The following is a 144,179-nucleotide window of genomic DNA, read 5'->3' as shown; positions in this document are numbered from 1 at the left end:
GTGGGTCTGGAAATCGTTCCTTTAACTCTGGGCTGCATATTTGAAACCTGCACCACGACCTTCCTGCCCTTAACACTGCTTGACAGATGACTGCAGCTCGGTCCACTTCTTTGTGGCAGGGCTCTTCCCCGACCGGGATCGGCCGTAAAATAAATCCAACAACAAAGTTACCCCATTTAGAAGAGCCAACTTGCAGGTAGGTGAAATCTTCGTTTATTGTACAGTTAATCAGCTCAGTGATGGGAAACAAAGTCCAAAAACATTGGTGAGCCTGACGCGTTTCATGCTTCTCGAGCATTTCTTTCGAGGCTTTTGTGACCATTTCGTGGAGCATTGGTTGATTAAATCTCGAACACCTGCCCCAGTGGGCGTTGGCTCTCCCAGAGCCTGTTGGTGTTTGTAGTTTTATTTGTTTTGCTTCAGTGAGCTGCTCCTTCAGAAATGTGAGTGTTCCAAAAAATAAAACCACTGTGGGTCTGGAAATCGTTCCTTTAACTCTGGGCTGCATATTTGAAACCTGCACCACGACCTTCCTGCCCTTAACACTGCTTGACAGATGACTGCAGCTCGGTCCACTTCTTTGTGGCAGGGCTCTTCCAAGACCGGGATCGGCCGTAAAATAAATCCAACAACAAAGTTACCCAATTTAGAAGAGCCAACTTGCAGGTAGGTGAAATCTCCGTTTATTGTGCAGTTAATCAGCTCAGTGACGGGAAACAAAGTCCAAAAACATTGGTGAGCCTGACGCATTTCATGCTTCTCAAGCATTTCTTCAGAGGCTTTTGTGAACATTTCGTGGAGCATTGGTTGATTAAATCTCGAACACCTGCCCCAGTGGGCGTTGGCTCTCCCAGAGCCTGTTGGTGTTTGTAGTTTTATTCGTTTTACTTCAGTGAGCTGCTCCTTCAGAAATGTGAGTGTTCCAAAAAATAAAACCACTGTGGGTCTGGAAATCGTTCCTTTAACTCTGGGCTGCATATTTGAAACCTGCACCACGACCTTCCTGCCCTTAACACTGCTTGACAGATGACTGCATCTCGGCCCACTTCTTTGTGGCAGGGCTCTTCCCCGACCGGGGTCGGCCGTAAAATAAATCCAACAACAAAGTTACCCCATTTAGAAGAGCCAACTTGCAGGTAGGTGAAATCTTCGTTAAGTGTGCAGTTAATCTGCTCAGTGATGGGAAACAAAGTCCAAAAACATTGGTGAGCCTGACGCGTTTCATGCTTCTCGAGCATTTCTTTCGAGGCTTTTATGACCATTTCGTGGAGCATTGGTTGATTAAATCTCGAACACCTGCCCCAGTGGGCGTTGGCTCTCCCAGAGCCTGTTGGTGTTTGTAGTTTTATTTGTTTTGCTTCAGTGAGCTGCTCCTTCAGAAATGTGAGTGTTCCAAAAAATAAAACCACTGTGGGTCTGGAAATCGTTCCTTTAACTCTGGGCTGCATATTTGAAACCTGCACCACGACCTTCCTGCCCTTAACACTGCTTGACAGATGACTGAAGCTCGGTCCACTTCTTTGTGGCAGGGCTCTTCCAAGACCGGGATCGGACGTAAAATAAATCCAACAACAAAGTTACCCCATTTAGAAGAGCCAACTTTCAGGTAGGTGAAATCTCCGTTTATTGTGCAGTTAATCAGCTCAGTGACGGGAAACAAAGTCCAAAAACATTGGTGAGCCTGACGCGTTTCATGCTTCTCAAGCATTTCTTCAGAGGCTTTTGTGAACATTTCGTGGAGCATTGGTTGATTAAATCTCGAACACCTGCCCCAGTGGGCGTTGGCTCTCCCAGAGCCTGTTGGTGTTTGTAGTTTTATTCGTTTTGTTTCAGTGAGCTGCTCCTTCAGAAATGTGAGTGTTCCAAAAAATAAAACCACTGTGGGTCTGGAAATCGTTCCTTTAACTCTGGGCTGCATATTTGAAACCTGCACCACGACCTTCCTGCCCTTAACACTGCTTGACAGATGACTGCAGCTCGGTCCACTTCTTTGTGACAGGGCTCTTCCCCGACCGGGATCGGCCGTAAAATAAATCCAACAACAAAGTTACCCCATTTAGAAAAGCTAACTTGCAGGTAGGCGAAATCTCCGTTTATTGTGCAGTTAATCAGCTCAGTGACGGGAAACAAAGTCCAAAAACATTGGTGAGCCTGACGCGTTTCATGCTTCTCGAGCATTTCTTCAGAGGCTTTTGTGAACATTTCTTGGAGCATTGGTTGATTAAATCTCGAACACCTGCCCCAGTGAGCGTTGGCTCTCCCAGAGCCTGTTGGTGTTTGTAGTTTTATTCGTTTTGCTTCAGTGAGCTGCTCCTTCAGAAATGTGAGTGTTCCAAAAAATAAAACCACTGTGGGTCTGGAAATCGTTCCTTTAACACTGGGCTGCATATTTGAAACCTGCACCACGACCTTCCTGCCCTTAACACTGCTTGACAGATGACTGCAGCTCGGTCCACTTCTTTGTGGTAGGGCTCTTTCCCGACCGGGATCGGCCGTAAAATAAATCCAACAATAAAGTTACCCCATTTAGAAGAGCCAACTTGCAGGTAGGTGAAATCTCCGTTTATTGTGCAGTTAATCAGCTCAGTGATGGGAAACAAAGTCCAAAAACATTGGTGAGCCTGTGCCGTTTCATGCTTCTCAAGCATTTCTTCAGAGGCTTTTGTGAACATTTCGTGGAGCATTGGTTGATTAAATCTCGAACACCTGCCCCAGTGGGCATTGGCTCTCCCAGAGCCTGTTGGTGTTTGTAGTTTTATTCGTTTTGCTTCAGTGAGCTGCTCCTTCAGAAATGTGAGTGTTCCAAAAAATAAAACCACTGTGGGTCTGGAAATCGTTCCTTTAACTCTGGGCTGCATATTTGAAACCTGCACCACGACCTTCCTGCCCTTAACACTGCTTGACAGATGACTGCAGCTCGGTCCACTTCTTTGTGGCAGGGATCTTCCCCGACCGGGATCGGCCGTAAAATAAATCAATAAACGGAGATTTCACCTACCTGCAAGTTGGCTCTTCTGAATGGGGTAACTTTGTTGTTGGATATATATATATATATATATATATATATATATATATATATATATATATATATACATATATATATATTTTCAATGAAAAAAACAAAGGTTACAGGGACATCATAGTTAGGAAATGAAATTTAAAAAACTTACAAATATATGTCTATATATATATATATGTATATATATATTAGCTACTGGCAGTCACCAGTAGGTAGTTATAGTTAGAACCTATTTTCCATAGGAAATATGCAACATTCTATTCCCAATAACTTTGGCGCCGATTGACGAATCTTTGGGAAATTTTCAAAACTTTTGGCCAGCTCCAGTCCGGTCCTATTCTGAAAGTCTCTGAATGTTTTGTTAAGCAGGGACCAAGAAAAAAGGGAGTCCTAAAACGTGTTTTGCCCATGCAATTTCCTATAGGACCTTTAGCCGCAGCTACAGCCTGAACTGCTGAACGGAATTACACCAAATTTGGCAAAGAGGTAGTCCTCAGTTCAGACTTGTGCCTTTTGCTTAAATGGTGTCAATCTGTTCAGTAGTTCCTGAGAAAATGCTGAACGGAATTACACCAAATTTTATAGATTGATAGATAGATAGATAGATAGATAGATAGATAGATAGATAGATAGATAGATAGATAGATAGATAGATAGATAGATAGATAGATAGATAGATAGATAGATAGATAGATAGATAGATAGATAGATAGATAGATAGATAGATATGGACATTATAGTTACACTTAGATTTCAATTGTACAAAACCAGTGACATTCAGCAGTTATAGTTACCTGGGATAATTATAACTTACACCCCCGCAAGGCACTGCTTATGACCTCAAATATTACACCACTCACGAAATGGTCAGTTGCATCTCTGATGATATCTCAAATTACATCATTTCACCCTTCCACCAGCTGGGTTTAACCTTGATGTTTGTTCTAGCTTGGCAGGAGCTGTCAAAGCTTCTGCTAAGTGAAAGCAAACATCTATGTCCCTGGGAAATGGGGAGCTGGCCCTGGAAGTTGGCAGTTCACAGGACCGGTAATGGCTCCAGTAGGGGGCAGCGCTGCCCCTTCCCTTTAATTTTCAACATTCTGCCCATGGGTAGGTGGTGGTCCCAGGGGCCAAGAATGGCCTGGGAGGGGTGCCACGTGGCCCACCTCCTTCTAAAAAACACAGAAAGCCTGGGAGGTGGTTATCCGTGGGGCCGTAAATGGCCTTGGAGCAAGGCAGCACATCCCCCCTCCCTCTGTTCTTTGACTTTGTGTCTACGGGGAGGTGGTTGTCCCTGGTGCCCTTAAAGGGCAATAGAGGGGGTTTATTCGGCCCCCTTCCAATCTGTTAAAAAATCCCCGGCTAGGTGGTGGTCCCCGGGACTTATAGGAACCTCTGGAGGAGAGCTGCATGGCCTTCCTCTGTTTTATTTTTTAATCGGCCTTCCACGGATATGGGCCACTTCCCTGGATAAACAAATGTGTTTTCCCTTTAATAGCTCAAAAACTGCTGAACAGCTTTACCCCAAATCACAAAAACCACAGTTTCTGGATCAAGTCTTAGGTTTCTGCCAAATTTGGTGTAATTCCATTCAGCGGTTCGGGCTGTAGTCATGTCTAAAATCTCTATGGGAATTAAAATAGGAAATGCACTTTTTTGACTCCCCTTTTTTCTTGGATCCAGCTTGCTGGATCAACCCAAAACTTCTCATACACAAATAGACAGAGTAAGGCACTTTTTTTGAGATAATCATGAAGATCCATCAAACAGCACCAAAGTTATAGGTAAGTAAAAAAATGCTTTTCCTATGGAAACTAGATCATAACTATAACTACCTACTGCACGGAATCCATGTTTATAGGTGCCCCACATTGGAATGCTGATGTTGTTTGCTCCATGTAGTAAAGTTTGTCTTATGATGTCCTGTGGGTTAATTATTCCATGATAATGAAATATGATCAGATGTACTCTTTGCCTATCATATATTGGGTATGAGAACAGTCGCGCACTTACGCAGAACCTGAAAAGGGATCATTTGCAAGGCTGCAGAAGGATTAGCAGTAAAATGTAATTGAATACAGGAAATTCATTTGTACTGTGGCACAAAGATGCATGTGACTGACCCGCAAAGATGATTATCCATACAAGGAAATTAATATTGTTATGTTGATTCTTCAATTGTCAATATGCTTATGATTTGTTTTTAAACAATGTGTGAGTTTGAACCAGAAGGACATATTTTGCGGAATGTATCTCAACATGGAGGAAGTCCGTCTTCAATGTCCATTCCCTATTTGGAAATGTTGTCTGTCTTTGCTGTTTACCACTATGTACTATATTTATGGAGTGTGTTCACAAACAACTTGGCTTTTGAAAAACACCGCGAGGTTGAAACGCGTTGCCGTTGTAAATAAACATCTTACCTGTTTGAACGTGACCCTAGAGTGCAACTCATGTGTGTCGAGACTGATGGTCTAGATTTTCTTGCATCTGGTAAATGGGCCCTGGCTCCTGTTATTCTCACAGGCCTGCCTTGGATTTGGAAGTGGTGGTTTACGAAGAAGAAAAGGTGGACTTATGTTTAGGAGGATGTGAAGTGGAGGAACGTTAGGCAGGGGTGCCTTGTTAAGTAGATGGTGTGGATGGGTTGGTAATAGGGGTAGATTTGGAGGTGGAAGGGATGATCATGGGTGTGGGAGGGATAGTAAGGTCCCTGGAAGTGGTGAATGGAGGTTTGGGAGAGGCGAGGGCAAAATAAAATGAAGGATCCTCTATAGGCTGCTTAGTAGTGAGAATAGTAAGGAGTGAGATAGAGGGGCTGTCTGTGTGTGATGTGCTTTTAGAGATGCCTTTCCTGATGCCGTTAGTTCTTTGGCAGTTGGCTGTGCAAACTTCTCTATCCTGGGAGACCTTAATCTTCATTTGGATAATCAGATCTCCCCAGCTGTCTTGAATTTTCTAGCGGATCTCGAGGCCCTTCAGCTGGTCCAAAAAGTCTCACAATCTACTCACATAGGGGGACATACATTGGATCCCTTCTTTACTAATTTACCGGAAACCATAGTCTTTTCCATCTCTCCTTTAGGATGGACTGACCACTATTTAGTAGATATTCGAGTTTCTCTGCCTATGATTCCCTCTACTCCTTCGGTTAGATCGGTCCCTAGAAGACACTGGAGTAAACTTAGGCTAGAGGACCTGCATCATGTGTTGACTACTGATCCGTTGGGGTCCTTGGATGAGGTTGAAACAGGCTATGACCAGTTTTGTCAATGGATTACCAGGGCGCTTGACTCCTTGATCCCGATTATTACATCTAAATTGAGCCCTTGGAAGTCCAACCCCTGGTATGACAGTGCATTACGTGCCTTGAAAGGAAATTGTAGGCGGGCCGAGAGAGAATGGTGGAGGACTTACGATATGGCTATGAAAGCGACGTATCTGGCCACCATTAAGACTTATCATCGTGCCATATGTAGAGCTCGTGCAGCGTTCTACTCTCGGGAATTCCGTAACAGCTTGAACCCATCGAAGACCATATTCAAGGCCCTTAAAGATCTTCTGTCGAAACGAATTTCTTCCCCGGTCATGGCCTCTACCTCTCAGTGTGAGGCTTTAGCTGTTTTCTTTTTGGAGAAAGTGCAGGGCATTTACCGGACCTTTCCCTGTACAAGTCCGTTTTTGGAGGTTGTGGATATTTCTTCTGTCCCTCTTATTTTGGACTCTTTCCCCCCGCTCCTACCTGAGGCTTTTAATAGACAATCCCTAAAGATCAAATCGGGCTCTCCTTTGGATCCGGTAAGACCTGCCCTCTTCAGGGATCAGTCTTTTTTGGGGCGCTCCGCGGTCCACTCCTTGATAAACACCTCGCTGGCTACGGGCAAGGTTCCAGCTAAATGGAAGCGCGCAGTGGTTTCTCAAATTTTGAAGAAACCCTCTCTGGATCCGCTGAAGCCGGAGAGTTATCGGCCTATTTCTTTGCTTCCTTGGCCGGCAAAATTGGTGGAGGCTCATGTCAATCAGGTTCTCTCTGGCCATCTCACTCGAGCTAACATCTTGGATGCTACCCAGAACGGGTTTCGTGCTGGGCACAGCACAGAGACAGCCCTTCTTGCGATGGTTGAACATCTGCGGTCGGTGCTGGATGGGGGACAGACGGCGGCGCTAGTACTATTAGATCTGAGCGCCGCCTTCGATACTGTCTCACATCGCATCCTTCTACATCGTCTTGAGGAGATAGGTATTGGGGGGTTAGCCCCTCAGTGGTTTCGGTCCTTTCTCGACGACCGGTCCTTCTGTGTTGCCATGCCACCATATCAGTCCAAATTCCATCATCTGGGCCTCGGGGTGCCTCAGGGATCCTCGCTGAGCCCCACGTTATTCAATCTTTACGTGAAACCGCTGGCTGATGTCGTCAAGCAGTGGGGCATGAATATGGTCCCATATGCGGACGACACTCAGTTGGCGGTGACCATCAGCGGTGTGGATGCCCCCAGGTTCCAGAATGGACTGAGGGCAGTGGCGAGCTGGATGAGTGCCAACTGTCTCCAGCTCAACGCTAAGAAGACCGAGGTCATGGTTGTCGGGAAGGGTAAGGAACTCTGGGGGGACAGATGGTGGCCTTCAGAACTAGGACCATCTCCAACTCCGGTCTCGGTAGTGAGAAACCTAGGAGTATGGTTGGACTCTACTTTGAGTTTCGTTGGGCACACCAAGAAAACCGCAGCCTGCTGTTTTGGGGTCCTTCGGGGCTTAAGATCTGTCCTGAAGTTTTTTGACCCTCCCACCAGGCAGCTGGTGGTTCAGGCAACTGTAATATCCCATCTGGACTATGCCAGCTCGCTCCTGGTAGGGACAAATCAGGCAGAGATCATCCGCCTCCAGCGTGTCCAAAATGCCGCTGCAAGAGCTATAGTTGGCTTGCCTAGGTCTTGCTCGGTTTCAAGTACTTTACGATCCTTACATTGGTTACCGATCAAGTCGAGAATTCACTTTAAAGTACTATGCTTGGCTTTTAAGATCATGAAAGGAGTAGCTCCTCAGATCCTTTCGAATCTCCTATCTAGCTATGTTCCGACTCGCCCTTTACGATCACTGGGCCAGGCACTAGCTGTAGTGCCGAGGTTTAAGCTCAGCCGAATAGGTGGTCGGTCTTTTCGGGTGAAAGCAGCAGCACTTTGGAACTCGCTGCCGCTCGAGATTCGTGTGATGGACGATCTTTTTCTTTTCCGTAAAGCCTTAAAAACTTTTTTGTTGTAATTTTCGCTATTTAGCTGTTCCCTCTCTTGGAATTTCTTTTTCAGTGTTTGTTGTGTTTTTTACTGGTCATGCGCCAGGACGCCCCTTAGCTGGGGCAGCTGTGCGCAATATAAATAATCATAACATAACATAGCATAACATAGCTTGAGTCTGTTGAGGGTGTATATTGTTTCTGTGATGTCTATTGGGTACTTGATGGTGTGCATCTATTTCTTATGTGTGTATATTGTGACAGATGTATCTGTGGATGTTGCAGAAGTGGAAGTGCTGGGTGTGGGTGTTGTAGAAGCTGATGTGGTGCTGACAGTGGGTTTTGCTGTGTGGTGTGTGTATTGAAGTGATGGTAGTTGGAGGGGGGGGTGGTATTGTCTGTGACAGCTGTGGATATGGTGGTGGGGTGAGGTTAGTGCATGCATGTGTGCTATCATCTGTGCTGTTTGAGGATGTGATGGGGAATGGTGTGAGTATGAGGCTTTGGTGTTGTCTTTGGCAATTGTGGATGTGATGGTGGTGCGGTACCTGTGTGTGTGGGTGCAGTCGCTGTGTGTTTAGATGTGTGCCTACCTTTTGTGGGTTTTTTGCTTATGTGTGGATGTGCTGCTTGGGTCTGTATGAGTGTGTGTCTGTAAATGTTTGCATGTGCTTTGGATAGGTTTGGAAATAGAGTATTTCTATGGGTACGGGGTTGGGGATGGACACAAGGTTGAGAGGATTTGAGGCTGTGATGAGGGAGTAGGCCAGACATTGTACTGTGAATGCCTTCCAGGTAGGCCACCACCTGCTGCAGATGGCCGCCTTGCCCCTCGATTGCATTCAGCAGTACAGTCTGACCCACAGAGATGTTTCTCAGGATATCAATAGCTTCCTTACTCTGCACAGCAGGGGGACAGGGGCTGAGGGGCCTGTGGCGAAGGAGGTGGCTCTCCTCTTTGGGGAGCAGGCTCAGCCACCTGGTTGGCGAGCAACAGGGAGGATGGGGATGAAACTGGGTGTGGCGGACGAGGATGATGTTGGTACAGATCTGTGGACTCTGTCACCACTCAGTAGTCTCCACTGGAGGATAGCTCTGAAGAAATAAAAGTAGAGGATGCATCCCCTGTGACAATCCACACACCCTCTTAGTCACTGTGTCCCTCTGTATCCGTACTGTAAGTACCGGAACCACTGTGGCCAGCTGCCTCCCGAACAATGTTGGCCCTTTCTCCTCTCTTTCCTTGGATGAATCTGAAAAAACATATACAATTGGTTTATTGGAACTGTATTAACACACCTGATCACCAGATTAACACAAGACATTTCAAAAGTGCGAAGATTATACCATCTTGCAGGTTCACTATTTAGGCTTTAACATTAGCATGAGCACATACATGCATGCTACATTCCCTAGAAACAGTTAGTTACAGTGATTTTGCTGGAGTGGGTAGTACAAAATTTTGTATACCCCCCCATTCTGCATGTTTATATTAATCTGAATAATCAACTAATAGTAATATTATTAATTTGTTTGAAGTGAAAACTCACCAATTATATTAACAAAAGAATTATACGTGGGATTTGCATTTTGCATGGATAAACTAATTGTATACTAATATATGTATGCATACTAATGGAAGAAAATTTAGAATATTGCATGATATATGTTGCTTTTGTGATGTAATTGTAAGTTGCGCATCACTGAGTGAGTATAAACACTTTGAATGTTGCTATTATGCTAGATAATTACTTACACATAGGGGAATTAGTGAGGGTTTAAAATTTTATTAGCCATTTCAATGTTTTAATTACGTTTTTGTGTTTGTTTTGCTTAAGTTGACCATTTGGGCCTTCATAAATATGGCTGACTGAAACGTATGACGTGACTGTTGCTGTCTCACGAGGTTCTGGGTGAAGTGCGCATGTGCCACCGCCAGCAACAATGGCCTCGTCTTGACCCCAGGAGAAGATGTTCCCACCAAGGACACCCTGGGAGCTTCGCCAGGACCACAACTATAGACTGTCTTTAAAACCGGAACCAGCAAGTGCGATGACTTAATCTTGCGGACTATGTGAGAACTTTAATGAGTGACCCCAAATCCACCAATGAGGACTGTCTAAAACTCAATCTTGATACATTTTGACATTCAAATTATTATAAAAAGACGGTAGAATAGTGAGTTCGGGGCTTGCTGACTTGCTTACGAAGGAGTCCTTCTTTGAACGAACTTTCATTTCCAGACCTTATGCTGACGGAGAGGACGGTGACACTGCTGGACAGCTGTTATCCTGAATCTTTGAGAGACTGAATTGCGGCCTGACTTTGATGAATTTAAAGATTTTTCCACGACTTGACTGACTTCGAGGACAACTAATAGCCAGATTAGGTAAATATGATGTTCTGTGGTTTGGGCGATGATTTTCTAACAATTTGCAATTTAATTAGATAAACGATGTTTGATTAATTGAAAATCGTGTTGTGTCGATTATTTGAAGAAATTAGAATAAGAGAAGAGTATAGATAAATGAATTGCATCACTAAATCATAAATACAACTAACTGATTCATCACCAAATGGGGAATATCACGAGGATAGAAGTTAATAAAAGTATTCAATGTGCATTAGGGTTTAAGTAAAAGATATTCCTTTCATGTCAGTGTTTGGAAACTTATCCCTCTAGAAAAAACAGATCAATGAGGTGTGAGTATTGGTGTTATGGGCCCCACCAATGAATGTATTTGAGTGAGTGTGTTAATGCGATATTTGGTCTGTGATAAAAAGGGGGAATTTGACTTTCCACGCTGTAACAGTTTTTCTGGTGGCAGGATGATGGTTGTTATTGTTTTGGTTTGGTGAATATTGCTTGTAAATTGCTTATTGATTATTGGTTATTGATATTGGTTTATGTATTAACACTCTATGTTGAGTCACGTCGAGTTTTATGTTGTTTGCACGGCTTCTGGGATGTAGGAAGTCGGAAGTTTGTAACTGTTCCGTAGTAGAGCAGAGGTAAGTGCTGCTCTCGGCAAAGACGGAATTGTTGTTGCCCTGTAGGTACACAGGGAGAAACGTGTAACGATTGAAGTTGCACGACGCATTGTTTGGGTTTGATTCGGTAACATCGTCGTGTGTTGCCATTAGAGACATTTTCTGTGTGAGAGAAGTGTGCATGATAGCGAAGGTCACCTGTGAAATTTTGGTCTTAGGTACCAGGAGTCCAAATGGCATTTCGATAACGCTTATCACTGGAAAGGTAACAGGTGTTCTCTGAGCTTGCTAGAAGGATAAAGTAGAGGGAAGTGCTACTTTGTTAACGAAGGTCATAATTCTTTAGTAGGACAGACTGTTCGCTGTTCTCGGGAAAGACAGGATTCTGTGTGAATATACTACATTTTCTTGTATGAAAGTGCGTGAATGTAAAGGCATTTGGGTTAATTGTGAAACTTTACTTTTATTTCTCAGGAGCATTGGGTCTCCAACTATGTGTCCTTAGTAGGGCAGAGGTAAGCGCTGCTCTCGGGAAAGACGGAATTCTCGTGAGAAAGGTCTATTGCTATTCCTAGGTTAGCGAAGCGGACAATGGTGGTGCTTTTGTGTTGTTACTAACAGAATTGTAAATTCGAAACAAAACTTACCGAGTGGATTTTGTGAAGGAGGGGTAGACAGGAGCAGGAGCTGTGGCAGCGGCTGTTGATGTCAGAACGACCGCGCTGGGATTGGCCAGTCGGTCAGAAACGTAGAACTCTCCGGATTGGTGCTTTAGTGTGCGCCGCACTAGGAGTGGAGAAGCACAGGGTGATGTAGACGCTCCGTATTGGTGCGTTAGTGTGAGTCGTGCTGGCATTGGAGAATTGCAAAAGTGACATAGACGCTCCGGATTGGTGCGTTAGTGTGAGTCGCGCTACGATTGGATAGAATAGCGGTACAGTTGTAAGGAGAGACTAGCGATACACGGAAAACAAGAGAATGTAGTACGATCCACCAGAAAAGGAGAAAAAGTCCTGGTTTGGTAGAATTAAAAAGTGGTTTAAGAAGGACAAAGCGATTGTAACTAGGGAAGGACAGTTACTTCCTTTACCGAAACCCCCGCATCCTTTATGGTTGCGAAATATGGATATCACACCTGTATTTGGTTAGACAATTGGGTCAAGTATACTGAAAAAGATGGAGTGTTGGCTTTTCCAGAACATGGTTAATATAATTTGGCAGTTTTGAGAAACTTAAGAGAGAAAATTATGAATTTAGAACCAAGACCTAGACCGACACAATTTGAAGCATTGACAGAATGGGAAGATGAGATGCATGACCGAGAAAGACAGAGAAGTGGCAGAGGGTATAGGTACATGTTTGGTAGGTCATACGGGTATGAGACTCATGATGATCGAATGAGAAGGTGGCGGAATGCAAGTATGACTGAGGGTTTGTTTCCCATAAGAGTTGCAGGAGAGAATGAAGGAAGAAAATGTGTAGAAAAGAGACATAATGTGGAATCGAGAGGGTATGGAATGAATGAATCAGAGGATAATGTTCTTGATGACAAGTTCTATAAAAATCCACCCCAATATCGGCCAGAACCAGAAATATTAAACTCAAGTGCCCCAATGAAAGAAACAGTACGAATCATAAAATCATAACCAGAGTTCCAAGATTTGGGAAAAAACAATTCCATTAGAGAGGTAGAAAAGAAGTCCGGAAGTAAAATAAATGATGAAAATTCAGCAGAACTAGCAAAGACAACCCTCGAATTAACAGAGAAAATAAGAGAATTGACTAAAAATCTGGAAGCTGTAACAGTCCCAGTAACGATAAGTCCAGTAATGCCTATTTTTGATAAACAGAAAGATAGCGAACATTGTTTGACGGTCCCTTGTAAAAGTAATAAACCGGTTGAACAACCAAAAATGAGTCAAAATGAGAATCCATGGAGACAGACAATAAGTATGATTGAACCAAATGTTTCAAATAACCCGTTTGTAGGCCACAACTGTGCAGAAAGGCGTATGACAATAGTGGAGTCAATATCAGAAACACAAAAGGATTTTGGACAAGGAAATGTAGAGAAGTCAGTAGGACTATCTACAGAAGAATTGAGTGAATGGTTGAGAAGCTTGCAGAAGAAAGACAAAGAATCTCAGTCAATAGATGTGGCCAAACTACGAATGGTACTTGAGGAGTTAATAGTAGGAACTATCCCTACGGAAAAGTTAAAAACTTACCAAGATGAGGAGTCGTTATGTCTGTGTAAAAACATAACGTGGAGAGCAAAAAGTCTCCATGAAAGATTAGAAGAAGTAGCAAATGAAATGGGTATAGATATCGAAAAGGTAAAAGTCCTACAGAACCCATATCGGGTAGATTTCACTGAAAAAGACATTGAAAACATGAATACCACAGGACGAATGAGTCAGATTAAGGAAATAATTATTTTGTTGAGAAAATGGGGAGATGTGGACAAATGGAAAAGTAGATGGTATCGAAAACGAGATGATGTTTCAGATAAAACCTTTTCAGCTTTCCCTGTTAGAGAAATAGAGAAGGTTGTGACAGAATGCCCTATGGGAGAAATTCCAGGAGGAGGATATGTACATGTCCCATGGACTAGGCAAGATATTTTGTCATTTACAAATGACTTCCCTCGACTACGTGAAAAACCCGTTAAGTGGTATAGACAGGTGGACAGATTTGTAAAATTGTCCAAAGTATTGTGGATTGATCTAAATAGCTTATTTGACATAATGGTACCAGCAGATTTATGGACAGAGTGCAAAATCATGATAGATTGGCCGACACAAGAATACCCAAGGGATCCAAAAGCGGGGGCTCCAGACCACGAGGTAATGAAGAAATATGAACAGGTTATGGCATTTCTGAAAAACAAAGTACCTCCTAAAGAGACAGACTGGGTAAAAATTGACAGAACACATCAGGAAAGCAAAGAGTCAGTACACGCATATTATGAGAGGGTAATTTTGGCCTTTAAACAATTTAGTGAGGACGAAAATCTGAGTGAAAAGGATCTAAGTCATATTGTATTCAGGTTTGTATATGGTCTTCGTCCAGAAATTAGTGAGATGATAAAACAGCATACGATAGACTGGCAAAATAAGAAAATAGATGACGTACTGAGACATGCTAAATATTTCAGTGATGAGATTGAAGCAAAACAGCAAAAATTGAAAGAAAAGGTTATGTGGGCACAAGTAAAGGTAGCGGAGAGACAGGAAGCTCAATTAGCAGAACAAGCAGAGTCAAGAAAAAAATTTAATCATGGGAAAGGTAAAGGAAATATCGAGAAAGCTAAGAAGAAATTTCCGTGTCATAATTGCGGTAGGATAGGGCATTGGAAATCCGAGTGTAAATTTCCCCCGAGTACTAACGATGAAAATGCATCATTGAATCCACAGGTGCAGAATGAGGTGAGTGGTCAACCGCAGCGACAGCAGCAGGTTGTAACACAACAGAATCAGGTGCCAAAACCACCTTTTCCACAGAGCAAAAATTCCCAGAAGTATAGTAAGGAAGCGGGATTCTACTACGAAGAACAGGTAATAAACCGCCGTGCGCTAGCGCTGCTTCGCAGTATTGGCTACAACGCGATGAAAGCGATTCAGAGGAGGGTTATTGACGGTGCCGAAGGGAGGAAGAAGAGTGCGTACTTGGCACAACTCTAGAAGTAGACCAGACAGGTCCATTTGTAGATGGAAAAGTTAATAATGAAAATATTACTTTCCTAGTTGATACTGGTGCTACTCGATCAACTGTTAGATCAGCTGATGTCAAGAATCTTCCTTTCTCGGTTGAAACGATCCAAGTAGTTGGTGTATCCAACCGACAGATTAAAACTTACCTTACAGAACCAGTGAAAGTTAGCATAGGGAAATTTTCTGAAATGCACCGCTTTGTCGTGTGCGACACCAGTCCTGTGAACTTGTTAGGTAGAGATTTGTTGTGCAAGATGAACTGCACAATATTTTGTACCCCAGACGGAATAGCATTTGAAACACCAGATGATGATGTGCTGTATAAAATGACAATGTCAAACAGGGAGAAGGAGGTTACTGGAACCTATGCTGTATTTAACCCTGACAAATTACCTAAAGAATTAAAACAATCTGTTAAAGCAGAAGTTTGTGATTTCACCGGAGAAGACGTAGGATTAATGAGAAATGTAGATCCAGTAAAAATAACCGTAAAAGAAGGAGTAAGTTATCCAATTTCCCTCAATATAAATTAACACCTGAATTAATTGAAGGAGTTACTCCTGTGATTGAAAACATGATAAAACAGGGTATTTTGAGAGAAATAATGAATAGTCCATGTAATTCACCAATAATGGGACTGAAGAAGCCTAGTGGGAAGTTCAGGATAGTACAAGATCTGAGAAAGATAAACAAAATTGTTGTATCATGCTGTCCCATTGTACCGAATCCATCTGTGATTTTATATCAGATTCCCCATGGCGCAGAATGGTATACAGTGATTGATCTATGCCATGCCTTCTTTTCCATCCCATTGCATCATGACAGTCAGCAAATTTTTGCATTTCGTTTCGGTGAGCGTATTTTGGCTTGGTGCCGAATCCCACAGGGGTATATAGAAAGCCCCTCAATATTTAATCAGCTATTGAAAAAGTATTTGGAAAGTCTAGAAATGCCCGAAAATTCTGTACTAGTTCAATACATCGATGACCTACTTGTGGCATCGAAAACCCGCGAAGCTTGTGAGGTAGACACGATAGCCTTGCTGAATCATTTGGCAGATGGAGGACTAAAAGTGTCACCATCGAAATTACAATTTTGTAAGAAGGAAGTACAATATTTAGGACATAACATTGAAAAAGGACTAAGAAGAATAACAATAGACAGAATCAGAATCATAAAGAGAATGAGTCCACCTATGACCCAAAGAGAAGTGAGAATGTTTTTGGGAATGGTTGGATATTGTCATCAATGGATTAGCAATTTTTCTTTGATCGCAAAACCTTTGGTACGACAAGAAGTGATGTGAAAGATCCCATTGATTTGAACAAAGAAGAATTGGCAGCATTCAAAAGATTGAGAGATGGGCTGTGTGAAGCACCTGCATTGGGTATGCCTGATTATGAAAAAGATTTGAGTTGTCTTGCAGTGAAAAATATGGATGTGCACTCTCTGTTCTAGTACAGAAGCATTGAAAACTGAGGAGACCAATTGCATATTTTTCATCAATGTTGGACCCAATAGCTGTAGCCCTACCTGGGTGTTTGAAAGCAGTAGCTGCTACATGTCGAAGTTTGGAACAGAGTGAGGGAATTGTGATGGGATATCCTGTGAAAGTGTTTGTACCTCATGATGTGGCGATCCTTTTAACAAGAAGTCGTACTCAGTATATGACACATAGTCGGCTGACTAAGTATGAAAAGGTCATATTAGGTGCAACAAATGTAAGTCTTGTAAGATGTGTGAATGTGATGTAGAGAATGTGGAAGTAAGAGATGAAGCAGATCATGACTGTCTGGATGTGCTTGATTTTTGTACAAAACCACGACCTGACATGAAAGATGAACCTTTACCAGAAAGTGATTTGGTTATGTTTGTCGATGGATCTTGTTTGAGGACAGATGATGGAGTGTTGAGTGCAGCATATGCGGTATGTACAGTTGCAGCAGTAATGGAAGCATCCTTTTTGAAAGGAGTAAAATCGGCCCAAGTAGCTGAACTTGTTGCTTTGACGAGAGCATGCAAGATTGGGAAAAGTGTGAGAGTGACTGTGATAACTGATAGCCAGTATGGCTATGGAGTTGTCCATGATGTCGGCCAGATATGGCTGCAAAGAGGTTTCTTAACTTCAAGTGGAACTCCCATTAAGAAAGCTGAAGTGGTTGGAAAGTTGCTTGAGGTGATACAGCTGCCTAGGCAAATGGCCGTTGTAAAATGTGCTGCCCATAGTCGCAGTAATGATTATTTCGCCACTGGAAACAAATTTGCAAATGACATGGTGCAATACTGTGCATGAAATCAGAATTCAATCAATTCGGCTAAGGAAAAAGAGGTGATTTCTTGCTTTTTGATGTTTACTAACACTGTGGGAACATGGGAAGAAGTAAGACAATTGCAGGAAGAAGCAGGAGAGGAGGAAATAAAGCAGTCTGTAAAAGCAGGATGTGCACCAAGGGAGAAAGATCATGTGTGGGTCTATCGAGATGGAAGACCAGTCATGCCTGATAGCATGTATCATGGACAGGGACACCTAGGGAGAGATGCTATGATCAGGTCCTTTAAGCAAACCTGGCATAATGCAAAGTTCAGACTTGTAGCAGAACGTCTTTGTCAGAGATGCCTAATATGTCAGCAATACAATCCAGGAAGAAAGACAGTAGTAAGTCTAGGAACAATAGGTCGAGAAGGAGGGCCTTTTACCAGAATACAAGTGGATTTCATTGAAATGCCTCCCTGTAACAGGTTGAGGTATGTTTTGGTTATGGTCTGTCTATTCTCCAGATGGGTAGAGGCATTTCCAACAAGAAGAAATGATGGGATGACAGTGTCAAAATTACTTTTGAGGGAATTTATCCCTAGATTTGGGTTCCCACTGACAATTGAGTCAGACCGAGGAGGACATTTTCATAATAAGATCATAAAACTCATTTGTGAAGCATTGAATGTACGAAAAAAACTACATTGTGCCTACCGACCAGAGGCTTCTGGTGTGGTGGAACAGATGAATGGTACTATCAAAAACAGAATAGGGAAAATGTGTTTAGCCACAGGTATGAAATGTCTTGTCACTAGTACTCATGACTATTAGATCAATTCCAGACAGAACTACAGGGTTGAGTCCACATGAAATCATCATGGGACGAGCCATGCACCACGTTTTTATACCAGTCAACAAGCTGATGACTATAACTGATGACATGGTGTTGGAATACTGTAAAAGCCTGGCTGACTAAGTGCATTCTGTGTTTCATCAGGTTGGAGCGGATGCCACTACCCTTGAAAAGAAGCCAGCCCATGATCTAAGCCCAGGGGACTGGGTAAGGATAAAAGTTCTGAGAAGAAGAAACTGTTTGGTTCCCAGGTGGGGAAAACCAAGACAAGTCATCTTGACCACAACAACAGCTGTGAAGTGTGCCTGATTGAAGAACTGGATCCATGCAAGTCATACTTTGAGAATTCCAAATCCAGTAGACAGCACAGAAAAGGAGTATTTCAATGAATCAGAATCCAGTACTGAGTCAGATGACAGAGAGCCAAGAGACAAAGAAAACCCTGAAAGGGGGGAAACAGAACCAAGTTTAACTTTTGTCCTCAGAAGTAATTCCCTGAGGAGAAGGTTACAGATTTCTGAGACCAGTTCAGATTCAGAGACAGAACAAAGAGCACAATCTTCCAGGAAAGGACAAGGAAAGAACAAAGAAAAGGACAGTGAAGAGACAATAAAAGAGATTCATGAGAAGGAAGTGCCAGATGAAAGATTGAGAGAAATTCCACCTGAAACAACACCTTTAGATGGACAGGTGCCAGATACAGAGAGAGAGGGAAAGATTATTGCGGAAGACCCCCGAGGAGGTGTAGGGAACTCCAACATCCAGTTAGAAGCAGGGACAAGTAGTCAACAGGAAGATTTTGTGTCGGAGATTCGAGGAGGGACAGAAGTAGGGAAAACAAAAGAAGTGGTGGAAAAAGAAACTGTTGAGAGTAAAAAGCAAGTTGAAACAGAGTCGGAGGAAAGCGAAGATGAGATACCTGAAGGTCGAGTTCTAAGAAAGAGAGCTTGGAGGACTGAAAAGAACGATAAAGGGAGTAAATTGAAAAGAGCTGCAAAGGACGACGTTTGGCCGAATAAAATAAAAAGATTGAGATATCGGCTAACACGAGTAAATTCACCAAGGGCTGAACAGGTGAATGAAGTGACGAGTCAGGAGAAATCAAAAGAAGAAGAAACAATTGTAGTTAAAGAAAGCAAAAGAACAAGGAAACCTAACCAGAAGTATAAATCACCGGAATGGACGTATGTTGCCCTGCCTGAAGTGAAAGAAGAGGCGGATAGCCTAGGAAATCCAGAGGTGGTTGTACCGGAGGTGGTTGAGGAAGACGAAGAATCGGAAATCCTGAGAGTTATCTTGTCCGATATTGGAGAGGAAGCGGATGTTCAGGACATTCTGTATACCGAAAACGAAGGAAAAGTGAAAGATGATGAAATGTCAAACTGAATGAGACAAGAAAACTATTGATGGAAAGACAATAAAATACTGAAAAAGACAAAAACTGGTAGAACCAAGTAGGTGCTTAGAGTCTTGGGTTGGAAAAACTAGTTGTGAAGTAGAAGAGGCTAAGTCAAAAGACACGGTCCATTTTAGCAACGATGGCAAACATAGATAGTAGCAAAGGTAGATATACATTTTTGAGGAGATGGTGTAAAATGTGTTGTTGTTGTACAGGATTAGTAATGCTTCTACGGAGTATACTTGCTCTACTAATCTCATTTAAAGTTACTATAGATACATTAGAAGGACATAGTGAAAACATAACTAATATAGGGAAGATTCAAAAGATAGTTCCGACTAGAATAGATAGAAATTATTTACATAAAGACAGGTCTATAACAGATTTTTCTGATAATGTGTTCTCAAAATTGTTGTATGAATATGTAAAGACAATGGACGTAAGGGACTGCTATGTGTGTATGCAGTTACCTGCCTCTGTATCGGAGGGAGTGATTTATCATCACCTTCCAGTAACTTATGGAATAATGTGTAGTGTAATAGCTAGTTTATTTTATCAAACAGGTAAATTAGAGTATTATTTTTCAGTAGATACTATATTTTCACAAGTATCGTCAATTAGCAAACTAAACAAGGTAAAACCTGCAAAGGTATTAGGTGAATTTTTCTTAGAGACTAAAGAACTAACATTAGAATACATATTTAGAAATAATTCGACTTGCAGTTTAAAGAAAGAGGAAAAGACATTTTTAGATATGGTTGAAGAAAGGTGATTGAAAATGCAAAGAAAGGCTTCGGAAGGAAAGGTGGAGAAGACAGTCTGGGATGTAGAGATGGAAAAACACTTGAAAGAGGAAACAAGTCCAACTATGGCTTTAGATTGGCTTCAGAAAGGGAAATTGTGTATTAGAAGGAATCAAACAGAATATGATAATTATTTTGTAGGGAATAGTGAGTGCCATGATACATACCAAATCATGGGTGGATGGGGATTTAAAGGTGGAAAAGATCCAATTTTTTCTGGACTATATTTCATTTGTGGGAACAGGGCATATTATCGTTTGCCAGACCATTGGTATGGCACATGTTATGTAGGCCTGGTTTTTCCAAAGATTTTTCATATGGATAGAGGAGAAGATGGTGTACATAGTTTAGGTAGTTATTTAGCACGTAGTAAGAGAGAATCTTGGACAGAAATTGTGGGTGACATTTTTGGAGCATTGATACCCGCAGTGGGAATATCTCTGAATGCAAACAAAATTAGAAGACTTTCAACAGTAGTGGATCGCTTGTCAACAAGCACCGCTGGAGGTTTCTTATTGGTCAATACTGAAATGGTTGCCATGCGTGCTATGGTAATGCAAAATCGACTTGCCCTTGATATATTATTGGCAAAAGAGGGTGGAGTCTGTGGAATGCTGAAAGTTCAACATTGTTGTACTTTCATTCCTGACGAAAGTAAAGATTTGAAAATTTATATTAAAAATATTACAGAATTGCATGACGAAATTGCACCACTGGAGGTTGAAGGTGTTTGGGAAAAGATTGGAAAGAAATCAGCTATTAAAGATTTCGGAGTAAAACTAGGTAGTACATTTATAGGTAAGATTTTATTTCCATTAACATGTGCGATTTTCCTAGTATTAATAATTAGATTAGGTTGTATTTGTCGTAAAAAGGATAAAAATCAGAAAAGGTTAAAAAGAGAGAATTTAAGGAAAGAGATAAGAAACAAGAAAGAGAATTTGAAGAAATAGAATTGGAGGAAATCAAGGAGAGCATGTATAAATCAGCAAAAAGAAAAGAAACAGGGGAAACTGAAATTTGAATAAAAACAAGAAATCACTTTGAAATTCCGTAAAAAGGGATAAAAAATTTTTGTTGGTGTGGTGATATAATCACCAAAGGGGGGATTGATGGAGCGGGTAGTACAAAATGTTGTATACTCCCCCATTCTGCATGTTTATATTAATCTGAATAATCAACTAATAGTAATATTATTAATTTATTTGAAGTGAAAACTCACCAATTATATTAACAAAAGAATTATATGTGTACACATACAATGGTAGAAAATTTAGAATATTGCATGATATATGTTGCTTTTATGATGTAATTATAAGTTGAGCATCACTGAGTGAGTATAAACGCTTTGAATGTTGCTATTATGCTAGATAATTACTTACACATAGGGGAATTAGCGAGGGTTTAACATTTTATTAGCCATTTTAATGTTTTAATAAAATGTTTGTGTTAGTTTTGCTTAAGTTGACCATTTGGGCCTTCATAAAGATGGCTGACTGAAAGGTACGACGTGACTGTTGCTGTCTCACGAGGTTCTGGGTGAAGTGCGCATGTGCTACCACCAGCAACAATGGCCTCGTCCTGACCCCAGGAGAAGATGTTCCCACCAAGGACACCGTGGGAGCTTCGCAAGGACCACAACAATAGACTATCTTTAAAACCGGAACCAGCAAGTGCGATGACTTAATCTTGCGGACTATGTGAGAACTTTACCGAGTGACCCCAAATCCACCAATGAGGACTGTCTAAAACTCAATCTTGATACATTTTGACATTAAAATTATTATAAAGACGGTAGAATAGTGAGTTCGGGGCTTGCTGACTTGCTTACGAAGGAGTCCTTCTTTGAACGAACTTTCATTTCCTGACGTTATGCTGACGGAGAGGACGGTGACACTGCTGGACAGCTGTTATCCTGAATCTTTGAGAGGCTAAATTGCGGCCTGATTTTGATAAATTTAAAGATTTTTCCACGACGTGACTGACTTAGAGGACGACTAATAGCCAGATTAGGTAAATATGATGTTCTGTGGTTTGGACGATGATTTTCTAACAATTTGCAATTTAATTAGATAAACGATGTTTGATTAATTGAAAATCGTGTTGTGTCAATTATTTGAAGAAATTAGAATAAGAGAAGAGTATAGATAAATGAATTGCATAACTAAATCATATATACAACCCAGAGTTGACTATGGGAGCGTCGCTCTATGTGGTCTCCCCAAGGCAACGACCACCCCTCTCAGAGCATCAATTAATACAGCCGCCAGACTCGTTACAGGCACTAAAAAAAATGCCACATCTCCCCTGACCTACATGCCCTAAACTGGCTACCTTTTGAAGCCAGGATCCAGTTAAAAATCGCCTGTATGACTCATAAGGCACTACACCACAAAACCCCTAGATACCTAGCTGAAAAACTGGTATTATCAGGTGGTAACAGATCTACCAGGAGTTCTAACAAGCTTTTACTGAAACCGCAACATTTCTCCAAGAAACAAACGTACAATCGTACCTTCTCAGGAATGGCCCCCAGGATATGGAATGCCCTACCCCCAGAAACGAGACTCAATCCATCTACGGCTTTTTTCAAAAAAGAAGTGAAATCGATTCTCATGTCCAAATTCACTTGAACTATAGCTATTTGCATTTCTCTGTATTATGTACCTTGTATACACATAACACTGTATTTATATGTACACATTTTTTCCTATGTCTGTTATGTGAAGCGCTCTGATACCCGCAAGGGTCTTGTTCGCGCTATACAAAACCGTCTAAATAAATAAAATAAATAAATAAAACTGATTCATCACCAAATGAGGGGAATATCACGAGGATAGAAGTTAATAAAAGTATTCAATGTGCATTAGGGTTTAAGTAAAAGATATTCCTTTCATGTCAGCGTTTGGAAACTTATCCCTCTAGAAAAAACAGATCAATGAGGTGTGAGTATTGGTGTTATGGGCGCAACCAATGAATGTATTTGAGTGAGTGTGTTAATGCGATATTTGGTCTGTGATAAAAAGGGGGAATTTGACTTTCCACGCTGTAACAATTTCAGAATCCCAGACAGTTCCAATACTGTTAATGAACTTGTCTACACTCCATCCTATCTAGGATAGTTGATGTCCTTGTATATTATGGGCCTTGTAGTATACCATAGTAAATCCATGTCACCAAATAGGTTGGCTACAAAAAACATTTCCACACTGTTCAAAAAATCCCCTGAATTCAGTAAATGTTAATTTACCTTAAACAAGATCATGATGTAATGGTGGTCAAGTAATACAACAATGAATTGTTGCTTGGATATGGGTTTAATTTGAACAAATGAAAGACCAGAGGCATTTGTCAAAACAGGAACATGCTGGTTTAAATAAATGCTCTGGCCGAGTGAGCCTGGGCAGAGTGCATCTACACAAAGTCTCTTGGAGTACAACATTTTGTTATATACAGTTCTTGAGGTACAAAAAAGCAATATTCTGCACTCCAAAAAAGAATCTCATTCCTAAATCAACAAATGTGGGCATCTGATAAGGACACAGATGGCTCTCACCCTTGGGAAGAGCTAATGTGGACCTGAGTGTATGTGACTTGATATCTGGCTTGAGGAGCGAGGGATCACTAAGTGTGGTGTGCATGTGGTGTCCTGATTGGTGTTGTGTTTCTATCTACATGTGGTATCTAGTTTTGTGTTTTTTTGGGGAACACAAGTCCTTGCCCAAACATGTTTAATTGAGGCCAATTTGCTCCAACCTGATCGTGATGCAACTATCTATCTGTGGGATCGATCAGGTTTTTCCCTGGCCACGCGCTTGTCTTTAGGTTAAGAGAGACCCCACCTGTGACCTAGTATTCGATAGGCATGAGTGTGGGTCATAGGAGCTCTCTACCCATGTATCTCTGCTCGAAGATGATGGGGAGGTCATTGTGGGTGAATCCGACAGCAATTAAATAATGTGGCAGTCACTGGTATCATTTCTATCAACATCCTTAACTTTGTGCATACGGTTGTCATAGTATACAATGACATCGTTCTTACTGGTATTGACACAGTTAAGTTTGCTTGAGTCATAATGTAAATTGACATTGTTTTCACTAGCAACAGTTTCATCATTTGTGCATGTATTATGCCATACATTGATCTTGTCATTGCCTCGTGTTAGCCCCATTGTGCGGGTACAGGTTATTACACACATTGATATTACATTGAAGGGTATTGGCATGGTCCAGCAGGCACAGGTTACTGCTTACATTGCTATTGCCTTTATTGGTATTGCCATTGTCGGGCCTGCACATATCATGGTATTCATTGACATCGTATTCACCCAGTCCAACTAGTTGATTCCTTAACTACTCTGTCCTCCTCCTATGTCATAACAGTTATGTTTTTAGAAAATGTGTGTGCTTAGTGTCTGTTACGTTTTCCCTAGTTATGTTCATACTACCTATTTTGAGGACGGCTTTTTTACAGCAGGAAGCCCCCACTTGTAGGAAACCACATAAGTATAACAATGAGAATTGGAACAAATTACATGAATAATTTGGATACCCATAAGAGGGTCCACGAAAAGATACTATGCAACCAGACCTCCTTTGGGGCACCTCCCTCCTACTTCATGATGCAGTTCTTGGACTGCATGGGATAATGTCCTGTATAAAATGACAACAAAAAGCACCAATCTTGGCAAACAACACACCCTCCATAGCAGTCATCAAGTCCAACATGTACTCATGTTGCATCACCATAAGGCCAATAGCTCTCAATTACTGCTTGATAGCATTTAGGTCGAGCTCAGATCTGTTTATTAGATTCATAATTTCTCATCTGGTTATTTGTAGCCAGCGGATGTTTGCTTTTTTTTGCATGGTGAAAAAGGGTACTGACCCTCTGGCTGTTACTTGAGTCTCTGTGAACAGTCTACATTCTACTGGAATGTCATTGTACTGAGACAAGCCAAAATACTCAGCAGTTGTTCTCCTTCGAGCCTGATGCAACAGAGTTATTTTCTTTTGCAAATGGATGTGGAGATAACTTAGACAGATCTTCTCAAGCGATAACCATGGTTGGTGTATGTATAGTCACAAGAGTGCGGAGGCCCCACCATCTGGGAACGAGCTGGGTGTAAGCAAGGTCCCCACACTGCCAGTAGTAATCAATCAACATGGAGGGGCCCCATTTGTGGTCCGGTGTGTGCATTATCATGCCGCAATTCTCATTGTTGGCAAACGGAAGGGTACCTTTGCCTCTTAAACATAAAGAGTACAATGTAAGTTGCCATACAATTAGGGGTTGCCCCTTCCCCTCCAATCATATTGATCTTGCTATCCCAGATTTCCTGGCACGGGGTATCTAGGCTCGCTTTGACTCCCTTCCATTGGACTCATTCCCCCCACATGATTTAGATGAGCAGCCCTGCAGTGAAACGCTATGTCGAGGATCCATATGTTATTATAAAAGGGGGCCCCAAATATGTTATGGGCTTCCCTGGGACCACAGACGGAGGCGGAAGTGGACGTGTTTGTGCATTGGTACAGTGGTCTTGTTACATCCAGGACTCTCTTTTCTACAAAGTCCAGCAGCCAAACAATGTCCTGCCCTATGGCGTCCCTTCTGCATATCCTGTCTACTTCAGATTGGATATCACTTTGCTCGGTGAAGAGATATAGTGCAGTGGGGTTGGTTTCATACCGGGTGAGTTTTACTAGTGTCCTACGGTGTTCTCTCCATTGTGCTGTATTTTTGCCCTGATTCTGCATAGGTACAGAGAGAAGAAACACTTTTTCAGGGGCTATCTCTTGTGATAGGTAAAGCCTGTCTGTGCGTAAGACATGAGGCATAAGTGAACAGACGTAACATGACCTGTTTGTAGTTTGTGAGCCTACATCGGTCATGTGTTGATACCAGCTGTTGTGAAGGATGTATGTCGGTACATCGCACACATTTTGAACGCGAGCGTTTACCACGCGTATTACACATTGCAAAGACTCTCACACCGGCAGTTTTCACGACGCATGGCGTTTCATTGCCAATGACGTGTAACCTATTCGAAGTGTATTACCTCGCAAACTGTGAAAGCGCACGCCATTACAACGCTTAATGTAAGCATGTCGGTGTTCGCCGTTTCAGCGTGCAAAATCTTTAAGTTATAATCAAAGACTGCTTAAAAAACTGCTCAAAATGATTACTTGCTCATTGAAACCTATGGCCTTTACAGATTTCACTTGTTTTGTCAATTACAATGCATTACAAATGTGGCATGTCCATTAGGAAGATAATTTGCAGGCGTAAGTGCAGTGTAAATGCGCACTGCCTTATGATTTCTTTTAATGAACAATGAAAATATGTTCGCCTTACAGACGGACTGGGTCCTTTCTTGAGGGGCGGGGCCAGGTGGGGTCTAGAGGCGAGTGATTGGGTATAGGGAGCCGCCTTGTAGAGAATGGACTTCAAGGCCCACTTGAAGGATTATAGACTGAAGCCCTCTGGAAACAGGTAATAATGTTACTCCGCTTTATGTTACTCCATTTTCTGGAGGATGGAAAGTGATCTGTCCTTGCTGTGATTCGAGTTCTTGGCCACCTGATAACTGCACGTGTCAGCGGCGAGCATTTAACTCATAGAAGCCATCTTGTCGCCTCAACCCCAGAATACTTGTCACAGGCTCTGAAATAAGATTTACCATGTACACTAAAATACACCATTGTTTCTACGTTTTTATCTAGCGCCACGTTCTAGAATGATGGCCTCAGTGCGCTACATTCCCAGGAGAAATATAGGAACAGGTGAATAAACAAGGCAGTAAACGAGGCCTTCTCCATTCGCCGGCCCATGACATCTCCGAAGCGGATGAACATAAGTGAACGGGGCACTTTGGTGCACCAGTGAGATGTGCATATCATGCTATAGGCAGCTCGGTCCATATTTACACAATAAATGCCCGCACGAGTTCAAAATGTGTTGTTTTTAACTCAATCGAGGTGGAGTGAGGGCGGGGTCTTCTGGTCATCGTTTCCTCAGGGGTGGGGAGTCGTCGACTCCACATTTTTGTGGGTTCACTAATTCGTAGAGTAGCATTTGTAGCGCATCTTCACCGTTGATGGGTCTCGTGGCGCTCTTGACAAGTAACGGATATTTATTGTTACCCACCTCAATACTAATTGTTGTATCGACTTTAAAGGATGAAAAGCTGGGAGGACACGAGTTGGACCCTTTGACCAAGGGGTCAGACACTGTTCCCTGCAGCCGGTGCGCTAGCCCACTGAGCTACAACAAGGCCTTCAGGTGGTAGAGAAACACATTTCGCATTTGAAGGCTCTGGCTGAGCTCAGGATTTCTTTCGCTTTATTATATCTTAAGTGCATTAAACACACACGTTTGGGGGCCCTCGGATCACCTCTCATGAACAAAAACAATACACAGTTATTCCAGTACGGCGATGTTTTCACAATGAAACCAGACACACAATGCGGAAAAAGACAATAAATCAGTCCAAGCAATCTATCTATTCTCAGCAAAAAAAAGACTTTTATAAGCCTGCTTTAGCACTAGTTTGTTTGAAAATGTGTCCTTTTAGCTGCTTCCTGATATAAAGCAGAGCAGACAGGCTGCATTCCATTTAAACAATCTTTTCAATTATTTTGGCTCCAGAACAACCAGCTCTCCCTGGATTGCCATCTTTATTATACACAAAGTCTAACGTCACTGTATTTCCACAATTATAGTCAACTGTGCACGTAACGATGTGCTTACTACTGTATTTACAATTCTAACATGACAACACTTGTGGCTTACTTCGCGGGCACATCACAACCACGTTTACATCATAAAGTTGCGTTGCTCTGCCTTACGTTGCTCTGCCTTATGATGTTAACGTTTAAGCGTTGCTGTGCCTTACGATGTAAACGTGAATGCGATGTTCTAATTGCGTTGTGATGTGCCCGCGAATTAAGCACGTCGTTGCGATGGGTGTTCGCCATTGTGAAGGAGTGAGATGTGTGGTGCTTGAGGAATAGTAGAGTTTGGTTCAGTATAGGTATATGTGAGGTGAGAGATGTGTCTGTGCATGCGTTGCAGGAATGTGGAAGTAGAGCTCATGAGATTAGGCATACTGTTTGCTCCAGAGGGGCTCAAGAGCACCCCGGCTAGAGAGAGCATGTACAAAAATACAAAAACAAATAACAGGAATTAATTTGTAGCTATAAGGTTGTCTTTAAGGGAGATGTCTGTCATCCAGGCTTGGGGTCTGTTGTTTGCTGTCTGTTGTTTGCTGTCTGTTGTTTGCTATCCGGTGTCGGAGTGCCCAGAGGTGTCTTCTGGTGCGGTACAGAAAAATGTCTTTTAAGGCGAGGCTACAAAAGTCAGCTCAAAATTTGCATTACTTAAGCGATTGGCTTCGTAAAACAGTTTTTTAAAGCTTTAATTGCGCCTTCTGAAATAATCGCACACATGTGACACGCCCTTTGCGTGTCAGGGAAGAATTGCACAACCTTGTGAGAAAATATCAACGTACTCAGTATGTTTGTCAAAATTCATCCGGTTTATTAACAGTTTTCTCCATCCTTTTACATCACGCCAAAGAAACAAAGGTTTCATCTTTTCAAGCATCTTAAATTGCACAAGAATTGCCCATCCGGGCCTATTCATAGGCACGTAGAACGAACTTCATTACTCCGTCTCATTAAATTCACCCAATGCATTTCGGTCGATCAACGACCTTCTTCAGGGGTATCTACAATGATTTAAAAATATGCGTCAATCCCACAAGTTGACATTCAATAAAAAATTATAATATTAAACTATTTCAGAAGGCGCATTCGGAACAGAGCGTCCATAGAGTGCATGCACGCCAAACTGGCAAAACATGATGAATTTTTCGAATCTCAAGGATGTGCTTCAGGTCCATTTCTAATAAACCAAAGTTAGCCATCAACGTATGTTAGTTTCACATGATGAGCACTAAAAGACATGAATACACACTATTGTGGTCATCTGCTGACTATCCTCATCCCTGGTTATGTCCTACACAGACTAAGCCAGCCCACTAAACTCATTTAACCCAGGGTCATCCTGCATTAATTGTGATGTGAGCTGACACGAAACACAAAAGACCAGTGTGACCTTTTGAAAAGTAAACAACCTGTGCATTATTGTACATACACCTTTAAAGCCAGGACCATTGACTTGATGCGTGCGGTCCATAGAGCCTGGTACCATAGTATGAACTACATCCTATGACTTAGGTCACCATGAAAACTCTGTGTGTCAGTGAGAGCTTCCTCGCTAGCAATGTGTGGATATGTGGACTTCTTACTGGGATATCATACAACATCTGATTGAGTTTGTGTGGTATGTACTAGCATCACAGTAGACACCTTTAACTATTTGTGGCACTGTGATAGGGATCACATACATATGCCATTGTATTTCTTGTTTAATTGGTTGAATGGAAAAAAGCTGGTGATTCACATATCAAGACCTTTTCTGAAGTAACCAACTATCTACACTGTTAATGTGTCACGTGTCAAATAGGCCTGCACAGTGAAAGCATGACTTATGGAAAAGTGAAAACAGATGCTTGGGAGTAAGGGGCCCGTCATAAGTAAATGACACACATTGACAATGTGGGTCAATGGAATGAAGTATTAGGTCAAGGGGTTACCTCAGTAACCATTTTAAATGTAGTCCATGTAAAACCAATCATGGCTACTATTGTTTATGAAAACTCATTTTGGGATCATCCAAGGACCTACAGGTCTACAGGGATTTTACTCTGTGCATCAGTTGTATTGCCACAGAAACTGTCTCGGCCTGGCCCATTTTTCAGACTGAGCACAAGTCATTGTCAGGCCTTGATCTCTGCAGGCTGAGCACACTGATCCCACATGAACATCACATTTCCATGACTACAATGTATAAAAGTCCATCCATAACGTGATCTCAAGGTTGTACCTGGCCCATCACATCTTGGGACTCATGATATGCTCGCAAGACTTAGTTGATGGTGGTCTGGGTGTGAGTGGCCTCGGTGGCCTCACTCTGCCAGCCTACGGTTACTCTTCCATTACTCCTATCCCCGCAAGCGGGTGCCCTTGGCCCAGGGTGCCCTATCCGACTGGGTCCTGGCTCCTCTACAGCTGGGGTGGTGATTGTCACATCAAGATTCAGGACTGGGGGTCACACAATGGTTGTTACCATGATAGGTACACATGTTGTGGGAAAAGAGGCTGGCTGAGGTGTTGCAGCTCGAGTGGGAGATGTTGTTGTGGGACGATTGAGACTCACTGTTGCCGTCTGCCGTGGCTGATAGATGGACCAGCACCTTCATCCTCATCCAGATCAAAAGGAGTGTTGTCATCACTGAAGGGCTTGATCCTGCAGTGGGTATCTCTTCTGTGGTCAAGCTCTGAACAGGTGCTCTGCCAAATAGATCTTTGGTAAAATAGAGAACATGTGCTACTGGTGGAAGTGTAGTATCTACATCCAAATATTTTGTGACACAGTAAGTAGAAACCTAGGAAAAACAACATAGGTAGAGATTATGATTGTGATGTACTTCAGTGGTATTGAACTTGTTAACAAGACATTTGTAGACGTTAAACACATGTACTTGAATTAAGCAGCTCATTAGATACACAATACACATACATTTATAAAACGTAACAGCTACCTCAAACAGAAGTGTCCCGGCGCTAGCACAGTCAAGCAGGGCAGAGAGGGTGAGGAGCCTAGCATAGACAGAAGGTCGAGGCAAAGTACTTTCCTAACTAGCCTAGGCAGAAAAATCATGTCTTTAAAGCTTTCCTGAACTCCCCTTCAGACTGAATTTGTCGAAGTCTATTCGGGAGAGAGTTCCATAATCTGGTTGATACCACTGAAAAGGACCTGCCCCCTATGCAAGATTTTGCAAATTGAGGAACGCATAGCAAATTCTGAGAGTTCGATCTTAAAGAACGTATTTGCTGATAGGGGCTAATTCGTACCCTGATGTAGTTGGGGCATATACCTCTCTGAGCCCTGAAAGCTATCGTCAAGGCCTTGAATTGTATCCGATTCACAACCGGCAGCCAATGAAGCTGTTTGATGTGCAGAGAGATATGTTGTCTAAGAGGCATTCTTCTGATTAAACTTGCTGCCGCATTCTGCACCATCTGCAGTCTCTTAATCAGATATACTGGTAGACCAAGGTCCAGACTATTGGCGTAGTCCAGCCTTGTAGTCACAGTCACAGATATCCTGAGATGTTGCATTTTGGATTAAGGAATAAACATGAGATCTCCCAAACATTCACGCCAACACAGTAAAGAGGTAACATGTGTATTTGACCATTTCAAGGCCTAACTGTGTACAGACAGACCAGGTTAAAGCACAACTTGTTTGTATATTTAGCATGTCATCATGTGAGCAGTGCAGAATGGGATTTCTATTGCAGAAAAACATCCAAGATTACAGACTATTTGTAAACGAGAACTCAAATGTCATGACTCATTTGTGCCCATAAAGCCATTCCAAGATGGCCGCTGCTGCATATACATATGTGCACATGCATCATCAGTTTCAGTATAATGAAATAAAGGTAAAAAAAAATGCACAGGAGTGAGAAAAAAGTAAGTAAGTGAGCAGCCACAAAGCCCTTTTTAGCTGCTGTGCCCTAGTAAAAAAAGGAAAAAGAGCAGGAAAGGGGAGTATTATGGAGCTACAGTTGTGTGGAGTGGTGGAGTGTGAGGTGAGGCGGTGCCCTGGACAAAGAAGAAGAAATTGGAGAGCAACACTGTTTAGGGATGGTGAATCAATGTAGCAAGGCAAAGCAGTGGGCAGGCATGCAGGAGGAACAAGCAGACAGTAGTGAGATCAAGGAAACACATGCACTCACATGGAGTGCTGAAATGGGAAAGAAAAAAGTGGCAAACTCAAGTCCGTAATGCAAGGATACAACTCAACCAATTAAAACACTGCGAAACTGAAATGCAGCTGGGTGGGACACACACAAGAATAGGAAAAAGAGCCATTGAATCAAAAGCAGAGAAGTGAGTTAGTAAACTCATCCAATCATGAGCAATGAGCTGACTTAAATACTACTCTTCATATATGTAATGTTTTCATACCAACAGGTCTGTGATAATTTCCTAAATCTATCTCTAACAAGACCTAAAAATGGGACTAAGGGCCTGATTACAAGTTTGGTTGGCTTACCGCGCCATACCGCCGCAGTGGTGGTCCCAAGCACTTCATGGAGTCGCCGGTTTTTCACCTGCCCTATTACGATGCATGGACCGCATTGACGGAGTGTGCCCCACCTGCGATGTGGCAGACTGCAATGCTGCCGATTCCTACTCCATCGCTGTCAGGGCTGTGGGATCCTGTCATGCATATTATGAAAACATAGTTGTACAGGCGGTTCCCTTGGAGCAGTTCCCCAACGGCGCCAGTCTGTCTCTGTACACTCTTAGCAAAGCACAGTGTCCATTGGATGGATACTTATACAACACACCTGATGTCCATTGGCCAAGTGGATTCACCTGCAATTCACATTATAAAACACACCCCATTTTAGACCAAGATCCTTTGCCTTTCAACTGCAGCACAGCAATTCTGAGGCAACATATTAGTGAGAGAAGGCAGGCCTTTTCCCCATCCCCTTTACCACTCTCCACATACTTTTGCAGCACATTTTCTTTTCATCGCTTGGTATATTTTTAGTTGTATTGTCACTGACTTTAATTTAGGGATATGGCCAGGTACGAAAACAAGATCCAATTTTTCAGATGTAGAGTTTTCTGTCATGGTGGATGTAATCAGTAGAGTATATTCTCAAATATTTGGAGCCCCAGTCCAATGTAATACGATCAGTCTGAAAAGGGACATGTGGTCCAGAATAGTAGATAGAGGGAATGCTGTATGTACCACCCTGCGCACATAGGAGGAAGTTATGAAGATGTGAAACAACCTTAGGGGGAAGGTGCATTCCCTGGCCTCCAAGCAACACCCGGAGGCCCAGAGGACTGGTGGCAGCCTTCCCTATCCCCAAATCAAAATGTTTCCCTGGAAAGAGAAGGTCTTGCAGGTCCTACTTTATGAAGGCTTGACAGGAATACCTGGGGAGTGGAGTCTGGTAAGTTACACCTCACTAACTATCATATTATCTCAGTGTCCTGTTTGCTCTCAACTCAGCATTTGCCATTGTGTTGTGCACCTAGTTTCCTAACATGTAATCCTCAAAGTATAAGAGGCGTTTGATTGTCTGTGTTATGTACTGTGTTATGTATTAATATGTAAATGAATGGTCCACCCAACTACAATTTGTTAATAGGTATGTTACACTAACCATTTTGCAAGTGTTGGCAAGTAGAGATTGAAATAACTACAACTACCATGATGTTCTAATTCTGTAACTCAAAACAAGATGAAATTGTGATTTTGTCCACTCTCACTTGTCTGAGAAATTACAACTGATGTTCATTTCTCATGTAGTTAACCATTGGCAAGCTGCGATTGAAATGACTGCAACTACCAGAAGGCCCAGTTTCTGTAACTCAAAACAAGATGGAATTGTGATTTTGCCCATTCTTACTTGTCTGACATATTACAACTGATGTTCATTTCTCATGGAGTGAGCAACCTACATACAATGCTCTACTCAAAGACATGTCTGCCTACTTTGCTTTATGTTGTCCTGGTCTCCTCAACTGAAACAATTGATGGAATGAGTGATAACATACCAAGTGTGTGGCTCAAATATTTGTAAGACATGAAGTTAGCTAAGCTGATTAAAAGTGGCAAGTGACCCATTGACTCTGCACTTGGCTTTACATTGGGCAGAACAACGTCGTTGTTTTCCTTTGTGTGTCTAGTATTCTTCCGTACGAAGACTGTAAGATGCCGATTACGATCCGGTAAAAACCGGGTACGAACCGTCGGTCGGAGAGTTTTCTCCGTCCGACTCGTACCCGGTCGGAAAACTTTACAAACATGGAATTACGATTCACACAGAAACACCATTTCCGTACGAATCATAAAAAACACCGACCGACGAAAATATACATACGAATGTGATCCGGGAAAGCTGCGACGTGACGTCGGGACGCTTTCAGGCAGCGTTTCAAGACCCAGGAAGTACGATTCGAACCGACAGCAGTCCGGACGGCGATATTTTCACGGCACCCAAAAAGTGCCGGAAAAGCGAAGTACGGCGCAAAACGACCAGAGTAGGTGGCCCGGTACGCGCCGTACCCCCCCCAGCCCCCGTATGTACGCGCCGACCCCCCCCAGCCCCCGTATGTACGCGCCGACCCCCCCAGCCCCCGTATGTACGCGCTGAACCCCCCAGCCCCCGTATGTACGCGCCGACCCCCCCAGCCCCCGTATGTACGCGCCGACCCCCCCCAGCCCCCGTATGTACGCGCCGACCCCCCCAGCCCCCGTATGTACGCGCCGACCCCCCCCAGCCCCCGTATGTACGCGCCGACCCCCCCAGCCCCCGTATGTACGCGCCGACCCCCCCAGCCCCCGTATGTACGCGCCGACCCCCCCAGCCCCCGTACGTACGTGTCGAACCCCCCCGTGTATGTACACCCGTGTACGTGTCGTACCCCCCGTGTATGTACACCCGTGTACGTGTCATACCCCCCGTGTATGTACACCCGTGTACGTGTCGTACCCCGTACGTGTCGTACCCCCTGTGTATGTACACCCGTGTACGTTCGAGTCGTACCCCCCGTGTATGTACACCTGTGTACGTGTCGTACCCCCGTGTATGTACACCCGTGTACGTGTCGTACCCCCGTGTATGTACACCCGTGTACGCACCGTACATACACGGGTGGGGGTACAACTCGAACGTACATGGGTGTACATACACGGGGGTACGACACGTACACGGGTGTACATACACGGGTGGGGGTACGACTCGAACGTACACGGGTGTACATACACGGGGGTACGACACGTACACGGGTGTACATACACGGGGGGTACGACACGTACACGGGTGTACATACATGGGTGGGGGTACGACTCGAACGTACACGGGTGTACATACACGGGGGGTATGACTCGAACGTACACAGGTGTACATACACGGGGGTACGACACGTACACGGGTGTACATACACGGGGGGTACGACACGTACACGGGTGTACATACACGGGGGGTACGACACGTACACGGGTGTACATACACGGGGGGGTTCGACACATACGTACGGGGGCTGGGGGGGTCGGCGCGAACGTACGGGGGCTGGGGGGGTCGGCGCGTACATACGGGGATGGGGGGGTCGGCGTGTACATACAGGGTCTGGGGGGGGGGTCGGCGCGTATGCGGGCACATGTCTCCATGGTTGCTATGGGAGTTCGGTGCGGACGGTGTTTTTTCCATACGGTTGTAACATCGGACGCACGGGATGGATCGTAATTCCGCGGTCGGACTTCACTTTTCACATTTGTACGGTGAATCGTCCGTGGACGTGTCGGACACATTTTCCGACCCGAGGACGTGTGGGGAATAATTCCCAATGTGATTCGTGTGGACTTTTTCCCATGCGAATCGTAATTGCCAGTTTGTACGGCACTTGTACGATTCGTACGGTAAAAAGACCGGATACGAGTCGTACGGGGAATTTTTTTACCGGATCGTAATCGGCACCTAAGTGTTTATTTTGCATGGTCACCTGATTAGATCACTTTTTTTTTAGCACTTTAAGGTGTAGGGGGCATGATGGAACATGATGATCAAACAATCTTTTTTCCTGAATAATTCGGTGTTGTTCCTAACGTACATCTTTTGAACTGTTTCTCATTCTTTTTTTCAAAGATTACCCCTGATGAAGGGACCATGTGTCCCGAAATGCATTGGGTTCTGTTATTTTTTGTTTCATTGACCCTTTTTGAAATGTTGATAGTATTCATGTAAACATTCATATGTAAATATATGACGCTCTAATTTGTACTGTGGAAAGGTGACCAGTATACACTTTTCATAAAGAATTTGTTTTCAAACTAAGCAAGACACAAATTTGTAGGGCATGTTAGAGCCCCAGTCGCCATTCCGGGACTGGGCCACTTTTCTACTTCATGATACACTGCAGCCATTTTGGCTTTAACTAATGCCAATCCAAACAAATACTGGTAAAGGTCATATCTCGACCTTTTACAAACAAGACCTATAGGCTTTGGCCATGCCTATTGGCTCATTGCTTTGTGCCTCAATGCATGCAAGTGCACTGATAAGCACATTTTATTGCAAATTACGGCTGATCACCAGAATCTAGGTTTTACAAGAAGTTAATAGATGTAAGTTACACTTTAAAGAACAAAGTACACTTTATCATGCCTTTTCTGGGTCTACTCCAGTTTATGTAAGGATTTGCAAGTTGCATTAAGTATAGAGGGAGATCAATTAACATATTATTATTAACAGTCGCGGCCAACATGACTAGGCCAGAGGGCCGACCAAACAGTCAGCGCCCTTAGCAGTGGGCAAACCACTCCTCCCCTGCCCTAGAGCAGCCCCTACCAAACCAAACACTTCTGCTTTCTCGCAGTGCGAGAAGCAAAAACATAAAATGGTAGTTATTACCATTTTATGTTTCTGGGGCAACGTTCCTCTGCCCTAGTGGAGGAGCTGCCCCTGGTTGTTAACTTTAAAACTAAAACTATCCAGCATGTGCATGATGGAAGTTTAAATTTAGAACACTTTTTAAAAAAAAATATCAATATGCATGCTTATTAATCGGTGCACGTTTCGCTGTGTTAGTATTATTGATTTGTCTGCTAGGCACATTGTTGTTCATTTTTGTATTATTTCCATTGCATTGTGTGGTCACGACCTAAAACATATGTTATGGAGTGGAAGAGATCTTGCTCCCCATGTGTGCAATTTAAACTATAAGTAACTATCAATGTAGCACAGATGTAAAGAAACACACGTTGGTGCATGACGATCATAATGTCTCTCACACCCTAAAACTCAAACGCATCTACATAACGTTTTAGGGTATTTGTCTCTGGGCAGTGTTTGGAATTAGTGACAGGGATGAGTAGAGCATTAAAACACAGTTCACCATTATTAATGCAAATACGCAATCTAAATTATTTAATTCCAAGCCGGTAACAATTTGATTCTATAGATTATTCGTGACGCCGTTGAGTTGGTTCTGGAATATTCTAATTTAGAAGTTCTTTTTGGGAAGTAAAGTTATCAAATAACGTGTTAATTAGATCATAAGCTCTGAGAAGTAAATCGAAATGTCAAAACATTAAAGGTTATTTAATCATCACAGAAATACAAATTAATTTCAGTATGACACTAACAGAGAGTCTATTTGGGGAGCAGTAGAAAACAGATATTTTTGCTAGATAGGAGAAACGGCATAGCGACCTAATGTTCTTTCTAAAGAAATGAATATTCATGCATAGCTAACTTTAAGTACTCAGTGTTTAGCAGCTAAGAGTTTTGCAAGCAAGGCACACAGCTGTGCATCCAGAGAGACAATTATGTTGTGGTTGGAATGAGCTAAGGCAGAGGTCTTAATGCTTACACTTAATAAAAGGTAAATGTGCCCCCCTTAAGAACGACTTCCAGGCCACGTAATTCGAAGGTATTAGCACCTAGCCATAATGAACAAATATTCAGTAGTAAATATGAATGAAGTAAATTAAATCTCTCTGAATTCACCCATGATACTTAATAGCTCCAGTGCCATGATTACAAGATGACCTCGTGTTACCAAGGATGCAATCCTCGACTTCTGGGATTTTACTTTACAAGTCAGGTTGTTAGTTCTACGGGATCAGCTTCAGTGACTCCGTCCTCCAACTCCCAGAACGCATTAGGATGTTAAATCAAAACTGAGAACTGGAGCACCGTGTCCGTAGTGACATGGATTTATCTCTTCGGTCCTCATTACAATAATGGCGGAATGTGTCCTGCGATCGTGTTTTCATCACGATGACTGCCACCTCCTCGGCAGTCCGACCCCCCAATCACGATCTGTGCAGTGAGTCCGCCACAGCCACCGCCCACTTTTCTCTTACCGCGGCGGGAGAGCTGCAGAGGTGGCCCATGGAGGAGGTCATGCCAAGCTTCCCTCCAGCCCAACCAGAACCTGCCTTTCCGCCCATCTATTCCTGACCATGCAAGAGTCGGTGGACAGGCAGGTAATGAGGTGAACTACTGGCTCGAGGGTAAATGTGCCCGTATGAAATGAATGTGACTGCTGCTCATGTTTTGCTCTCCAATGCCTTCAGGTCAGGTTCACACATTGGACGATATTATCAAGAACGGGCTTCTAAAGCGGCGTTAAGGGGCTTGATAATATGCCCTATGGAATTCCAATAGAAGCCCAGGTTTGATGTCCTTCACACCAGACCTGGGCTGCTATTAGAATTCTACAGGGCATTTTATCAAGCCCCTTATCACTGCTTTAGCGGCAGTTTACTGCCGCTAAAGCGGCAATAATGTTATCGCCCATTCTTGATAATATGGCCCATTGTTTCTCTTGCGCAACGGAATACAAGAAAGTGGTGCCCCCGACTGGCTGGAGGCACTGTCATTGCCAGAGCCAAAGCGCGCTTCTGCCAGTGGGATGCTGCCAGCTTGTCGGTGATATCTGGACCACTGCCGGCTGCCGGTAAAGCCTCCTGAATCATAATCGGCCCCTGTATCTTATCCAGTAGAGAAAGCTTGGTGATAACATTTTGAAAACAACTAAACCATACACAAGTGAGCTTTGGTTGATGGCATCTCAATGCACTTAATTAGCCTCTCTTGTTGAAATGATAATGTGACATCCTCTCAGGAAAGGCTAAAATGTGACATAAACAGAAGTTCAAATTCAAAGCATAAATTCATTTAATTCCTATGTCACTACTAAGCCTGGGCAAAGCACTACGCTACGCTGGCGTAGTTTGCGAAGTTTGCGCTACTTCACACTACGCAAATTGCATGTAGCACAGTGCAAACATGCGTAGCGTGGCTTTGCGTAGTGCAGCGGTCTTTTTTTGCTTGCTCGCGGTCCTCAACATCAAGTTGGCGACCGCGAGCAAGCAAAATGACATCCCGGCGAGAATTTTTCCTTGTTCGCGATCAGCAACATCAAGTTGCTCATCGCGAGCGTGGAAAATAAACATCCCGGCGATATTCTCAACGCGAGGAGGTCAGGATTCTCATTGCGAGTGGTCGCATATGCTCACGACCGCTCGCGATGAGAAACTACCAGTCCGCGTTGAGAAAGCTGCCGCTCGAGTAAAAATCTACTCGAGCTGCAGAAAACTACAAGCTCGCACTGTGCAAGATGCCGTTTTCAATGATTGCACAGTGCCGGATGCTTCTCCGCACTGCGCAATCATTGAAAACGGCATCTTAAACAGTGCGAACAGGGTAATACACAGTTCGCGAAGTGCTATGCGTAGCTCGCGTAGTGCGAAGTGCACTTTGCGTAGCTTCGCGTAGTGCTACTTCGCGAACTACGCCCAGGAATAGACACTACCTTCACAGCATTAGCTCATGGAGGAAAAACGTAGAGAAAGTGATAGATTTTGAGTAGCTGCTATCCATTTAACCACGGTTTGCAAATTTTACTCTTTATGTCGAGAACTGAGGCTTATAGAAAAGAAAAAGTATGCAGTTCCTCAGACAGATGGGGGGGTGTGAAGAGAAAGAAGAGACCGTAAGAAAGAGGAATTCCTCTATTCGGAACTAGGGTCCTCACACACCCAGCAAGCTAGGTGTCATGCTTCATCATATGGACCTGCTCCTCGTCGGGCCGGCGCTGCAATGCCCGACGGGCACCCTGAAAGGGGCTCTTTGGCGGAGATCTTCAGTTCCTGGCCGTATGATGCAGTGTGTGTGAGAGGGACCTAGCGGTGTAGATGTGAGTGCAGGAAAGTGAATTAAAACAAGTTAGAGGGTCCAAAAATAATTTTATTGGGAGTGGCTCTCTACCTGAATAAAAAGTGGAAACAGAATGGCAGCTAGCTGATGTTATGATTCAGCTTGGCTAAGCTCATCTGTGCTGGTCGACATGTTTCTTGCCCAATGGTCCTAGTGATCCGTGGCAATTCCTCAGGACCTATACAAGCTGTCAAGAATCTACACAAAGCGGTAAGTACAGTTGTTACCTACTACCTGTTATATGGGAACGGTCTCGCCATATGCCTAGGGGAACCTAAAAGGAAAGGAAACTGTAAGTAAGGCATCCCAAGCAAAGGCAATAAACGAAATGAGTGAGTACTGTACAGGTATATATCACATAGTGGTGATAACCCCCTAATGACTAGATGGTCTAATCTGAAGTCCTTAATCACCATGTGTCAATGTTTCTATACAGTGAGTAGTGATACTCCTACAACTTAGTGAATTAAAACCAATCTAAAAACAACTAAAACAGAAGACTGGAAAGGTCATGGTATCCTAATGGAAATTGGGATAAGGTGACTAGAGGTATTACAAGGTTGCACTTATGGGAAACTCACCTAAGATGGTTTAGTACCATGCTCCTATCCGTGGCCGTGGCGCCACCTGGACACCAAGATTCTGGTGTTCTAGTGAGAAACAAGGTAATAAGGGATAACAACAACAAATCCGACAAGTATTGTCAGCAGAAATGAACTATAAAGCCCACGTGTGTCCCTGTCACATGAGCTGCTGTGATGCAAGTCTCAGAGCACAGGAGGTAATCAGATGAAACAATAGCACCACAGAACGAACTTAAAAAGAAAGAAGAAGTCACAGAAATTGCAAATGCCAAGCCAGTATAGGTATCAGCCAGTTAAAACCGCGTGACCAGGGACACCAGGTACATAATCACACTCGCTCGCTCCTCATGGTGAGTCAAGGGCAAGCCCGAGGCTGCCGTGTATGGTAAATTGGCCAAAATCCAAGGACCCGCCAGCTCTCCCCGAGTACCGAGCGAGAAGCGTAATTTTGCCCAAAGTTTGAGTCCCGTGTTGCTCACTGGTCAAATGCGGTAATAATACCCAAAGTTAAGCAGGCACTGACAACATCGCGTCTACGTCATGTTTGTCAGTTCGGCGGCGGGGATATGACCACCGATAGACATCCCAACAGAAGCAGAGACCACAACGACACCACTCACCTGATCAGTCGTTCACCTCAGGCCGCGTAGTAATACCACTGATATACTCACTTAAAGGTTGTTGCCAGTAGGGGGTATCAACCTACCCTCGCGCCGCTCGACCCGGGAATACTGAAGGCCGGATAGGTGCCAAAACAGATATACCGGCGGAATCGTTCAGCAGGGGGCGTGTCTAAAACCCAGAAGTGTGTATCGTGTGGGTAGAGCCTCGCAATAGAATGTCAATTACCGCGGCCATCTTGGAACGGCCTCTGGACACACTCGAATCTCAGTTTCCCCTTTGGATATGGGTGTGGAGATTACGTGCAAAGTGGCAAGAACCTAGTATTGGGGTTGTCAAATAAGGCGGCCATCGTTCAGCAGGGGGCGTGTCTAATATCCAGAGGTGTGTATCATGTGGGTAGAGCCTCACAATAGGATGTCAAAAACCGCGGCCATCTTGGAACGGTCTCTGGGCACAACCGAATCTAAGTTTGCCCTTTGGATATGTGTGTGGCGATTACATGCAAAGTGGGAAGAACCTAGCATTGGGGTTGTCAAATGTAGCGGCCATCATGGACCGGTATTTGGGCACAAAGAATCCAAGAGACCCTATGGATATGGGGTTAGTGGTTACAAAGTCACAGAGTGGATAGAGTTTACCGCTAATCACATGGAACACTGATTTATCTCTCCACTAGCGCTGCCCACGGGATCTGATCATTCAAGCCTTCCCGGTCTGTCCTGAGACGGTGCACCCATCGCTGTTCGATCTTGAATAGTGCTCTCTGTGTAATCCTAGGGTGTGTCTCAAGGATTAACCATTTTAGGGAGTCTGGTGTGTGGTTGTTCTCTTTGCAGTGGGTATACAGTTTCGTAGTAATTCTTTGACATCTCACATTGCTCTTGTGCTCTGTTATGCGAGTTTTTACTGGTTGCATAGTCATGCCTATATATCTCTGTTCACAGGGGCAGGTAATCAAGTAAATACATTGCGTGGTGTTGCAATTAGTATGACGCTGTAACCTCCATGTAAATGAGTCTGAGAAAACCACCTCTTTAATCACCGCAGTTTGATGACACACAGCACAGGAACCACAAGGGTAGTGTCCTCTCACTGGTGGGAGACCCCAGAGGGTGTTTTGAACCTGGTGGTTAGTCTGTCTGGGTCTCGTGTTGATAAGAATATCTTTCAGATTTTGGGTGCGTCTGAAGGCAAAGCGAGGGGGCGGGATAGTGAGGTCGCCCGCAGTGAGAATCCCCCAATGCTTCTTAATTATACCTTTGATGGTAGTGGAGTTGGGAGTAAATGATGTGACACAAGTCAAAGTTTCTGTCTTTTCCTTAGTGTTAGGTTGTAGTAAGACTTCTCGCGGATTATTACGAGCCCTCTTCAATGAGTTTTTTACTTTGCGCTCGGGGTAGCCTCTTTGCCTAAGGTTAGAGCTCAGCTGGTCAGCTTCAATTAGGTAATCATTGGTGGTAGAGCAGTTCCTCCTCAAGCGGAGGAATTGCCCAAAGGGTAAATTGTCCCTAAGGGCCTTAGGGTGATGGCTACTGTATAAGAGTAAACTATTCCTATCAGTAGGCTTTTTGTAAAGTGTGGTGCTGAGGCCTGTGTCCCCTAATGTGACCATGAGATCCAAGAAAGGTACATTAGAGTCAGAGATAGTATGTGTAAATTTCAGGAATGGATTCTGGGCATTAATCCAATCGCAAAATGCTAGGCATGTCTGTTGGTCTCCTTTCCAGAAGATTAAAATGTCGTCAATAAAGTGCCTCCACAAGGTTAGATTATTGATATAAGGATTACTGGGGTGCCTGATGACCTCCTCCTCAAAACTGGCCATGTAGATACAGGCCACACTAGGGGCAAAGGTACTACCCATCGATGTACCCTGTGATTGGTGGAATAACTGTGTATTGTACTCGAAGTAGTTCTCAGTTAAAGCCAATGTGGCGCATTCCATCACAAAGGGAATGGGAGTAGGTGATGTCCACTCCTCTTTCATCAGGGCATTCTCGATAGCCACCAAGGTGGCACGTTGGGGGATATTTGTGTATAAAGCTTCCACATCCAACGTAACCAGGAGGTCGATATTGCTTGTGTCATGTGTCTCCTCTATGATTTGTAAGATATCCGTAGTGTCACGGATATAAGATGGAGTTTTTTTGACCAGAGGTTGTAAGAAATGATCAACAAATCTCGAGAGGGGTTCCAGGAGTGAACCTATACCAGATACAATCGGTCGTCCCGGGACTGGTGTAATGCCCTTATGTATCTTGGGTAGAGTGTAAAAGTACGGGGTCTTAGGTTCCCTGGTGTTAAGGAATTCAGCTTCCTTTTTGCTGATCCAACCATTACTCTCTGCTTCAAAAGTGATGGTCGCGATCCTGGTGGTAAGCCTCGGTGTGGGGTCAGTGGAGATCGGGGTGTAGTACTTAGTGTTGTCAAGTTGTCGTCTACACTCTCGGTCATAGTCAATGGTATTCTGTATCACCGTAGCCCCTCCCTTGTCTGCCTGTTTAATGATAATACTATTATCATTGGCTAAGGTTTTAGCTGCTGACAACTCCGCATTGGACATGTTGTGGTAAAATCCCCTAGCAGGAATTGCACCCAAGTCACGAAGCACAGCTTTCTCAAATGTGAGTACTTCTGTGGGCACCATGTTGTTAGTGGGAGTAAATCTAGAAGGGTTACGTAAACCCGTATCCATAGACTCAATGGCTGGTTGGTCTTGGAAGAAAGCCTTAAGACGTATCTTTCTAAGGAATTCATGTATCTCACAATTATCCCTGAAATTGTCAGTTCTCGGTGTGGGGACAAACCCGAGTCCTTTTTCGAGAACTACCTCCTCCAAAGGACTCAAGGGTCTGTCTGACAGGTTCACCACTAATTCTTTTTCCCTCTGTTTCTGCCCCTGGGTGCTGACGGGAATTGCTCCTGATCCTGCCACTGAACTCCTTTGGTTGGTCCTCTTTTTCGACCTCTTCCTCTGCCCCAACCTCTGTCTAAAAAAGGAGGGTTGCCAGGGGGATAGAATTGGGGCTGGCCATGTGGAAACATAGGGTACTGCCAGAAAGGAGGTTGTGGTGGACCCGTGAAGACCGGGGCGTTGCTGTAAACAGGGTAAGGTGATTGAAAGTTCCTTTTCTGTTGGTTCCCTCCCCAACTATTGGAACTCGAGTCACTACTCGTTGACGCTCTTCTCGAATTGTCTGAATTCTCATCAGATGAGTAGCTATTCTTGGTTGCCTGGAAGTCTGCTCTCAAATAGGGATAAATCTTCTCTTTATCAAACTTCTGAATGTCCTTCTGAAGTTTGTTGATCTTAAGTTTGAGTAGATACTCTTTGTTTTCAGCGATCTCATTGTTTATTTCCGCCAGTTTTGCTTTAAACGCGGTATTCTGGGTTGTGGATTTTAGTGCACTCTCTGCTGCCTGGATCCTCACTAACAGGGCGTCTGCTAATCTCTGGGCCGTGTTAATAATGAGAACCAAGAGATCTCTGGTGCATTTCCACGAGACTAGACTCCATTCCTTCTTGAAAGTCGGGTCTTCCAGGAAAAGTCTAGGGAAGACATTAATGATGAGTCCACTGGGTGCTATATTCGCTCTTAAATACTCCGTCATGAGGGCCCCATGTAGTGTGATCTTAATCCACTCCCTTTTCAAAGTTGTAAGAGAAGTCCAGTCTTCTGTTTGTGACCCTGAGGCCACAGAACCCCCACTCCCCAGAAGGGAGGGAGTCTTTCTTAAAATGTCAGCTACTGCTTCATCATTGAAGCTGAGCCCCAGGTTGTCCTCCATGACAGGTAGGTCAACACAATGCAACCGTTGGGTGAGCGGTGCTTTGGAGATGGGAATGGTCCACTTAGCGCAATTACACCGTGTGGTATCCTAAATACTGTCCCACGGGGGTCGCCCGTGCATAAGACTATATAGACAAAGGAGGGACTGAAGGGCTTTTATTTAAGGAGGTCCAGCATACATGCCCAGTTAGTCATATAGAAAAGAAAAAGTATGCAGTTCCTCAGACAGATGGGGGGGGTGTGAAGAGAAAGAAGAGACCGTAAGAAAGAGGAATTCCTCTATTCGGAACTAGGGTCCTCACACACCCAGCAAGCTAGGTGTCATGCTTCATCATATGGACCTGCTCCTCGTCGGGCCGGCGCTGCAATGCCCGACGGGCACCCTGAAAGGGGCTCTTTGGCGGAGATCTTCAGTTCCTGGCCGTATGATGCAGTGTGTGTGAGAGGGACCTAGCGGTGTAGATGTGAGTGCAGGAAAGTGAATTAAAACAAGTTAGAGGGTCCAAAAATAATTTTATTGGGAGTGGCTCTCTACCTGAATAAAAAGTGGAAACAGAATGGCAGCTAGCTGATGTTATGATTCAGCTTGGCTAAGCTCATCTGTGCTGGTCGACATGTTTCTTGCCCAATGGTCCTAGTGATCCGTGGCAATTCCTCAGGACCTATACAAGCTGTCAAGAATCTACACAAAGCGGTAAGTACAGTTGTTACCTACTACCTGTTATATGGGAACGGTCTCGCCATATGCCTAGGGGAACCTAAAAGGAAAGGAAACTGTAAGTAAGGCATCCCAAGCAAAGGCAATAAACGAAATGAGTGAGTACTGTACAGGTATATATCACATAGTGGTGATAACCCCCTAATGACTAGATGGTCTAATCTGAAGTCCTTAATCACCATGTGTCAATGTTTCTATACAGTGAGTAGTGATACTCCTACAACTTAGTGAATTAAAACCAATCTAAAAACAACTAAAACAGAAGACTGGAAAGGTCATGGTATCCTAATGGAAATTGGGATAAGGTGACTACAGGTATTACAAGGTTGCACTTATGGGAAACTCACCTAAGATGGTTTAGTACCATGCTCCTATCCGTGGCCGTGGCGCCACCTGGACACCAAGATTCTGATGTTCTAGTGAGAAACAAGGTAATAAGGGATAACAACAACAAATCCGACAAGTATTGTCAGCAGAAATGAACTATAAAGCCCACGTGTGTCCCTGTCACATGAGCTGCTGTGATGCGAGTCTCAGAGCACAGAAGGTAATCAGATGAAACAATAGCACCACAGAACGAACTTAAAAAGAAAGAAGAAGTCACAGAAATTGCAAATGCCAAGCCAGTATAGGTATCAGCCAGTTAAAACCGCGTGACCAGGGACACCAGGTACATAATCACACTCGCTCGCTCCTCATGGTGAGTCAAGGGCAAGCCCGAGGCTGCCGTGTATGGTAAATTGGCCAAAATCCAAGGACCCGCCAGCTCTCCCCGAGTACCGAGCGAGAAGCGTAATTTTGCCCAAAGTTTGAGTCCCGTGTTGCTCACTGGTCAAATGCGGTAATAATACCCAAAGTTAAGCAGGCACTGACAACATCGCGTCTACGTCATGTTTGTCAGTTCGGCGGCGGGGATATGACCACCGATAGACATCCCAACAGAAGCAGAGACCACAACGACACCACTCACCTGATCAGTCGTTCACCTCAGGCCGCGTAGTAATACCACTGATATACTCACTTAAAGGTTGTTGCCAGTAGGGGGTATCAACCTACCCTCGCGCCGCTCGACCCGGGAATACTGAAGGCCGGATAGGTGCCAAAACAGATATACCAGCGGAATCGTTCAGCAGGGGGCGTGTCTAAAACCCAGAAGTGTGTATCGTGTGGGTAGAGCCTCGCAATAGAATGTCAATTACCGCGGCCATCTTGGAACGGCCTCTGGACACACTCGAATCTCAGTTTCCCCTTTGGATATGGGTGTGGAGATTACGTGCAAAGTGGCAAGAACCTAGTATTGGGGTTGTCAAATAAGGCGGCCATCGTTCAGCAGGGGGCGTGTCTAATATCCAGAGGTGTGTATCATGTGGGTAGAGCCTCACAATAGGATGTCAAAAACCGCGGCCATCTTGGAACGGTCTCTGGGCACAACCGAATCTAAGTTTGCCCTTTGGATATGTGTGTGGCGATTACATGCAAAGTGGGAAGAACCTAGCATTGGGGTTGTCAAATGTAGCGGCCATCATGGACCGGTATTTGGGCACAAAGAATCCAAGAGACCCTATGGATATGGGGTTAGTGGTTACAAAGTCACAGAGTGGATAGAGTTTACCGCTAATCACATGGAACACTGATTTATCTCTCCACTAGCGCTGCCCACGGGATCTGATCATTCAAGCCTTCCCGGTCTGTCCTGAGACGGTGCACCCATCGCTGTTCGATCTTGAATAGTGCTCTCTGTGTAATCCTAGGGTGTGTCTCAAGGATTAACCATTTTAGGGAGTCTGGTGTGTGGTTGTTCTCTTTGCAGTGGGTATACAGTTTCGTAGTAATTCTTTGACATCTCACATTGCTCTTGTGCTCTGTTATGCGAGTTTTTACTGGTCGCATAGTCATGCCTATATATCTCTGTTCACAGGGGCAGGTAATCAAGTAAATACATTGCGTGGTGTTGCAATTAGTATGACGCTGTAACCTCCATGTAAATGAGTCTGAGAAAACCACCTCTTTAATCACCGCAGTTTGATGACACACAGCACAGGAACCACAAGGGTAGTGTCCTCTCACTGGTGGGAGACCCCAGAGGGTGTTTTGAACCTGGTGGTTAGTCTGTCTGGGTCTCGTGTTGATAAGAATATCTTTCAGATTTTGGGTGCGTCTGAAGGCAAAGCGAGGGGGCGGGATAGTGAGGTCGCCCGCAGTGAGAATCCCCCAATGCTTCTTAATTATACCTTTGATGGTAGTGGAGTTGGGAGTAAATGATGTGACACAAGTCAAAGTTTCTGTCTTTTCCTTAGTGTTAGGTTGTAGTAAGACTTCTCGCGGATTATTACGAGCCCTCTTCAATGAGTTTTTTACTTTGCGCTCGGGGTAGCCTCTTTGTCTAAGGTTAGAGCTCAGCTGGTCAGCTTCAATTAGGTAATCATTGGTGGTAGAGCAGTTCCTCCTCAAGCGGAGGAATTGCCCAAAGGGTAAATTGTCCCTAAGGGCCTTAGGGTGATGGCTACTGTATAAGAGTAAACTATTCCTATCAGTAGGCTTTTTGTAAAGTGTGGTGCTGAGGCCTGTGTCCCCTAATGTGACCATGAGATCCAAGAAAGGTACATTAGAGTCAGAGATAGTATGTGTAAATTTCAGGAATGGATTCTGGGCATTAATCCAATCGCAAAATGCTAGGCATGTCTGTTGGTCTCCTTTCCAGAAGATTAAAATGTCGTCAATAAAGTGCCTCCACAAGGTTAGATTATTGATATAAGGATTACTGGGGTGCCTGATGACCTCCTCCTCAAAACTGGCCATGTAGATACAGGCCACACTAGGGGCAAAGGTACTACCCATCGATGTACCCTGTGATTGGTGGAATAACTGTGTATTGTACTCGAAGTAGTTCTCAGTTAAAGCCAATGTGGCGCATTCCATCACAAAGGGAATGGGAGTAGGTGATGTCCACTCCTCTTTCATCAGGGCATTCTCGATAGCCACCAAGGTGGCACGTTGGGGGATATTTGTGTATAAAGCTTCCACATCCAACGTAACCAGGAGGTCGATATTGCTTGTGTCATGTGTCTCCTCTATGATTTGTAAGATATCCGTAGTGTCACGGATATAAGATGGAGTTTTTTTGACCAGAGGTTGTAAGAAATGATCAACAAATCTCGAGAGGGGTTCCAGGAGTGAACCTATACCAGATACAATCGGTCGTCCCGGGACTGGTGTAATGCCCTTATGTATCTTGGGTAGAGTGTAAAAGTACGGGGTCTTAGGTTCCCTGGTGTTAAGGAATTCAGCTTCCTTTTTGCTGATCCAACCATTACTCTCTGCTTCAAAAGTGATGGTCGCGATCCTGGTGGTAAGCCTCGGTGTGGGGTCAGTGGAGATCGGGGTGTAGTACTTAGTGTTGTCAAGTTGTCGTCTACACTCTCGGTCATAGTCAATGGTATTCTGTATCACCGTAGCCCCTCCCTTGTCTGCCTGTTTAATGATAATACTATTATCATTGGCTAAGGTTTTAGCTGCTGACAACTCCGCATTGGACATGTTGTGGTAAAATCCCCTAGCAGGAATTGCACCCAAGTCACGAAGCACAGCTTTCTCAAATGTGAGTACTTCTGTGGGCACCATGTTGTTAGTGGGAGTAAATCTAGAAGGGTTACGTAAACCCGTATCCATAGACTCAATGGCTGGTTGGTCTTGGAAGAAAGCCTTAAGACGTATCTTTCTAAGGAATTCATGTATCTCACAATTATCCCTGAAATTGTCAGTTCTCGGTGTGGGGACAAACCCGAGTCCTTTTTCGAGAACTACCTCCTCCAAAGGACTCAAGGGTCTGTCTGACAGGTTCACCACTAATTCTTTTTCCCTCTGTTTCTGCCCCTGGGTGCTGACGGGAATTGCTCCTGATCCTGCCACTGAACTCCTTTGGTTGGTCCTCTTTTTCGACCTCTTCCTCTGCCCCAACCTCTGTCTAAAAAAGGAGGGTTGCCAGGGGGATAGAATTGGGGCTGGCCATGTGGAAACATAGGGTACTGCCAGAAAGGAGGTTGTGGTGGACCCGTGAAGACCGGGGCGTTGCTGTAAACAGGGTAAGGTGATTGAAAGTTCCTTTTCTGTTGGTTCCCTCCCCAACTATTGGAACTCGAGTCACTACTCGTTGACGCTCTTCTCGAATTGTCTGAATTCTCATCAGATGAGTAGCTATTCTTGGTTGCCTGGAAGTCTGCTCTCAAATAGGGATAAATCTTCTCTTTATCAAACTTCTGAATGTCCTTCTGAAGTTTGTTGATCTTAAGTTTGAGTAGATACTCTTTGTTTTCAGCGATCTCATTGTTTATTTCCGCCAGTTTTGCTTTAAACGCGGTATTCTGGGTTGTGGATTTTAGTGCACTCTCTGCTGCCTGGATCCTCACTAACAGGGCGTCTGCTAATCTCTGGGCCGTGTTAATAATGAGAACCAAGAGATCTCTGGTGCATTTCCACGAGACTAGACTCCATTCCTTCTTGAAAGTCGGGTCTTCCAGGAAAAGTCTAGGGAAGACATTAATGATGAGTCCACTGGGTGCTATATTCGCTCTTAAATACTCCGTCATGAGGGCCCCATGTAGTGTGATCTTAATCCACTCCCTTTTCAAAGTTGTAAGAGAAGTCCAGTCTTCTGTTTGTGACCCTGAGGCCACAGAACCCCCACTCCCCAGAAGGGAGGGAGTCTTTCTTAAAATGTCAGCTACTGCTTCATCATTGAAGCTGAGCCCCAGGTTGTCCTCCATGACAGGTAGGTCAACACAATGCAACCGTTGGGTGAGCGGTGCTTTGGAGATGGGAATGGTCCACTTAGCGCAATTACACCGTGTGGTATCCTAAATACTGTCCCACGGGGGTCGCCCGTGCATAAGACTATATAGACAAAGGAGGGACTGAAGGGCTTTTATTTAAGGAGGTCCAGCATACATGCCCAGTTAGTCATATAGAAAAGAAAAAGTATGCAGTTCCTCAGACAGATGGGGGGGGTGTGAAGAGAAAGAAGAGACCGTAAGAAAGAGGAATTCCTCTATTCGGAACTAGGGTCCTCACACACCCAGCAAGCTAGGTGTCATGCTTCATCATATGGACCTGCTCCTCGTCGGGCCGGCGCTGCAATGCCCGACGGGCACCCTGAAAGGGGCTCTTTGGCGGAGATCTTCAGTTCCTGGCCGTATGATGCAGTGTGTGTGAGAGGGACCTAGCGGTGTAGATGTGAGTGCAGGAAAGTGAATTAAAACAAGTTAGAGGGTCCAAAAATAATTTTATTGGGAGTGGCTCTCTACCTGAATAAAAAGTGGAAACAGAATGGCAGCTAGCTGATGTTATGATTCAGCTTGGCTAAGCTCATCTGTGCTGGTCGACATGTTTCTTGCCCAATGGTCCTAGTGATCCGTGGCAATTCCTCAGGACCTATACAAGCTGTCAAGAATCTACACAAAGCGGTAAGTACAGTTGTTACCTACTACCTGTTATATGGGAACGGTCTCGCCATATGCCTAGGGGAACCTAAAAGGAAAGGAAACTGTAAGTAAGGCATCCCAAGCAAAGGCAATAAACGAAATGAGTGAGTACTGTACAGGTATATATCACATAGTGGTGATAACCCCCTAATGACTAGATGGTCTAATCTGAAGTCCTTAATCACCATGTGTCAATGTTTCTATACAGTGAGTAGTGATACTCCTACAACTTAGTGAATTAAAACCAATCTAAAAACAACTAAAACAGAAGACTGGAAAGGTCATGGTATCCTAATGGAAATTGGGATAAGGTGACTACAGGTATTACAAGGTTGCACTTATGGGAAACTCACCTAAGATGGTTTAGTACCATGCTCCTATCCGTGGCCGTGGCGCCACCTGGACACCAAGATTCTGATGTTCTAGTGAGAAACAAGGTAATAAGGGATAACAACAACAAATCCGACAAGTATTGTCAGCAGAAATGAACTATAAAGCCCACGTGTGTCCCTGTCACATGAGCTGCTGTGATGCGAGTCTCAGAGCACAGAAGGTAATCAGATGAAACAATAGCACCACAGAACGAACTTAAAAAGAAAGAAGAAGTCACAGAAATTGCAAATGCCAAGCCAGTATAGGTATCAGCCAGTTAAAACCGCGTGACCAGGGACACCAGGTACATAATCACACTCGCTCGCTCCTCATGGTGAGTCAAGGGCAAGCCCGAGGCTGCCGTGTATGGTAAATTGGCCAAAATCCAAGGACCCGCCAGCTCTCCCCGAGTACCGAGCGAGAAGCGTAATTTTGCCCAAAGTTTGAGTCCCGTGTTGCTCACTGGTCAAATGCGGTAATAATACCCAAAGTTAAGCAGGCACTGACAACATCGCGTCTACGTCATGTTTGTCAGTTCGGCGGCGGGGATATGACCACCGATAGACATCCCAACAGAAGCAGAGACCACAACGACACCACTCACCTGATCAGTCGTTCACCTCAGGCCGCGTAGTAATACCACTGATATACTCACTTAAAGGTTGTTGCCAGTAGGGGGTATCAACCTACCCTCGCGCCGCTCGACCCGGGAATACTGAAGGCCGGATAGGTGCCAAAACAGATATACCGGCGGAATCGTTCAGCAGGGGGCGTGTCTAAAACCCAGAAGTGTGTATCGTGTGGGTAGAGCCTCGCAATAGAATGTCAATTACCGCGGCCATCTTGGAACGGCCTCTGGACACACTCGAATCTCAGTTTCCCCTTTGGATATGGGTGTGGAGATTACGTGCAAAGTGGCAAGAACCTAGTATTGGGGTTGTCAAATAAGGCGGCCATCGTTCAGCAGGGGGCGTGTCTAATATCCAGAGGTGTGTATCATGTGGGTAGAGCCTCACAATAGGATGTCAAAAAACCGCGGCCATCTTGGAACGGTCTCTGGGCACAACCGAATCTAAGTTTGCCCTTTGGATATGTGTGTGGCGATTACATGCAAAGTGGGAAGAACCTAGCATTGGGGTTGTCAAATGTAGCGGCCATCATGGACCGGTATTTGGGCACAAAGAATCCAAGAGACCCTATGGATATGGGGTTAGTGGTTACAAAGTCACAGAGTGGATAGAGTTTACCGCTAATCACATGGAACACTGATTTATCTCTCCACTAGCGCTGCCCACGGGATCTGATCATTCAAGCCTTCCCGGTCTGTCCTGAGACGGTGCACCCATCGCTGTTCGATCTTGAATAGTGCTCTCTGTGTAATCCTAGGGTGTGTCTCAAGGATTAACCATTTTAGGGAGTCTGGTGTGTGGTTGTTCTCTTTGCAGTGGGTATACAGTTTCGTAGTAATTCTTTGACATCTCACATTGCTCTTGTGCTCTGTTATGCGAGTTTTTACTGGTCGCATAGTCATGCCTATATATCTCTGTTCACAGGGGCAGGTAATCAAGTAAATACATTGCGTGGTGTTGCAATTAGTATGACGCTGTAACCTCCATGTAAATGAGTCTGAGAAAACCACCTCTTTAATCACCGCAGTTTGATGACACACAGCACAGGAACCACAAGGGTAGTGTCCTCTCACTGGTGGGAGACCCCAGAGGGTGTTTTGAACCTGGTGGTTAGTCTGTCTGGGTCTCGTGTTGATAAGAATATCTTTCAGATTTTGGGTGCGTCTGAAGGCAAAGCGAGGGGGCGGGATAGTGAGGTCGCCCGCAGTGAGAATCCCCCAATGCTTCTTAATTATACCCTTGATGGTAGTGGAGTTGGGAGTAAATGATGTGACACAAGTCAAAGTTTCTGTCTTTTCCTTAGTGTTAGGTTGTAGTAAGACTTCTCGCGGATTATTACGAGCCCTCTTCAATGAGTTTTTTACTTTGCGCTCGGGGTAGCCTCTTTGCCTAAGGTTAGAGCTCAGCTGGTCAGCTTCAATTAGGTAATCATTGGTGGTAGAGCAGTTCCTCCTCAAGCGGAGGAATTGCCCAAAGGGTAAATTGTCCCTAAGGGCCTTAGGGTGATGGCTACTGTATAAGAGTAAACTATTCCTATCAGTAGGCTTTTTGTAAAGTGTGGTGCTGAGGCCTGTGTCCCCTAATGTGACCATGAGATCCAAGAAAGGTACATTAGAGTCAGAGATAGTATGTGTAAATTTCAGGAATGGATTCTGGGCATTAATCCAATCGCAAAATGCTAGGCATGTCTGTTGGTCTCCTTTCCAGAAGATTAAAATGTCGTCAATAAAGTGCCTCCACAAGGTTAGATTATTGATATAAGGATTACTGGGGTGCCTGATGACCTCCTCCTCAAAACTGGCCATGTAGATACAGGCCACACTAGGGGCAAAGGTACTACCCATCGATGTACCCTGTGATTGGTGGAATAACTGTGTATTGTACTCGAAGTAGTTCTCAGTTAAAGCCAATGTGGCGCATTCCATCACAAAGGGAATGGGAGTAGGTGATGTCCACTCCTCTTTCATCAGGGCATTCTCGATAGCCACCAAGGTGGCACGTTGGGGGATATTTGTGTATAAAGCTTCCACATCCAACGTAACCAGGAGGTCGATATTGCTTGTGTCATGTGTCTCCTCTATGATTTGTAAGATATCCGTAGTGTCACGGATATAAGATGGAGTTTTTTTGACCAGAGGTTGTAAGAAATGATCAACAAATCTCGAGAGGGGTTCCAGGAGTGAACCTATACCAGATACAATCGGTCGTCCCGGGACTGGTGTAATGCCCTTATGTATCTTGGGTAGAGTGTAAAAGTACGGGGTCTTAGGTTCCCTGGTGTTAAGGAATTCAGCTTCCTTTTTGCTGATCCAACCATTACTCTCTGCTTCAAAAGTGATGGTCGCGATCCTGGTGGTAAGCCTCGGTGTGGGGTCAGTGGAGATCGGGGTGTAGTACTTAGTGTTGTCAAGTTGTCGTCTACACTCTCGGTCATAGTCAATGGTATTCTGTATCACCGTAGCCCCTCCCTTGTCTGCCTGTTTAATGATAATACTATTATCATTGGCTAAGGTTTTAGCTGCTGACAACTCCGCATTGGACATGTTGTGGTAAAATCCCCTAGCAGGAATTGCACCCAAGTCACGAAGCACAGCTTTCTCAAATGTGAGTACTTCAGGGGGCACCATGTTGTTAGTGGGAGTAAATCTAGAAGGGTTACGTAAACCCGTATCCATAGACTCAATGGCTGGTTGGTCTTGGAAGAAAGCCTTAAGACGTATCTTTCTAAGGAATTCATGTATCTCACAATTATCCCTGAAATTGTCAGTTCTCGGTGTGGGGACAAACCCGAGTCCTTTTTCGAGAACTACCTCCTCCAAAGGACTCAAGGGTCTGTCTGACAGGTTCACCACTAATTCTTTTTCCCTCTGTTTCTGCCCCTGGGTGCTGACGGGAATTGCTCCTGATCCTGCCACTGAACTCCTTTGGTTGGTCCTCTTTTTCGACCTCTTCCTCTGCCCCAACCTCTGTCTAAAAAAGGAGGGTTGCCAGGGGGATAGAATTGGGGCTGGCCATGTGGAAACATAGGGTACTGCCAGAAAGGAGGTTGTGGTGGACCCGTGAAGACCGGGGCGTTGCTGTAAACAGGGTAAGGTGATTGAAAGTTCCTTTTCTGTTGGTTCCCTCCCCAACTATTGGAACTCGAGTCACTACTCGTTGACCCTCTTCTCGAATTGTCTGAATTCTCATCAGATGAGTAGCTATTCTTGGTTGCCTGGAAGTCTGCTCTCCAATAGGGATAAATCTTCTCTTTATCAAACTTCTGAATGTCCTTCTGAAGTTTGTTGATCTTAAGTTTGAGTAGATACTCTTTGTTTTCAGCGATCTCATTGTTTATTTCCGCCAGTTTTGCTTTAAACGCGGTATTCTGGGTTGTGGATTTTAGTGCACTCTCTGCTGCCTGGATCCTCACTAACAGGGCGTCTGCTAATCTCTGGGCCGTGTTAATAATGAGAACCAAGAGATCTCTGGTGCATTTCCACGAGACTAGACTCCATTCCTTCTTGAAAGTCGGGTCTTCCAGGAAAAGTCTAGGGAAGACATTAATGATGAGTCCACTGGGTGCTATATTCGCTCTTAAATACTCCGTCATGAGGGCCCCATGTAGTGTGATCTTAATCCACTCCCTTTTCAAAGTTGTAAGAGAAGTCCAGTCTTCTGTTTGTGACCCTGAGGCCACAGAACCCCCACTCCCCAGAAGGGAGGGAGTCTTTCTTAAAATGTCAGCTACTGCTTCATCATTGAAGCTGAGCCCCAGGTTGTCCTCCATGACAGGTAGGTCAACACAATGCAACCGTTGGGTGAGCGGTGCTTTGGAGATGGGAATGGTCCACTTAGCGCAATTACACCGTGTGGTATCCTAAATACTGTCCCACGGGGGTCGCCCGTGCATAAGACTATATAGACAAAGGAGGGACTGAAGGGCTTTTATTTAAGGAGGTCCAGCATACATGCCCAGTTAGTCATATAGAAAAGAAAAAGTATGCAGTTCCTCAGACAGATGGGGGGGTGTGAAGAGAAAGAAGAGACCGTAAGAAAGAGGAATTCCTCTATTCGGAACTAGGGTCCTCACACACCCAGCAAGCTAGGTGTCATGCTTCACCATATGGACCTGCTCCTCGTCGGGCCGGCGCTGCAATGCCCGACGGGCACCCTGAAAGGGGCTCTTTGGCGGAGATCTTCAGTTCCTGGCCGTATGATGCAGTGTGTGTGAGAGGGACCTAGCGGTGTAGATGTGAGTGCAGGAAAGTGAATTAAAACAAGTTAGAGGGTCCAAAAATAATTTTATTGGGAGTGGCTCTCTACCTGAATAAAAAGTGGAAACAGAATGGCAGCTAGCTGATGTTATGATTCAGCTTGGCTAAGCTCATCTGTGCTGGTCGACATGTTTCTTGCCCAATGGTCCTAGTGATCCGTGGCAATTCCTCAGGACCTATACAAGCTGTCAAGAATCTACACAAAGCGGTAAGTACAGTTGTTACCTACTACCTGTTATATGGGAACGGTCTCGCCATATGCCTAGGGGAACCTAAAAGGAAAGGAAACTGTAAGTAAGGCATCCCAAGCAAAGGCAATAAACGAAATGAGTGAGTACTGTACAGGTATATATCACATAGTGGTGATAACCCCCTAATGACTAGATGGTCTAATCTGAAGTCCTTAATCACCATGTGTCAATGTTTCTATACAGTGAGTAGTGATACTCCTACAACTTAGTGAATTAAAACCAATCTAAAAACAACTAAAACAGAAGACTGGAAAGGTCATGGTATCCTAATGGAAATTGGGATAAGGTGACTACAGGTATTACAAGGTTGCACTTATGGGAAACTCACCTAAGATGGTTTAGTACCATGCTCCTATCCGTGGCCGTGGCGCCACCTGGACACCAAGATTCTGGTGTTCTAGTGAGAAACAAGGTAATAAGGGATAACAACAACAAATCCGACAAGTATTGTCAGCAGAAATGAACTATAAAGCCCACGTGTGTCCCTGTCACATGAGCTGCTGTGATGCGAGTCTCAGAGCACAGGAGGTAATCAGATGAAACAATAGCACCACAGAACGAACTTAAAAAGAAAGAAGAAGTCACAGAAATTGCAAATGCCAAGCCAGTATAGGTATCAGCCAGTTAAAACCGCGTGACCAGGGACACCAGGTACATAATCACACTCGCTCGCTCCTCATGGTGAGTCAAGGGCAAGCCCGAGGCTGCCGTGTATGGTAAATTGGCCAAAATCCAAGGACCCGCCAGCTCTCCCCGAGTACCGAGCGAGAAGCGTAATTTTGCCCAAAGTTTGAGTCCCGTGTTGCTCACTGGTCAAATGCGGTAATAATACCCAAAGTTAAGCAGGCACTGACAACATCGCGTCTACGTCATGTTTGTCAGTTCGGCGGCGGGGATATGACCACCGATAGACATCCCAACAGAAGCAGAGACCACAACGACACCACTCACCTGATCAGTCGTTCACCTCAGGCCGCGTAGTAATACCACTGATATACTCATTTAAAGGTTGTTGCCAGTAGGGGGTATCAACCTACCCTCGCGCCGCTCGACCCGGGAATACTGAAGGCCGGATAGGTGCCAAAACAGATATACCGGCGGAATCGTTCAGCAGGGGGCGTGTCTAAAACCCAGAAGTGTGTATCGTGTGGGTAGAGCCTCGCAATAGAATGTCAATTACCGCGGCCATCTTGGAACGGCCTCTGGACACACTCGAATCTCAGTTTCCCCTTTGGATATGGGTGTGGAGATTACGTGCAAAGTGGCAAGAACCTAGTATTGGGGCTGTCAAATAAGGCGGCCATCGTTCAGCAGGGGGCGTGTCTAATATCCAGAGGTGTGTATCATGTGGGTAGAGCCTCACAATAGGATGTCAAAAACCGCGGCCATCTTGGAACGGTCTCTGGGCACAACCAAATCTAAGTTTGCCCTTTGGATATGTGTGTGGCGATTACATGCAAAGTGGGAAGAACCTAGCATTGGGGTTGTCAAATGTAGCGGCCATCATGGACCGGTATTTGGGCACAAAGAATCCAAGAGACCCTATGGATATGGGGTTAGTGGTTACAAAGTCACAGAGTGGATAGAGTTTACCGCTAATCACATGGAACACTGATTTATCTCTCCACTAGCGCTGCCCACGGGATCTGATCATTCAAGCCTTCCCGGTCTGTCCTGAGACGGTGCACCCATCGCTGTTCGATCTTGAATAGTGCTCTCTGTGTAATCCTAGGGTGTGTCTCAAGGATTAACCATCTTAGGGAGTCTGGTGTGTGGTTGTTCTCTTTGCAGTGGGTATACAGTTTCGTAGTAATTCTTTGACATCTCACATTGCTCTTGTGCTCTGTTATGCGAGTTTTTACTGGTCGCATAGTCATGCCTATATATCTCTGTTCACAGGGGCAGGTAATCAAGTAAATACATTGCGTGGTGTTGCAATTAGTATGACGCTGTAACCTCCATGTAAATGAGTCTGAGAAAACCACCTCTTTAATCACCGCAGTTTGATGACACACAGCACAGGAACCACAAGGGTAGTGTCCTCTCACTGGTGGGAGACCCCAGAGGGTGTTTTGAACCTGGTGGTTAGTCTGTCTGGGTCTCGTGTTGATAAGAATATCTTTCAGATTTTGGGTGCGTCTGAAGGCAAAGTGAGGGGGCGGGATAGTGAGGTCGCCCGCAGTGAGAATCCCCCAATGCTTCTTAATTATACCCTTGATGGTAGTGGAGTTGGGAGTAAATGATGTGACACAAGTCAAAGTTTCTGTCTTTTCCTTAGTGTTAGGTTGTAGTAAGACTTCTCGCGGATTATTACGAGCTCTCTTCAATGAGTTTTTTACTTTGCGCTCGGGGTAGCCTCTTTGCCTAAGGTTAGAGCTCAGCTGGTCAGCTTCAATTAGGTAATCATTGGTGGTAGAGCAGTTCCTCCTCAAGCGGAGGAATTGCCCAAAGGGTAAATTGTCCCTAAGGGCCTTAGGGTGATGGCTACTGTATAAGAGTAAACTATTCCTATCAGTAGGCTTTTTGTAAAGTGTGGTGCTGAGGCCTGTGTCCCCTAATGTGACCATGAGATCCAAGAAAGGTACATTAGAGTCAGAGATAGTATGTGTAAATTTCAGGAATGGATTCTGGGCATTAATCCAATCGCAAAATGCTAGGCATGTCTGTTGGTCTCCTTTCCAGAAGATTAAAATGTCGTCAATAAAGTGCCTCCACAAGGTTAGATTATTGATATAAGGATTACTGGGGTGCCTGATGACCTCCTCCTCAAAACTGGCCATGTAGATACAGGCCACACTAGGGGCAAAGGTACTACCCATCGATGTACCCTGTGATTGGTGGAATAACTGTGTATTGTACTCGAAGTAGTTCTCAGTTAAAGCCAATGTGGCGCATTCCATCACAAAGGGAATGGGAGTAGGTGATGTCCACTCCTCTTTCATCAGGGCATTCTCGATAGCCACCAAGGTGGCACGTTGGGGGATATTTGTGTATAAAGCTTCCACATCCAACGTAACCAGGAGGTCGATATTGCTTGTGTCATGTGTCTCCTCTATGATTTGTAAGATATCCGTAGTGTCACGGATATAAGATGGAGTTTTTTTGACCAGAGGTTGTAAGAAATGATCAACAAATCTCGAGAGGGGTTCCAGGAGTGAACCTATACCAGATACAATCGGTCGTCCCGGGACTGGTGTAATGCCCTTATGTATCTTGGGTAGAGTGTAAAAGTACGGGGTCTTAGGTTCCCTGGTGTTAAGGAATTCAGCTTCCTTTTTGCTGATCCAACCATTACTCTCTGCTTCAAAAGTGATGGTCGCGATCCTGGTGGTAAGCCTCGGTGTGGGGTCAGTGGAGATCGGGGTGTAGTACTTAGTGTTGTCAAGTTGTCGTCTACACTCTCGGTCATAGTCAATGGTATTCTGTATCACCGTAGCCCCTCCCTTGTCTGCCTGTTTAATGATAATACTATTATCATTGGCTGAGGTTTTAGCTGCTGACAACTCCGCATTGGACATGTTGTGGTAAAATCCCCTAGCAGGAATTGCACCCAAGTCACGAAGCACAGCTTTCTCAAATGTGAGTACTTCAGGGGGCACCATGTTGTTAGTGGGAGTAAATCTAGAAGGGTTACGTAAACCCCTATCCATAGACTCAATGGCTGGTTGGTCTTGGAAGAAAGCCTTAAGACGTATCTTTCTAAGGAATTCATGTATCTCACAATTATCCCTGAAATTGTCAGTTCTCGGTGTGGGGACAAACCCGAGTCCTTTTTCGAGAACTACCTCCTCGAAAGGACTCAAGGGTCTGTCTGACAGGTTCACCACTAATTCTTTTTCCCTCTGTTTCTGCCCCTGGGTGCTGACGGGAATTGCTCCTGATCCTGCCACTGAACTCCTTTGGTTGGTCCTCTTTTTCGACCTCTTCCTCTGCCCCAACCTCTGTCTAAAAAAGGAGGGTTGCCAGGGGGATAGAATTGGGGCTGGCCATGTGGAAACATAGGGTACTGCCAGAAAGGAGGTTGTGGTGGACCCGTGAAGACCGGGGCGTTGCTGTAAACAGGGTAAGGTGATTGAAAGTTCCTTTTCTGTTGGTTCCCTCCCCAACTATTGGAACTCGAGTCACTACTCGTTGACCCTCTTCTCGAATTGTCTGAATTCTCATCAGATGAGTAGCTATTCTTGGTTGCCTGGAAGTCTGCTCTCAAATAGGGATAAATCTTCTCTTTATCAAACTTCTGAATGTCCTTCTGAAGTTTGTTGATCTTAAGTTTGAGTAGATACTCTTTGTTTTCAGCGATCTCATTGTTTATTTCCGCCAGTTTTGCTTTAAACGCGGTATTCTGGGTTGTGGATTTTAGTGCACTCTCTGCTGCCTGGATCCTCACTAACAGGGCGTCTGCTAATCTCTGGGCCGTGTTAATAATGAGAACCAAGAGATCTCTGGTGCATTTCCACGAGACTAGACTCCATTCCTTCTTGAAAGTCGGGTCTTCCAGGAAAAGTCTAGGGAAGACATTAATGATGAGTCCACTGGGTGCTATATTCGCTCTTAAATACTCCGTCATGAGGGCCCCATGTAGTGTGATCTTAATCCACTCCCTTTTCAAAGTTGTAAGAGAAGTCCAGTCTTCTGTTTGTGACCCTGAGGCCACAGAACCCCCACTCCCCAGAAGGGAGGGAGTCTTTCTTAAAAATGTCAGCTACTGCTACTGCTTCATCACTGCTCTACCACCAATGATTACCTAATTGAAGCTGACCAGCTGAGCTCTAACCTTAGGCAAAGAGGCTACCCCGAGCGCAAAGTAAAAAACTCATTGAAGTGGGCTCGTAATAATCCGCGAGAAGTCTTACTACAACCTAACACTAAGGAAAAGACAGAAACTTTGACTTGTGTCACATCATTTACTCCCAACTCCACTACCATCAAGGGTATAATTAAGAAGCATTGGGGGATTCTCACTGCGGGCGACCTCACTATCCCGCCCCCTCGCTTTGCCTTCAGACGCACCCAAAATCTGAAAGATATTCTTATCAACACGAGACCCAGACAGACTAACCACCAGGTTCAAAACACCCTCTGGGGTCTCCCACCAGTGAGAGGACACTACCCTTGTGGTTCCTGTGCTGTGTGTCATCAAACTGCGGTGATTAAAGAGGTGGTTTTCTCAGACTCATTTACATGGAGGTTACAGCGTCATACTAATTGCAACACCACGCAATGTATTTACTTGATTACCTGCCCCTGTGAACAGAGATATATAGGCATGACTATGCGACCAGTAAAAACTCGCATAACAGAGCACAAGAGCAATGTGAGATGTCAAAGAATTACTACGAAACTGTATACCCACTGCAAAGAGAACAACCACACACCAGACTCCCTAAGATGGTTAATCCTTGAGACACACCCTAGGATTACACAGAGAGCACTATTCAAGATCGAACAGCGATGGGTGCACCGTCTCAGGACAGACCGGGAAGGCTTGAATGATCAGATCCCGTGGGCAGCGCTAGTGGAGAGATAAATCAGTGTTCCATGTGATTAGCGGTAAACTCTATCCACTCTGTGACTTTGTAACCACTAACCCCATATCCATAGGGTCTCTTGGATTCTTTGTGCCCAAATACCGGTCCATGATGGCCGCTACATTTGACAACCCCAATGCTAGGTTCTTCCCACTTTGCATGTAATCGCCACACACATATCCAAAGGGCAAACTTAGATTCGGTTGTGCCCAGAGACCGTTCCAAGATGGCCGCGGTTTTTGACATCCTATTGTGAGGCTCTACCCACATGATACACACCTCTGGATATTAGACACGCCCCCTGCTGAACGATGGCCGCCTTATTTGACAACCCCAATACTAGGTTCTTGCCACTTTGCACGTAATCTCCACACCCATATCCAAAGGGGAAACTGAGATTCGAGTGTGTCCAGAGGCCGTTCCAAGATGGCCGCGGTAATTGACATTCTATTGCGAGGCTCTACCCACACGATACACACTTCTGGGTTTTAGACACGCCCCCTGCTGAACGATTCCGCCGGTATATCTGTTTTGGCACCTATCCGGCCTTCAGTATTCCCGGGTCGAGCGGCGCGAGGGTAGGTTGATACCCCCTACTGGCAACAACCTTTAAGTGAGTATATCAGTGGTATTACTACGCGGCCTGAGGTGAACGACTGATCAGGTGAGTGGTGTCGTTGTGGTCTCTGCTTCTGTTGGGATGTCTATCGGTGGTCATATCCCCGCCGCCGAACTGACAAACATGACGTAGACGCGATGTTGTCAGTGCCTGCTTAACTTTGGGTATTATTACCGCATTTGACCAGTGAGCAACACGGGACTCAAACTTTGGGCAAAATTACGCTTCTCGCTCGGTACTCGGGGAGAGCTGGCGGGTCCTTGGATTTTGGCCAATTTACCATACACGGCAGCCTCGGGCTTGCCCTTGACTCACCATGAGGAGCGAGCGAGTGTGATTATGTACCTGGTGTCCCTGGTCACGCGGTTTTAACTGGCTGATACCTATACTGGCTTGGCATTTGCAATTTCTGTGACTTCTTCTTTCTTTTTAAGTTCGTTCTGTGGTGCTATTGTTTCATCTGATTACCTCCTGTGCTCTGAGACTTGCATCACAGCAGCTCATGTGACAGGGACACACGTGGGCTTTATAGTTCATTTCTGCTGACAATACTTGTCGGATTTGTTGTTGTTATCCCTTATTACCTTGTTTCTCACTAGAACACCAGAATCTTGGTGTCCAGGTGGCGCCACGGCCACGGATAGGAGCATGGTACTAAACCATCTTAGGTGAGTTTCCCATAAGTGCAACCTTGTAATACCTGTAGTCACCTTATCCCAATTTCCATTAGGATACCATGACCTTTCCAGTCTTCTGTTTTAGTTGTTTTTAGATTGGTTTTAATTCACTAAGTTGTAGGAGTATCACTACTCACTGTATAGAAACATTGACACATGGTGATTAAGGACTTCAGATTAGACCATCTAGTCATTAGGGGGTTATCACCACTATGTGATATATACCTGTACAGTACTCACTCATTTCGTTTATTGCCTTTGCTTGGGATGCCTTACTTACAGTTTCCTTTCCTTTTAGGTTCCCCTAGGCATATGGCGAGACCGTTCCCATATAACAGGTAGTAGGTAACAACTGTACTTACCGCTTTGTGTAGATTCTTGACAGCTTGTATAGGTCCTGAGGAATTGCCACGGATCACTAGGACCATTGGGCAAGAAACATGTCGACCAGCACAGATGAGCTTAGCCAAGCTGAATCATAACATCAGCTAGCTGCCATTCTGTTTCCACTTTTTATTCAGGTAGAGAGCCACTCCCAATAAAATTATTTTTGGACCCTCTAACTTGTTTTAATTCACTTTCCTGCACTCACATCTACACCGCTAGGTCCCTCTCACACACACTGCATCATACGGCCAGGAACTGAAGATCTCCGCCAAAGAGCCCCTTTCAGGGTGCCCGTCGGGCATTGCAGCGCCGGCCCGACGAGGAGCAGGTCCATATGATGAAGCATGACACCTAGCTTGCTGGGTGTGTGAGGACCCTAGTTCCGAATAGAGGAATTCCTCTTTCTTACGGTCTCTTCTTTCTCTTCACACCCCCCCATCTGTCTGAGGAACTGCATACTTTTTCTTTTCTATATGACTAACTGGGCATGTATGCTGGACCTCCTTAAATAAAAGCCCTTCAGTCCCTCCTTTGTCTATATAGTCTTATGCACGGGCGACCCCCGTGGGACAGTATTTAGGATACCACACGGTGTAATTGCGCTAAGTGGACCATTCCCATCTCCAAAGCACCGCTCACCCAACGGTTGCATTGTGTTGACCTACCTGTCATGGAGGACAACCTGGGGCTCAGCTTCAATGATGAAGCAGTAGCTGACATTTTAAGAAAGACTCCCTCCCTTCTGGGGAGTGGGGGTTCTGTGGCCTCAGGGTCACAAACAGAAGACTGGACTTCTCTTACAACTTTGAAAAGGGAGTGGATTAAGATCACACTACATGGGGCCCTCATGACGGAGTATTTAAGAGCGAATATAGCACCCAGTGGACTCATCATTAATGTCTTCCCTAGACTTTTCCTGGAAGACCCGACTTTCAAGAAGGAATGGAGTCTAGTCTCGTGGAAATGCACCAGAGATCTCTTGGTTCTCATTATTAACACGGCCCAGAGATTAGCAGACGCCCTGTTAGTGAGGATCCAGGCAGCAGAGAGTGCACTAAAATCCACAACCCAGAATACCGCGTTTAAAGCAAAACTGGCGGAAATAAACAATGAGATCGCTGAAAACAAAGAGTATCTACTCAAACTTAAGATCAACAAACTTCAGAAGGACATTCAGAAGTTTGATAAAGAGAAGATTTATCCCTATTTGAGAGCAGACTTCCAGGCAACCAAGAATAGCTACTCATCTGATGAGAATTCAGACAATTCGAGAAGAGGGTCAACGAGTAGTGACTCGAGTTCCAATAGTTGGGGAGGGAACCAACAGAAAAGGAACTTTCAATCACCTTACCCTGTTTACAGCAACGCCCCGGTCTTCACGGGTCCACCACAACCTCCTTTCTGGCAGTACCCTATGTTTCCACATGGCCAGCCCCAATTCTATCCCCCTGGCAACCCTCCTTTTTTAGACAGAGGTTGGGGCAGAGGAAGAGGTCGAAAAAGAGGACCAACCAAAGGAGTTCAGTGGCAGGATCAGGAGCAATTCCCGTCAGCACCCAGGGGCAGAAACAGAGGGAAAAAGAATTAGTGGTGAACCTGTCAGACAGACCCTTGAGTCCTTTGGAGGAGGTAGTTCTCGAAAAAGGACTCGGGTTTGTCCCCACACCGAGAACTGACAATTTCAGGGATAATTGTGAGATACATGAATTCCTTAGAAAGATACGTCTTAAGGCTTTCTTCCAAGACCAACCAGCCATTGAGTCTATGGATACGGGTTTACGTAACCCTTCTAGATTTACTCCCACTAACAACATGGTGCCCCCTGAAGTACTCACATTTGAGAAAGCTGTGCTTCGTGACTTGGGTGCAATTCCTGCTAGGGGATTTTACCACAACATGTCCAATGCGGAGTTGTCAGCAGCTAAATCCTTAGCCAATGATAATAGTATTATCATTAAACAGGCAGACAAGGGAGGGGCTACGGTGATACAGAATACCATTGACTATGACCGAGAGTGTAGACGACAACTTGACAACACTAAGTACTACACCCCGATCTCCACTGACCCCACACCGAGGCTTACCACCAGGATCGCGACCATCACTTTTGAAGCAGAGAGTAATGGTTGGATCAGCAAAAAGGAAGCTGAATTCCTTAACACCAGGGAACCTAAGACCCCGTACTTTTACACTCTACCCAAGATACATAAGGGCATTACACCAGTCCCGGGACGACCGATTGTATCTGGTATAGGTTCACTCCTGGAACCCCTCTCGAGATTTGTTGATCATTTCTTACAACCTCTGGTCAAAAAGACTCCATCTTATATCCGTGACACTACGGATATCTTACAAATCATAGAGGAGACACATGACACAAGCAATATCGACCTCCTGGTTACGTTGGATGTGGAAGCTTTATACACAAATATCCCCCAATGTGCCACCTTGGTGGCTATCGAGAATGCCCTGATGAAAGAGGAGTGGACATCACCTACTCCCATTCCCTTTGTGATGGAATGCGCCACATTGGCTTTAACTGAGAACTACTTCGAGTACAATACACAGTTATTCCACCAATCACAGGGTACATCGATGGGTAGTACCTTTGCCCCTAGTGTGGCCTGTATCTACATGGCCAGTTTTGAGGAGGAGGTCATCAGGCACCCCAGTAATCCTTATATCAATAATCTAACCTTGTGGAGGCGCTTTATTGACGACATTTTAATCTTCTGGAAAGGAGACCAACAGACATGCCTAGCATTTTGCGATTGGATTAATGCCCAGAATCCATTCCTGAAATTTACACATACTATCTCTGACTCTAATGTACCTTTCTTGGATCTCATGGTCACATTAGGGGACACAGGCCTCAGCACCACACTTTACAAAAAGCCTACTGATAGGAATAGTTTACTCTTATACAGTAGCCATCACCCTAAGGCCCTTAGGGACAATTTACCCTTTGGGCAATTCCTCCACTTGAGGAGGAACTGCTCTACCACCAATGATTACCTAATTGAAGCTGACCAGCTGAGCTCTAACCTTAGGCAAAGAGGCTACCCCGAGCGTAAAGTAAAAAACTCATTGAAGAGGGCTCGTAATAATCCGCGAGAAGTCTTACTACAACCTAACACTAAGGAAAAGACAGAAACTTTGACTTGTGTCACATCATTTACTCCCAACTCCACTACCATCAAGGGTATAATTAAGAAGCATTGGGGGATTCTCACTGCGGGCGACCTCACTATCCCGCCCCCTCGCTTTGCCTTCAGACGCACCCAAAATCTGAAAGATATTCTTATCAACACGAGACCCAGACAGACTAACCACCAGGTTCAAAACACCCTCTGGGGTCTCCCACCAGTGAGAGGACACTACCCTTGTGGTTCCTGTGCTGTGTGTCATCAAACTGCGGTGATTAAAGAGGTGGTTTTCTCAGACTCATTTACATGGAGTTTACAGCGTCATACTAATTGCAACACCACGCAATGTATTTACTTGATTACCTGCCCCTGTGAACAGAGATATATAGGCATGACTATGCGACCAGTAAAAACTCGCATAACAGAGCACAAGAGCAATGTGAGATGTCAAAGAATTACTACGAAACTGTATACCCACTGCAAAGAGAACAACCACACACCAGACTCCCTAAGATGGTTAATCCTTGAGACACACCCTAGGATTACACAGAGAGCACTATTCAAGATCGAACAGCGATGGGTGCACCGTCTCAGGACAGACCGGGAAGGCTTGAATGATCAGATCCCGTGGGCAGCGCTAGTGGAGAGATAAATCAGTGTTCCATGTGATTAGCGGTAAACTCTATCCACTCTGTGACTTTGTAACCACTAACCCCATATCCATAGGGTCTCTTGGATTCTTTGTGCCCAAATACCGGTCCATGATGGCCGCTACATTTGACAACCCCAATGCTAGGTTCTTCCCACTTTGCATGTAATCGCCACACACATATCCAAAGGGCAAACTTAGATTCGGTTGTGCCCAGAGACCGTTCCAAGATGGCCGCGTTTTTTGACATCCTATTGTGAGGCTCTACCCACATGATACACACCTCTGGATATTAGACACGCCCCCTGCTGAACGATGGCCGCCTTATTTGACAACCCCAATACTAGGTTCTTGCCACTTTGCACGTAATCTCCACACCCATATCCAAAGGGGAAACTGAGATTCGAGTGTGTCCAGAGGCCGTTCCAAGATGGCCGCGGTAATTGACATTCTATTGCGAGGCTCTACCCACACGATACACACTTCTGGGTTTTAGACACGCCCCCTGCTGAACGATTCCGCCGGTATATCTGTTTTGGCACCTATCCGGCCTTCAGTATTCCCGGGTCGAGCGGCGCGAGGGTAGGTTGATACCCCCTACTGGCAACAACCTTTAAGTGAGTATATCAGTGGTATTACTACGCGGCCTGAGGTGAACGACTGATCAGGTGAGTGGTGTCGTTGTGGTCTCTGCTTCTGTTGGGATGTCTATCGGTGGTCATATCCCCGCCGCCGAACTGACAAACATGACGTAGACGCGATGTTGTCAGTGCCTGCTTAACTTTGGGTATTATTACCGCATTTGACCAGTGAGCAACACGGGACTCAAACTTTGGGCAAAATTACGCTTCTCGCTCGGTACTCGGGGAGCTGCTAAACATGCAGCTCCCTGTGCCTGAAAGCAATTCATCTGTTTCCCTGCTCTCTTGATAGCGGGCACGGAACTAGACAAATGCTGTGCTTCCAGCAAGTTAGAGCATTTTTCCAATCTCACTTGCTAGAAGCAGAGGTTTTATTGGTACTCAATGGGAGCCATAAAGCTCCCGCCAAGCCACAGCAAACAGCTATGTCCCAGAGTGGGCACCCCAAGACATAGCAGGAGCCAGCCCTGGGGGGTGGCAGTCTCCAGGGCATCTATGGCTCCAGGAGGGGGGCCACTCTGCCCCCCATCCTTTATTGTAGTAGGGCCTGACCCTTGGAGGTGGTGGTCCCGGGGTTAAGAATGACCCGGGGGGGGGGCAATAGAATTTGGGGCCAGGGAGGTGGTTTTTCCATGGGTATCCATGAGTCCCCCCTTTTACACATGGGGTAGTGTGCACTTCACAAATAAGCTAATTGTTTTCACTTCATTTGCCTAACATTTTACTTTTTTTGTTTGTGGAATCTGTTGGAGCCTCCCATTGGACTAATGGATAAATGCTATGATTTTTACTGTTTATAAGTCTCCTTTGGAATGTTTGCTTTTCGTCTGCCAGCTATGGACTTTGCCCACTTGGGCTTCATTTGCTGCGATCCTGTTCAGTTTCATTTGCCGCATGGCCTGTCCAGTTTTATTTTCCCACTTTGGGCTGATTGTTGATTAATGTAGTGTTGTGGACCAGTTGTCATATGGTCTGTACAGTTTTTGTCGTGAGTTCTCTATAAGGCCCACTGTAGTTCTCCCATATGTTAGTCTAACTGTCGGTTGTAGGCCACTTTTTACTTTGCATCCGTTACAAGGTTACACATTTATTTTTGTGACACATTATTATTTTCAAAATAGGCTACATATGTTTTTGGATTTAAGCCAGATCTCTTGACTAGGGGTGAATGTTTTGATTTGTTCTGCATTCCATCCATTAAGGTGCCGATCACGATCCGGTAAAAACCGGGTACGAACCGTCGGACGGAGCAAATTCTCCGTCCGACGCGTACCCGGTCGTCAAAATTTACAAACAAGGAATTACGATTCGCACGGAACACCATTTCCGTAAGATTCGTAAAAAAGCCCGACCGAACAAAATAAACCTACTAATGCGATCCGGGAAAGGGCCGACCTGACGTCGGGACGCTCGCAGCCTGCCATTCACGAACCAGGAATCACGATTCGCACCGACGTCATCCCGCACGGTGAATATTTTCCGGCTGCCAAAAACTGCCGGGAAATCAGGACGACGCGAACAAGGACCACCAGTACGCGACGGACAGACAGGACCCCGCGATCAAGGAGGACCAGTACGCGACGGACAGACATGGACCCGAACCTACGTGTCATCCCGGCCCTCATAGCAGTCCACCTCCTCTACAGGTTCCGACGCAGACGCCGCAGAAGGTCAGAACAACTAAGGGAGGGGGGAAAGGGGGGGGTGGGGGTGGCAGGACAGGGCAGGCCACAAAACCCCCACCAAAGTCACACACCACACATGCCCAGGACATACCTGACACCCATGCCCTGGTCACTACGAGGAGGTGGGGGCGTGTCCAGCTAAGCCAGCGACCGCCACAATGGAAGTCCGTCACCACGCGAACCGGCAACACAACCAGACCGGTACGTCCCGTACCCACGCCTCAAGAGCGTGGGTACGAGACGTACCACGCCCACACCCACGTCACCCCAACAATGGCGGGACGGATCGTACCCACGTGGCAAAGGCCTGGGTACGGCCCGCACAAGCATCACATAGCGTGGGGACAGAGATGTACGGACCCTACCCCCACCCCTCCTATGCATGGAACGTACACCCACCCCACTAGTGTAAGTACGACTCGTACCCTCACCCTCGTATGCATGGAGCGTACCCCCACCCCAACAGTGTGTGTACGACCCGTACCCTCACCCGCGTATGCATGGAGCGTACCCCCACCCCAACATGTACGTACCGTACCCCCACCCCAACAGTGTAAGTACGACCCGTACCCTCACCCTCGTATGCATGGAGCGTACCCCCACCCCAACAGTGTAAGTACGACCCGTACCCTCACCCGCGTATGCATGGAGCGTACCCCCACCCCAACCGCGTATGTACGTACCGTACCCCCACCCCAACAGTGTAAGTACGACCCGTACCCTCACCCTCGTATGCATGGAGCGTACCCCCACCCCAACAGTGTAAGTACGACCCGTACCCTCACCCTCGTATGCATGGAGCGTACCCCCACCCCAACAGTGTAAGTACGACCCGTACCCTCACCCTCGTATGCATGGAGCGTACCCCCACCCCAACAGTGTAAGTACGACCCGTACCCTCACCCACGTATGCATGGAGCGTACCCCCACCCCAACCGCGTATGTACATACCGTACCCCCACCCCAACAGTGTAAGTACGACCCGTACCCTCACCCTCATATGCATGGAGCGTACCCCCACCCCAACAGTGTAAGTACGACCCGTACCCTCACCCGCGTATGCATGGAGCGTACCCCCACCCCAACCGCGTATGTACGTACCGTACCCCCACCCCAACAGTGTAAGTACGACTCGTACCCTCACCCTCGTATGCATGGAGCGTACCCCCACCCCAACAGTGTAAGTACGACCCGTACCCTCACCCGCGTATGCATGGAGCGTACCCCCACCCCAACCGCGTATGTACGTACCGTACCCCCACCCCAACAGTGTAAGTACGACCCGTACCCTCACCCGCGTATGCATGGAGCGTACCCCCACCCCAACCGCGTATGTACGTACCGTACCCCCACCCCAACAGTGTAAGTACGACCCGTACCCTCACCCTCGTATGTACGTACCGTACCCCCACCCCAACAGTGTAAGTACGACCCGTACCCTCACCCGCGTATGCATGGAGCGTACCCCCACCCCAACCGCGTATGTACGTACCGTACCCCCACCCCAACAGTGTTAGTACGACCCGTACCCTCACCCTCGTATGTACGTACCGTACCCCCACCCCAACAGTGTAAGTACGACCCGTACCCTCACCCGCGTATGCATGGAGCGTACCCCCACCCCAACCGCGTATGTACGTACCGTACCCCCACCCCAACAGTGTAAGTACGACCCGTACCCTCACCCTCGTATGTACGTACCGTACCCCCACCCCAACAGTGTAAGTACGACCCATACCCTCACCCGCGTATGCATGGAGCGTACCCCCACCGTGTATGTTCCAAGCGTACATATCCAGAAATAGGAGGTGTGTGTGCAGAGTCCTCCCAGCATTGCCCTGAGACAGGAGGGGTGGGTGTGGAGTCCTCCCAGCAGTGCCCTGAGACAGGAGGGGTGGGTGTGGAGTCCTCCCAGCAGTGCCCTGAGACAGAAGGGGTGTGTGCCTATCACTCCCAGCAGTGCCCTGAGACAGGAGGTGTGTGTGCAGAGTCCTCCCAGCAGTGCCCAGACGCAGGAGGGGTGTGTGCAGAGTCCTCCCAGCAGTGCCCCGAGACAGGAGGGGTGGGCGCCTATCACTCCCAGCAGTGCCCAGAGACAGGAGGTGTGCAACACATGTGTGTGAGGCTGGAAGTACCCACATGCATACTGCCTACAAGGGAACATGTCCCCATGAACTCATGTCAACACACTCCACACACAAGTACAGTGTTCACCAAGGATGCCACGAATGTTGCAGGTGGAGACATGGCCCTGCATGCATGGCCAAAGTAGAAGGGCTCCGTCACACACACAGCTCATGTAGACACAGCTCTGTGCTAAACATTGGGAACACCCTGCAGGGAAGATATCAGGGTACACAGAGGAAGGAATACACCCTGGGACAATTGCACCATGCAGTAACTGCTTACATGAACAAAGAAAGTTAGCTAACACCTTGTGATGGCACACAGATCCCAGGGTCCCCCCAATGAGCAGCACACTACTACATATTCCACACACCCAACACATAAACACCACCCAAAACCATGTAGCAGCCCCACCAACACCAATACCAGCATAGCAGTAGTGTTATAATGAAAAGAAAATTAAGCTTTATTCAGCATGAGCACAATGTCCGTGGATCGCAGGCAGTTCAATATTCACAAAGCCCATAGGGCAGTCAATGAGTCTCAGCTGGATGGGGGACACAGTGGGATGCGTGTCCCCTACCTTGCCTGCACAGTTACATGCCATCGTCTTCCACAGGGGTGAGGGCATCATGGGGGGGGGAAGCAACAGGCACCGCAGGGACATCAGGGCAAAGGGGAGGCGTTGTGGGTGCAGGGATGGAGGACTCCACCACAGGGGGTGGGGCAGGGCCAAAGGCGGAGGCCAGGATGGCACTACACACCTTTGCAAGGTCCTCCAGGGAGTCCCCTGCACCCGAAGGATCCACAGGCCCCAAGGAGGGGGGGGGGTCAGAGGGATGGGTCGCAGCGCCACCGGGGGAGGGCGTAGACAGGGGGGGAGAATCAACCACCCTGACCGAGGACTTCCTTGACCGCTTGCGGAGTGGTGTCACTGTGGGGCTCAGGGACAGAGCGGCCATGAAGGAGTCCTTGGGGGAGATGTGGCCAGGAGAGCTGAGGTGAGGGGATTTGGAGGGAGTGGACTGGGTGGAATGCGGACTCCCACTATGGCTGCGTGTCACACGTTTGCCCCCCGACCCAGTGGGTGTGCCTACCTCACCCTGTGTGTGCGTGTCAGGAGGAGTGCGGTGGACCTTCCCTGCTGGTGTGGTGCCTGTGTCTGTTGATGTGGGAGCATGCCGACGTCTGGGTGTACGTGGGACAGGCATGGGAGTGGGAAGTGTGGATGGGGCAGGGGTAGGTGGGGGGAGGTCGCGCTGCAGGAGACCCACTGCTGCAGTCAGTGTGGAGTCTATGGACCTCAGCAAGTTGCGTTGGTCAGCCTGCGATGAATGAATGCCCTCCAAGTATGCCTCGATGTTGTTGAGGGTTTGCTCGTGGGCATGGAGGACATTAAGGATCGCAGCCTGACCAACCTGCAGTTGCCGCTAGATGTCCACAGACTCAGCATTGGCGGCAGCAGTGGAGACAGGGGCAGGGGGTGCGGTGCCTGGCATGAAGGAGACATGCGGTGACCGGGCACGCTGGGAAGGGACACGAGCAAGTGGGAGGCGGCTGATGGGAACTGAGGGGGCGGTGCGAGGTGTTGTTCCGCTGTCAGCTGCTGGTGCAGCCTCCGCCCACTCGGAGACATCCTCCTCGGACCTGTCAGCTTCGTATTCTGATGTGCCAGTCGACAGGTCCTCGGCCGCACTATCCTCCGCCTCTGTCCCACTCGATGTGCCAGCCCCGATGTCACGGCTGGCACTGGTGCTCGGTCCCTCCGCCTGGTCTGTGTCCATGTCTCCCTCTGTGTCCCCCGACGATGCTGTGGGCAGGGTGGAGAGACAGAAATTAATCAGACACCTGTACACATCTGTCACATGAGTCCAATCTACATAGGTAACATTGCATAGCCTGAAAAGGAAGATCCCTAACATCTACTAAACAAGGTACCGATGTAGGGCATGAAACACACAGTTGGTTGAGCCACCATGCCACTGAAATACCATGGAGAGCATGAGACATTAGCTAAAGACAGGAAACGGAGTCTGACATAGCACCCAGGCCCTGGGGACAATCCAGCACTGCATCTGCACCACACAGCGTTGGCGAAAATACCGATGACCAGGGACCATATCCATGAACTTGAGACACATGCTGCATAGGTAATGCTGAAAACATGCACAACATGACTCGGTCACTGCACCTTGCGTGTGTGTCTGGACAAACATCACACACTGCCCAGACCCAGCAAGTAGAAATCTGGATTTGACATATAGGCTTTGCCCGCCCCAACCACCCCCTACACGAGGCAAATAGTTGAGACACAGGTGGCACCAACATCTCATAGTCTGGGTGATAAACACAGGGGCAGGCAAAATGCAAGATTGGACGCCAAACAGCCAAGGTGCGCCTGTACAAATAATGAGGTACCAGTGCCCATCCTCAGATGAGTATAACAAGACACACAGGCACTAGCAACTGTGAGTATGAAGAAGGACATTCAGGTCAGGCAGCACAGTGGACACCTGTACAAAATAGCACGTCTATATACATGGTGCCAGGGGACAATGGCACAGAGCACAACCTACGCTGTAGACACTGAGAGTGTCCACGTGTATGATGACACATACAACACCGATGAAAAGGTGCCCCAGGGGACAGTAGTGGCCACGCAACTCCATGCTCCTGAATGGTAATGACTGCAACACACGCCACCATCCCTGCACTATGCGTATCGCACACTCATGCACATCATGTCACAGGCCACTACATAGGACATGCGCGCTGTAAGGCATGACACATGAGAGACCAACTCCCATGTCTGGAGTCAGCATCAGTGCCAACTGACATGGAACCCACATGCAGTGAACTTGACAGGGCACAGCCAAGGTCCCAAAACCTGTTACACACCACCCCCACACATGATGCTACAGGCATAGTTCTCGTGGACAAAGCGCCAGCCTACATTACCTTGTGAAGGAGTGACTACACACAGACCTGGGAACACATTGCAAGGAGGGGAAGGGTGGCAGGGGCGCAGCGCTACACTGGGGCAAAATGGATCTGCACAGCACCTTTAAACCCTGGCAGTGAATTCATGCTACTGTGCCCTTACAAATGCCGGTGACACACAACACACACATGTACCTACCCCCTTCCGGCTGCTGCTTCGCCTGTAAGCGCCTATCCAAGTCTGGAAAGACCACCGGCAGCACACGCCTGTGGAGGTGGCTCAGACGGCGGCGGCCGCGGTTCTTGTGGCTCTCAGGTGAGTCCTCCAGCAGGACCCGTGCAATCCTCCGCGTCCAGCACCGGATATCCTGCCAGCGTTTCCTCACCTGGGACAGGCTCCGCCTCCGACCATCCACACCCCTCACGGCACTGACGGCGGTCAGCCAGATCTGCTCCTTGGCAGTGGCGCCTACCTGTGAGGAAGAACAAGTGACACCACATCAATACACCAGCCACATGTCACAGAGAGACATTTGATAACAAATTAGCAGGTAACAACAAGGCATGTCATGCAGCCAACGCATTGCACCTTTGTCATAGGGACATGATCGTCTGGTGAGGGAAAAAGCAGTACGTGCCATAGTGGGTACACAGGTGGAATGATGGCAATGTCACAATCAATGATCAAGGCTCACACTGTGCATCACACCCACCCCTCCTGTCTCAGGGCACTGCTGTTAGTGATAGGCACACACCCCTCCTGTCTCAGGGCACTGCTGGGAGACATCAGGCATCCCCCCCCCTGGGACCCCCCCAACAGTACATGGCATGTGTGTCACACCGGGACACAATGGCAGAAGTCACAGTCACAACATAGGGACAGTCTGTGCCAGTGGCCTATGCACTCACCTGATACCCTGGTCGCCCATACAGCATGGGGTACTGTGGGAGGATCACATCCAGCAATGCCATGTTCTCCTCCAGGGTGAATGGCTGTGACCTCTCCACAGCCCTTGACATGGTTCCAGGGAATCAGTAGCAGCAGCAGGGTCGACGAATTCAAAGATGTGCAGGCAAGTACTCCCTCATGGGACCTGGCTGCCTTATATGTGCCTTTCTGCCCTGTCTCATGCACAGGAGTACAGAGTGATTGGTCACTCACATTTGCATCCTATGTTTCCACCAATCCCTTCAAACCTAGCAGTCTGTGTGTACTCTATCGGTTTCATTCTCCTGCATGATGGCAGCCCCACAAACACATTGCAACAAAGTATTTTTATTCCAACTGACTTCTGCTGTTCACCTTCCAGAAGAAATTCGAATTTTGAACTTGGTCTCCATGACAACCAGCATGCATGTAGGCCTTAATACTTGTCCCTCATGTGTCCCCTATGTAATTTTGAGCTCCACACACAGGTACGGTGCGTTCCGGGGCCCTAGGGCACCCCAAATGCATTGCAACGGCCCGTACACGCGTGACTACGTTCACTATCAGTATGGGTGGCCTCGCGTATGCGTACTCGTAGTGGTACGGGCCGTACACACGCCTGTACGCTCCCTATCACTACGAGTACGCATACGCGAGGCCACCCATACTGATAGGGAGCGTACACACGCCTGTACGCTCCCTATCAGTATGTGTGGCCTCGCGTATGCGTACTCGTAGTGGTACGGGCCGTACACACGCCTGTACGCTCCCTATCACTACGAGTACGCATACGCGAGGCCACCCATACTGATAGGGAGCGTACACACGCCTGTACGCTCCCTATCAGTATGTGTGGCCTCGCGTATGCGTACTCGTAGTGGTACGGGCCGTACACACGCCTGTACGCTCCCTATCACTACGAGTACGCATACGCGAGGCCACCCATACTGATAGGGAGCGTACAGGCGTGTGTACGCTCCCTCTCAGTATGTGTGGCCTCGCGTATGCGTACTCGTAGTGGTACGGGCCGTACACATGCCTGTACGCTCGCCATCACGATGGGTACACATACGGCAGCACTCCCATAGTGATATGGGAACGTACACAGGCCCTCTTTGCAGCAGTACAGCGGTATTCACACATCACAGTGGTGACAGGCGGCACACAGGTAGGGATAGGGCGGACATACTTGTCCATGGATGGACATACTTGTCCATTAATTGACATCGAGGCATCGTCTGTGCATCACTACATGTGTGGGGCACAGGTGTGAAAGGCCTGTGATGTGGAACATTACTCCTGAGTCGAGAAGGCACCAGATGTATGATGAGATGTGTACAGATGTACTGTGTGATGGTGCGATGTGTGCCTTTGACATGTGTGCATGTCGTACTGCGCACTTGGGGTGAGCGTCACTGGCATGGCACGGACACCAACACACGGAAGTGTCCCCTGATGCCCGGTACAGGGGTTATGACACCTGACTTGTCACTACCCACGGTGCACAATGTGACTATGTCATGTATGTGTGGGGGCTTCCCATCAGGTTGATGTCGGAGCACCCTCAAAAGCTGCAGCCGTTGCAGCAACCAACATGTGTCTGTGTGTAGATTGTCATTGCACACTGTTCCGCACACCATGCCACATGTGGTATCGGATGTGAGGTGCACATGTATGCATGGGACACGGAGTAGCGTGACAAGGACATGTCAGCATCCTCACAAGGTATGTGTGGTGAGTCATGACATGTGCACCTTCATGGCAAGGTGTGTGGGCTGGCCTAGTGTAATGTCATGTGACCTGTGGCTCCAGTGTTCCGCTACCAATCTCTGCAATCGGCATCCTACTGCTACTGATGTGTGGGCGTATGTCACTCCTGTGTTGCGTCTGGCTGTTCACTTGCACTGGGACACAGCTATTCCCATGGCGTGGCATGGGGAGGTTCTCAATCTCCGTGTGTAGCTGGGTCTTTGAAGGAGTGTCACCTTGCATCCATACGTGTCCTGGCCATGTAGCACATACCTGACTCCCTATGTAGCATGTGTGTATTGCCAGATTAACATGTGCTCAGTACACATGAGTTGTTGTCGTAGTGCACTCACTCTTCGTTGTCACTTCCAAATTACTGCAGAGCGCCACCTCTTGCCCGAAGAATTCCAGACTTGGCTGCCATGCAGGATAATGACAGCATCCGGCTCTACCGCTTCACCCAACCGTTGATTCTGGAGTTGACGGCGAGACTGGCACCACACCTGCAACCGCAGCACAAGTATCCCACGGCACTGACACCCCAGCTGAAGGTAATGGCTGCCCTACATTTTCTTGCCACGGGTACCTTTCAAAATACCATAGCTCATGTTGGTGGCATGTCCCAGAGCACGTTCAGTGGTGTGCTGCATGATTTCTTAGAGGCCATGTTGATTCACCTGGATGACTTCATCAAGTTCCCAACCCCTGAACAGATGACTGAGGTCAAGCGTGGATTCTATGCCCTGGGAGGGATGCCCTATGTCATTGGGTCCATAGATGGGACACATGTAGCTTTGGTACCACCACACGCACGGGAGGTGGCGTACCGCAATCGGAAGCACTACCACTCCATCAATGCCCTTGTGGTGTGTCTGTCCAACATGGTGATTTCACATGTCTGTGCTCGTTTTCCAGGATCAGCACACAATGCCTACATCATGAGGCGTAGCGGGATGCCTGATATGATGATGCAGCTGCGCAACGAACGGGCATGTGTTGTTGGTGGGTACAGTCTGTCTGTCCTGTATTTTGCATAGCCTACTGGACTGGAACGTACTGGGGTGTAGGTACACGGGGGTATGACACGTACTGGGGTGGGGGTGGGGCTCGAACGTACTGGGGTGTACATAGACGGTGGTACGACACGTACTGGGGTGGGGGTACGACTGGAACGTACTGGGGTGTACATAGACGGTGGTACGACACGTACTGGGGTGGGGGTACGACTGGAACGTACTGGGGTGTAGGTACACGGGGGTATGACACGTACTGGGGTGGGGGTACGACTGGAACGTACTGGGGTGTAGGTACACGGGGGTATGACACATACAGGGGTGGGGGTACGACTGGAACGTACTGGGGTGTACATAGACGGTGGTACGACACGTACTGGGGTGGGGGTACGACTGGAACGTACTGGGGTGTACATAGACGGTGGTACGACACGTACTGGGGTGGGGGTACGACTGGAACGTACTGGGGTGTAGGTACACGGGGGTATGACACGTACAGGGGTGGGGGTACGACTGGAACGTACTGGGGTGTATATAGACAGTGGTACGACACGTACAGGGGTGGGGGTACGACTGGAACATACTGGGGTGTACATAGACGGTGGTACGACACTTACTGGGGTGGGGGTACGACTGGAACGTACTGGGGTGTACATAGACGGTGGTACGACACGTACTGGGGTGGGGGTACTACTGGAACGTACTGGGGTGTACATAGACGGTGGTACGACACGTACTGGGGTGGGGGTACGACTGGAACGTACTGGGGTGTACATAGACAGTGGTACGACACGTACTGGGGTGGGGGTACGACTGGAACGTACTGGGGTGTACATAGACGGTGGTACGACATGTACTGGGGTGGGGGTACGACGGGAACGTACTGGGGTGTAGGTACACGGGGGTATGACACGTACTGGGGTGGGGGTACGACTGGAACGTACTGGGGTGTAGGTACACGGTGGTGCGACACGTACAGGGGTGGGGGTGGGGCTCGAACGTACTGGGGTGTACATTGACGGTGGTACGACACGTACTGGGGTGGGGGTACGACTGGAATGTACTGGGGTGTAGGTACACGGGGGTATGACACGTACTGGGGTGGGGGTACGACTGGAACGTACTGGGGTGTAGGTACACGGTGGTGCGACACGTACAGGGGTGGGGGTGGAGCTCGGACGTACTGGGGTGTACATAGACGGTGGTGCGACACGTACAGGGGTGGGGGTGGGGCTCGAACGTACTGGGGTGTACCTACACGGGTGGGGGTATACATACACGGGGGGTACATGTCGGACGTACGGGGGCTGGGGGGAGTGTTGGGCGCGTATGCGGGCACATGTCTCCATGGTTGCTATAGGAGTTCGGTGCGGACGGTGTTTTTTCCATACGGTTGTAAGCTCGGACGCACGGGATGGATCGTGATTCCTCGGTCGGACTTGGCTTTTCACGTTTGTAAGGTAAATCGTCCGGGGACGTGTCGGACACATTTTCCGACCCGAGGATGTGTGGGGAATGATTCCCAGTGCGGTTCGTATGGACTTTTTACCATGCGAATCGTGATTGCCAGTTCGTACGGCACTTGGACGATTCGTACGGTAAAAAGACCCGATGCGAGTCGTACGGGGACATTTTTTACCGGATCGTGATCGGCACCTATTTGTGTGTCTTTTGCTTTCTAGCCCTAAGTGCGCCAGGTATGCCCAGACGTGGGTCCTGGGGTCACTGTGCCACTGGAATCAAGCTTTCCTGGCTGATGAGGGGTGAAACCCAGAAACCGGTCCTAGGATGCTTCTTTCTGGTCCAGGGAGGACCTTGCTTGGCAGTTTGGGCTGGACTGTTCCCATGAGGCACGAATCACTGACAGAATATCGAGAGTCAGAATATCAACCTATAGAAATATTGACTCAAAAATATCGAAGTCAAGAATATCAACATCCTATCTACATTATGGTAAGTACCAAAATATCGAAAAAATTATATCGATGTCAAAAATATCGTAGTTAAAAATATCGTTTTTTTAAAGTTACAAAAATAATGTAAAATAAAGTAAATAATACATATAATTAAAATAAACATAGTTAAAATATTTTAAAATGTTTACAAATTATGACTAATATATATATAATGTAAAAATAAATTGAACAAATACTTATAATATATCAAATATATATACTTAATTATTAATATTTTTTAATAACTTATAAATTGTTAAAAAATATCTTATAAATTACAAATACATCTCTACTCATAAAACAATAATATAAATACAAATTAAATAAATACATAGCAAATTAAAAAATTACAATTATTTTTAATATTTTTAAAATTCATGATATACTACATAAACTAGAATAATACAAAAAATATTAGATAGCGGAGGGAATAAAATTACTATTCCAACTCCAAACAGTGCAACAGTAGGGAAAGTGTTGGATAGCGTAGGTGTTAAAATGACTATTCCCACTCCAGTGAGTGCAACAGTAGGGAAAGTGTTGGATAGCGTAGTGGTAAAAACTACTATTCCCACTCCAGTGAGTGCAACAGTAGGGAAAGTGTTGGATAGCGTAGGGGTAAACACTACTATTCCCACTCCAGTGAGTGCAACAGTAGGGAAAGTGTTGGATAGCGTAGGGGTAAAAATTACTATTCCCACTCCAGTGAGCGCAACATTAGGGAAAGTGTTGGATAGCGTAGGGGTAAAATTACTATTCCCACTCCAGTGAGTGCAACGTAGGGGAGGTGTTGGATAGCGTAGGGGTATAAATTACTATACCCACTCCAGTGAGTGCAACAGTAGGGAAAGTGTTGGATAGCATAGGGGTAAAAATTACTATTCCCACTCCAGTGAGTGCAACAGTAGGGAAAGTGTTGGATAGTGTAGGGGTTAAAATTACTATTCCCACTCCAGTGAGTGCAACAGTAGGAAAAGTGTTGGATAGCGTAGGGGTAAAAATTACTATTCCCACTCCAGTGAGTGCAACAGTAAGGAAAGTGTTGGATAGCGTAGGGGTAAAAATTACTATTCCAACTCCAGTGAGTGCAACTGTAGGGAAAGTGTTGGATAGCGTTAGGGTTAAAATTACAATTCCAACTCCAGTGAGTGTAACATTGTGGAGAATGTAGGATAGTGTAGGGGTTAAATTAACATACTCATTAATTAAATAATTTTTAAAAATAAATAACATATTAATAATTATTTAACAAAAAAAATAATAAATACCAATACAATTATATAAATATTTACTTGAATAACGTTAAATTACCTCCCACACCACTATTCTCCTATAAACACACAACCCACTACACATAAAAAATAACACAATTAATTAAATGATCAATTAATCAATTAATAAAAATGTATTACCAATTAATAATTAAATAACAATGAATTAATAATCAATATCAATTAATAAAAATTTAAATGTACGTAATTATAATAAATTACTTCCCACCCTATTCCCCTATAAATCCGCAACCCGCTACACATTAAAATATAAGACATTTAATGTAATTGTCAATTAATAAAAATTAATTACCAATTAATAATCAATTAACAATAAATTAATTAACACTAATAAATACATAAAAAAATACATTAACTATAATTAATATAATTATAAATTAATCAATTAATACAAATTTATTACCAATTAATAATTAATTAACAATAAATTAGACATCAATAAAAAATAAATAAAAAATATGAATTAATTAATTATAATTAAATTACTTCCCAACCTATTCCCCTATAAATCCATAACCCGCTCTGATACTAAAACGCAGAATTTACTTTAAAAAAAAATACCACTTTCTAAACATTTAATACATATATTTAAAAATAATTAAAAAACTACAAAAAATGTTAAACACATACATATAAAATACATACTAAAATACATAACACTAATATAAATATCGATATTATTAACAAAGATATTTTTGCTAACGATATTACTTTGATATTACTTACTTCGATATTAAAAAAACTATATTCCTTACGTTAAGGTCGATATTCTGGTCAATAATGTTCTTGACTTCGATATTCTGTCCTTCGATATTTAAAACTCAATATTAGTGTAAGTTGATAATAAAAACGTAATATTATGTCTGCATACCATGAGGCACAGGGACAAGACTGATTTGCATATGGACAGGTCTAAACTGGGGTGGCATGGTGAGCAAAAGAATGATGGATTTAACCCAGATCTCTTGACTGGGGGTGATTGTTTTGATTTGTTCTGCATTCCGTCCATCAACTGTGTGTCTTTTGCTTTGTCGCGCTAAGTGTGCTGGGTATGCTCAGACATGGGTCCCAGGTTCACTGTGCCACTGGACTCAAGCTATCCTGGCTGATGAGGGGTGAAACCCCGAAACCGGTCCTTGGATGCTTGTTTCCGGTCCAGAAAAGACCTGGCTTGGCAGTTCAGGCTGGACTGTTCCCATGAGGCACAGGCTCAAGACTGATTTGTTTATGGCCAGGTATAAACAGGGGTGGCATGGTGAGCAAAAGAATGATGGATTTAACCCAGATCTCTTGACTTGGGGTGAATGTTTTGATTTGTTCTGCATTCCTTCCATCAACTGTGTGTCTTTTGCTTTCTCACCCTAAGTGCGCCGGGTATGCCCAGACGTGAGTCCCGGGCTCACTGTGCCACTGGACTCAAGCTATCCTGGCTGATGAGGGGTGAAACCCCTAAACCGGTCCTAGGATGCTTCAGTCCGGTCCAGGGAGGACCTGGCTTGGCAGTTCGGGCTGGACTATTCCCATGAGGCACAGGGTCAAGACTGATTTGCATATGGCCAGGTCCAAACTGGGGTGGCGTGGTGAGCAAAAGAATGATGGATTTAACCCAGATCTCTTGACTCGGGGTGAATGTTTTGATTTGTTCTGCATTCCTTCCATCAACTGTGTGTCTTTTGCTTTCTCGCCCTAAGTGCGCCGGGTATGCCAAGACGTGGGTCCCGAGCTCACTGTGCTAGTGGACTCAAGCTATCCCGGCTGATGAGGGGTAAAACACCGCAATCGGTCCTAGGATGCTTGTTTCTGGTCCAGGGAGGACCTGGCTTGGCAGTCCGGGCTGGACTGTTCCCATGAGGCACTGGGTCAAAACTGATTTGCATATGGAAAGGTTTAAACTGGGGTGGCATTGTGAGCAAAATAATAATGGATTTAACCCAGATCTCTTGACTGGGGGTGAATGTTTTGATTTGTTCTGCATTCCTCCCATCAGCTGTGTGTCTTTTGCTTTCTCGCCCTAAGTGCGCCGGGTATGCCCAGACGTGGGTCCCGGGCTCACTGTGCCACTGGACTCCCGCTATACTGTCTGATGAGGGGTGAAACCCGGAACCCAGTCATAGGATGCTTGTTTCCGGTCCAGGGAGGACCTGGCATGGCAGTTCGGGCTTTACTGTTCCCATTAGGCACAGGGTGAAGACTGATTTTCATATTGCTAGGTCTAAACTGGGGTGGCATGGTGAGCAAAAGAATGATGGATTTAACCCAGATCTCTTGACTGGGGGTTAATGTTTTGATTTGTTCTGCATTCCGTCCATTAACTGTGTGTCTTTTACTTTTTGAATGTGGACATCTAACTGTGACTTATGTGCCTGCAGCCTGTCTATAATACATGTCTGGGTGGGTGACAGCTACACTTTGTGCATTCCTTCTAGACAGCCACAACACAAGAAGGGCACGTGTGACAGAGATTCATCAGCATTCATCTGCATGCTGATGCCCTTCCTGGGCAGGAAGGGGGAGATGTGGCTCACACATCTGAATAGGTTGTGTCTTGCCCTCACACAAAGGTCTGGTTTACCCCCCACTGACAGTCTGGAGCCAGGGCTGGGTTGAAAGGGATCCTTGTGCACTCCAGATAACTCTTTTACAAGCATTCCCTACATCAAAGGCACTTTTGGGTATATGTACCTGGGCTCTGGCCCTGTCAAATCAGGACATTACTGGACCTGGGATGAACTCTGCTGGAGTAAAGATTGCTGTGATGAAAGGATTGCCCTTTTACTGTGACTGACTGCTCTGAGAACCTGTTTCTCTGCATTGCTGTGCTGCTCTGCTGAGGACAAGGACTGAACCGTCTCACTTGAAACCAGAGTGACACAATAGACTTTCTTCAATCCTGCAGGTGTTGCTGGACTCTGCCATCTTTGAGTCCTACCATTGCTGAGGTGCCTCCTCCAGTCCTGAGCCTTAGAAGTGGGTTCTGCAGCTGATTTCTGCAAAAACGTCACATTGCCTTGACTGCGTGAGAATGGCCATCACAGTGGCCCTTTGACTCCAGCACTGGGGCTGTTCAAGGACAAAGAATCCACAGCCTTCGTGGCTCGGTGACGATGAAGAGGTGGCTCGATGATGAAGCTTTGCATTCACTTCAACCGGGCTCGAAGACAATGCAGAACCATCTCTGCACATCATGATGATGACTTCTTAGACTCTTGATGTCGAGAAAAGCTCCATCTAAGCTATTTCTTCAGCAGGACCTGTCTGGGTCCTGCAGCTGACCTGCCCTTGCGGTCAGCCCAAACCTTGAGTTTTCACTTTTCATCAGTCCCTTGCGAACTGAAGTAACCTTTTGACCGCTAGTGACTTCTAAGCACTCTTTTTGGTTTATGTTTTAAAAATGCATCTCATCATCTGTCAGCTTTCAACTGCTCCCCCACTTTTTTAAGTCTGCTAAATCTCTAGGAGTCACCCTAGACAGGCACATGAACATGCAGAATCATATCAGCAATGCAACCAAGGGTGCTAAACACCAAATGAGATTACTAAGGAATCTTAAAACATTCCTTCTACATGAAGACTTCAAATGGGTGGTGCAAGCTCTAGTATTGCCAAGTTTAGACTACCGTAGTTCCATGCTCTGTGGTCTCCCCAAACAAAACTTGGCCCCACTTTCAGCTTCCATTAATGCCACAGCCAGATTGATTACTGGTACAAAAGGAAATGGTCACATAACCCCAGCCTTAAAATCCCTAAACTGGCTACCTTACGAAGCTAGAATACAACTAAAGATCGCTTGCTTGACTCACAAAGCCCTGGACTTCAAGGCCTATTTGGCTCACAAATTAGAATTATCAGGGAGTGGTCATCCGTCTTGAAGTGCAAACTCACTACTCCTGAAACCACAGTTTTTCCACAAAAAGAGAACAAGTAACTTAGCTTTCCCTTGCATGGCCCCAAAGATGTGGAACTCTCTTCCACCGGAAGTCCGTCGAATGCCTTCCACCGCTTCTATAAAAAAAGAAGTGAAAAAAATCTTAATGCTGAAGTTCCTGTAAAGTCCTTGGCTCAGCTGCTTCAATACTGCCCTCCTCTCTGCTGCTATGACTGTCTATTACATGATTGTACACCTGGGATTAACTGTGTTAACAGGCCATTACACATCTTTGTATGGCATTTATAGAATGTTTTTCTCCCATTACCTGATCGTTATTTTTTATATGTGTTCAATCCGGTGATTAATAATTTTGGCAGTCTATGATTGTACTGTTACTGTTTACATTGCCTGTTCTTTTCAATTAATGGATCTGCTCCGACTCATTTTTAAGTGCTCTGAATCACGCCGTTATATTGCTCAAGTCTTGAACCTATGTGTATCGGTTGCTCTTGTCCCACTTTTTGTACCCTACCTACCCCAACTGTGAAGCACTCTGATACCCACTTGTGTCATGTTCGCGCTATATAAAACGTTATAAATAAATAAAAATAAATGATTAAATCCATACCAGACTTTAATGTTAACGGAGATAATGACAATAAGAAACAAGTAAGCCATTAAAAAATCTATTGTCTTGTCCGTTACTTCATGTTTCTTCCTCAGGGCAAGGAAGTAGTACCTTTCACTGAGTAGCTGTTGAGCATGCAGCATCCAGCAATTATTTTACAAGCCTTTTGGGAATTTTATATGAAGCCACATTCTCATATGTGTAATGACAGAAATCCACTTTTGAGTAGGATAAACGTCCTTTTGATCATATTCTATGTCTTAAATTGGTATGTGTTGCAATTTTCATCACAAATAATTTGAGGACATAAGACTGAGGACATCAACCAATGTTTCAAGAGATAGGCACAGTCACTTGCGAACATGAGATTGAAATAGGTGCCAAATCATCACACCGCATGCCATGTCGCTCACGTTGTGCCTGATTATAAGGTGGGCAGAGTTTTAGCTCTGGCTGGGATGTTCCTACGGCTCATCAAAAGTGACCTTTTGTCCATGCAGCTAATATTCCCGGGTATGCGAGCATCATATTCAATTTTACCAGTCAGCAAATCTGGCCCGAAAAAATAAAAGCAAACCCCAGCCTCCTGACCACCACGGACCCTGCTGTATGACATTGGTGGGAGTAATAGTGCCCCAACCATGCCAGGTCAAATCCTCTCCTTCCATTACAACTCTAGATCCGTCTCGGCCCAATTTTCATATCACCCCCACCCTGTTACATTTGCGAGTTGTAGTCCCCCTGTAATTGGGAATTAAAATAGGCACACAAAAAACAGATGAATACTTTTTTTCTCATTCCTCAAGGCTGACTTGTACTAGCTAGCTTTAAATAGAGGAATGTTTGCCACACACAGGATCCTTGGACATAAATCCTCACTACTTGTAATTGTGGCATTGAAGGTAACGGGACATGTTTTACTGTGAGACTTACCTGACAACAAGTAATGGTCATGCTTTAGGCTTATCATCACTCTTGGAATGTTGCTGATTTGCATTATGTACACATGTTGTGCTGATCCCGGGTAATTAACGTAGCAAAGAGTAATTATTAGGTCAATATTTTGCACAATTAAAAGATTGAGGAAGTACTATATTTCCTGGGTTCTAAAAATTATTTCTCTTGCTATTGGTGAAGACACGGATATGGGGGTGTGGGCAATGAACACATCCAACAACATTAGTGAACGCTTGGATGGCAGAGAATTCAACCATCGCTGCATTCACGTCATTAACAGATTTTGGAATTCTGAAGCAGAGCGACATTTCTGAATGACTTTATTCCATGGCTGCTATCATCACAACTGTTCCTTGGGAAGAACCATTGGCAGAAAACTGCGGGACTGCTAGCAATTTTACTAATGCAGCCACAGTTGCACAGATGCTCATGCATTACTCTTTTTTAAGCTTAATGTGTCTAGTATTTCCAATATTGCATTTTCATCCAGTTGGCACTATGCCAAAACCTGTTCGGGAGTCATGTTAACACGTTGTGGTGTTGAGGGTTAATGTTATGCCACATGGAGTGTTGAAAGAGTTCCAGGGGATGTAATACCAGTCTGTGGGTTGGAATGTTTCTGGGCATTTGTTCCACAACGCTACAAGCTGTGTGCTCTGCTATTACTGGTATTAAACTAACCAAAGATACTACTATTGTGTCGTGATTCGCTACACACGTGGCCTGTAGTCCAAGTGCTACGTTTTGATCTAAATGCATTTGTAAGACTCTACATAGAGGCGGTAAAAGAGCAATTGCTGCCATGATGTTAAATGAATGACTGCCGGGCTCAAACATGTTGTACACTTTCATTTAAATACCATGGCTAAATGCATTTACAAATGGAAACTCTGCTAAAGTTAAATTAGAGTAAGTCCGCATACTACTATGACAATGTGATTTTATACATGCACAACTTTAAAATATTCTGAAATATACTAATTTTACAGGTTAGTCCTGACTGCATATTACTACAGATTAAATAAACCGAAATTGCAAGAAAAATTATGAATCACTGTCAAAGTAGTGCTCACCAAAAATGTCTTAAAGTAAATTAACGGATGAACCTAAATAAAGGCCGTCTGCTTCATTATGTAATAAGGCGGATGGGATGTCCCTCACATTTCTGATCGAGTACCCACCGGCCAAACTCTAAATCAGGCCCTTAGATAGAAAGTAAAACTTTATTGTTTTTAAACCTACATGCAGTAAAAATGAGCCTCTATTTTAGCTTCTATTTTGCAATATGTAAGATGCAAATTGTGACGGCTTTATAATCAATGCAACACTGCTTCAGGAGAGCGCTCACTTTCATTTAAAGATGTAGGGCCATATCTATCAAGACTTTTTCCCATTTGCAAACGGGCCGATTCTCAGAATCGGCCCGTTTGTGAATTGGAAAAAGCCTTTTGGGATGTATCATTCCAAAAGGCCATCGCAAAATAAAGTATGGCAAAATTTGCGATTCTCTATTTTGCGAATGCAATTAAGGAATTGCAAATTGTGATTCCTTAAATGCAATTCTGGAAGCACCAGAAATTTGCTATTTGCCTTTAGGGAATTGCAAATTACCATCAACTTCAAGTTAGTGGTAAATTGCGATTTTCTTTAAAAAAGCACTTTTATGATTTTTTAAAAGAGCAAAATGTGCACACATGCATATTTCAGGGGTGCAACAGGGTGTCCTTTTGGCACCCTTGCAACCTTGAAATTACATTCTCAATTTGCAATTCTCTAATTGGTAATCGCAAATTGAGAATGTCTTCCCATTCATTCCTATGGGCCTCCTAGACCATAGGAATGAATGGGGAGGTATTCCTTAATTGTGAATTTCAATTTGTAAATAAGGAATATGTAGGATTCACACAATTTTTAGCAAATCCTACATACATTGCATTTTGCGATTCTCTAATTGCGATTCGCTAAAAATCGCAACTTGAGAATCGCAAAACACTTTTTTGATCCATATGGCCCGTAAACCCATTGCACATTAGCAAACATATTCTTAAACATCTAGGAGCAGGTATTTCACTCTTAACTGGAACTGCATACCAGACACTTGTACACCAGACAACTTCTGCATCAAAATATTTAAGAGGCATGTTTATTTAGGACATATTTCCAAATGTATAGGAAATGTCAGCTTCCCTTGTATCATTCAAGAAGAGTTATCAAGTGACACCATCATAAAGAACAAAAAAACATTAATGTATCAAATTACTTTAATTGAGTTGCAAAATGTTAACTGTTACTATCTTTAAAAGGTGTAAAAGTATGGGTTCAGGACCTAAGCCATTAAGATGTTGACATGCAGCAAGGGAGTAAACATCTAAATGCTTATATAATTTACATGGCAGTAACTGGAATTGGTTTGAACCACACAGTCCTTCTTTTAAAGCAGTTCCCATAGTAACAAGAGCATTTTCCAAAATCTAATTTTAAGAACCATTTTTGAACGGAACTAATTATACCTGAGTTTACAGTGCTTCACAAAACAAGTAATTTGCTATGTTTTGTCACATTTCAATTGAGACAAGCCTGTAAAGGTATGTCACATTTGATATGAATTTTTAAGGCATTTTGGAAAAGAGTATGAGGCAAAGTAAGCTCGTCAGACTATAAAAACATATTTTAATGAGAAGAAATGAATCATCAATAAATGATGGGAACATGCTTTAAATGCCATTTTTGGCTGTAGTCAAAACTTAAAATATGAACGAGAATAGTCAATAAGAGGCAGTGAAGGAGCCAGCTTGGTAGAAAAAAAACGAAACCAAGGGACTTATTAACAAGCCCCTTGCGCTGCCAGTACGTCGCTTTTTCCCATATAAAAAGTGATGCACCGGCGAGGCAAGGGGCTTGTAAATAAGCCCCCAAATGTTTTAATAAAATTGACAAGGAAGCAATATTCACTCCATATGCATACTTTTCATCAGCTTTGATATTTGTTTCTCATAGAAGACATTACAAATACACAAGGAGCTAAAGAAATCCTCACAATCTTATAACCCCTTCCTTACTACCAAGAACCAGAACAAAGTGTAAGTACAAAAACATGTCAGTCAAGTCTTACTCTAAATCACAGCATCCACTTATCGCCAATTCAGACAATCCCATTAACCCCCTCCGTGCTCATGACGGCCGGGAGCCTTCATGAGACACCGTGGGCGTGTGCTCATGACGGCTCCCGGCCGTCATGACACATCGCCCCGGAAATCCCTCACACCCGGACACACCCAAAGAGCTTCGGGAGCTGGGGAAGAGCTTCCCCAGCTCCCGACGCACCCCCCTGGTTTCCCTGAAATGACGATCAGCGTGCACATCGCGCTGACGTCATTACAGTGAAACTGAAACTGAAATGAGCCAAGAGGCTCATTTCAGTTTCCCTTTCTACGTGCTCAGGGGGCTAGCTCAGCCCCCTGAGCACGAAGAAAGACGGGAGAGGTATCGTTGGAAAGGGGAGTGGATCCCTGCTTGGGGATCACCACAGGAGGGCGATCCCCAAGCAGGGATCCACCCACTACACACCAGAGAGGGGGAGCGGCCCCTTGGGCAAGGAGCTTGGCTCCCCCCAATTCAATTTGGCACAATTTAGCCTGTTTGCCCCCCTGGGGGGCAGATGGGGGCAGTAGCCCACTAGACACCAGGGATTTGTTTAGCATATAAAAATAAGGGTGGGGACTGCCCAAAACGGTCATGCCCATGCCCCCATCCCTGCAATCATTACAGTCTTTCTGCCCCCCCCGGGGGGCAGAATACCCACTAAACACCAGGGATTTTTTTTTGCCCAACTTTATTTAGGGTGGGATCTTCCCGAAAAGGTCATGCCAATGCCCCCACCCCGCCACCATTACAGCTTTTCTGCCCCCCCTGGGGGGGCAGAGGGCATTAGCCCCCAGTCTGCCCCCGGGGGGGGCAGAAAGCCCACTTGACGCCGGGGATTTTTATTTGCGCTTTTGTTTTTAGGATGGGGGCTGCCCAAAATGGGCATGCCAATGCCCCCACCCCCCTGCCACCATTACAGCCTTTCTGACCCCCTGGGTGCAGTAGCCCCCAATCTGCCCCCCGATGGGCAGAAATCCCACTAAACACCAGGGATTTTTTTTTGCGCAATTTTTTTCGGGGCGCGAGCTGCCCGAAACGGGCACGCCAATGTCCCCATCCCCCCCACACAAAAATGACAGTCTTTATGCCCCCCGGGAGGCAGATGGGAGCTGTAGCCCCCCAATCTGGCCTCCCTGGAGGCACAGAAAGCCCACTTGAAACCACAGATTTTTTGTTTTATTCTTGTAGGGGTAGGAGTTGCCCAAAATGGGCATTACAATACCCCACCCCACCCCCAGAGAAATTCCAGTCTTTCTGCCCCCCGGGAGGGCAAATGGGGGCAGTGGCCCCTGATCTTCCCCCTGGGAGGTCAGAAAACCCTCTAGGTGCAAGCGATTACACAGGCTTTATTTATGCGTGGGGGCTGCCCAAAATGGTCATACCAATGCCCCCACCCCCACCACCACAAAAAATAGTCACAGTCTTTCTGCCCCCCTTGGGGGCATATCAGGACGAACCTCCCTCCCCCGATTCCCCCCCAGTGCGGCAGAAAGCCCACTAGGCTCCAACTTTTTTTTAGCAATGTGCCTACCTGTGGTTTTGGGCCCTAGCGCAGCTGGCACGTAGGGAAACCTAGCAAACCTATACATTTTGGAAACTAGACACCCAGGGGAATCCAGGATGGGGTGACTTGACTGGCTCTCACCAGGTTCTGTTACCCACAATCCCTTGCAAACCTAAAAATTTGTTTTAAAAACACATTTTCCTTGGTGGAATGTTCTGGAATCTGCGTGGATTCGCAAAATTCGACCCACCCGGCGTTCTCCAAAGTCTTCCCAGAAAAATTGTACCTCACTTGCGTGGGTAAGCCTAGTGCCCGCGACAGGAAATGACACACCACATTTTCAAAGTGAAAACTGACCCTTTTTTTGCAAAGTCCTTAGCTGTAGATGTTGAACTCTAGCTCTGCCAGCACCTAGGGAAACCTAGCATACCTATACATTTTCAAAAACTAGACACCCAGGGAAATTCAGGATGGGGTGACTTGACTGGCTCTCACCAGGTTCTGTTTCCCAGAATCCCTTGCAAACCTAAAAATGTGTCCAAAAAAACACATTTTCCACACATTTCCATGATGGAAAGTTCTGGAATGTGTGTGGGTCCATAAAATTCCACCCACCCCGCGTTTTCCAAGGTCCTCCGAGTAAAATTGTACTTTACTTGTGTGGGTAGGCCTACTGCTCGCGACAGGCGACAGGCAAGGGCCCAAAACCTATTGAGGCGACATCAAAATTACCTATCACAAAACAACCTGGTTTTGCAAGGGGGGTCCCATGAGTTTTTGATCCTGGGCTCGACGGCCACCTAAGGAAACCTACCAAACACAAACATTTCTGAAAACTAGATACCCGGGGGAGTCCAGCGAGGTATGGTTTGCGTAGGTCCCCTAAAGTTTTCCTACCCACAATCCCCTGCAAACCTCAAATTTAGCTGAAAAATCACTTTTTTCTCAAATTTCTGTGTGGGCAAGTTCTGGAATCTACATGGATCCACAAATTTCCTCCCACCCAGTGTTCCCCCAGGTCTCCCAATAAAAATGATACCTCACTCACATGGGTGGGTGAAGTACCCATGGCAGGCATGCGACTGGTACCAATCCTTGGTACCAATCAATCAACAGTCTAATTTATCATATGATGTGGAGGAGGTTAGGCTAGCAATTGTTTGTATGACAGGTCATAAGGCCCCAGGCCCCAATGGGATTCCCACTGATTGTAGCATTTTATGATGTTGTGATCCTCACAGTTAAGTAATGTGAGGGACGGGCTGCAGAGTGTGCAGAAATTAGTTAAATGTAAGCCGCTCTGTGGCTGCCATTTATTTGGCCACCCAATCAGAGTCTTGCCAACAGGAAGAGAGCCTTGCGAACTGGAAGAGACTCCTGACTGTGAAAACCAGAAGGAAATCTGGCAAAAATAGTAGGAATCAAATTTCCTTAGGTTTATCAAAATCGAAAATAAATTTATTCAGCCTAAAAAACACAATAAAAGTGCACAAAACATGGATACATACATCAATCAATAAAAAAGCAAATTACAGCTGGATCCCCAAATTGATCTACAGCTGTCTTGAAAGTAATCATCATGTGCCATTAGAGACCAAAAAAAGACATGGTATGCCTATTCAAGAGCAGAAATAATCAATAAAATCAACGATGCATAAAACCAACCCACCATTAATGTCCCCACAATAAAACTAATCAATCAGCAGTCCTAGTATAAAACATCACATTTAAGCTCAGCTGGCATCATGTCAAACAAACATATTGTGCATGAGTCAACAAGTAAGTAGACATATGAAAATGAAAAAAATATATTTAAAAAGCCATAAGAATTTGATAAAAAATCATATCGCAAGAAACTGTGTTCCTCACAAGAGCACAAAAAACACTCAAGAGACCTATTTATGCCCCTCATCAAGCGTCTTTCTAATCCTCAATGAAGAAGAAAGAAAGCAAGCCACAGAATAAGATGTATGTACATCTGAAACTAGCGGTAAGTACATTAGGGTGGGTTTAACCTGAACAAAATGCAACGGTGTCAACAAATGCAACAAAAACATTCTTCAAGAGATATCATAAAATCCACAGAAAAAAGCAAAATGCACAAGATCCTTGGAGGGGGGTAATTGTCACATGTAGAGGAACTTAGGGACATATTAACAAGCGGCAGCGTTAATTATCGCTGGCCGCTCTTAGCGAGAAAAATGTTATCGCTGGCTATCGCAGGAAATTATCACCATGCTAGCGTTGTATTAACAACACATAGCGCAATGGTGATAATTTCCCAGCGATAGCGATGTTTTCCATGGAACATCGCTGGTTTTACAGCCAAATTCAATGGAAAACGGCGATAATCTTGCTGATACGACCCTGTGGTCGTATCAGCATAATCCACCCCCAATGGTAAGTATAGCTAAGTCTGCATTTTAGCAGCCGTTAGTTTTTGGAGAAAACAGCTGTTTTGGAGAAAACAGCTGTTTGGAGAAAACAGCTGTTTTCTCCAAAAACTAACGTCTGCTAAAATGCGTGGGCAGCCTTGTAAATATTGCGATGTGTACATCAGCGATATTTACAAGGTTGTACTGCCCAGAGACGCCCACTTTGCATCTCATTAGAGATGCAAAGGGAGGCTTCGGGTAAAAGGGTGCTAACATGCGCTAATGCATGTTATCACCCTCTTGTAATTAGGACAATTTTTTTATCTCTGCTTTTTTGGCTTTAAAAGCCAAAAAAGCAGAGATATGGCCCTTGTAAATATGCCCCTTAACTTTGTACTCCACACATCAGGTTTAGCAAATGCCAACAGCATATGAAACTGATTGAACCTAAATCTTGTCAGAAGAAACTGATGATGAACATTAAAAATGCGAAGCAAATAAGGTTCAATGGCTTGTTACAATCAATGCCTGTCCACGAGCCAGGGTTGTTTACAGCTCAATACCCTCCCGCTCAGTTTCCCCCCATTGTAGGAAATCAGCTCGGGTCCAGGGAAAATCAGCTTTAAAAATGGTAAAGGGCAGCTCAAACAGGGGGGGCTTAGTTTGGAAAAAGTATACTGAGTATACGTCAGCCATTTGACTGACCTCCACCCATCAAGCTCTAGGCAGTCCTTAACCATCTCCCTACTTAGGTGATTTTCTCGTTGCAACCAGATAGTGAGCCACCGAATCAGTGGTGGGGGGCAATGAGATCTGACAGGTAAGGCAACCCTGACTCCTTCTGGACCATAAAAGCAGAAGTTGAAACGGGAACCACCAACTAATGCCTACAGAACCTGTATATCTACACCTAAAGCTCCCTTGAGTTGACATATCCCCATACATCACTATCATGGGTGGCACCTGGGACAGATTTGGCCTGATAGTAGTTAGGCACCTAGTGGTTTGCTACTGATTTTAGCAAGAAAAAGAGCAATGACCCAGATCTGTAGTTTTTTAAGTAAAACTTCTTGAAGCACAATGTTTGCAAAAATCTTTGTCTATTTGTCTCATTGTGAAATAGTGCTTTTAGGGTTCCTATGAGCCCTTTTTGATTTATTGATTGAACAATATAGCCACTCCACTGGTCTGCAATAGTCTTGGTTGCTAAAATGCTCTTTTACAAAGGGTCCATCAAAGATGGCCAAAACGTTGGTAGATTTTTAAATATGTATCCCTGGAGGAAATGTGGGCCTAGCTGCTAGTTTTGAGGCAGCTATCAATCACTGGCAGTTACTCAAATCGAACCTGGTAACTTGCAAGTGTGGCTCGCTTCAAATGAAACCTGTTACTCAGAGACTGTCTATAAGAATTATTCCAACTAGCTGCCGCTATGAAAACGTTATTTTAAGTTTGATTTTTCCTTAAGAATTTAAGAAAAGTTGTCTTTTTTCACTTGTGCTGCTGTATAAATATTTCAACATTTATCCACGCTTTTGCTTGCCGCACAGCGATTTTGCAGCGCTTCTTAATCATCTTTAATTTGGTGTTAGTCTCATCATTTATTAGTGTTTTATGCACATTTTCTACTTAAATCCCTTTTCATAATGGTAAGAAATTAATCCCACTAGTTTTTTTGCAGATTTAAATGCGCCCTTAGATCAGTGGTTGAAAAGTGTGTAACTAAATGCTTGCTAGGCAACATTCGACCCTACCGCTTTTTGTAATATATATGTAGTTTAAATAATAGGGTCTTCAAAGGTGCTATCCATACACATACTAAAGTTTGACCATTGTTGGCGATTGTTTTCGTTTTTGTTCCTACTGACAGTGTTTCCAATATATACGAGTGCGAAAACAGTAAAAACACATGCGTTAGTGACCACTCTCTAGACCTGTCTTTATTATAAATTCAGAAAACAAGAGAGGTGAGCCATAGAAACAAATTATAGTCCAGTGTAGAAGCTCTCATCCATGATTATGGGTGTCCTGTGTCAGGTAAGCTGGCAACATCATGCCATCTGGGTAATACAGGTGACAAACTACTATACTGGACACTAATGCCATTCTTTTCTTATCATTTGTCTTTACCTTATATTTGAATGATGGAATGCTCGGATGAAAAGCGCATGGAATGGTCTCATCATGTTTGTCATGTGATTGATTCAAATTAAGGTTGAAATTACCAAGAATATGTATTTATTCTACTTATGAAAAAAATGCCTGTAGTTCATCTCTAAGGGCAATATGTTTGAAGCATTTTTCCAGTGGCAAATGGGACGAATCGCAGTATCGGCCTGTTTGCAACCAGACAGATGTCTTTTGAAATGTAAAAATCCCAAATTGGGATTTGGTAACTTTTCACCAAATTGCATTGGTATGTACAAAATGTTTTGTGACTGAAATGTGGTTGCAAAACATTTGCACTTTATCACTAACTCAAAAGTTGGTGGTAACGCATTCGCAAATTGAAGGGGTCCCTGTGGGACCCCTTCCCCTCTGTGAATGTTGGTAAAAAAAATTCTAAGGGCAGACAGTGGTCCAACGGACTTCTGCCTGCTCTTAAAAAAATTAAAAAAAAACGTTTTTTTCTTTTTTGTTGAAACGCATCCTGTTTTCCTTTAAGGACAACAGGTTGCATTTCAACGAAATAAAATCTTTATTCAAAGGCAATCAAAGACCTCAGCAGGCCAAGATCTCTGTGATGGCTGTGATTCCTAATGGGTCACAAACTGCGACCTATCTCATTAATGTTCATGAAGTAGGTCAATTTGCAACCCTTTAGGAATCCCAAGTTTGAAACAAAAAGTTTTATACATAAGTAATAGCGATTTCCAAATAGCGATTCGGATGAAACCGCTATTTGGAAATCGCTATTCCTATTTTTTGTACATCCGGCCCTTAAACCTTTGCATTCTTGCTGCGATTTGATAGAGCTGAAAAAGGTTAAGGCACTGTTTCTTGTTGTTTATTTTCCAGCAAAATATGAGGGATTGCTTTACAAATAGGATCAATTAAGAAGCCCTTTTTATTCAGTGCTGTACTTTTTTAATGTGGCTGTACAACCAATGGGCCTCCTCAATATTGGGCATCTATATAATTACCTACAAAGCCTGAAAAATTAAGACTGCCTTTCGACAGGCCTTAGCTAAACAGCAAGAGTCTCCAAGCTTTCCTGTAGTGAGATCTACCTCTGATCAGTGAAAATCAATGTGAGCTACTGAAGGCCAAGCCACTCACACGATCTTACTAGACACCCTCACATCCAGTTTCATTGCATCCAAGCCTCATGTCCATAGAGCCAAAGACTAGGGTTTGAACAAAATACTTTGAATAGGGGCACTATGACAGGGCTGCCATATGTGTTGCCCCTTTGTTATATTTTTAATGTGTGTGAGAACCTCTGTCCAGAAATTTTTAATGGGATCACACATCTACAACATGAGGACATAGGAACATTTCAATATACAGCTTCTCCATCATGTCTCAGTGCATCCATGTTTTGCATTCAGACATGTTGGAGTCAGACACCCTCTTGAAATTACTGCATATTGAAATTGTAGCTGTTCTGTGCCATGTCGATATCCTTGAACGTTTGGTTAGCTCTTGTTCTTGTGATCATTTTGAAAATGTGATGATTATTGCAATGGTAAATTATGTTTGCAGGCTTCACATAAGCAGGTTCTTGTTCATGTTACTTTTCCTTCAGAGAAAAGGTCTTCTATTTTGGTAGTATCTCTGCTTCCTCCTGCTTTAACGAGGGTTGTTGAGTGCAATGTAGAATTGTGTAATTCTATATATGTCATTTATCCCTAAATGGAAATCATTATCATGTTGATCCCCACTCTTGAGAATAGTCCCCTTGCAAGGGATAGAATTCACCCCTCTAACCAGGGTTAATAATTTATATAGATCAATCCTGGGTCAAAATCTGGATGTTCTACAACGGGGGAAATGGGGATTAAAAAACCTGTAACATGTTTAGTCCTTACAGTCCTAATCCAGGGTACCAGTGTCATTTTGGTGGAGTTCAATAGGGGAACTATGGTTTTATAGGTTTAAAGTGAAGCTACAGAAGATGTTGTAATGTGATTTGACATGATTCCTACACTAGTTGGCACTGTTTCAGAAAGGCGAATAACCTGTAACTTGATTTCTTCATAACGCAATTCCAATATAACAGTGTAATTTTGGTGCAGTTTAAGAGGGGACCTAAAATTCTATGAGACCAAGGGGAAGAACAAAGTAGTGTTGTATAGGGATTTGACATAATTAATGGTTATAATTAGAATCAAGACTTGTCTATGAAAGATGAGAAACAGGATATTGCCAATTAATATCTATGGGCACCCAGTCATCTGTCATCTGAGATTTGTTTCATAACGTTTCAGCAAATCATTTTTGTTTTTTGATTCCACGTCATTTTCACAGAGGTTTTGCTCCATTTATACAAGACTTCAAGCGTCCCTTATCTAAACAGATTTTTGTATCATATAGAAAAGCATCTTCATGTTTAAGTAAATGTATTATTATGGCCTAATATTACTGGACCCTAACTTTCTGTGTCATGTGCAACTGTCCACTAATATCAATAAGCTGACCCCCAACTAAGCTGTTCCTAGACAGCATTCCTCCCAAATTCCAAAAATTGTATTTTTATTATTTAAATTAACCTGGTTAGCCATTATAAACCTGTCACTCACATAAGGAACCCACCTAGATTATCCACATTCTCAGAAATAAATCCAATCTCAACCTGCATAACCAAACAACTGATTAAAAACATTGAGACAGCACAATTGCTTCCTACATCCAAATCATTTTGTGTTTCAACACACTGTTTATATACAGTGGTGGTATTCAACACATTCTAAATGGAAAGGGCTCTTGCCTGCTCATTGTCCTAGACTTATAAGCGGTCTTTGTTACATTGACCTTCAGAGATGCCTGTACCCTCTAGAAAAATACACACTGCTGTCATAATGTTTGTCTTCAGCTTGTTTACCTTGTTCCCATTAAACTGCAAGAAAGTCATGAAAAAAAGTAATTTCACCACTATCAAAAGTGACGTAAAAGCGCTGAGACCTTGAAGGTTAAATCCTTACATCATCCCGCTTCAAACTCAATGTAGAACTGCAAAGTGAGTTGCTCAGTCCAACTGGTGTTTTCTCCACCAATATTCAGACAATATACAACTCTATTCAAATATCTCAACCATCAGAGCGATTGAGCATCTAAAAACATGCTTGATACCAATCCAAAGCTGGATGTCACCGTGTTCTCTTCTACTGAACCCGTTAAAACATTGAGTATAGACTCTTCTCCACCTCACAAAAATGCAAGCTATTGCCAGCTTTACTCGAAGATGTAAACCTTGATAATCTCTCGTACAAATTTAAAGCCAACCGTGACATCACTTGGCTTCAAATTAAACTCTTCCTTGGTTTTGCTCCTTACATCAGCAGAATGAGCAGAGTGGCTAACGTCTTCCTGCACGCAGGCTTAAAAAAAGCAGACACTTAATTTGCAAAGACCAACTAAAAACAGCTTTTTGTGACCTTGTTATTTCTTGCCTGAACTTTGTCAATTCAACCTGTGCAGGGATCCTCAAGAACACCTGACCCGAACCTTCTGCTGCCAGCCTAGTAAAGTCTTTGAGGAGACGTGATCACATTTCATCTTCATTAAATGAACTACACAAACTACCCAAAATGATTTTCAAACTGCTGCTTGACATGCATGACCTTCTATTCCAGCAATCCCTTAAACCTGGGTGCCATTTCAACCATGTCAGGAAGACAAAGAACCTTACAAGGCAATCTCAGAGTTTGGTCTCCGACATTCAGAACCTTTTTTTGCTTAAAATAGCTCCTTTTCTATAACAGTCATCTCTGTTTGGGCCTCCCTGTCTTCAAATGGCAGAAACCAACCTGCCTTTCTTTCATTCATGAAACATCTGAATCTCATTGTCAGACCTGTCAGCTTTCGGGTGGTCTTCCCCCAACTTTTTACCTTCCTCCTCTATTTTTTCTGAGCTCGTTTTGGCTGACCATAGGACTCTGCACACTTTACCACTGCTAACCAGTGCGAAAGTGCATGTGCTCACTCCTTAAAACATGGTAACATTGGCTTATCCCTAATTGGCATATTTAATTTACTTATAAGTCCCTAGTACAGTGGTACTACATGTACCCAAGGCCTGTACATTAAATACTACTAGTGGGCCTTCAGCACTGATTGCTCCACTCATTTAAGTAGCCCTTCAGGCATATCTCAGATCTGCCATTACACAGAGCCTTTGCATGCAGTTTTAAACTGCCATTTCAACCTGGCAAAAGAAACCTTCTTCCAGGCCCAAACCTTCCTTTTTAATACAGATAGGTCACCCTTAGGGTAGGCCCTGGACAACCCAGTGGGCAGGGTGCCATGTTTTTGGAAATTAGAGCATGTATGTTTAAGTTTTACATGTCCTGGTGTCACATGGTCCATGTGGAGATTGTTGTCTTCTCTAATTTAGTATGAGCACGCTGAAGATTGCCCGCTGCTTTGCACATGTTACTATAAGACTTTGTTTTTGTAATCCTCTCTATTGCCATTTTCACACGAGAACCCATCGCTGCATTTACACTCTGCAGGTTTCTGGGATTTTGTTTGAAAATTGTGGGCAAGGTTGAACAACAATGCCCGTTGTTATTTTATTCTGGCCAGGCCGTAGCAACTAAACAAAACATACTGATGCAGCTCTCGTTTGGGACAAAGTGCTTTGGTTTTATTGGAATACACGAATAGGTAGAAGACACTTGGTGAGGGTCTTTTCCAGGGAGAAGTGCGAGACAGCACCTATGATGTAGATCTATCTTCTATAGGCAGAGGTATGGGGTATGCAGATAACGCCCAGAGATCTTCAAATATATAATAATACTATTTCTATGCAAGGGGAGGGAGGTTAGGCTATATAGTCTTTTCAACATGACATCTCCTTTCATGATTTATGGACTAACTGCTATGCTGACCGTACTTGTATTATGCATTTTTCTGCTTGCTGTGGCACATATATTGTATCTTAGAGCACGTTAGTTAAAATAAATATTTTAAACTTGTTTGTGTCACTGTCAGATCGTATTGTAAGAGTGCGAGCGAAAGGGTGTGTCTTGCTACTGCGATTCCTGAGAGACCGGGGAGTGTTGTGTCCTGGGGTGTCTAATCACTTTTTTCTCTGTGAGTGAGTAAGAGAGCAAGGGAGACACTATAGCTAGTCAATCCTGAGCTCATGGATACTAAGGTGGTAGGATGACTCAGTCCCTATACACTAAGGTCCCATAAACCTACACATAGTTCTGTTTTTGGGCATAATCACTGCAACTCTGGTAGTGAAAACTCTCTTAAATTCATTTTTCAGTACTGCAAGGCCTATCTCTGCCATAGGATAACATTGGAGTTGACTTGTTACCAGTTATAGGGTAATTTACAAATGGGAAGTGATAACTGGTTCATGTTTAGTGTCTCTGGAATCCTAATTTAAAATCCAACTTTTGGTGAAGTCGATTATAAATTACAATTCAGAAAATTGCACTTTTAGAAAGTTGCAATTTTTTTCCCTTAGCCATTTGATGACTGCAGCCTGTCTCTGGTCACATGACTGGGTGTAGTTGGCAGTTGAGCTTTGTGTATTCCTAATAGACAGCCACACACAGTGGAAAGTTAGCTGTGACTGGATGGCCATCACTGGAAGGATGGGGGGGAGAAGTTAGGCCCAGCCTTACGTACACCTGAAAAGGATGTGTTCCGTCACCATACAAAGGGCCTAAATACCCTGCATTATCACTTTAGTCAGCTTGGAGCCAGAGCAAGGGAGGCAGTGGATTCCATGCATGTCAAAGCCCCTGTCTAGAAACATCTCCCACCTTCCAGAACCAGGGCATCAGTGTATAAAAGAAGCACTTCATACACCACAACTTCATTACACTTGTTGACCTTTTGATACTCTGCTAGGAAGAAGGACTGATGTGTGGCTACAAGGACTGCCACTCTGCTGGACTGCTTCTCTACAATGAACTGCTGCCCTGCTGTGATGACCTGTTGCCTGTTGCCCGCTTGCCTTGACAAGAAGTGGCCATGCAACTCCATCTTGAACCAAGGTCCCTAGAGTGACCCAAAGGGCTTGTCTGCTGGCCTTTTGGTTTGATCCTCAGGGACCTAACAGGCTCCCCAACAGCTCCTGGTCCTATCTTCAGCAAGTTCCTGACCCCCAAATGGTGCGGCTCTTAACTTCTTAAATTCAAGGTTTTGGGCTCTTTGTGACCACTAACGGACAATTCGCACTGGAATTGCACAACTCACATCAAAAAGTAAGGTGAAACTGCCACCCATGACGCTCTCCTTGCTCCTTGCTACTCTCTCCAACATGAATGGGACTCTTGTCACCAAACTTGAGAAGTTAAAACCTCCGCTGAATAAATCTGGGAATGTATCCGACCTGCGCCGGGCCTGAACTTTTGACATTTACCCAGTGCAATGCAAACAGATAGCCGTGGTTGGACCTTTCTTCTTTTAGGGGTTAAATTGGAATTTATTCTTTGAAAATTCTTAACTCTGATTTTGGTGATTTGATTTTGGTTGTTTTGGTCCTATTTTATTTAATAAAATGTGCTCCATTTTTTCACCTCGTGTGGAGTATTTTTGTGTGGTGTTTTCACTATTTTGCTGTTTGAAGTATTGCACAAATACTTTGCACATTGCTTCCAAGTTACGCCTGGTTGCTCTGTGCCAGGCTACCAGGGGGTTAGCACAGGTTAATTTGGGGTTTGCTTGTACCTTACCCTTGCCAGGGTTGTGGTTGCTGCTTGACCCAAGCTCATGCCCTAGTCAACCAGTAACCCAATTTCTAACACTCAATTGTACAGTCTTTTTTTGTCGCTTAATTGCTCTTGTGCCATATGAATCCCACCCTGAGCCAGATTCAGTTGTACACCTACCCTATCACACTATCTTCCTATCTCCTACTCTTAGCATCAACCTACCGCTTGCTGACTCTTCTGCCCACATTATTCTAACTCCTAATCCCCTTTGTTACTTCTATTATTGCATTGTTATTGAGGTTCTGGTCACCTCTGCTGATCATTTTTCTAATTTTTGTGGTTAAGTGTAGTGTGTAAATATTCAGAGGTGCTAGAGCAGTGTGAGAGAAAACAGAATAACTAAATAAACAAATAAAGTGTGTGCTGTTCCCTTCACCTTACTCTTCTGGTGGTGAATGTAGGCCTTGAACTCTGGGCTATCGGAAGAGTGTGAAAGCAGTGGGCTTTTTTAGTGTCAGGCCTGGACTAGTTCCAGGTCACAACACAGCAGTAACCCAAAATACAATCAGATACTAACAAAATGCCATGGTACAATTGTTTTATGACACTATCAAAACACAAAAATATTACTAAAAATATTGACAACCTAAATATCACAGCAACCCGTTACTTAAGCATGAAACTGACAACAAAAATATTATAGAAACAATATGTAAAATACAACAATGTTGAAAACAAGAAGTGCCAAAATCACGACTACATTAAAAATAAAGAAACATTACGATAACCACAAAACACACATATATACATTTGTATATAAATATATAGATATATATTGTGCAAGTATGTGTTATGTGTGTATATATATATATATATATATATATATATATATATATATATATATATATATATATATATTCAGCATACGGTTCCAGTCGATTTCAGCAAAAACCACACTGCACTCCCAGGGGAATTGTTTCATTCAGCTTTTTTATTGATGAGTTCACATCAACGCGTTTCGATGGCCTCTCGCCACCTTGTTCACGATAATGAAAAACCATTCGTTCCTCTTTTTAAAACAGACATGTGACATACAAAACATAAATGAGGGACTATCAAATTATTTCATTAACCTGGTAAACGGTAGGTCAAAAGCTCCCGCCATTTTGGAATGTGTTTCCATTTCAATGCCTTGTACTCATTCACCACAATGACATTATGAATAGTTATTCCAACATAACATTTTCATTGGCGTGAATTACTTGCAATTATTTACACATGCAATTTCTTTATGAATTTATATATACAAAAATCAAAACCTTGAAATGTTCCGATTTCTCAACCTTTTTAAAAGACAAACCGCAAGTGCTGACGATTATCTTCATTTGTTTATAAAGTGCTAGTACTTGTTGATGTAGACATTTACACTTGATTTCAAATAAAGTGCCAGTGCATATATATTCCCTGTTTACAAAGTGCTAGTGCTTTCCATGTAAACAAATTGTCTTTATTAATCTATTTTAATAAAGTGCTAGTGCTTCAATTAAATCAGTGTAAACTTTTAAAAGGTTAAAAAGGTTTTTGGTATATATATAATCTCCTACTTGACTACCATAAAATTTGTATAGCATCCTCTAAAAAACGAATAATTCATTGAATAAACGGCATCTCTCATTTTAATATTGATTCAGGTGGGAGTTTCATTGAACTTTTTCAGTTACTTTGACTATACATTTTTGTTGGCAACTATTTCATTTTTTAGTATAGACAAGTGTGTAGATCTTCATCCACATTCAAACCATGTGGTTCCCTGCAGTCGAACTCCAAGATATAATAAGTTTCTAATTTACGGAGTTCCTTCTCTCGATCCCCTCCTCATTTTTTCTTTGGGATTTCTGCAATACAGCTGTATTGTAGACCTGTTGGATCACTCTGATGGCACCTTTCAAAATGTCTTGCGATTGGATACGTTCTATCCTTATTTACAATCGCTCTTCTGTGTTGCAGTACTCGTTGGAACACTGGTAAGGTGGTACTCCCTATGTACATCTTTTGGCAGGGGCATTGTAAGGCATAAACCACAAAACTGGATCTACACGTTAAAAAGCCTCTAATTTTAATAGTTTTATTAAAAGATGTTTTAAAATGCGTCCGATTCACTCCATGCTGGCACGCCTTACATTTAAAACATTTCCTAAAACCCATTTTCCGTGTCAACCATGTAGGCGGTCCCAATTTCTTACTTTCAATGTATTCACTGTTTACAATTCGATCCTTTAATGATTTGGATTTGCGAAAGGTAATCTCAGGATGCTTTTTCATCTTAGGACCTAGTATTGGATCGTTTTTCACAAGATGCCAGTGTTTATTTAAAATCATTCTGACTTCTTTGTGATTTTTATTAAATGTAGTAATAAATCTACAATCACTTTGTCCTTGTCCCAGGTTCCTTTTTTTCTTTTTCTGTTCAGTTTTCGAAGGTTCAAATAAAACTTTTTTCCTATCTAGTTTTCTTGCTTTTGAGGCTGCCCCTTCTATTATATCCTGTGGGTAGCCTCTCTGTAGGAATCTTTCGCTCATTTCCTCTTCAATTCTTAGGTATTCATCAAGGCTGCTACATGTTCTCCTAGCTCTATAAAACTCACCAAAGGGAATACTTCTAATTAACGGGGCTGGATGAGCGCTCCCCGCATGTAAAATTGTATTCCCTGAGGTGGGCTTCCTAAAAACAGTGGTTTCTAGTTTTCCCTCAGCAGCCTTTACTCTTATGTCCAAAAAATCTATACAGGATTTACTATGTTGTCCAGTGAATTTCAAGTTGAGGGTGTTACAATTTATCTCATTAATAAACACCTCAATTGATGCTTCTGTGCCCTCCCACAGCACAAAAACATCATCGATAAATCGCACCCACAAAAGTATGTTGTCACTCCAATGTTCTAAGTGTGGGCCTCTGAGCACCTGCTCCTCCCACCAGCCCAGATGTAGACTGGCATAGCTGGGGGCGAAGCAGGTGCCCATCGCCGTTCCTTGTTCCTGTTGGAACATTTCTTCCCCGAACAAGAACATATTTTTGGTTAAACACCAATGCATCATTTCCAAAATCATTTCATTTTGTTTAAAAAACCTCAAAGGCCTCTTGTTTAGATAAAATTCAGTTGCTTTCAAACCCTCAGTATGCCGTATACTCGTATAAAGAGTAGCAATGTCAAGCGTTAATAACACCATACTGTTCTCATCCCATCTTATATCGAAAATACATTTTAAAAAATCAGTAGAATCCTTAATATAAGAGGTCAAGGTCTTTACTATAGGGTTTAAAAAGTAATCTATATATTTTGAGGTATTTTCAAAGAGGCTTCCACAAGAGGAAATGATAGGTCTTCCCGGTGGTGAAGCCACATTCTTGTGGACTTTGGGGAGCATATATATATATATATATATATATATTATCTACTGGCGGTCGCCAGTAGATAGTTATAGTTAGGACCTCTTTTCCATAGGAAATCCGTAACATTCTATTGGGAATATCTTTGGTGCCGATTGACGAATCTTCGCGAAATTCTCCAAACTTTTGGCCAGCTCCGCTCCGCTCCTACCCTGAAAGTTTTACGGTGATCCGTGAAGCGGGGGCCGAGAAAAAAGGGGGGTCCCAAAACGCATTTTCCCCATGCAATTTCCCATAGGATCTGTTGTCGCAGCTACAGCCCGAACCGCTGAACGGAATGACACCAAATTTGGCAAAGAGGTAGTCTTCAGTTCGGACTCGTGCCTTTTGCATATTTGGTGTGAATCTGTTCAGTAGTTCCTGAGAAAATTAGGGTAAAAATGTTAGTGATATCTATGGCCGCGGAGGATCCGCGGACCGTACCCGCACCGTAAGAGCACCCTCCCCGAACAGAGCGCGCACCCTCCCGATCGCGCACTGAATGCTAATTGGCTGTCGAGCGTCTCTCTACATTCAAAACCAGGAACTGTTGGTGGCCATTTTCTGCCCCGTTAGAAGCGAGGCTGGAGATGGAAGGGGAATAAGTGTGTAAAAGATATAAAGGGGGCAGAGTGGAAATACTCTGACCCTCTAGATCTGCTTAGGGGGTCCCAGAAGGACCCCTGTGGCCCCCGTTTTTAAAAAAAAAGAAAGCGGCGAAATGCGCGCACGGTGCGCGCATCCTATCGCATTGGATGCACGGATTCTCTCGCGGTGGGTGCGCGGATCCACGGCAATGTTTTTTGAAAAACGACAAGAAATCATTGGTTGTATAACAATTTTCTACACTGAAAGGTAGGGTGTATATTTTTGTTTTTTAAAGGTATGATTGTATTGGTGAACAAAAACAGATTGTAAGGAACATTATATATGATAAGCTGATATGTTGAAAAGTCAAGCACACTTCCTGTCTTGTGTAGGAACATTGTGTGCTGAACTTGTGACCTGTGAGCTCAGTGCAGTGTTCCATGACCTGTTTCTATGGTAACAGGCAGAAGGCAGATTGGGGGAAGGGTTGAAATGTATTTCAGTTGGAAAGGGTTGAAATGTTTAACCAATAGAAATGTGTGTTTGCTTTTGAGTTTATGTGCGAAGGATTGTGATTTGATGTTTACATGTATATGTGTGGAAAATGAAAGGGAAACTTTTCCGTTGTTTGCTTTTGCTGAGAGGTGCACAATGCAGAGATTCTGTAAAAGAAAATATGGTGAGTGATTGATATACTCCTTAATATACAAAAGAACTTGAAAGATGAGTTATTTAATTGTGAGGGGATGTATGTAGACTATTTTGATTTTAATCAGACTAATGTATTTTTCCTGCTAAAGTGTAGGGAGTACTTTTTTTCTCTACAATGTGTGTGCATGTAGAAACCATTCTGTGATAGGCATTTGTGTTTTTCATGTGTTTGTAGACAGATAACTGTGCAGTTTTATATTTTGGTAGAATTAGAAACCAGTCATTGTTTGTGAAATGAGTTACGTTATGTTTCTATACTAAAATGTAGTACTACTTCTAGATGTGTTTTGATATAGTGCAAGGGATAGTGTTGTTTGTCTGGAATCACACAGTGAGTCTGTGTGCATTTGGGAACCACTGTGAGAGAAGCATTTGGTAATATTGTGTATTTGCTGACAGATAACTGTTTTAAGACCAGTCAGGTTGTCAAGTTTTAGTAGCATTAGAAGACAGTTATGGCTTATGCTTTCATTAAATGAGTGAGGCATGGACAGTAAATTGCAGTCGTGAAATATGTAGATTGTGTGCAGTTCCCTTACCACTTGCACTGTAGTGAATGAGTTTTGGTAAGCTCATAGGGATAGTGGTGCTTGTCTAGAATCACACTGTGAGTTAGTGTGTATTTGGGATCAGTGTGAGAGAATCATTTGGTAACATCATGTATTTGCTGACAGTTAACTGTTTTAAAATCTGTCATGTTGTGAAGTTTTAGTAGTATTATAATCCAGTCTTTGCTTATATGTTGATTAAATGAGTCATGCTTTGAAACTGATGTGCTGTACTTAAATATGTAGATTGTGTGCAGTACCATTAACTCTTCCAGAGTAGTGAATGAGTTTTGGTAAACTCCTAGGATAGTGTTGCTTGTCTAAAATCACATTGTGAGTCTGTGTGCATTTGGGTAAGGATTGTGAGAGAAGCATTTGGTAACATTGTGTATTTGCTGACAGATAACTGTTTTAAAACCTGTCATGTTGTCAAGTTTTAGTAGCATTAGAAGACAGTTATGGCTTATGCTTTCATTGTATGAGTCAGGCATTGACAGTAACTTTGCAGTCGTGAAATATGTAGATTGGGTGCAGTTCCCTTATCACTTCCAGTGTAGTGAATGAGTTTTGGTAAACTCTTAGGGATACTGGTGCTTGCCTAGAATCACACTGTGAGTCTTTGTGCATTTGGGAACCACTGTGAAAGAAGCGTTTGGTAACTTCGTGTATTTGCTGACAGAAAACTGTTTTAAAACTTGTCATGTTGTCAAGTTTTAGTAGCATTAGAAGCCAGTCTTTGATTTTGTGTTGATTAAATGAGTCAGGCATTGACACTAAAGTGCAGTCGTGAAATATGTAGATTGTGTGCAGTTCCCTTATCACTTCCAGTGTAGTTAATGAGTTTTGGTAAACTCCTAGGGATACTGGTGCTTGTCTAGAATCACACTGTGAGTCTTTGTGCATTTGGGAACCACTGTGAAAGAAGCGTTTGGTAACATTGTGAATTTGCAGACAGAAAACTGTTTTAAAACTTGTCATGTTGTCAAGTTTTAGTAGCATTAGAAGCCAGTCATTGCTTATGCGTTGATTAAATGAGTCAGGCATTGACACTAAAGTGCAGTCGTGAAATATGTAGATTGTGTGCAGTTCCCTTACCACTTCCACTGTAGTGAATGAGTTTTGGTAAGCTGCTAGGGATAGTGTTGTTTGTCTAGAATCACACTGTGAGTCTGTGTGTATTTGGGAACCACTGTGAGAGAAGTGTTTGGTAACATCGTGTATTTGCTGACAGATAAGTGTTGTAAAACATGTCATGTTGTCAAGTTTTAGTAGCATTAGAAGACAGTTATGGCTTATGCTGCATTGACAGTAAATTGCAGTTGTGAAATATGTAGATTGTGTGCAGTTCCCTTACCACTTGCACTGTAGTGAATGAGTTTTGGTACACTCATAGGGATAGTGGTGCTTGTCTAGAATCACACTGTGAGTTAGTGTGTATTTGGGAAGACTGTGAGAGAAGCATTTGGTAACATCATGTATTTGCTGACAGATAACTGTTTTAAAACCTGTCATGTTGTGAAGTTTTAGTAGGATTAGAATCCAGTCTTTGCTTATGCGTTGATTAAATGAGTCATGCTTTGACACTGATGTGGTGTACTTAAATATGTAGATTGTGTGCAGTACCATTAACTCTTCCAGAGTAGTGACTGAGTTTTGGTAAACTCCTGGGTTAGTGTTGCTTGTCTAAAATCACACTGTGATTCTGTGTGCATTTGGGTAAGGATTGTTAGAGAAGCATTTGGTAACATCGTGTATTTGCTGACATATACCTGTTTTAAAACCGGTCATGTTGTGAAGTTTTAGTAGCATTAGAAGCCAGTCTTTGCTTATGCTTTGATTAAATGAGTCAGGCTTTGACACAAAAGTGCAGTCCTGAAATATGAAGATTGTGTGCAGTTCGCTTACCACTTCCACAGTAGTGAATGATTTTTGGTAAACTCCTAGGTATAGTGGTTGTTGTCTAGAATTACACTGTGAGTCTGTGTGCATTTGAGAACCACTGTGAGAGAAGCATTTGGTAACATCGTGTATTTGCTGACAGATAACTAATTTAAAACCTCTCATGTTGTCAAGTTTTAGTAGCATTAGAAGCTAGTCTTTGCTTATGCATTGATAAAATGAGTCAGGGTTTGACACTAAGGTGCAGTACCATGTACTATTCTGTTCACTGTGGCAGAACTGAACATTTTAAAGTTTTACCTAAGCACTGTCCTAGAAGTAGTCTGATTATTTAGTCAGTTTCTAAGTACCAAATAGATTGCTTTAAATAAAAGTGTTCTGACATACTATACACTTGTCTTTTACACCTTCAATTCCCTAGTCAGTATCCATACACTTCCAGGAAACATCCTGTCACTTCCTTTGCAGTCCTCTAGAGACCCATTCAACAGCATGTACTAATCCATTGACTTTGCCAAAACTCAAACACTTATAAATTCACCTAGACACTCTCTTTCCAGTACTCTAATGATTCAGTCACTGCCTAAGTATTCATGCACTGAGCCAGGTCTTAGCACATGGACTACGTCAAACCCATATCCACTATGCATGCAGTCCTCTAACCACCTACACACTTGTCTTTCACACCTTTAATTCCCCAGTCACTATCCGTTCACTTCCAGCAAACACCCTGTCACTGCCGTTGCACTCCTCTAGTGACCCATTCAGCATCATGTACTAATCCATTCACAGCGCCAAACCCTAATAAATTCACCCAGGCACTCTCCTTGCAGTACTCTAATCATTCAGTCAGTACCCAAGTACTCATCCAGTGACCCAGACCTTAGTATATGGACTGCTTCAAACCCTTATCCTCTATGTATGCAGTCCTCTAACCACCTACACAATTGTCTTTCACACCTTCAATTCCCTAGTCAGTATCAATACACTTCCAGGAAATACCCTGTCACTCTCTTTGCAGTCCTCTAGTGACCCATTCAGCACCATGTACTAATCCATTCACTGTGCTAAAACCCAAACACTTATAAATTCACCAAGATACTATCTTTGCAGTACTCTAATCATTCAGTCAGTGCCTAAGTATTCATACACTGAGCCAGGCCTTAGCACATTGACTGCTTCAAACCCCTATGCACTATGCATGCAGTCTTCTAACCACCTAGACATTTGTCTTTCACACTTTCAATGTCCTAGACAGTATCCATACAGTCCAGCACTTGTCACTGCATTTGCACTCCTCTAGTGACCCATTTAGTACCAAGTACTAATCTATTCCCTGTGCGAAAAGCCTAGCACTTATAAATTCACCTAGGCACTCTGCTTGCTGTACGATAATCATTCAGTCAGTACCCAAGTAGTCATGCAGTGAGCCAGGCCGTAGCACATGGACTGCTTTAAATGCCTATGCAGTATGGATGCAGTCCTCTAATCACCTACACAGTTGTGTTTCACACCTTCTATTCCCTAGTTAGTATTCATACTCTTCTAGCAAACACCCTGTGAGTCACCCAGTGTGTCTCCTTATAGTACTGTAATCATTTAGTCAGTTAGCATGTAGTCTTTTAGTGAGGTAGGTTTTAGGGCATGAACTGCTTCAAAGTAGTATGCACTATGCCTGTAGTGTTTTAATGATCGTCACACTTGTGGTTCAGGGCTATAGTTTCATAGTCAGTTTTTATATAAAATGTGTTTGTACAGTAATGGAATAGTATAAATTTGAAAGTTATTAATATACATTTATTTGTGATTCTTTTTTACAGATACAGAACAGGAGTGTTTCTCATCTGTTTGCACTCTTCTCGTGCAAGATTGTTTGGATGAAGGGTCCTTAGGTGTTTCATCATACTTGCTGTGCTGCACGAGTATTTTTTGTTTGGATCTCCTCGTAACAGAACTCTTTGGCAAATCTTGCGAGTGAAGAAGGTGGCATTGGTTTTGGTTTGCTCCTTGGAAAAAGTAAAAAAAATTCTCACCACTGAAGAAAAACGTTATTGGTGTGGTGCCTTCTGCAAAACATTTTCTTCAGATTCGGTAAATATTTTAAAGCGGCAACATTTACAGTTTTTGTAAGTTAAACTTATAAAATTTGGTTAGCTGTATGCATTTTATATATCTGTGATTTGTTTCTTGTGGTATTTTGTTGAGAATACCATGTTGTTGTTTTTTTAACAATCTTTCTTATTTTCCAGGTCTGTCGTCGACATCCATTATCCCCACAGTAGTGTTCCGCCTTGTTGTTTTTTACTATTGTTGTTACATTTTGTTTATTAGTTTATTGTTCATATATATGTTAATAAAAAAATAAAGTTTGAAAATAGTTTTTCTTTTATATATTTATTATTATAAAAAATAATGTTTGAAAAATAATTAATAACGTTTTTGGTTGTTCTCTTAACTGCTGTGTGACTCTTTCTTGTTCTTATTACTGTTATTTGATGGAGTCTACCATGGTGTTAAATTTTGGGGCACTTATCGCTGGAATACTGGTGATATCTGCAGTTTGCACCAACTTCTGAATAGTGTGTTAGATATTTCTCAACTTTACTTCCGTTAAAGTGCTGATAATGAAATGGAGAGTAGCCGTTCCCGTGCAAAAAGTCACAAGGTGCACCTTTCCGATTTATTCTAAATACTAAAATCCTGTATTGAATTGCACTGAGGTATTGGCTGCACTTACAGTGTACACACAAAATCTATTAAGAAATCTCATTGTATTTATATTGATTGGGAATAGTGCGTCAGGTGCTGGATCTTGATGAGATACACTGCTCAGTTCGTATATTGTTCAGCACACGAAAAAAATCACATTACAACTTTCACACCAATTGCAATGCGAAACAAATTCCGGCGATAAGACACGTTAGCACCAGGGATTTTACACCTGCTTTCTGCTGGTGTTAAGCAGAACAACTACCTGCACCATGAAAGGGAACACAGCCAAGAGCCACACCAGAACACCCACAGGTACCATAGAGTCAATGAGCATGATACAGGGATACCCATGGGGGCCAGAAGACTCATCTCAACAACTCCAGGACCACCAATGCCCCCCAAACCCACATCTTAGTAAGTGTGTCCCTGTGGTCATTGTCTTAGCATGATAGGCACGAGCCCTGCAACATCACATTGTGCTGTCACCTCAGAGTTGGCAGTGAGTCTGGATATGTAGCTACGCACGCATCCTCCTGCATGCACAACTGGCGTGTGCTGGTCTGGGGTTCACAGGTCAGTGCAGGGGTGTGCCTATCCGGCAAGGGGAATGGGGTGTCTCAGACATGTCCGTGTACAGGAAGTGCGGTAAGTGTGTCTCTGTGTTCTGGTGTGGCCTGCTACAAGATCCGCAGCAGTTGATGTTGTAAACTGGCATGCACCATTTCCAAACGGCACTGTGATGTTGTAGTTGGAATGTAGCAGGACATGCGCAAAGAGGCATTACAATGGTGTGCCGTACGAGTGCACGAGATACAACAGCGCACCGTACAAAAGTGTGGGGGCTCGTGGGAGGGAGGTGCAGCCGTTTGGCAACATAACACACAGTGAACTCCACCATGTGCCACATGCTGGGCATCTCATCCATGATGACCACGTTCGCAGACATCCCACAACACCAACGACTGGCCTTTGTACACATCCTGTATGAATGCAGCGTGGTTTTCACTTCTATGCTCGTTCAGTGGTGTGATGTTGGCGGGTTGTGTGACTTGTGCTGCTGGTTGGTGTGTTTCATTTTGGCCATTGTTAGTCTATATGTGTGTTGTACTTAATTGTGCATGTGTGCCATTCTGCCCATCTCCCCCCCTCCCCCCACTCCCTGCTTCTTCCTCTTCCTAGTGCTGTTGTGTCTATAATTTTGTTGCTGCACACATAAATACATGTAAAGAATAAATTAGAATACTTCCTTGATTCTTTTAGGTTTCAAAACTTCTCTATTGGTTTCTTTTTAATTGTCCATATGAACCGTTTTTTTAATATTCAACAACACATAGAAGTCAGAAGTGCAACGTATTCTATCAACACACTTTCTATAACATTCTACAACACGTGCAGGTTAAAAGTTCATCAATTTTTTTAAACGTAACGATATTTTTTTGTAACATTTTCTTGAATATTTAACGACACGTGCAGGTTAAAAGTTGACGATTGTTTTAAGTTCAAACAGTGCCTTCCAAATGCAAGTAGCAGGTGTGGTTGATCTGAGCAAATTTTATCCTTTGATATGTACTCCACGTTGAAACTGCTTTTTCTTAACCAATCACAAAGATGCTTTTCCACAAAACTAATGTGCACCCTACTTTTAAAAAAGAATGCTTTTCATGATATCTTCAGAGATAAGTTATAGATAGGAATTAGCATTTAAAAAACCTTTGAAATTCACTGAAAAAACCATAGGTTTCATGCACGTTATAGTTAGGAATTGGCATTTAAAAAACCTTTGAAATTCACTGAAAAAACCAAAGGTTTCAGGGGCGTTATAGTTAGGAATTGGCATTTAACAAACCTTAGAAATTCACTGAAAAAACCATAGGTTTCAGGGGTGTTATAGTTAGCTGGACATTTCCCTCGTACAACACCCTAGAAATTCCCCTGTTATAGTTAGTTCAGCTAACTATAACTCGCGCCCCCGCAATGCACTGCTGATGACGTCATATATTACATCACTCATGACATGGTCAGTGACATCACTGAAGACATCACTGATGACATCTCATATGACATCACTGATGACATCACTGATGATGTCATCTATGTGGTAAATTAGTACACCTTCTCACACCCTAATATAACTTTTGATACACCAACTCAAAATTTCAGACGGCCATTTTGAAGACCATAGATCCTCCAATACCAATAACTACATACCCACTCATTGACTCTTAGGTCTACATGCACCTCCAGTCACTCACCTGTACAGTCACTCATACTTACAGTCACTCCGTACAAGACTATCATATGCATTTATACAGATATATAGACACTCACACACTGCCAATCATCCATTGAGGTACTGACACACCTAGTCAGTTGTGCAAATAATTAAACACACTCAAGTTCACTTACTCATAAAAATACTAAAAAATGTTGACACTCTTATTCAATTACTAGTACAAGCACACACTCATCCATACAGCCAGTCCCGCAATCACACACTCACATATAGATAGTTATTTACTCTTATACACATATACACTGTGTTTCACATATGTAATTACTGTCACATGTAGAACTGAGATATACATTCAATCACTAACACACCCTTACATACACTCACCCAACCATACAGTCCATCACAGTTGCACTCTTAAAACCATGCACCCATAGAATCACCCACTCACACATCTATGCACAGAGTCACACACTCCACACCCACACATACACTCAGGCACCCATACAGATACTCAGACAACCAATCAATAACCCATAGAAACACTCATATTGCTCTTCACAAAACCATGCAGCCGTTTATACACCAACAGATAGACAGATACAGACATTCACACAGTTTAGTCACTATTCTGCAGTAAGATACATTTAATGACTCACTTATAGAGTCAGTTACGCACCTAGAAAATCATCCATTCACACACTTGTACACCCACTCATTCTTCCACCGGCCTTTCCCTATATATATTAAACATATTAAAACTGTTCAGAAACACATACTCAATGGATGATGTCATCAGTGATGTCATCAGTGATGTCATTTGAGATGTCATCAGTGATGTCATCAGTGATGTCACTGACCATGTCATGAGTGATGTAATATGTGACGTCATCAGCAGTGCATTGCGGGGGCGCGAGTTATAGTTAGCTGAACTAACTATAACAGGGGAATTTCTAGGGTTTTGTACGAGGGAAATGTCCAGCTAACTATAACGCCCCTGAAACCTATGGTTTTTTCAGTGAATATATATATATATATATATATATATACAACCAAAAACTGTGATAACAACTGGTGTACTATCCCAGCTCGATAAATCACAGAGCCACCACTCAAAATCCAGTTTCAGCATGTTTATTAATCACACAAGGCAACAAAAAAAACGCGTTTCGGAGTTTCCTCAGTCCTTGGTTAGGTGTATGCATGGATACCGTTCTATTTAGAGAGACAGTTTGTGAGTTTCACTTTAATAAACAAAACACTTCCCATTGTTTGTTAAAATATTTGTATATACAGAATAAAACGACAGAGCATATTGACATAATAATGAATTATCTGTGTTTATTTGGAAAAATAAATTTCATTATCAACAGTTTTTAAATGGCATGATCGGAAAATCAATTATCAATGTATATGTACATATATGCAAAAAAGAAATAGATAACTCTGGATAGTTCACAAGTTTAGGTGGAGAGCAATTCTTGTATAGAGCACCCTACAGCACCAGGGACACTCTGAACCTGCTCATCTCAAATTTCTATTTTTCTAGCAAAGTTTTTAAGCAATAGATTAGCACAGTGCCTTCCATGCCAAACTAGAAAGGGACAAAGTCTTTTGCCATTTCTACATCAACATTTTTAAGGGTAGGATTAGCACATTGCCATCCACACCGAGCTGTAAAATAATAAAATCTTTTTACCACTCCAGAAACAGTATTACAACTTTGGATTGGTATAAATACCATCCAAGCCAACCTGGAATGTTAGGCTTTCATTCCAACCTGGAATGAAAGCCTACCATGTTTTTTACTATCATAACAGCTCATCAGAGAGGTTTAGCTTCTTCCAAACACAAGGGAGCACCCATTATAAGTCAAAACAAAACCCTTTCAGAGTTAGAATGCCGCAACAATTATGCAAAAAAGAAGTAGAGAACTCTCTGTAGTTCCTTAGTTTCGGTGGAGAACAGCTCCTGTATAGAGCACCCTAAAACACTAGTAACACTCTGGAACTGTTCACCTCAAATGTATGTTTATCTAGCAAATTTTTTAAGCGTCGGATTAGCACATGGCCATCCGCGCCAAGTTAGAAAGGTATGTTTTAAAGAACAAGGGTACCCCTTATGCGAACCTGGGGTGATACAATGTGGAAGAGAACAATGGTTCGGGATGGCCTGAGAAGGTCCAGTGAAATGAAAAGCCCTTAGGAGGGCGGGATGATTTAGTATAGGTTCAAGGACTCATATTGGAGAGTGATACTTAATATAGAGAAACAAGGGACAGGAGAGGTCAATGTATGACACTTATTTATTGAACAAAGATTGAATTCAAGTGCTCACATATTTAGTGACAAGAAAGCGTGACATGCAGGTGAGGGTGGAGTCTTTAAAAGAGAACATCGCATTGGCAACAATAGAGAACCATTTTTTAAATAAGATTAGTACAAAATAGGTTCGAGTTGCATAGGGTCGACGGCGTTTCGAACTCAGTTATTTGAGTTCATCATCAGGACAAAATGTGAGCATATGAACTTGAGCATATGAGCGGTAGAGTGACGGGATAGTCGTCAGTAAAAACGTGTTCGTCGCGGTAGTGAACGTCTTGATTTGAATCAATAGCTGAAGTAATAAACTGGGTACGGACTTCTCAATAAATGAAAGCGCGGTGTCTGTGCCGAAATTTAATTCAAGCAGGTATCAGGAGGAAGTTGCTTAAGGTAGGAGTGTAATCATGCCTGCTCAGCGAGTTGAGGCGAGTTTTCGGTGCCGAGGAACTCAATTAAATCCTTGCGGCACTCGGTGCATTCAATGGGGGTCACGGGGAGTGGAGCGAATCCTGTGTGCGTGTAGTTACGCGCGGCGACTCGTGACTACACGCACACAGGATTCGCTCCACTCCCCGTGACCCCCATTGAATGCACCGAGTGCCGCATGGATTAAATTGAGTTCCTCGGCACCGAAAACTCGCCTCAACTCGCTGAGCAGGCATGATTACACTCCTACCTTAAGCAACTTCCTCCTGATACCTGCTTGAATTAAATTTCGGCACAGACACCGCGCTTCCATTTATTGAGAAGTCCGTACCCAGTTTATTACTTCAGCTATTGATTCAAATCAAGACGTTCACTACCGCGACGAACACGTTTTTACTGACGACTATCCCGTCACTCTACCGCTCATATGCTCAAGTTCATATGCTCACATTTTGTCCTGATGATGAACTCAAATAACTGAGTTCGAAACGCCGTCGACCCTATGCAACTCGAACCTATTTTGTACTAATCTTATTTAAAAAATGGTTCTCTATTGTTGCCAATGCGATGTTCTCTTTTAAAGACTCCACCCTCACCTGCATGTCACGCTTTCTTGTCACTAAATATGTGAGCACTTGAATTCAATCTTTGTTCAATAAATAAGTGTCATACATTGACCTCTCCTGTCCCTTGTTTCTCTATATTAAGTATCACTCTCCAATATGAGTCCTTGAACCTATACTAAATCATCTCGCCCTCCTAAGGGCTTTTCATTTCACTGGACCTTCTCAGGCCATCCCGAACCATTGTTCTCTTCCACAAGTTAGAAAGGTACACCGCCTGAAAGGGTTTTCTTTTGACTTTTACATATATTACCTACTGGCGGTCCCCATTAGGAAGATATAGTTAGGACCTAGTTCCATAGGAAAAGCTTTTTTTGACTTGTGTATATCTTTAGGGCTGTTTGATGAATTTTCATGACATTTTCCAAAAGAAGTGCCTGATGATTTTTGTGAGTTTCCCACGTTAATGTAGATATGAACACGACTACAGTCTGTACCGCTGGACAGGATTACACTGAAGTTGGCAGAAAGGTGCAGATCACACTTTCAATTACTCATTGTAAATCCATTCAGTAGATGTTGAGATATTAAACCCTTGCGTGCGGGTTTATTTCTCCCGCTGTGCGGGAGAAATAAACGGCGTTCGGGAACACGACGTCTCCCGGCCGTCGTGCGCACACGCCCACCGTAATGCACGACGGCCGGGAGACGTCGTGCGCATGCAAGGGGTTAAAGAAAATTTAAATTTGTATGTCTGTGATCGTGAATGAATTGAGACAATTTTGCGACAAATCGTGAATACGAGCACCAACAGGAATGGTGCGATTGGCTGTCCGCAACTTGAGGACAGAGTTGCAGCTGCCATTTTACTTCATCAGAACAGTCCCCGCGGCTTAAACAAACTGGCAGAGAGTGGGATAAGGGTTCAGTTTGCATGTGCCCTGAACCCATGAGATGAATATAAGGGTCTTTGAGAAACCCCTAATGTGTATAATATGTTGAAAATCAGTTTTTTTTCCTCTTGCGATATTTGCAAAATCACCGCGATCGTCGGTATGATTCCTCTGTATAACATCACAACAAATTTGCAAATATCGGAGATAAAATAAAAAAAATACATTCACTGACTCATTCAGACACTAATGTATTCACTTATAGATGAACTCAGAGATCATGCAGACTCATACACCCACTCACAGTCCGATTCATACACTTACACACTCACTCACATTACAAGTCTAAGACCCATGTACCCACTTACACACTCACTCAGACCCATGCACGCAATCCCAGTCCGACTCAGAGACCTATGCACCCACTGATAGTTCTACTCAGAGACCAACACACCCACTCACAAACCTACTCAGATACTCATGCACCCACTCACTGACCCTCTCAAGCACTCATCCACCCACTCACAGACCCACTTAGAGATTCACTCATTCACTCAGAGACCCACTCAGACACTCATAGACCCACTCACAACCCCTCCAAACACTTACAGAGCCATTTGGAGACCCACTTAGAAACTCATGCCCTCTCACAGACCCACTCATAGACTAAAGGACCCACTCACAAACCCAGTCAGAAACTCATGCACCCACTCATAAACTCATGCATTCACTCACACACCCACTCAAAGTCATGCACCCACTCACTTGATGCACTCAAATAATCAGATACTTGCTCATTGTCCCACAAGATGGCCACTGGACGGTGGTGCCTCTAAGAGGCTCCCTGGCTTGGGATTATTTTTGAGTGAATATCCCTGTATTAGCTGCATTGTGGGAAACCTCACCTTCAACTCTGCACACCTAGATTACACAGCCATCAGAAATACACAACAATCTATTTGAAAATTGATTCACTGTTAGGAACCCGGGCCCACCACTCCCGTACATGACCTAGCTGGAGGTGAGTGCTTGAGCGCCCAAAGAGGCTCCGGAACTGCTGGAGGGTTTTCCACCTATTTACCCCCACAAGTTCCACATACAAGTGGGGTAGTTGCAGTCTCGATTGTCTCTTGCCAGCCTGAGAAGACAATCTACAATTATGAATGATTTAGTCAGCCATTTGAGAGGAAAGGAGGTGGGAGTCCTGTTGCCCATCGACCGGACCTAGTACTGCCATTGCCCAAATTTGTTGAAATCAACCTCTGCTCTGAACTCCTGTGGGAGCTCCTGGACTGTGGGCTGGTTTGGTGCCCTTTTTTGCCCCTGGTCCATATCTAAGTGGGACCGCTGCATTCTCTGCACTGTTTGTTTGCCTGCCCAATGTACAGTGATGATAATCAACAGTGAATTAAAGAGCCTACCGGCACGTATCTACCTCCAAGGGCCACACCTAAGAGGAGAGGAGTCTCTTCTGTCTTTCACCACTTCCCTGTTTGCAAGCGCAAGGCATGGCAATGACCATCAACTGTGTTTTCTAGTGCACGTTGACCCGTCTTTGCTGCCTTACTCCAAATCTAAGTAGGGCAGCTGTAGCCTTTGATGCCGCCCACCGCTCCCCTGTTCACCTGCCAGAGTAACGGCAATGAGTAACAAAGATGCATGGAAATAACCCACAATCTAGGAAGGTGAGACCACTCACGACCCTGGTCCTGACATCACCCGACCCCGTCTTTGCTAAAGGTGAGCCCTTGAACACCCAAAGAAGCTCCCAGACTGCACATGGTAAGTAAGTAAGTAATTTTATTATGCATAATTAATTAAAATCATTGCATATGGTAGTCGTACAAAAAAAAAAACACAATTTCTTAGTAATATAACATCTGTACATTTAAATTAAAAGAAATACTTTTTAAAAATCAGAGGATATTATACAATTTTAAAAAGAGGAAAGGTTAATATTCTTAAAACGTGCAAGTAAGAGGAATTTGCAAATCATCCGAAGACTAATCACTGTTTCATTAGACTAATAGCAAATCTAATTTGATGTTTAATCTTTTCTCTGTAATATCCAAGAATTTTGAATGGCGACAGTTTAGTTGAGTAACAGTTGGATTAAAACATAGAAGTATTGCTTGTCTGCAAGTCCTCACACCATGCTGTATAAAAAAAGGTTTTAATAAGGATATCCTTATGTCTTTCAGTTTTTCGCATATACAGATGATGTGGGTTTTTCACCCGTTCTTTACCCCTGTGGCCTGCATGGGTGGAATTCCAGATGGGGATTTTTCAGCTGCTAATGCCTCGTTACGCACCCTGTCTCCCGTAGTGCACCCAAGACCCAAGAGTCGGTCACAGTGCTGTAACTACTTCTCAAAAAGTATTTGCTTTACACCACTGTCTTGGTCTTGGTTCATGAATATGATCCATACTCAACCCCTGTTGCTGTGCCTCTCAGTGCAGCCCTCCCAGTTGCCCACATGCAATTGGCGATGATGGGATGTGAAAAGAAGAGTCAGCCATCTTGGCTGGAGAGGCTGCTGTAGTCCAAACGCCCATCTCCGGATCCTGGACCTGCTATTTGCTGCTGAACACCCCTGAGTCCCTGCAAAGCCTTTGATTGCTTGCAACACTGCCAAGCCTAGTCCTGAACATTTGCAGTGCCCTGTCCTCTGTTGTGAGGAGCTGCACTCCTCCCTTATCTTTCTCCATGATTTACACCGCACATGTACCTATGGATCTGATCAGGGTACATGGAGATTGCACAGTTGGCCCAAGCATTGTATAGCACACTCACCCCTCTTATCGGTGTAACTCTTAAACTCAAGACCTGATAAATTGTTCTTCCTGGGGCAGGAAAGAAGGCAAGCACAATGTTCATGAAGGTGCAATCAAACTCTGATCTGGTCCTTATTACTAGTGCTCACTCAAAAAATTCAAAAATTAAAAATAAAAAAATAAAAAAATCCCATTCCTGCTCACCCTGCTCATCACCTTAAAAGTACTGAGGATTTCAATGAGGTGTCCAGGGCTTATATGTGATTATAGGAAATCAGGGCCTGATGAGAATAGGCATGTGAGCCATAATCACTGTCGAAGAGGCCCTGCGCTACAAATAGCTCAACTTATTCTTCACTGAGAAGCAGTACTCCTGCAGAGTGCCCTTGCCAGCCTACAATTCTTGGCACGTCCTTACCTCACCTGAACTTTCTGGACGCCTGTGATCAGACTTTGAATAATAACTCACTCAAAGCTACTAAATCATGCCCCCCCTGAAAGAAGTGTACTTCTCCCTTTTCTTCATATACATAGTTCCTACTTGCTCTAGCAATGTTCTTCCCCAAACACCTCGACACTGCACTCGAGAGATACGGCCCAACTCATAGATCATTAGATAGCCTTAAAATCCCTCTAATTATGCAAAAAAGAATTTCAAAAACAGCCTACTTAAACAACTTCCAAAAAAACTAATAGCTGATACCTACTACAGCGTGAGCAACGACAACAAGAAAACTGACTTTGTCTTCTCTAAAAAGCCCTGCAAAGTGAAGAAACATCTTCCTTCTACACCTACAAGCTACTAATACAATCAAAAATCCCCCTATGGAACTAAACTCACCACTTCCCCATTCCTAAGCTTTAGAATTGAAATCTCAATTTCTACTATCAGGAGAGGGAACATACTTATACAAGCTACAGACCATCACGTCACCATATTTGACAGGCACATCCCGTAACGTCTCGCTTCATTAACACAACATGGGCATGTGTCCCAAACTCATCCCCTCCCCTCTTCCCTGACCGTCAACCCAGTATCCACTCTCCTCCATGACACCATTAACTCGCTATGCACTCCCTGACAAACTAGGCAACCTTGCTGCCCCACCTTGACACACACCTTTGCCAAGTAATCATTAGAACGTGCCCATTCTACCAATAACCACACTGAAACAAAACCCACTGACACACACTCCGGGCCCTATGGTGTGAGCCCTAGAACAAGATGTCTCCCACTTAGCCTCCTATGGACTCAACCCTCTCTCGCAATATATATTCTACTCAGAACAGGAAACCTCACTGACATGCCTACCCAGCTCCTGAACCGAATGGAACAAAAACTTGATTCTCTAGCTAAAACCATCTCTCATGTAAAAATGAACCTCTCCATTCAGGCCAAGTTAACCACCTGTCACACTTCTGGTATTAAGAATGTGTCTCCCCATATAGGTTCTACAACTGTCAGACAACACACCCAATGAACCTCTGTTCTCTTGAGACATTCGTCACACAGACCCCACCAAGCTCTCAACCCCATATCTGGTCTGGAAGCAGATGCACCCAGTGAATCTTACATCACAATGATTCAAATATGGTCTACAAGACTCCATCCACAATCACAGTAACCATGGGCACAAATAAACAGCATCCTCAAACGATCACCTCGCCTAGACCGGCTGTTCTATACACTACCATTCAGACACTACATACAATAAACAACAGTCCTAGCCCCCTAAGATTCATGCTCTTCAACTGTAGATCAGCAGTTAAATACGGTACAGGATTTGCTGAAACTATTCTTGCTGATAGCATAGATATTGCATTCCTCATCAAAACCTGGCTTAATTAATACTTGACCCCTATACTAGACTTCCTTACACTACCTGGGTACACAATCATTCGGCAGGACAGACCTGGGAGAATAGGTGGCAGGCTTACGATCATCCACAAAGAAGAAACCCAGCCTATCACCCTAAAGACCTCAAACTACTCAGCTTTTGAATACCTCGGAGTCGAACTAGCAACCAAAGGCACCTCTCCGATCAAGCCCCACATGATCTACTACCCACCTGGTGATAGCATCCTCTTCTCAGAAGAACTTACTGAACTAGTACCACAGTTTTCCCTAACTGACTCCAAGTACATGTTCGTGGGCAAATTCAACATTAACTGGAACGACTCAGAAGACACGACAGTCCATAACCTAACAAACCTCCTTGAAACAAACAACCTCAAACAACTCTGCAACAAACCGACCCATCATAAAGGCTCCCCTCTAGATGCAATAATCATGAAAAATGAGCTTGTCTCCCTTCAATCCTTCATACCCATTGACTGGTCAGACCACCATCTCATACTGTTTAATCTCAAGTCCCACCTCATATCCCACCCAGCACCATCCAACAAACCTACGCAGTGAGCTAGGAACATCAAATAAATCCCAATACCGGAATTGGAATCCAGGATCAGTGCCCAACTTCAATATCAACATCTCCCTCACACCGTTGCTGACCACACTGCCCACTATAACACAGTCATGACTGATGTTCTTGACCAAGTAGCACAGCTCAAACTAAAATGATCTACAGCAATCCTGGTACAATTCGAATCTTAACAATGAGAGGAGACAACTAAGACAGTCCGGAAGGATGTGGAGACAGAACCTCTCTACGGCGCACCTCTCACTCCTAAGAACTGTACGGCTCTCCTATAAGAAACACATCTTTAGACAAAAATCCACTTTCTTTCACAACTAAATTGATGTCACTAGGAACAGACCCAGGGAGCACTTCAACATAATTAAACAACAAACTACCCTTACCTCTCCACATGAGACAACAGCCACCAATAAACGTTGTGAAGTAATTCTAACTTTTTCACTGATAAATTTGCAAAAATTGAGCAATCCCTTATCCAAATCACAAATCTGACATCCGTATCAACCTTCTCTACTGACTTATAACCCACCACGGAAGCTCCTCCTCAAGACTTGACTAATGAACCAATTGCCCCAAGAAACACTATGATCTCCTTCAACTTAAAATCAATGCTAATTGGTCTGACTTCAAACTTATCATAGAAAGTGAAGTCTTCAATATAATTGCAAACTTGAAGCCCACATCCCACACTACTGATCCCCTCGCATCCACTATTATACAGAACATCAACCCCATCATCTCCCCATTCGGGATACAAATTAGCAACACATCTCTCTCCTCAGACCATGTACCTGACTCCCTCCAGCTGGGCCGAATTACACCCATACTAAAAAAAATAGGACGGACACCAATGACCTCAATAACCTCAGACCTATCACCAACCTCCAGTTCCTAACCAAAACAATGGAAAAGTGTGTCCCACTACAACTCAACCAACATATAGACAAATTCATCCTACCTTCCAATCAGGATTCAGGAAAGGCAGCCGCACAGAAACTGCTAAGCGCAATATCTCAGATGACATTCACAGATCCTACATGAAGGTGACACCTGCCTCCTAATCCTACTTGACTTATCTGCAGTATTGATACAGTAAATCACCAAATATTATTCTACACACTCAAGAAACACACTGGTATCAATGGCATAGTCCTGAGATGGTTCCCATCCTACCTGCAACATCGCTCGCAACAAATAAAATTCAACAACTGTCTCTTAAAACATACACTAGTTCCATTTGGTGCATCCTAGGGCTCAATTCTCTCTCCATCCCTTTTTTATCTCTTCACAGAACCCTTTGCTATTATTCTGAACGAAATAGGGGTCAAATGTCACCTATATGCCGTTGGCACCCAAATCTATTACAAAATTAAATCACCCAGAGCAGTCCTACATCTGAATGACACACTAATCAAAATACAAACTTGGTTTAACACCAACCATTTAAAGTTGAACCCCAACAAAACTGAACTACTAGTTTTCTCCCCAACAAACATTCCTCTACGAATCCAAGAATAGCTCTAAATTGTTCTTTCGCACTATCCAACTCCATAAAGTCCTTGGGTATCACCATGGAAAAAAAATGTCGATGAAGGAGCACATCAACAACTCGGCCAAAGGAGCTATTTACACGCTAAAACATCACAAGAATATCAAACCGTTCATTTCCCCTGATGATTATAAAATGGTAGTTCAATCTTTTGTCCTCTCGAAACTTGACTATGGGAACACACACCATCTTCACAGGAACTCTGAAAAATCACCTTGCCCCCCCTAAGAAAAGTTCTCAAAGCGGCTGCCCAGCTTCTAACATGTATTAAATGGTTTGAGAACATCTCAACCTCACCAGCCCTTCCTTTGAAGGAAGGTGCATCTACATGTCTGCTTGCATCACCCACAAAGCCCTTTATACTCATAACTCCATATATCTAGAAACCAAACTTTCAAAAGCAAGAAGAGCCAGGACTCCGAGAAGCTCCAACTCACTTCCTCTCATACCTCCTAAGCTGAAAAAGAAGTCCTCCCAGACACCCTCATTCTCATGAAATGCATCTAGGATCTGGAGCTTACTCCCTAAGGATCTCCACTGCAACCCCTTCTTTTCCTGCTTCAAACAGGACTTTAAATACCTACTGCTCAACAACTACTTCAACACTAACACAAACCAAGCTATGTCCCCTAAGCTCACACCCAAACCGACTAGACCCATTGAGGCTGCCAATTGATTGTTTCAGCTGTTACTCTATCATTTAATCCATTAACTTATGCTGTTCTGATGTTCACCTGTTGTAACTACTTTGACTGCCTAATGCTTTTCTTTGTATATATAAGTACTTCAATCAAACATTATATTTAAAGCAGTCTTATACCTTCAGGTCTAGCTATGGCATTATAAAACCTACAAATAATATAAATTATAAATAATAACTCAGATATGTATGCACCTACTCACAGATCCACACAGACAGTCATGCACCCAGTCAGAGACCCACTCAGCACCCACTCACAAATCCACTTAGAGACTCATGCAACCACTCACAGACCCATTCAGTCACTCATGTACCCATTCATACACCTACTCAGACATTCATGCACCTACTCGCAGACTCTTTCTAAGAATCATGCACCTACTCACAATCCCTCCCAGACACTCATGGACCCACTCAGATACTCACTTGAAAATTCACACACCAATTCACAGACCCACTCAGACACTCACAGATCTATTCACAGACCAACTTAGAGACTCATGTCCACTCATAGACCCACTCAGAGATTCATGGACCCACTCACAGACCCACTCAGAGACTCATGCACCCACTAACAGACCCACTCAGACACTCATGTTCCCACTCACAGACCCACTCAGATGCGCATGCATCTTCTCAAATACCCACTCACTCATGGCTCCTCTCACAAGCCCATTCAGGTACTCAAGCACCCATTTACAGACCCTTTCATTCACTCACGCACCCACTCAGACATTCATGTACCCACTAACAGATGCACTCAAACACTCATGGCCCCACCCTAACACCCACTCAGGGACTCATGCACCTACTCACACATCTACTTGAACACTCATCTGCCTACTCACAAACCCACTTAGGCACTCACACACCTACTCACAGACCAACTCAGGTACTAACGTACCCACTCAGAGATTTACTCACAGGCTCATACACCCACTTACAGACCCACTCAGAGACTCATGCACCCACTCACACACCTACTCAGACACTCAAGCCGCTACTCACAGACACACTCACACATTATTATACCTATTCACAGATCCACTAACAAACTTACATACCCACTCAAAGACCCACTTAGAGGCTCATGTACCAAGTCACAGACCTACTCAGAGACTCATGTAACCACTCACACAGCAACTCAGATACCCATGCTCCCACTCACAGACCCACTCAGAGACTCACACACTGACTCAAATACCCACTCTGACACTCATGCACCCTCTCACAGATCCATTAACAGACTCACATACCAACTCAAAGACCCACTTAGAGACTCATGAACCCACTCACACCCCTACTCAGATACTCACGCACCACTCACAGACTCTCCCAGTCATTCACATACCTACTCAGTACTCAGAAACGTATGTACCTCCTCACAGACCCACTTACTAACCCACTCAGGTACTCACATATCTACTCATAGCTGTACTAAGACACTCATACATCTACTGGTAGACCCACCCAGGCACTCATGCACCACTCACTCACCTACTCAGAGACTCATCCACCCACTCATAGACTGACTAAGACCCTCACTAACCTACTCACATACCCACTCAGACACTGATGCACTCACTCACAGATCCACTTAAAAACGAATGTACTCACAGACCTACACAGGTACTCACACATCCACTCACAGACCCATTCAGGCACTAATGTACCCACTCACAGATTCACTCATAGACGCATGTACCCACTCACAGACACACTCATAGACTCATGTACCCACTCACAAGGTCTACTCAGAGACTCATGCCTCTACTCTCATACCTACACATACACTCATGCACTCACTCACAGACCCACTCATAGACTCACAAACTGCTCACAAGGCATTCTCAGAGACTCATACATCAACTCACAGACCCACTCAGTTACTCATGTATCCACTCACAGATCCATTTAGAGACTCATGCACCCACTCACACACTCATTTATATACTCATACAACCACTCACAGAGCAACTCAAACTTTCACATACCCACTCAAAAACCCACTCAGGTACTAACTCACCTACTCACAGCTCTACTCAGGCACTCATGCATGCACACACAGATCCACACACAGACTCACAAACCACTTGCAAGGCATTCTCAGAGACCCATACATTAACTCACATACCCACTCAGGCACTCATGCACATATTCACATATCCACCCAGGCATACACACCTACACACAGACCTACTCAGGCTCTCATACACCCACTCACTAATCCTCTCAGAGGCTCATGCACCCACTCACACACCCACTTAGAGGCTCATCTACCCACTCACAGATATACTCATAGACTCATCCATCTATATACATACTCACTCAGAGACCTATGCACCCACTCACAGACCTACTAATGCACCCACTCACAGATCTACTCATAGACTCAAGCACCCACTCACAGACCTAATTAGAGATATATGAACCCACTCAGAGGCTAGTTCAGAGACCTATGCATCCACTCACATGCCCACTCAGACACTCATGTACCCACTCACAGATCCAATCACAGACTCATATAATCGCTCACAGACCAACTTAGAGACTTATGCACCCACTCACAGACCTACTCAGAGACTCATGCATCCCCTCACACACTCACTCATACACTCAGGTACCTACTTACATACCCACTCAGGCACTCATGCACACAATCACAGGACCAACTCAGGCACTCATGTACCCATGCACAGACCCACTCAGGCACTCATGCACCTCTCAAACACCCACTAACAGACCCACTCATACTCAAACATCTACTCACAGACCCACTCAGACATGCATGCACCCACTCACAGACCCACTCAGGAACTTATTCACCCTCACCCACTCATGCACTCACACATCCACTCACAGACCCACTCAGGCACTCATGCACCCACTCACAGATCCACTTACAGACTTATACACCCACTCACAGACCCATGCATAGACTCAGAGAACCACTCACAGTCCTACTCAGAGACTCATGCACCCACTCACAGACCCAGATACTCATGTACCCACCCACAGACCTGGTCAGAGACTTATGCACCCTCACACACCCACTCTGATATGCATGCACCCACTCACAAGCCTACTCAAGCACTTATGCACCCACTCAGGCACTCATGGACCCACTCACAGATCTTCTCACAGACTCACAAACCCACTCATTGGTCCACTTAGAGACTCATGCACCTACTCACAGACCTACTCAGACACTCACACACCCAGTGATACAATTATGCAGCTACTCTGAGACCCACATAGACACTCACACACCAACTCACATACCTATTGAGACACTCACACACTCACTCATATACCTACTGAGACACATGCATTCACTCACACACTCACTCTCAAAGGTTACAGGTTACAGTTAGGAAATACAATTGAAATTCACTTAAAAAACCAAAGGTTACACGTTCATAATAGTTAGGACATAGAATTGACCTGTACAAAACTATAGAAATCCAGCAGTTACATTTATCTGAGCTAACTATAACGTATGTCTCTGCAGTTGACTGCTTATGACCTCACACACTACATCACTTATGCCATGATCAGTGACATCACTCGTGACATCACTGATGATACCTCAAATGACAGCACTGATGAAATCACTGATGACATCCTCTACAGAACCACTCACACACTAACTTACACCCCTATACAAACTCTCATAACCCTACTCACACACCCACACAGCCACTCACATGCCCATTCACAGACCCATACAAGTACTCACACAGCCACTCACTCCCTAGAGTCACTTACACACCCACTCAGACAAACACTCACCCATACAGCTACTCATAAAACCAGTTACTCACCTATACAGCCACTTACATACCCATTCACTCACTCATAAAGCCTCTTACCACAGCCACTCACTCACCCATGCAAGCACTCACACACCCACTTATATAACCATGATTTGATTTGAGTTGGCAACTTATAAAGCACAAACAAATGCCCGAGGGCATCAAGGTGCTAAACCACACTTCCATACAGGCACTCCTACATCTGCTCACTCACACATACAACCATTCACAGAGAGAAACACTATACAATACAGCCACTGACACACAAACTCACTTAACCAAACATCCACTCAAACAGCCACTCACTCACCCATATAGCCACTTACACACCCACTCACTCATACAGGTATTCAGACACTCACTGTGGGAAACTGGGTTCTTGTTGCAGTACTCACCAACATTTCTGTCTGTTACTTGATGCAACTTTGACTGAGGTGTACTGGATCCCTGCTAACCATGTTCCCCATACCAGTGTTCTTTCCCTAAAACTGTATCACAATTGGTACAACTTCAGCAACCCCTATGCGTTCCAAGTAAATGGAGCCTTTGGTACCTAGGGCTTTGGGACTGAAGAGGATCCACTAGGGCTGCAGCACAAATTGTTCCACCCTAGGGACCCCTCACCAAGACCATGCAAACTGCCATGCAGGCTGCCTGGTGCAGAGAAAACTGAAGAGTTGACATGGCAAACCTCCCTGTGTGCCATGTCCTGAGACACTGCATGAGGTATAGGTAAGTCACCCCTACAGCAGGCCTTATAGCCCTAAGGCAGGGTGCACCATACCACATGTGTGGACATATCTGCCTGAGCATACATGATCCTATGATATCTAAGTCCATTCTTAGGTCTTGTAAGTGAGCAGGGAATCCAAAAAGAGTACATGGGCTGGACACCCATCATTAGGGGTTCCCCAGCACAATGATGGCTTCAGTGTACCCTAAGATGTTTGGTACCAAACATCTTGTCTTAATAAATCCTCACTAATGCCAGTGTTGGATTTATGAATCAATGCTGACAGGGTACAACTTTAGAGGGTCCCCTGACAACCTACCAAGCACTTGTGTGGTTTCTGACTACTCTTAGCTAGCCTGCGGCCAACAGATGTTTTTTATCTCATGGGGTGAGAGCCAGCACTCTCAGAGGCCAGGAATAAAGTCTGCTCTGGGCATCTTCAAAGGCAATGCCACCTTTGAAATGTAACCAATGCATCTCCAGATAGTGGAGCATGTCAACCCTTCTTTCCTACTCCACTTTTGGTGGGAAGACAGGTGGGGACATTAGTTACATAAGGAGGTGTGCCCACATTCAGCCAGCACCACACCTAAGGTGAAGCAAGTGATATGGGTACTATTATCCCAATCCATCCATCTTGAGATGGTAGGAATGTAACCAATCAGAGCTAGTGTAGTGCCCCTTCCCTCAGGAAGTGGTCCCTTAGAGGGTGTAGATACCCTAAAGATAAGTAGCCCACTGGCTACTATCTGTATCCCTTTTGAACGTCCCTAAATATATTATTTAGATGGGATTCCTAGACCATGAATTTAGATTCTATGGACTTAAGAAGAGCAATGGACAAAGAAGAGCTTCTGATCTAAGAACCGAAGACCTGCTGCACAAATTGGCACCAAACCCTGCCAGCTGCTTCCAGGACTCAACAATCATGGTGTTCTGTCTTGTAGTGAAACTGTGAGGCCTCCAAGAACTCCAGAGCACCTCCAGTGTTCGGCCAATTTCAGAGAACCTTCCTTGGAGTAGGATAACTACTCCCCTGCAGCCTGAACCGCGAAGTCCAGTTCATCACCTTGATGCTCCCCGGTGACACCAATGCAGTACCCAAGCCAGAAGAGGTACGTCAGCTATGGAGGGTCAGATCTGTCCCCTTCCAAGTGAGGGGACACAAGCAGCTGTCAGATCTGTGCCATTCCAATACCTGGGGTACTGGACCCCCTACAACGTAGACCAAGAAGAAAGAGTCCAATCCAGATTCCCACTACCCAGGATGCTGACACCCACTTAGGGACTTCAAGAACCCTGACACCAACAACCTGAGTATCCCAGCTGTCCTGCAATCGTCCCTGCAACCTGCCTGCCCCTGACCACGAGGACCCTCTCATCGTACAACGCTTGGCTGCCCGATCTGCTCTGCACCCAGCCCACCCAGCCTAAGTAACAATGATCTACCTGTGCTGCTGGGGCCCTTACGACCTGCTCTCTCGAGTAGGACTTCCGTGGACTTACCTGTAAGTCCCTCTGTGCAGTTTTCAGGGGGCACCCTTTTTCGAAGTTCGCCGGCTCCCAACGACCTCAGCACCCTGATCCGGCTGAAATTGGGATACTCCTGATCCTCTGGTGCTGGAACATTCGACCTGGCCATGCTACTTATTTAAATCCAGAAGGAGAACTTCAAGAACCCAGTTTGTGATTTTATATGCTTTTTCCTATTTTTTCCATTGACTTCTATTGTGCATAATTGTGCACAACAGTGATTTTTTGTGAACTTTGTGAAATCATATCTTAAAAAATATTCACCTTAGAATGAAGATCTTGGTCTGAAAATTATATAAACATTGTTGTTATTTTTTCAAATTGGTCTTGGATTTATTCTTGAGTCTGTGACTCATTTATTACCTCTGTAAGTACAACAAATGCTTAGCACTACCGCCTGACTGCTCACCTAAACTACCACAAAAAGGGTATTAGTAATATCTACTTTTTGCCACTGCCTACCAGTAAGGGGTCCACAGGATTCTCTGGACCGCGTACTTCATTTTAGTACATTGTCTATAGAGAGAGCCCACTTCCTATATTCACTCACACAGTTACTCACACACCCACTCATCCACCCATACAGCCACTCGCATAGCCACTCACTCACCCTTACAGCCATTGACACACCCATTCACTCACCAATACAGCCACTTAGGCAGCCACTCACTCACCCATACAGCCACTGCCACAGCCACTCAGTTACCCACACAGCTACTCACACAACCACTCACTCACCCATACAGCCACTCACTCACCCACACAGCTACTAAAAACCTTACAAATTAACTGAAACAAACAAAGGTTACAGGGACAGTATAGTTAGGCTCAGGTTTCAAATACACAAAACCATAGAAATGTGGGAGTTATAGTTATCTGAGCTAACTATAACTTATGACCTCGCACTGCATATGACCTCACATTTTACATCACTCATGAAATGGACAGTGACATCACTGATGATATTTCAAATTACATCACTCATGATGCCACTGATTACATCATTGAGTGATTGTGGTGGTTTTCTAAATGTTTATGAGTGTTAAACATATATACTAAGGTAGAGTAGTTCACAATAAACTAACAAAACTAAAATATTTCTTCCTCTCAAAGGACTGCAACAAATGCCACAAAAATCAGAAGCAACAGCCATGCCAAATAAAAATCTGCAGAACTGACCAAAGCAGAGAAAGCATCGAAAATCGAAGTAAAGATGTGCAGATGTGACATCAAAATGTTTAAACATACATTAAAACATATAAGATATTTGACAAATATTAATATATAATGTTTATATTAAAAAACTTACAGATAAAAATACCAGAAACTGAAACATACAACAAGTCCCATAAAGGGAAGATGTTTTGAAGTTATAGCGTATTTACATATAGAAAGGGGAGCACCATCAGTGAAAAACACCAGAAATGCACCAAATATCATTCAAGCACATGCTACGGCAAGGCTACCACTTGAAAAAGCAAAATGGTAGAAACATTTAGGACACATAATGATCTCCCTAATATTATAGGAATAGAAGTAAGGAATGTCCTAAAATATGTAAAAGAGGCCAATAGAAGCTCCCCAGAACCTACCGGGACAATATTATCATAAATGTCATCAATTGCTCTGAAATAATATTTGTATATGTTATGGTACAGTATATTTCCTGAGCCCTTGAGAAGTGGTTTAACTAATATTAACCCAATCTGCCAATTTTTGGCTAAGTACTAATACGATATAGCAATGGAGAGCTGGGTGGCTATCTTTTGAAATGTATTACTCTTGCATCCCTCTATTACATAATGCTTATTCTAATTGTGTTAGAATATATTTGATAAAGGATGTGGCTGTGTTTTAGATGCCATCAAATGACCATGTTTGATGAACGGCCTGACATTAACCTCTTGACAACCTATGTGAGCCATTTTGGCAAGCTGTTAGGCTCCTTATTCGAGAGACAACCATACCACCAGATTCAGATTGTGATTTAGATACAGGCCCTGTCCTACTGACCCATCAATGACATTAGGGTTGAGATGAATGTTTGACATAGATGTTTATTCCAACAAAGAAAACACAAGGAGATGATGGCCGGAGTGCTGAAACTTTTCAGACACTCACCCTTGTCACTATTAGATCTGGGTTGAATCCATCATCGTTCTTTAGCACACTTCGCCACCCCACTTCAGACCCAGCCATATGCAAATCAGTCTTGACCCTGTTCCTCTTGGAAACAGTCCAGTCTGAACTGCCAAGCAAGGTCTTCCCTGGACCGGAAACAAGCATCCTGGGACCGGTTTTGGAGTAACACTCCTCATCAGCCAGGCGAGCTTGAATCCAGTGGCAAAGTAAGCAAGGGACCCATGTCTGGGCATTCCCTGCCAACCTAGGGCGAACAAAGCAAACATAAAGGGATGATGGATGGAGCGCTGAAACTTTTCAGACACTCACCCTCAGTCACTATTAGATCTGGGTTGAATCTATCATTGCTCTTTAGCTCACTTGCTGTGTTTGCTATGTTTGCCCAAAGTGGCCAGGGTATGCCCAGAGGTGGGCCCCTTGCTCGCTTGCAAACCATAATTTGAAAAATGCATTAACTAACACACCAGCTAAATGCATAGACTAATCAAAGCAAACATGGCTTAATAAATATGCAATGAAAATGTTGTGCCGTTTTCCCTTGACCTTTTTTTTCTCCTCTCTTTCTGCATGAATTCTGCATAATAAACATCTTATTTGGGTTGGTACTTCTCTTTTTCCTTAGCTGAGGCAGGCCTACAGACATGAGTTACCCTTCATTGTCATATATTTTGCTAATATCCCTAATTTAGTGGTTTCACTTCCCATACTTAACCTTCCCTATCTGTATCTCAATCTGTGGTGTGGTCTTTCCTGATGTCCATCCTCCGTCCTATAATCAGAATCCTGCAAATCCGTCATATATGTTGCTTCAGGAAAATGCCTGGGTACCATGCTTGACATATCGTACCCTTTAACCCCCAATGACAACACAGAGTTCACTCTTAGATCTTGAACATCTTCATATTAGCTCCTGAATGGCTAGGGTAATGGCATACATTGAAACCATTGAAGGTGCGTATTTATGTCACTAAGACATGTTTACTTTCTGTTCCGGATGCTTACCTCCTGGCCCATGAGCCAGGGGCAGCAAATGCACTGCCACGGATACTGAAAGGGCAACCTAACTGCTACTAATTAACGTTCATGTTTACCATCCTCCTTTTCTATCACATCTTGCATTAAAAATAACTGTGCTATCGTACTGCCTCAAACTCCAAGTTATTCTATTGTGCCCTCTGCTCTCACTGCTCTTTATTAATGAGCTGTGTTATTGTTTTTTGTACGATACTTCAGAATCTCATCACAAATGTTAACAGTGTTAATATTAATAGGTATGATTATTATTATTGCATTAACAATGTTACGAAAATGATCAAACGTAGTTAGATAAGAGTTTAGGCATTCAGGCTGAGGGCAATTTGACACGCATTACATCAAGCAGATTTGCAGTTCATTAGCTTTGTCTGGAACAGAATCGTTGGGAAGAAAGTAAGTTTATTTCAGAACATAAAATGTCCTGATACATAAATTGAACTTGACATCAATGACTATACAATACAATAACTAAAGTAATCTGATTCTTAACTCTAATAATTCTGTGAATACTTGTGAAATGACAGAACAATACATTGGCCAAATCTACAATACTGAATCTAAATAAATGCTAATAACAAAAGACAAATGAATTGCCCTCATAGCAAACCCATAGCAATGCCATGTTAAAAGGAAAAACGATAAAGCACGAGAGACTGAGGCTAGAACTACTGATCGACAGGCACGGGGTGCTCAGCTAGACTCCTCCAGCCATATAATGACGTGGATTCTTTGGGCTCCTCCCTGTCACAACCTGTGCAACATCAATATACTTCCCTTCAGAGGTATAGCTGTCATTAATGCAACAGGTGCAGTGGCACCGGGGCTCAACCTTGTGAGGAGCAAATTACACCTGGATTATGGCTGTTTTTATCCCCCTATTTCCGTTGCTTCCATCAGGGCCCAAAGAACCGATGTGATGCTACTGCTCAAATTGTCACTGGTATTGGATAATGACTTTTCTAATGTATGAATTTCTAATGGACACTAGTGCCACTAGATTCTTGTCTGTCTAAAAACTTGGCTTAAAAAAATCAGTCAAATATGACCTGTCTCAAGAATATCTATCAATTCATGAAATCGAACTTCTCCTGCCTAAATTGAGTAAATACTGATTAACAAAGGTAAACGTAGACCAAAAGTCTAATTTTAGACCTGAAGTCTAAGATTATACCTAATGTCTAACTTCACTACTATTAAAGTTAGAATTTTGGTCTACGTTTAGACCAAAAGTCTAACTTTAGTAGTAGTAAAGTTAGATGTTTGGTCTAAGTTAGACTTCAGGTCTAAACTTAGACCAAAAGTCTATCTGTAGAAGTAGTATAGTTAGACTTCAGGCCTAAACTTAGACTTTTGGTCTAAGTTTACCTTTGTGAATCAAGCCCTGGGATTGTAAGGGACGTGGGACCTCTCTCACAGCTGGCGATCACCTTAAATGAAGATATCAACTTTGTTTCTCAAACTAATGGAGTGTTTTGTGACATCCATGTTCAACTTCACTTTGGTTTGGAAAATTCTACTTGCTCTTCAAACTGGATACACTGCTGAGCGAGCCAGAGTTTTGGAAACTGAACACTATGAATATTGCAACATCATAGCCACAAATCGAGACAAGACACTTATTATTGACAGCTAGCAGAGAAGCAGCCAGAAGGGTTTAATGTCCAGAAACAAGTCCAGGGGCTCCTGATGAGTAAATATTATTGAATAGTCTGCTGCAGATGGCTATAGCAATTGTTAATTGCCCTTAGAAAGATTTGCAACGAGGTACTATAAAGAAGGTTAGGGCTTTTAACAAACAGTTTAGCCTGAGGCATAAGGAATATATGGCTATTAGAGCATTCCACCCGCTAAGGGTAGAGTGCTCAAAATAGAATAGGGATACACAGATAAATAAATATTAGAATGTTGGAGCAAAGTGCTGTGCCCGCCATTATTGGCCCTGAAGTACTACATTGTCTTCACTGGAACTTCCAACATTTCAGTTGTCTAATATAGCCATATAGCCCACCGTAATGGGCAATACCAACCATTAAAGTCCTGTTCCAGCATTATAGGCCTAGGCTGAAGGTGATGGCCTATAAAAAGAGAATAAGTATTTAATGGTTAGTATAACACCTATGGTGGATTATAAGACTATTAGAATATTCCACCCCATGAGGGTAGAATGCCCTCATTGAAGAAGCAATTTATTGGATTAGCATGGGATTTACAAGTTCCAACCCCTTGTGCCTCCGAAGCTACAGGTCTTTCACAACTCTTGCTGTGTGCACCTAACAGTTCTATGTGAGTGATGGCATAGCAGGAGCAATACAAGTGGACAGAAGAGAGCCTCTGTTTCTCACTGGCCCCTTTCTTTTTTTGCAGAACTGAGGAAGAAAGGAGCTAAATGGCATTACCCCATCACTCCTTCCAAGCTTCAGTGACACTGAGATCAAAGATGTTGGGGGAAAGGCTCACTGTGTGGCATCATTTACAGCCTCTAACTCCACCCTTTTTCCCCTGCTCTATCTCCAAAGCTTTTGGAGAGGCAAGTGAGAAAGAGAGTCGAAAGTTGTAGATTGGGACATTGCAAAGTTGGAAGCAGTGTGCGTATACTAGTGTGTATAGCCTGCTGCTGATCCATTGCCTTCAATGGAGCTCCTAATATTCAAATCTTCTAATTTAAGTTTATGTTTGTATGCAGATAATATGTATGAAGAATCCCTGTACAAAGGTCTGGACAATGTACAGAAATGTGAAACCATTACTCTCCAGCTTGGACTCTTTCATTGCAAAAACATGTAACCAGACCCTTTTCAAAGAGACAGGCTCTGGAATGATTTAAATTCTAAACAAAGAACATGAAGAACCACCCACGGTTCTGGAAACTCCTTATAGAGGAAATTTCAGGCTGACTTAAGATGAAGACAGACAATATGATAGAGAATATGATTTGAAGAAGGCAGTGATTAAAGAATTATGTTTACAGCACCGCTCCTGATATTTTATTTATTTTGTTCATTTTTTTTTAGCCTATTCCACAAATTATTTGATTTTATTGCAGCTTAAAAAACACATGGAATAGAAATGTGTCTTTGCCAAGGATTTTTTTATTTTTTGTGTTTTTTTAATTTTTTAATTTTATTTTTAAATTTCCCAAAAGATATAGTCAACATGTTTACATACATCATCAAGGCAATCTCAGCTTGTACATTATATGGTCAGCAGTTATACACGGTACAGCATTACGTAACAAAGAGGCCATCCATTGTCCACCTTATTCTTTCCCCAAAAAGAGAATACCGACAGAAATCATGCATTAGGTTTTAACAAACCAGGGTGAGCACTTAAATAGTCTGAAAGATGCACCCAGAAATTATCAGGCTTTGCAGCTGTTGGTAATTCTTCTGCGTAGATCAAGAAATGTTCCTTACAATATATAGAGTCCGTTATCCAGTGGTTTACAGGTGGTGCAGTCGAGCCTTCCCAATGCATGGCTACTCTCCGCTTCGCTAGCAGCAACAGTATGGCTGATAGCTTCTTTCCCGTAGATTTCAAGCATGTCATATAACCCAATAGGCATACCCGCGGCGTACATTCCAGTTTACATTGCAGTATGTCATTCAATAATTGGATCACCTGTACCCAGTATGAGTGCACTTTATGGCAATACCATGCCAAATGACCAAAATCTGCTCAGTCTATATATAGTGGATTATACGCAAATTATCATTCGGAGTAAGTAGTTCGGTGAGTGCACAGCATGATTGCCATTCGTCTAGCTCTAAGGGCTTGTCAAGTATGCTGTTCCATCTGTCCTGTGCCTTTCGCGTGTCAGCGTCAATTTCCCTCTGCAGGGCCCTGTATAATTTCTTCACAATATGTGTATGGTTTGGGTAGTTATCAACAGTTGTAGCGTTTCTAGTGTAGGGGGTTCAACAGGTAATGATGTGTAGTGTTCCTGTACCGCTGCATGTAATCTATAATAAGCAAACTTGAAAAGAAGTGTTTGATTACTTACAAATGCCAATCGTTCGGCGTTATGAATGTCCCATTAGGGTACATGTCACCTAATACCGAGATGCCAACCTGGGTCAGTAGTTCCTTACTTCCTTTCTCTTGTGTTACGGACAGGGCTGGTTGTTGGGCAAGTGGGAAAGTTGGAGCATATATTGGATTTTTGTCCGCAAGGCTGTCAATACGCTGCCATGCCAGGGATGTGGTCTGCACAGTATTTATCTCACATTTGGCTAGGTGAGGTCTTTTATGTGGCAGGATACTTGTTAAGTTAATGGGATGGGCGTCTCCGTCTTCCACTGCGAGTTGTGGCATGTAACGCACAGGGTGAAACCAGTAGTGTGCATACTGTGCTTGCGCACATAGATAGTAGAGGTAAAAATCAGGGACCGTGAATCCTCCGGCTGCGTAAGGTAGCGTCAGAGTGTGCAGGCTTATTCTGGCTTGTTTTCCTGCCCATACGAGTTTAGTTACAGTGGCATGAAGGCGATTAAATATAGGTGTTGGAGGGGGTATGGGAATGTTAGTGAAGAGATAAAGCATCTTAGGTAGAATTACCATTTTAACCAGGGAGATTCTGTCTGTTAAAGATAGGGGCAGTGTTATCCACCGATCAACCTGTGTCTCTATTTTGACAAGTGCAGTGCCATAGCTTCTTTGCAATACCTGTTCTGAATCTCGATGTATCCAGATACCTAAATATTTAATAGGGTCCTCCTGCCATATTAGGGAAAGTTCATCGGCGGAGATGTGGTTTTCTCCGTCAGTGGTATTACTGCAGATTTGGGCCAATTTATCTGAAGGCCTGATTGTCTACCAAATTTTATGTATTCCCTGATGAGTGGCGATAGATTGGCATTTGGATCTCTGATATAGAGCACCATATCGTCAGCGTACAACGTTATGCCAATAGGGCGCAGGGTGAATCTCAGGGCTGTATATGAATATCGTTGGCGGATTTTGCAGGCTAGGAGCTCTAGGGCTATCACAAAGAGTAGGGGGTAGAATGGGCACCCCTGCCGTGTCCCTCTTTGTATCTGCCGCGTCCCTCCTGATAATTGTCTATTTACTTTGATGAGCGCAGATGGTTTCGTGTATAATAATTTAATCCAATTTAGCATCGTTGGGGAAAAACCAATTCGTTGTAAAATAGTGATTAGGTAGACCCATTCAATCGAATCAAATGCTTTGGCCTCGTCGAGAAGAACCGCCACAGCTTCTAGGTCGGGTTTCAATTGGTGTAGTAGGGCAAACATGGTGCGGAGATTATGTGCCGTAGACCTAGCTGGTATAAAGCCACATTGGTCAGGTAACACAATATTCGTCATGAGCGGTTGTAGGCGAGTTGCAATTATTTTAGCCAGTATCTTAGTGTCTGTATTTATTAATGATAGCAGTCTGTAGGAATCTGCTTTCTCCGGGTTTTTATCCGGTTTTAACAGGGCCACTAGCAAAGCTTCTCGTAGTGTGGGGGGAAGAGTTTGATTGTGATATGCTTCATCATACATTTCCAATAAATATGGGCACAACAACTCTGAATACACCTTGTAAAATTCACCCGTGTATCCATCTGGACCTGGCGATTTGTTACTCGGCAGCACTTTTATCGCTTCCTGAACTTCTTCTATTGTGATAGGTTGCGCTAGGAATTCACGTTGTGCATTGGAGACCCAAGCTAGTGCAATGTCATCTAGGTAGGCTAAAATTTCAGGTGCAGGTGCGGTGACTTGTGTTTTATATAATGAGCTATATGAGTCCATGAAGGTCTGTAAGATACCTGCTGTGTCATAGTGTATTATGTCATCATCATCCACCATTTGGAGAATAGTGTGCTGTTTAGGCTCTATGCGAATATTGTTGGCGAGCATACGGCCTGGTCTGCCCCCCTCACCCATCTTTCGTGCTGTGTAGCATTTTGTACAGTACTTCGGGGCAGATTTATGAGCCCCTTGCGCCACTTTTGCGTCACTTTTCCCATGTTAAAAGTGACGCAAAAGTGGCGCAAGGGGCTCATAAATCTGCCCCTTCATTTCTTCCTCTGCTAGGGCATTATGATTACTGATTTCGTCTTGTATTGCACCTAATAGGTTTACATTGCGAGTAGCCTCATACTCCGTTTCCAGTCATTTAATGCGTGCTTCACATTGCTGCAGTTGCGAGCGGAGATCTTTAAGTATCCCCGCCGTGGTGCTTATGCAAATGCCCCGTGAGGTCACCTTGAAAGCCTCCCAGAGGGTGCCCACGCTATCAACCGATAGTTTATTAGTGGTAAAATAGTCCTCTATAGCCAAATGGATTGTCTCAGTATATAATGGATCGAGAAGGGAGTTAGCGTTAAAGCGCCATATAAATGGTGGCAGAGTATATGCTGGTATTTGTAGGGGGAGCAAAAAGGGTTTATGGTCTGATAATGTTTTCGGGAGGTGTTGGACATCAGTGGTCAATGTGCACATCCGATCGGTGAGTATCCAGTAATCAAGTCTGGACCAGCTATTATGGACCATCGAGGAATGGGTGCTTTATTAGGTATGCGGATGACGCACACGCCATATGTCGTGCATTTTGAATTCTGTCATACTATTTAAAATCACTGCTGCCGCACTCTGGTGTCTTTCGGTAGTATTTTGTGATATGTCATAAGTACTGTCCAGTGCTACATTGAGATCTCCGCCCCAGACTAATTCCATCGTTGGTAGCCCTCGTAGCTCTGTACATAAGTGCATGTAGAAGTCAGGGTCGTCTATGTTAGGGCCGTATGTGTTAATGAAGCCTACTCTGGTGCCTCGTAATATTCCAGTCAGGATGGCATACCTCCCTTGAGTGTCTGTGATGGTCCGTTCCAGTGTAAACTGTGTACCTTTCCTTAACAGGGTGATGACCCCACGTGCATAGTTGGAGTATGATGAGGAAACTACTAGTTCTGCCCAGCGCTTTCCTAAGTTATCAGCTTTAGCAGAGGTCAGATGTGTCTCTTGGAGCATGGCTATATCTATAGCATGTCTGTCTAGGGACGCTAATACTTGTCGGATTTTCCTAGAGTTGTTGAGACCCCGTACATTCCAGGTGGCCAAATTCAGCGGGATAGGATTACCATTATTGTGTGTCAATGTGTTTCCAGACATAGCATCTAACAGATTGTCCTTGGTATGCAATGTTAATGAGCAAAGTTATCCAGGAGCCTAGTCATGTACATAGCTTGTGTGTGCACAGTGCCCGTGGACACTAGCGACTGTGTTGTGACTTGATACGAAAGAACATGCAACATAACAGTAGTCCCGCCCCACCCCCCACTCATCCCTCCCACTTCATCAGCCCAACTGTGATAAAGACAATCCCCGTAATTAACCAAACTATTTCCGCCTCTCCCCGAACCTAATGAGACAGAGAGGAGAAGTGGTGTGGTATACACACTGGGGCAAGAGCTGTCAGCCAGCTACTCCGGTGACAGATGTTCACCAGGGGGTCACTCTAGAACATATGGCAAAATTCCAAACATCAGAACCAATGTAGTGTAATGCAATCTGACAGGTATCATAATTAACAGTGTAACTTGAAAACAGCTTAATAAAGGACATAAGCATCCACTGCTCCTAATATTGTGGTAGAATCTAACTAAATGTGTGCATCTTGTTAATACCTA

The 144,179-nt window shown here is 44.1% G+C and overlaps 1 pseudogene; it reads left to right on the top strand.

Moving 5' to 3' along the window:
* Positions 1 to 35,976: 35,976 nt before the first annotated feature.
* On the top strand, positions 35,977 to 36,056 carry LOC146823249 (small nucleolar RNA SNORD36; annotated as a pseudogene).
* Positions 36,057 to 144,179: the final 108,123 nt, after the last annotated feature.

Source organism: Triturus cristatus, chromosome 5_2, assembly GCF_964204655.1.
Source record: "Triturus cristatus chromosome 5_2, aTriCri1.1, whole genome shotgun sequence".
Taxonomy (NCBI): Eukaryota; Metazoa; Chordata; class Amphibia; order Caudata; family Salamandridae; genus Triturus; species Triturus cristatus.
Note: the sequence above shows the minus strand (reverse complement) of the source record. Positions and strands in the feature narration are given on the sequence as shown.